This window comes from Camellia sinensis, chromosome 1 (genome assembly GCF_055761805.1).
Source record: "Camellia sinensis isolate YWXY chromosome 1, ASM5576180v1, whole genome shotgun sequence".
Lineage (NCBI taxonomy): Eukaryota > Viridiplantae > Streptophyta > Magnoliopsida > Ericales > Theaceae > Camellia > Camellia sinensis.
The window spans coordinates 238,356,795-238,500,973 of record NC_138961.1 but is presented as its reverse complement, the minus strand read 5'-3'; the positions used below and the strand labels follow the sequence as shown (position 1 = coordinate 238,500,973).

Sequence of the window (144,179 nt, the reverse complement as noted above, 5' to 3'; positions counted from 1 at the left end):
CGGTGCTACTCTTATCCATTCACGAATATACTCATTACTAACTTTGTCTTTTCTAGTCTTGCCACACATTCACCTTAACATTCTCATCTCAGCAACACTCATCTTATCTACACATTGTTTCTTAGTTGTCTAACATTTCGTTTTATATAACATTGCTGGTCTAATAGCCGTTCTGTAGAACTTTCTTTTTAATATAGTGGCTACTCGTTTATTGCATAGTATCCGAGACGCACAAATGTTCACTCTTAGATAGTTCTTGGTTCTCAATCTTCACTTCTCTTTTGTTTCCATTGTTATTATTTCTAAAGTTACACTCTATGTACTCTATCTTAGTTTTACTTATATTAAATCTTTTAGATTCAAGTGCTTCTCTCAAACTCTTTAACTTAGTGTTAATTCCTGTTCTGGTCTCATCCACTAATACGATATCATCTGCAAAAAAGATACACTATGGCATATTATCTTGAATATTTCTTGTCAACTTATCCATAACTAAAGCAAAAGATAAAGACTTAAGGTTGATCTTTGGTGTAACTCTACAGTAATTGAAAATTTATTTGTCTCTGTAACCGGCGATCAAATAGTGGTCATTGTACCTTCATACATGTCCTTAATCACATCAATGTAGTTTTTTGTCACTACTTTCTTTTCTAACACTCACCAGATTATATTCCGAGACATATTCTATAATATGTTTTCTTAAGATTGATAAAATCTATATGAATGTCACTTTTCTTCTCTGTATACTTTTCTATTACTCTCTTCAAAAGATAGATCGCTTTCATTGTTGATTTATCGGGTTTGAATCCAAATTGATTTTTTGACACCTCTGTTATATCTCACAATTGTCGTTCCATCACTTTCTCTTACACATTCATTATATAACACACTAACTTGATTTCTCTATAACTGTTGCAATTCTAGACAGTTCTTTTATTCTTATAGATTGACATTAAAATACTCTTCCTCCACTCTGACATTTTCTTAGTCAACAAAATCTTACTAAGTAACCTGGTTAACCAAGTAACCCCTTTCTTACACAAACATTTCCATACTTCAATAGGGATATCATCGGGTCTTAAAAGTCTTATTTAATTTGATCTTCTTAAGTGCCATCTTCACTTCAAAGTTTCTAATCTTTAGGTTTGGCTAATCATTTTGGCAACTCACCATTGGACTTTTGACACATTCATCCTTAACGTGGTATGAGCCACTTCCATGATGAATATGGTGCTTCAACTGGCAGTGCACAAGGCATGGGATTCTTTATTCTTTAATCTTTGTTTCCATGTTTTAATATATATTAATCATTAAATTATGTCTTGGGATTTTCACATAAATAAATAATTGGGAATAAATTTACAGAAGATACTGCACAAGGTATTAAGAACTGTGTGTACCTGTTTCCAGGGGAAGCGTCTGACAGCGGCGAAAGCTAGAGTGACGACAGGGTTCATGTGTGCGCCAGAGATGTGGCCAACTGCATATATCATAACAGTCACTATGAGACCACCTGCAATAGATGCTCCAAGTTTTGAGACTCTGTGTTCATCACTTGCACTTAGTGCAGCAGACCCACAAGTTACAGACACTAACAGGTAAGTTGCTATTATCTCTGCAACCAGCTGCCAATTGTTGCCCAAGAAAAAAAAAAAAAAGAAGGTTATTTATATTCGTATGCGATGCATTTTATATCACTGTATTACACTCCAAATTCTTATTTCTAGTGAAAGAGACATTGGGCACATGCATGTGTGTTTTTTTTATGAGACTGCCACAAATTTTACAGAAAAGTAAAAGCAACTTTTGAGGATTTTCTCGGGAAAAAATGTTCACACAAATTTCAGAAGTACACAACATTTTTTGCAGGAAAAAAATAAAAACCGTTCCATGCTATGTAGAAGATGCTGCTGCCTTTATTATGGTTTGTCTGTGCAAACATAAGCTAAAGCAAAAGAAATTAACGAAGAATATTATGTTAATTAATTGTTAATATACATACATATACACGTTTTAGGCTGCATGCAATTGTGGAACGATGTTAATGTATATGCATGATATGTAGGGTATTGTCACTTGACAATCATCGTAGAAACTACTATACGAGCCCCTGCCTATTGGGTAGCTAGAGATGAGGAGCCTAGATAGGCAAAGTGGTGCTTGAATCATAGTCGTAATCAAGCTCTTGAGATTAATAATGGTAGTGTGGTGTGTCAAGTGTGAAGGATAAATGGATGGGATGTAGTGTACCTTTCTGAGAAACCCTGGTGGATAATGTTCTCCAAATAGTCTCCATACATGACATAGGTCTGTCTTTGAGGATTTTGGGTTTTCCACATGGATTGACTCATTTGTTGTTAAAATTGATGTATTATTGATTGATATATTAATTGATATATATTACAAATGGTAAGTGGCTCATTATATAGGAGAGGGTGAGTGTAGTAGGTGAGGAGTAGGTGGTGGTAGGTGATGGTAAATTGGTGGTAGGTGATGGTGGTAGTGGATGGTAGTGGAGGTGGTGGGTGGTAGTGGAGATGGTAGGTGGAGTTGGTGGTGGGGTAATTTACACAATTTACAATTTACATTAACAACCCCCCTCAAACTCAAGGAGGATAGGTACTAGCCAACTTGAGTTTGGAGAGAGTAACAAAACAGAAAAATAAGCTGACAAATAAAATAAATGGGATAGGAGACACTGTATGGTCGTGTCGGACCGTTGTAGCAGACAGTTTACGGGGTCATGTCGGACTGTTATAGCAGACACTGTGTGGTCGTGTCAGACCGATGTAGAAGACAGTTTATGGGGTCATGTCGGACCGGTGTAGCAGACAGTTTACGGGGTCATGTCGGACCGTTGTAGAAGGACAGTTTACGGGGTCATGTCGGACAGATGTAGCAGCTGACCGGAATCAATGTCAGGACAGTTTATGGGGTCATGTCGGACCGATGTAGAAACTGACCGGAATCAATGTCGGGACAGTTTATGGGGTCATGTCGGACCGATGTAGAAGCTGACCGAAATCAATGTCGGGACAGTTTACGGGGTCATGTCGGACCGATGTAGAAGGACAGTTTACGAGGTCATGTCGGACCGATGTAGAAGACAGTTTATGGGGTCATGTCGGACCGATGTAGAAGACAGTTTATGGGGTCATGTCGGACCGTTGTAGCAGACACTGTGTGGTCGTGTCAGACCGATGTAGAAGACAGTTTATGGGGTCATGTCGGACCGATGTAGAAGACAGTTTATGGGGTCATGTCGGACCGTTGTAGCAAAGGTTGTGGTGGTGCACCAAGGGGGCGACTTAGGGAGTGCGCCATGAGCGACTTATACATGATACTGTGTATAACCCCCCCTCAAACTCAAATAGGTGTGAAGATAGAAACCTATTTGAGGTTGAAACAAAAGGAGTGATAAAGCTGACTGGTGTAGAAGACACTGTATGAGTGTGTATATAGGCTGCCCAAAAAAAAATATACATGGATGTAGATATCGAGCCCTCAAAAGTCGTGCCCTCAAAAGGTGTGCCCAATCTGTCAAAAGGCGTGCTATCAAAAGGCGTGCCCGATGCATCAAAAGGCGTGCCAGATATGATGGCGAGGCACGTGAGTGCTTTGGCTGGCGTGCCCGTTTGTCTGGCGTCAAGAGGCGCGCGATGCGCGTGGCTGCCTCGGCTATTTAACCAAGACAGAGCCTGAGGCCGAGGCAGAAGCAAGAAACCTGCGAAATCCTCTGTAAAACTCTTCGTTGTGCTGAGAGAGAGAGGCTGTAACACTGTTGTGCTGAGAGAGAGAGTCTGTAACACTCTGTTGCGAGAGAAAATGGCTTCGTCGTCCCGTGGTCTGCTGACTCTCTTTCCCGACCTTAACGAGTCAACAAGAGAGATAACGGGTGCGGTGTCCCGTGAACCTCAACCAAACACCACTGGGTTTGCTCCGTTGAACTTTCCGATACAGTCGGTGGAGCAAAAAATGGCAGTGCAAACGGATGTGGAGGCTAATTAGTATACTTTGAAGGCATGTGTGGAGTCCATGACGGCGGTCACAAACTTGTCGCACCGGCTGCAGAGTAGGACAAATGAGGTGCAGCAATTAAACGCCCAACTGGCTCTGCTCCAACGCATGTATAAGGATGCGCGAGCAGAGATAAGCGTGCTAAGGGCAGAAAACAAGGAGCTGAAGCGGAAGGCCACCGTGATGTTCCGATTTGGAGGTCCGCCATATGCTGCAGTGGAGGAGCATGGAGTACTGCGCCACCGGCGACTGCGGCGGCCCTCTTCTGCAGCTGCAGCTCGGCTGGGTGCATTTTTTTCCCCTCCAATGTTATTGGTTGTTGTTAATACTTGTTGTGGTGCTGATGATTCTGAATCTGCTGCCTCCACTGTGATGATACCTGAAGAAGAAACTGATGACTCTGCCTCTCCCAAGAGGCTATCCTATTCAATCCTCCTCATTCCATCCCCACTGTTTTCCCCTCCAATGGCGGACTCTGCACTTCACCCAAAGACTCCACCCACCAAACCCAGACCCTCAAAAGGAATCATGATGTTCTTATCTCCTTTCCCTTTATTTATTTATTTATTTTTTTTTAAAGCACCTTTTGCACACACCATATTCATTATAATATGTTTTGATCTAGTTACAATGCGCCTTATTATTATTATTATTATTATTATTATTATTATTATTATTATTTAGGCCCACCTTCAGAACCCATGATCAACACCATATGCTTTTTTTTTTTTGTTTTCTTTTTCTTTTAATCCTTCTTTTGACCCATTCTTTTATTTTCAACCCACAGCTCCTAGCACCAGCAGTCTGATCCCACTTTCCCCACTTTTATTTCTTTTATTTTATCTTCCTTTTTCCTTTTCCTTAAAAAAAAAAAAAAAAACAAAAAAAAACACAAAAAAAAAAAAAAAAAAAAAAAAACAAAACCGCAAGTTTTAACCAAACCGTGGGCCAAGAAACCCACGTGGGCTTGTCCCCTCTCTCTCTTCCATTTGATTTTAAAATCCATTATTTTTATTTCTTTTTCTCCAAACCGCTTTTAATCACTTTCCTTATTTCCCCCATTTTTCATTTTTGATTTCAAATATATTTTTATTATTTCTTTTCTTTATTTTTCTTTCCCATTATTTTTAATCTCTTTCCAATTCCATTCATCCCATATAGCTTTGCACACCAACCATATTTTATTCATCTCCGGGATCAACCCCGATCACAATTTTACACCAAAAAAAAAAAAAAAAAAAACGACCACACAAAACGAAACAAACCAAACAACCACATCCACAGGCGGGATTTTTCTCTATTCTGCCGCCGGTCTTTTCTTCTTGCCTCCGTCCTGGGCGGTCCTTGCCGGTGTTGCCTCCGTGTTTCCCACTCCACTGGGCACGATCACTACTCCCTGCTCCTCCACTGCAGCATATGGCGGAACTGGTTCCATGGAGGAGAGAGGAGAGGCCACCATCCATGTAGAAGGTCTCGTGGTCGAATCCTTGGAAGATTTTGCGGTTGACGTAGGACTCCAGTGCGTACCTGGCGTGGTGGAATTGGGATTGGTTTTGGAGGTGAATCTAAAACACAGCTTTCGAAGCAAACACACAACAAGAGTGAAGGTATGTGTACCCAATCTCCAGCGGGCAGTGAAGGCAAGGTTGCCGACCGACTGCCCGCCGGTGAGAAAGAAATATAGGTCTAAATCTTATGGCTCTGATACCATGTAAATATTGATGTATTATTAATTGATGTATGTTATATTACAAGATTGTTGTAGTGGAGGCAAGAAGAAAAGACCGGCGGCAGAGTAGAGAAGGGATGTCGGTGTGTGGTCGTCTGCAGAAAAGAAAACAAAGCCGTTGTTGTGTTTTTTTTTTTTTTTTTTTTTTGTGGTGTAAAATGGTGATCGGGGTGAGCCCCGTCATGAATAAAATGAGTTTGTGGAATGATGAATGTTTTTTTTTTTTTTTTTGGGTGTAAAAAGGAAGGGAATCGAATAATAAAAAAATATGTTTTTTTTTTTGTTTTTTTTTAAATAATAATAATAATAATAATAATAATAATAATAATAATAATAATAAAAAAGAAAAAAAGGAGGAAAAATAAAGTGAAAGAAAAATAAAAAAAAAGAAGAAACATGCTGTGTAAAAAAAAAATAATAAAACCATGCTGTGTGTCCCCTCCGAGAGAGAGAAGAGGAGGATGGTCAAGAGATTAAAATAAACATAGAGATATATTAAAATAAGAGAAAGTGGAGTGGGGAGGTGCTGAGTATGATGGCTGTGCAAAAGAGTAAAATAAACATAGATATATATATATAGATATATATATTAAAATAAGAGAAAGTGGAGTGGGGAGGTGCTGAGTATATTAAAATAAGAGAAAGTGGAGTGGGGAGGTGCTGAGTATGATGGCTGTGCAAAAGAGTAAAATAAACATAGAGATATATATAGAAGATGGGTGTCTTGAAAAGAAGAAAAGTAACTAGAGAGAGAGAGATATGTCTCTGTGTATTCGGGTCAATTGTCTCGTGGACCACCTGAGCAAGTTCGAGCATGGGAAATTCACCAGGGTTTCCAAGATTGAAAGGTCCTACATGTTCTCCTTCCATTAGACGCATCAGACCTTCCACCAAAGCAGAAACATATTGGAAACTCCTCGTCTGCTTCCCATCACCATACACCGTCAACGACTCCTTCCTTAGGGCCTGAGCAACAAAGTTACTAACAACACGACCGTCATCAATGCACATCCTTGGCCCAGATGTGTTGAATATCCTTGCAATCCTCACCTCAACACCAGCACCTCGGTGGTAGTCCATAGTCAGAGTTTCGCCAGTTTGCATTTTGCGATCCTTGTTAACTGCAATAGCATTCGAGGCCGGTGATCCGAGACCGCCGAATGGAGAGTTCATAAACTGAGAAGATTTTCTCGCGACATCCTTGGGGTCGATTGCGATGGCTTTGTCGGCTTCGTCGGCGGCGGACTTGGTGAGGGAAGCCGCGGCGGAGTTGTCGATGGCGGATCGGGATTTGGCTTTGTCGAAAAACGGAGCTCCTTTGACGAAGTGGCGCTTGGCTTCGTTGGCGGAGTGATTGCGGTGAGCGAGAAGCTTGGAGAAAGCTTGTTGGGGGAGATTGTGCATCCAGAGGTACATGAAGACAGTGATGAGACCTAGGCCTACCATGTTAAAATTGATGATTGGATCGGAATGAAAGATCAGACTTCAGGACAGAGAAGAGCGAAGGTATGTGTAGAAAATTTTAGCAGACTAGGTTGAGGTCCGGCGGGCAGCTAAGGTGAGGTTACCGCCCGCCGGGGAAGCGAAAATATTAGGTTCTAAACCTGCTCTGATACCATGTTAAAATTGATGTATTATTGATTGATATATTAATTGATATATATTACAAATGGCGAGTGGCTCATTATATAGGAGAGGGTGAGTGTAGTAGGTGAGGAGTAGGTGAGGAGTAGGTGGTGGTAGGTGATGGTAAATTGGTGGTAGGTGATGGTAAATTCTAACATTTGTGTTGGTTGAGTTGTTGAGATTTTGGTGTGTATTCTCCATTTCTTGTATGTAGGGAAAGCCTGCAAATTCTTGAAAGATGGAGAGGGAATAAAACTACAGTAATGGACAAATGCCCAAGTTGTTGGAGCACTTCTGCCTTTTATAACCTCTCTCTCTCTCTCTCTCTCTCTCTCTCTCTCTCGAAACAACTCTGCTATTTGCACAGAAATAACAAGTGCTGCTGAAGAAAATATATGCAATACTCCAATTTGATAATTTTTGGTCTCGACAGTTGGATCTGTGAAGTGAAGTCCCACATCGCCTGAATATTAAAGTAGAATTAAGCATATAAGCGTGAGAGTACCCTCACCTTAGGAGCTAGCTTTTGGGGTGAGTTTTACTCAAAATCGTGTAATATGGTATCAGAGTCGGAGTACTCAGGGATGTGTAGGGTGCGTGTCCCTGGCCTGCACACCGCAGGTGCTACCGAGTGAGCACGCTAAGCATGAGGGAGGGTGTGAAACAAAGTCTTAAGTAATATTAAGCATATAAGTGTGAGGGTATTCTCACCTTAAAAGTTAGCTTTTGGGGTAAGTTCTATCTAAGACCGTGTAACAGGATCATCATTTTTGTTGCTTGATATTCTAGAAGATAATATGAAATGTGTCAATTAATAAATAGTGTGAAACTTTAGTTCATGATTACCTAAAGCTACGTATAGGAATTTTTAAGGAGAATTAGTAATAAAATTTTTGTCATGTTAATGTATATATGGTATATATTTCTAAATATATTATGTATTGATTTCCTAGATATATTTGGGAATAGGCATAGTTTGGTTTCTTGTAGGATATTCTTTCTCAGTTTATATATACAGGCCTTCTATTGTATATGATTAATTCATTGAATACAAAAATAAAAGGAGGCGGCTTAGGAACTGCAGAATAGTAGAGAGAGAAGAAATAATATGTACTCCCTCCGTCCCAAAATAATGGTTCCTTTTGGGGAATCCAACTTTTTTTGATAGTACAATTATTGCATTTAAAAAAAAATTGATTTTCCAAAATTACCCTTTGATAGTACATTTTTTGAGTAATATCAATGTCATAATTGTACTTTTTATGTTGTTAATGAATTTAAAAGAAGGGCAAAATAGGAAATTTATATTATTTTTATACTTGATTTTTGAAAAGGTACTAATATTTTGAGACAATAAAAAATGGAATAAGGGACTAATATTTTGGGATCGAGGGAGTATTGTATTCAATGTATTTTAATCCTATACAATAGAAGGCCTGTATATATAGACTGAGAAAAAGTATCCTACTAGAAACCTAATTATGAGAAAGAGTATCTTACTAGAAACCTAATTATGTCTATTCCCAAATATATCTAGCAAATCAATACCTAATAGATTTAGTAATATATACCATACATACATTAACATCCTCTTTCAAAGTCAAGGAGTATAAACACCTTTATTGAGTTTGGAGAGAGAAATTAAAATATGAAATAAAACTAAATAAAATAAAAAGCAAATAGATTGTAAAGTTTGAACGGGAGCGCAAGGGCACTTGTGATATATCAGAGGCCAGAGTTAATGTCGGGAGACAGTTTATGGTCGTGTCGGACTGTTGTAGGAACTGGCCAAAACTAATGTCTGGACAGTTTTGTAGAAATTTAATGTATAAAGAGAAATAGAGAATTGTATTATTGATTGATTTATATTGATATCTATTACAATGATTCATGATTCCTATATATAGAAGAGGGTGAGTGTGTAGTAGGTAAGGAGTAGGTGAAGTGGAGGTGGTAGTGGTGTAGTGGGTTAGGTTTAGTGGAGTAGGTGAGGTGGTAGTGGTGTAGTGGGTTAGGTTTAGTGGAGTAGGTTTAAGTGGGTGAAGTAGGTGGAGAGTAGGTGGATTTTAACAGCCCCCCGCAAACTCAAGGGGGATAGGAACTAACCAACTTGAGTTTGGAGAGAGTAACAAAACAAGAAAATACATAAAAATAAAAGATGATAAGAGACACTGTATGGTCGTATCAGACCATTGGTGAAGACACTGGATGGTGGTGTCATAACGTTGTAGAGGACACTGTATGGGGGTGTCATAACCATGTAGAGGACACTGTATGGTGGTGTCATAACGGTGTAGAGGACACTGGATGGCGGTGTCAGACCGATGTAGAAGACAGTTTATGGGGTCATGTCGGACCATTGTACTAGACAATGTTGTGACAGTTGTGGTGATAGTTTACGGAGTCTTGCTGGACCCTTGTAGAAACTAACCGGAATCAATGTCGGGACAGTTTACAGAGTCTTGTCGGACCCATGAAGGAGCTAACCGGAATCAATGTCGGGACAGTTTACAGAGTCTTGTCGGACCCATGAAGGAGCTAACCGGAATCAATGTCGGGACAGTTTACAGAGTCTTGTCGGACCCTTAAAAAGTCGCACCCTCAAAAGGTGTGCCCAATCTTTCAAAAGGCGTGCCATCAAAAGGCGTGCCTAATCCATCAAAAGGCGTGCCATCAAAAGGCGCGCCCACTTCATCAAAAGACGTGCCCGACAGAAAGCGTCGAGCCATCAAAAGGGGCGCCTGACACGCGGCGATGCACGTGATTGACAGAGCGCGTGTCAGCCTCGTCGTCTCTGTCTTTATAAACCAAAGCGAAGTCTGAGGCTTGGAAGCATAACAAACCAGTTGAAACCTCTTCGTTCTCTGTAACATTCTGTAACCAACCCTTCTCTGAAACACTCAGCAACCCAAAAACATGGCTTCTTCTTCCCGTTCAGCTACCCAGAACATAGCCTCTTCTTCCCGTGGTCTGCTCACTCTCTTTCCCGACCTCAACGAGTCAACAAGAGAGATAACTGGTGCGGTGGCCTGTGAACCTCAACCAAACACCTCTGGTTTTGCTCCGTTGAACTTTCCGATGCGGTCGGTGGAGCAAAAAATGGCAGTACAAACGGATATTGAAGCTAATCAGTATACATTGAAGTCCTGTGTTGAAACTATGACTGCGGTCACAAATTTGTCGCACCGGCTGCAGAGTAGGACAAATGAGGTGCAGCAGTTAAACGCCCAACTGGTTCTGCTCCAACGCATGTATAAGGATGCGCGAGCAGAGATAAGTGTGCTAAAGGCGGAAAATAAGGAGCTGAAGCGGAAGGCCACCGTTATGTTCCGATTTGGAGGTCCGCCATATGCTGTAGTGGAGGAGCAGGGTGGAGTGATCGTGCCCAGTGGAGTGGGAAACACGGAGGCAACACCGTCAAGGGCCGCTCAGGACGGAGGCAAGAAGAAAAGACCGGCGGAATAGGCGAAAAAGTGAGGTCGGTGGGTGGCCGTCTGCAGAAAAGAAAACAAATCTTGTGGTGTTGTGGTTTGTGTTGTTGTGGTTGTTTTTTTTTTTTTGTTAAAATTGTGATCGGGGTTAATCCCTGAGATGAATAAAAGATGGTTTGGTGTGCAAAGCTATATGGTATGAATGGAATTTGAAAAAGATTAAAAAATAATGTGAAAGAAAAATAAAGAAAGAAATAATAAAAATATATTTGAAATCAAAATGAAAGATGGGGGAAATAAGGAAAGTGGTTTGGAGAAAATAAATAAAAATAATGGATTTTGAAATCAAACGGAGGAGAGAGAGGGGACAAGCCCATGTGAGAGAAAGAGGGGAAAAATGATAGCCGATGCACCCAAAAATAATCTAGCTGCTATCCACAGGCGCTTAGGGGAAGGAGATGGTAGCAAGAGACGGCCAACCCCATATATGGCTATAGCAAAGAAATGGAGTATCAAGCTCAATGGGCTAGGATTTAGACCAGAGAGTAAAGCCACTGGTCCTGTTGAACACACACCTCCAAGGCTCAAATAATCAAAACATGCTTCACGCATTTCCTTCCTTGCTTGATCAGGAGATGCACAAAACACCTTATACAGGGCTCCAGTCATTCCTCCACCAGTTAAAGGATGATGCATGTTGAAAGCATCACCTATTAATAGTGCTCCAGGAGTAGGGTAAGGAGCAGCTGGCATACTTCTATTGGGCATTATTCTAATACTTCCCTTATCAATTGCAGCTATAAATGAATCATGCAGCTCAGGTGGAACCTGGGGAGCCACCAGAGGGAAGCAAAGCCGAAGGCTGCTGCAAAGCCGAAGGCTGTAAAAGCGAAAAAGGAAAAGAAGGCTCCGGCTAAGACAAAAGCTGCTGCGCCAAAAGCTAAAGCCGCTGTGAAGCCCAAGCCAGCTGCGAAGCCAAAAGCTGCTGTGAAACCAAAGGCTGCTGTGAAGCTGAAAGCTGCAGTGAAGCTCAAGGCTGTGGCGAAGCCCAAACCAAAGCCGAAGGCGAAGGATCCTAACAAGAGGCAAATGAGCATGGAGGAGAAGCATAGATTGAGTGTTGGGTTGCAGAGTTTGCCCCAGGAAAAGATGCCACAGTTAGTGCAGATTATGAAGAAGAGGAATTCACATTGGCCTCAAGAGAGAGGATTTAGGCAGTGATGGGAAGGTATGTGTAGAAAATAAGCGGAATAGGTTGAGGTCCGGCGGGCGGCCAAGGCGAGGTTGCCGCCCGCCGGTGAAACGAAAAATACTAAGTGCTTAACCTTGCTCTGATACCATGTAGAAATTTAATGTATAAAGAGAAATAGAGAATTGTATTATTGATTGATTTATATTGATATCTATTACAATGATTCATGATTCCTATATATAGAAGAGGGTGAGTGTGTAGTAGGTAAGGAGTAGGTGAAGTGAAGGTGGTAGTGGTGTAGTGGGTTAGGTTTAGTGGAGTAGGTGAGGTGGTAGTGGTGTAGTGGGTTAGGTTTAGTGGAGTAGGTTTAAGTGGGTGAAGTAGGTGGAGAGTAGGTGGATTTTAACAAGTTTAAAGTCATGCAAGACCGCTGTAGGAGCTAACCAGAATCAATGTCGGGACAGTTTAAAGGGGTCATGCCAGACTGATGTAGAGATTGGATGTTGAACTAGCAAGCGTGACACACACATAACTTATGACGTGGTGCTGAACGATGATGATAACAGATGACTGAGTGTGTCAGGGGGCGATTTGGATGGTGCGTTAGGGGGCGACTTTTGGTGGTGCGCCAATGCGACGGCTTAGAGGGTGCGCCAAAAGGAGGCGACTTAGAAAGTGCGCCAAAAGGAGGCAGCTTAGGAAGTGCGCCAAGGAGACGGCTTAGGTAATGCGCCAATGGGACGGCTTAGAGAATGCGCCAAATGAGGTGGCTTAGGTGGTGCGCCACAGGGGGCGGCTTGAGTTGTGCCATAGGGGACGGCTTAGGTGGTTTGCATAGTGTATAACCATGTTCACCATGACATAGGTATAATACTCTCCCTAAACTCAAATAGATTTGAAGATAAAAACTTATTTGAGGTTGAAGCAAAGGGAAAGACTGAGTGGAACAGAAGTACAAAAAAAAATATGATACAGATATTTGGCGTAGGAATAAATTGGTGGACGAAGGAGGAGATCACCACGAAACGATACTGGTAGGAAAATATCACAACAGAATATGTTGATATATTTTGGAATATATATCATATATATATTAACATGTCTGATATTCAAGCTTCTAGTTTCATAAGGAATCTTATGAAAAATGATAAAATTTTAATTATTTTAATTATTATTATCATTATTTATTCTTAAATGATTAATATTTGTTGTGAGATCTCTATAGGGTTTGAGAAATTAAATTTCTAATTAGTTTGACAATGTTGATTCTTGATAAAATAGATATTCAGGAATTATCTTCTTATTTCAATCCCTTTCAAATGATAGAGATCCAGAATCATATTTTCCTTCCCTTCAAAATTTTTGCCATCCAAACCTGTTGCCTAATATTTTTTTTTTCAGAAATCACTCCCTCTCTATTGTGCACTTTTGTCTGTGGGAATTAGATTTTTATCAGGCAGAAAGCGTCATATCCTAGAGACGTCAAGCATTGTGGTCCACAGAGTATTAAATTCAAAATAGGTCTTCACTCAGTTCAGACTTCGGGAGTAAAAAGCTGCCAAAACTGCCAAACTAGAAGAAACTATAGGATAAAAACAAATATATGAAAGGGAAAGAAAAACAAGGAAAAAAGCTTATATTTCATTTATGTTATTTTTTTGGTTAAAATTTTGTATGAAGCTTTAATCGTGAGAATATTATGGAAATAATCCTCAGGGTATGGATCCCTTGATCGTAGTTATTCTGCCAATTTGGTAACTAACCTTCAGCAGGGATAGACACAATTTTATGGGTTCACACTTTTAAAGTGTGAACAAAATGCAATTTTTAATTGGATTGTGTGCCATTTTCAATGATCAACTTTGGTGTTCAGGTTAGTCTGGTAAGAGTTTAATTTTTAGTCATATGACAAGTTTTGTGAACACAACATAACTTGTGATTTATTCAAAGCAATGAATGTCCATAATTTTGGGTGAGACCAATACATTTTTTGAATGGAGTGTCTCACTCTTCTGGACCAATGACTTGTCAGTGTGGGCTTTGTTCTGTTTTTGCGAAGTGGGTTTTTTTTTTTTTGACTGATCTGAACTTTGTTCTCTTGGGCTCAGTTGTTACCATGCTCATCAGATTCAATTTACTTTTTGATAAACTCCAGTGTTGAATACGCAATTCTATTCTTGTGATTGCTTTAAAAGCAAACATGAAGGCTCGAAAATGAAACATTTTCTAACACATTAATTTTAGGAGAGATAAAAGAACTAGGCTATAAAAAAAAAATATATAGATCAACTTGCATGGAGTAATAGTATTAATAAGAGGAGATGAAGGACCTTGATTGGTATTCGGGTGTTGGCATGATCATTGTCGCAAACAAGTTGGCTTGCAGCCCATGGATTTCTCACGGTATGTGACGACAATAAATATATTTATTTGTCTCACTTATTCTTTAAAGATGGCTAGATGTTACAGCTGACGAATAAGCATTTTGATTAAGACCATCAAATTATACTTGGACGATAATCTTATTTGTTCATATTTTAATCTTAATTAATCAGGTCATTGTTTTATTCTTTAATCTCTTGGCTGGATTATTTTGGCTTTTTTTGGTGAACAACAATTTGAATGTTTGTATATGCATATCTGAGAGGGAAAGAGTGATAGAGATTTGAAGTGTTTCAAATTTTTTAATAAGCAGGCTCTTTTTGTCTTCCAAGAAAAGTATATCACTTAAAAAGCAGAGTTTAGAATTTTTCTTTCTTTCTCTTCCATTGTTTATTTGGGTTTGTGAATAATGGAAGTGACGGGTGTAGGATATGTTTTGCTGAGCTCGTGGGTCAGGCAGTGTGTGGGTAGACAGACAGGTCACCTCTTGTGGGCCAACTGTTCAAATTGTGCTTCCAGCTAGGCCCAAGCCCAACCCACGTCTCATTCGGATTGTCCCGCCCCATCCTATCCCGCTTGGGATACAGACACAGGCCCGGTAACTCATCAAGCCATGTAATGATGCTTATTCCATAACGTGCTTGGTATTTATTATTTTTTCACATTTGAAGTTTTTAAAGTAGCCTAAAGGTAGCAAAAGAGGATACAAAATTGTTCGATATCTCAAATGAATTACTAAACATTTTATACAATATTCATATCGGTATGTGTCTCATGTTCTGTTCCCTAGATCCCATATGTAGAATATTTGATAATTTTTTAAAAATTCCTAACATTGCTGAAGAGGATATTGAGCAAAAATTATTCGGTAAATAGTATTACAAATTAGAGGAATTGCTGAGATCATACATAGTAGCATGTGCACGAACAGGTAAGTTCCAACGTAACTTGAATTAACTCTTTAGAAAGGGATGTCCTTTTCTTGGACACAACACAATAGTAGTTGCCAAATTGAATTGATGATCCAATTTCGGAATGCTATTTATTTCGTGATTATCAGAACCCTGTTGTCACCTTTGGGTTGTTCTGGATACATTTTCTCTTTGAACATATCATCTATACTGTTATATTAAGTGAAGATTAAATTTAATGTCCAAACCTTTTCTTTATGCCACTTGTTTTTTATTTTAAAAAAATAAATTATATAGATAGGAGTGAGACTTAAATCTTAGATTTCAAAAAAAAAACAAAAAAAAATACTATTATAACTTGAGTGACAATATATAAAAAGTATTTTATTTTATTTGAATTGCATACTCATCGTGTGTGTCAATTGGTAATTTATATAAAAAAAATTAATTTCAAAAGGCATAGATAGTGATATAATTGAACACATTTGTATTAAAAATAATAAATAATTTAATTTTAAAATCATATAACACCACATTTATAAATGATTCAAATCAAGAAAATCATAACAACCGTGAGCTGTGAGCCACTCATAGCAGGGACCGGTTCCGTGATCATCTCGGTTCTGTGCCCAGTGTCTGTTGAAAACTATTTCTCAGGAGGCTGGCTATGGCGCCTTTTTTTTTTTTTTTTTTTGTTCTATTTAAAAAAAAAAAATTTGATTGAAAATGTGTCAGAAGAAGGAAGGATCAGATTGATGGAAAATAAAACGGGTTTGTCTCGTCCTCTGTCAATCACGTGTATGTCTACTACTGCATTTTGTATGATGCAAATGGCGAGTTTCAGCCATGCAAAGGTATCCTAACTAAAAGACAATATAAAATATACATAAGCGCTTGTAATAATTTGTAGGGTAAATTACATTGACACCTGCTGAAGTTTATATTTATTACAGTTTCTTTTTTTACTTTTTAGAAATTACATCCCCTCTCTGAGATTTAAAGTTTCATTACAATTGTCTCCTGAAGTTTAAAGTTTTATAACAGTTCCATCTCTTACCATAATGATCATCATACATAAAATTAAATTAATAGGAGAGTCAGTGTAATTTTCCAAACATGAGGGGGTGAACTGTAATAAACATAAACTTCATGAGGTGTCAGTGTAATTTATCCTAATTTGTAAAATTGGGACACACGTGTCTGTGTTTGTGTCGGTGTCTCCCAACAATGGAGGGTGCACCAGAAGATGGGTACTCCATTAACGTACCATTGTTGGTTGACAACAATGATGAGAATGAGGACAAGCTTCGTGAGAATGAAGCTGAGGGGAACACCTCCTTTTTCAAGACCTGTTTCAATGGCCTCAATGCTTTGTCAGGTTAATTTTTTGTTTTTGGGGTCAATTCGATTACTTTATTTTATGGTTAGGGTCCAGCACTTGATTCGTGTTTTTGTATGTATGTATATAAATTGATCTAGTGTTTTAAGGTGTGTTCTTTAAATATTGTTTTGGAAATGTATAGTAAATTGGGGGATGACTTGAAAACCAAGTACTCTATTTGGTTGCTCAGTGACTAATTAGACTGCAATTTGACTACTAAAAAAAATTTAGTTGTCAAAAGTTATGGAATTGACGACCAACATTTATATTAGTTAGTAAAAGCAGAAGATTTAGCTACTAATTTTTTTAGTCTGGGTATATTAATTATTGGCGACTAAAAAAATTTTTGGTCGCTAAAAATGTCACAATTGGCGACAATTTTTTTTTGGTCACTGTAGAGTTAGTTTTGACTACTAAAATTATTTAGTTGTCGAATGATAAAAAAAATTACTTTTTATCTGTGGCGATCAAAAGTTTAGTCGCCAAAAATTCATTTTCAGTGATCATACTAAAAAAATTTAGTAAGGAAAAATTATTTTTTATCTTTGGCGACTAAAAATTTAGTCGCCAAAAAATTATTTTCAGCAACCAAAACATATTTTAGTTGCCAAAGATGATATTTAATGACCTGGGTATGTATGTAATTCAAATATTTGTCCATAGTATACTTTTGCCGACTAAAAGAAATTTTGTCGCCAAATATGTAGTATAATTTTATTTTTAATCTTTGGTGACAAAAAAAAATTTAGTTGCCTTTAGCTGACTTTTACGGACTAAAGTTTTTTATCGGCAATTGTAATTAAAATTTTGAAAGAAGGTTTTTGAATTTTTGGAGGGTTTCATACTTAGGAGTTGTTTAGGATGATCTAAATAAATGTATTTTTTGACTTTTTATGAAATATAGATTGGGTTTGAAGTGATGTGGTAGAGAGGTGATGTGACTTAAATAAAATGATTTTACTTAAATAAGATAGTGACTTTTTGACTTTTTAACTTTTTGAATTTTTTAATTTATGCCAAACAAGGCCTTAATTAACGACGAAGCTATGTTTTAGTCCGAAAAATAAGATAACAAAGATGTAAAACGGATGGCTAAGATCACTTGAAGAACCAACGGATGAGATCAATACCTCACCAATAAATTATTAGGGTTATCTTTTCGTTTCGAGTACTGCTAGAGACCCCAAATATTCTACCAAAAATTTTACTAAATGTCTCACATGGGTGTGGGACCCACACAATGTGGGTCCCATGTGGGTCCCACTCATGTGAGACATTTAGTAAAATTTTTGGTAGAATATTTGGAGTCTCTAGCATTTTTGTTTCGTTTCAGATGTGAGGAAGAGCGAGTGAGAAGAGAAGATGAAGGGTTAAGGAGTCCCGCTTCGTCGCTGTCCCGCCGCAGCTCCTCCTCGCATTCGCCGGCAACTGGAGCACCTCCTCCGCCATCGCCATCGTGACTGCTGCGACCACCACTGCTGCCGCTACCACCTCCGTTGCTGCCCTTTTTTCATGCCGCCACCTCCTCCGCCGATCTTCACAGATCCACTGCCACTGCGGCGAGGTCCAGAGGCATATGCATGTGTGTTTTTTTTGAGAGACTGCCACAAATTTTACAGAAAAGTAAAAGCAACTTTCGAGAATTTTCTCAGAAAAAAATGTTCTCCACACAAACTTCAGAAGTACACAACATTTTCTGCAGGAAAAAAATCAAAACCGTTCCATGCTATGTAGAAGATGCTGCTGCCTTTATTATGGTTTGTCTGTGCCAACATAAGGTAAAACAAAAGCTATCAACAAAGAATATTATGTTAATTAATTTTTAATATACATACATATACACGTATTAGGCTGCATGCAACTGCGGAAAGATGTTTATGTATATACATGATATGTAGGGTATTTTCACTTGATGATCATCGTAGAAACTACTATACGAGCCCCTGCCTATTGGGTAGCTAGAGATGAGGAGTCTAGATTGGCAAAGTGGTGCTTGAATCGTAGTCTTAGGGCTAGTTTGGCATGTATTAAATAAGCCAAAAAGTCAAAAAGTCACTATCTTATTTAAGTCACATCATCTTATTTAAATCACATCACCTCTCTAACACATCACATCAAACCCAACCCAAATCCAACCCAAACCCACCATTAAGTCAAAAAGTGCACTTTTTTAGGACATTCCAAACCAACCTTTAATCAAGCTCTTGAGATTAATAATGTTGGAGATTTCTTAAAAGTTTTAAAACTTTAATTATTTATTATTATATTTTATTATTTATTTATTTATTTATTTTAATTGTTTTATTTATTTGAATTTTAAATATATTTTTGGTTTCAAAAGTAATAGGTGTGTCTGTTCCTAAATAGACATCATAGAGCCTTTTTATACAGCATTTTAACATTAAGATAACGTTCTCTGTTCTCTCTCCTCTTTATTGTATTTTTGCATTCCATATTTCTAGGCAATCGATACATTCTTGGCACATTCTTCTAGTGCAACTGTGCATTGTATCAGATCTTATAAAGTTTTGGCTTGTATCTTGGAGTCGTTTGTGATCGTTAAAACCTGCATGAAGGGAACGCATAACGACTTTAGGACATTATCTTTGACGTGCCTCTCACAATTATCCATGCTATTTTTTGAAGCCTTTTTTTCATCTTTTTCTTATTATGTTATATATATGTGTGTGTGCATATATAATTTTATTGAATTGTAAAAACCTATTTTTTTTAGAATCTATTTTGCTTTCAATTTTATTCTATAAAATTGATTTAAAATAATTATTGTTCAATTCTCCTAACAATCTAAAATCGTTATAAGTTTTTTTTATTTTATTTATTAAAGTAGTAATCAAATACCGTCCCGTTGTTTCCTTGTTTGGTTTAATTTCTTAGAAACTGCGTTCAGCAAAAAAGAACTATTTTCCACTCTTTCACTCAATTTTAATTTTGTTTTTCATAATTGAAAGCCACTCTTGTTTACATCAATCTCCATAGAAAGGTTACATAATCCAATTGGCAGTAGTAAAATAGCCAACAGAAAAATTGCGTATTTGACTTGGATTTTTTCTAGAAAAGCGAATAGTTGACTGACTTCTTGATATTTTTGTTTTGGGCGGTATTTTATTATTGTTATTATTCTATTAGTTTATTCGGGGTTACAGAACTTATTTGACTTGGGTGTTTATTATTATTATTTTTATTATTTATTTATTTATTATTTATTTTTTGTGATTTTGTGAAAATGAGAAAAGTTGTAATGTAAGTTTTTTACTATTTAAAACTGTGTAGTTTTTCTGAGTTATAGAGCATTTCATACCATTCATGATATTTGATTAGTATTATTTTATTTAAATTTGATCGGTATCAAAACCTGTCACTTTTATCTATCCTTAAATAGTTTGTAATTAAATTTACACTTTCAATAACATTAGCATTTGTTTTATTGTTATTACAGATTAAGATACTTTTTTGCTCGCTTGTCCTTTGATTATTTAAAATGACTAATTTAGAAGAAACTGTTAGTGTAAAACTTGAAAAATTTAATGAACAAAATTTTGAAAGGTGGCAAAAACAAACAAAATATTGGTTGACCGTGTTGGGTTTTATGTCTGCCATAGAAGATCAGGATTTTGTTGGATCTTAGTTGTCACCCGAACAAATCGAATTTCATTGCTATAACAGAATCCTTAGTGTGTTGTCTAACCATTTATATGATGTGTATTAGTCAACCACCTTGATTGCAAAAGAACTATGGAAAACCTTAAAGGTCGAATATGGAACTGTAGATGCTGATATTGATAGGTTCATTGTCTCTAATTTTAATGGGTATAAAATGAAAGATGACATACTTGTAGGAGACCAAATTCATGAGTTTCAAGAACTACTTAGAAAAGTAGAAAAGAAAGGGACAACTTTTAGTGAGGAGTTTAAAGTGTCCTGCCTTATCGATAAATTACCTTAATCTTGGAATGACTTTGCTAAGCGTCTTAGGTACAAACAAGGAGATCTGTCATTACCTCAACTAATCAATACACTTAGGGTGGAAGAGAAGCATAGATCAAATCTAGAAATTGGAAAAGAGAAAACTCCTAAGGTAAATTTGGTGAAGAATGTGAATAAGAATAGTTCCAACAATAAGGTAAAATTTTCAAGAACAACCTTAAGTTTAAGTCTAAAGGTCAAAATGGCAAACACCATAATAACAACTACCGAGCCAATGCTAATAATTTTAAAGGACAAGGGAGTGGCAAAAGGTTGTGCTATGTATGTGGAAGAACCAATCATTATGCTAAGGATTATTTTTTTAAGAGGACTGATGAGTATAAACCAATGTTCAACAATAAGCAAAGAAATCAAGGTCATAATGCTCAAGTGAATATGATTTTGGAGAAAGAAGAAATTGCCGGACCATCTTTTAGGTATAATCCTGAAATTAATTCTACTTTTGAATATCAAGATTGGTGGTTAGATTCTGGAGCTAATATACACGTCTGTTTCGATTGTGGTTATTTTAAAACTTTCCAAAAATCAAGTGAAGGAAGTGTAACTTTGGGGAATGGATCAATTGCATCGATACTTGGCATTGGAGATATAGATTTAAAGATGACTTTGGAAAAAAATCTTAACTTTAAGAGATGTGCGATATATTCCTGAAGTTACAAGAAATTTTATTAGATGATCGTGTTTAGTATAGTTAGTTTACAGAATTGTAATGGAATCGAACAAAATTATAATAAGTAAAAATGATATCTTTGTTGGTAAAGGTTTTGTATGTGATGGTTTATATAAATTGAATGTATCTTTTGAAGTTAATTATATCTCTCATAATATTTTGAATATTGAAGTTTGTGATTTATGGCATGGAAGACTTGGACATGTGAATTTAAGGAAAATTAGGAAAATGATGGTTTTAGAATTAGTACCTAAATCACCTATTGATGTTAAACGTAAATGTGAAATTTGTGTGCAAGCAAAACAACCTAAGAAACCTTATAAATATGTAGAAAGAAATTCACAACTCTTAGACCTTATACATAGTAATGTTTGTGATTCTAATAGACCACCAACTAGAGCAGGAAATAAATATTTTGTAACCTTTGTAGATGATTGTTCTAAGTTTTGTTACTTATATTTAATTAAAACCAAAGATGAAATTTTTAGTAAATTTAAAATTTATAAAGCTGAAGTAGAAAATCAATTAGAAAGAAAGATTAAGAAACTTAGATCTGATAGAGGAGGCAAATATAATGTAGGTGCCCTTAGTACTTTTTGTGAAGAACATGAAATTATTCATGAAGTAACCCCACTTTATTCTCCACAATCTAATGGGATAGCTGAAAGGCAAAATAGAATTCTAATGGATATGATAAATGCAATGCTTATTATTTCTGGTTTACCGGAGAGTTTGTGGGGGGAAGCGATACTCACTACTTGTGTTATATTAAATAGAGTAATTGTGAATAATAATAATAAAACACCTTATGAAATCTGGAAAAAACGAGTACCTAATATTAAAATGTTGAAAGTGTGGGGGTGTTTAGCAAAAATAGCAATTCCAGAACCTAAACGTAAGAAAATAGGACGTAAAACTGTTGATACCATTTTCTTAGGATATGCTCAAAATAGTAGTGCTAATCGATTACTAGTAATAAATTCTGAAATTAGTGAAATTACTAATAATATGATAATTGAATCTCGTGAAGTTACATTTTTTGAAAATATTTTTCCATATAAAATTAGGATCTTAAATTAGGTTGTAAATAGAACTTCTACCACTAGTGTTAGTGTTATTCCTTTAAGAGATGATTATGAACATCTAAATATAGAACCTAGGAGTAAGAGAACTAGAATAGAGAAAACCTTTGGAGATGGTTTTTATACTTTTTTAACTGAAGGAGAACCAAATACTTTTATAGAAGTTATGTTGTCTTTAGATGCACCATTTTGGAAGGAAGCCATTAATAGTGAGTTTGAATCTATACTTCAAAATAATACTTGGGAGTTGACTAATCTACCTCATGGGAGCAAAGCTATCGGTTGCAAATGGGTATTTAGAAAGAAATTAAAACCTGATGAAAGTATAGATAAATATAAGGCAAGATTAGTAACCAAGGGATTTACACAAAAGAAAGGAATAGATTATTTCGATACCTATTCACTTGTTTCTAGGATTACAACCATTAGAGTCTTAATTACTCTAGCATCTATTTATAATTTAGAAATTCATCAAATGGACGTTAAAACTGCTTTTTTGAATAGAGATTTAGATGAAGAAATTTATATGGAGCAATCTGAAGGTTTTGTGGTTAAAGGACAAGAACATAAAGTTTGCAAATTGGTTAAATCTTTGTATGGACTTAAGCAAGTTCCTAAATAGTGGCATGAAAAGTTTGATAAGATAATTCTAGAATTTGATTTTAAGATCAATGAACATGATAGATGTGTATACTATAAAGAAGATAATGGAGAATGTATTATTTTGAGTTTATATGTTGATGATATCTTATTATTTGGAACAAATTTAGAGATAATTAAAAATGTGAAATTTTATTTATCTTCAAAATTTGATATGAAAGATTTAGTAGAAGCTTATATAATTTTGGGTATGAAATTAGAGAAAACAGCCAAAGGTATTACATTAAATCAATCTAGAATCTTAGAGAGAATGTTAAAAAAGTTTGATTATTATAATCTCAAACCTGTTTCAACTCTTTTTTATTCTAGCATGAATTTGAAGAAAAATAATGGTGAACCTGTATCTCAACTTAGATATTCTCAAGTTATTGGATCACTTCTCTATATTGCTAATAAGACTAGACCTGATATTGCCTATGCTGTTGGGAGATTAAGTAGACATACTCATAATCCTAGTAAAGATCATTCGATTGCTGTGGAAAGAGTTTTTAAACATCTAAGAGAAACTCTAGATTATTCACTTTGCTTTAGTGGTTTTCCTAATGTGGTAGAAGGTTATAGTGATGCTAATTGGATAACAGATAACTTAGATGTTAAGTCTACTACTGGGTATATATTTATGTTAGGTAGAGCAGCAATATCTTAGGGTTCTAAAAAATAAACTGTTATCTCTAGAAGTATAACAGAATTAGAACTTATAGCCTTAGATACTATGTGTACTGAAGCTGAGTGGGTTAAAAATTTACTCTTTGATGTTTCATTTATGAAAAATCTTATACCTACTATTTCTATACATTGTGACAATAGAGCTGTAATAGAATTTGTGAGACAAGCACATACTAATAAAAAGATGAATAGGCATATGCAAGTGAGGTATAAATCTATAAAAAGTTTGGTGAATAAAAATGTTGTATATTTGAATTTTGTAAAATTTGAAAAGAATATTGCTGATTAATTAACAAAAGGTTTATCTAAGAGTGCAGTCTTAGATTTATCGAGGGGGATGGGTCTAAGCCCATAGGGAGGTCTAAGCCCATAGGGAGTCAACTAAGGAAGTAACCCGACTTCTGTGATTGGAGATCCCATGAAGGAAGTTTAACGAGTACGAACAATTCTTATAGTGTGACTCGTATTCCAGCACTTTAAAGAATGAGACTTTATTAAATTTATTATTTATATTCTCTTGCTCATCCCTAAGATATCAGTGTTCATGTAAATGTGATGGTTAAGGAAGAGTATTTACTCTAAATGAATCCGAGGTGGGCATACTTTCGCAAGATAGACATCCGTCACTTCTATCTTTGGAGGATTCACCTAAGTAAGAGCGTCGTGAAGCTGCGACCTAGGAAATAAGGTTATTTCCTAAAACTCTCATGAGAATCAAGATTGAGCACATGGTTGCTAATAGTGCTAACCCATGACACAGTTATGTATCTTACCATATGTGTGACATGTTGAATTTTGGTAAAAGGGATTTAGTTCAAGACCTGGTTCACTAAGATTCTCTCAGAATGAAAATGTTAACACTAAGTGAGGTTCAAGTTCGAAAAACACCTACACCCATTGTATGGTTTTAAAGCTGCCCATATTTTTATTTTTATTATTTTTATGTTTGTATTTATTTGATGGTTTTACAAAGTTTTGAATCTTGTGGTTGATTGTTAGAGATTTCCTAAAAGCTTCAAAACTTTAATTATTTATTATTATTATTATTATTATTTATTTATTTCTTTCTTTTAATAGTCTTATTTATTTGAATTTTAAATACGTGTTTGGTTTCAAAAGCAATAAGTGTGTCTGTTCCTAACAGACACCATAGAGCCTTTTTATACAGGACTCTAACATTGGGAAAAATACACAACGTTCTCTGTTATCTCTCTCTCTCTCTCTTTCTCTCTCTCTCCCTCTTTACTGTATTTTTATATTCCATATTTCTGGGCAATTGATACATTCTTGGCAAATTCTTCTGGTGCAACTGTACCTTGTATCAAATCTTGTAAAGTTTTGGGTTGTATTTTGGAGTCGTTTGTGATCGTTAAAATCTGTACGGAGGGAGCGCATAATGACTTTAGTACAGTGTCTTTGATGTGCTTCTCACAATCACACAGGCCATATTCTGAACCATTTTCATCTTTTTCTTATTCTGTTATATATATATATATATAATTTTATTGAATTGTAAAAACCTATTTTTTTTAGAATCTGTTTTGCTTTCAATTTTATTCTATAAAATTGATTTAAAATAATTATTGTTCAATTCTCCTAACAAATAATGGTAGTGTGGTGTGTCAAGTGTGAAGGATAAATGGATGGGATGTAGTGTACCTTTCTGAGAAACCCTGGTGGATAATGTTCTCCAAATAGTCTCCAAACATGACATAGGTCTGCCTTTGAGGATTTTGGGTTTTCCACATGGATCGACTCATTTGTGTTGTTTGAGTTGAGATTTTGGTGTGTATTCTCCATTTCCTGTATGTAGGGAAAGCCTGCAAATTCTTGAAAGATGGAGAGGGAATAAAACTACAGTAATGGACAAATGCCCAAGTTGTGGGAGCACTTTTGCCTTTTATAACCTCTCTCTCTCTCTCTCTCTTTAGGGAAACAACTCTGCTATTTGCACAGAAATAACAAGTGCTGCTGAAGAAAATATATGCAGTACTCCAATTTGATAATTTTTGGTCTCGACAGTTGGATCTGTGAAGTGAAGTCCCACATCTGAATATTAAAGTAGTATTAAGCATATAAGCTTGAGGGACCTTAAGAGCTAGTTTTTGGGGTGAGTTCTACTAAAAATCGTGTAATATAATATCAGAGCTGGAGCACTCAGGGATGGATAGGGTGCGTGTCTCTGGCCTGCACGCCGCAGGTGTTGCCGAGTGAGCACGCTGGGCATAAGGAAGAGTGTGAAGCAAAGTTTCACATCGCCTGAGTACTAAAGGGAGAGTGTGAGGGCACTCTCACCTTAAGAGCTAGCTTTTGGGGTGAGTTCTACGCCAGATCGCGTAACAGGATCATCACTTTTGTGTTTGATATTCTAGAAGATAATATAAATGTGTCAATGAATAAAGAGTGAAAGTTTAGTTCATGATTACCCAAAGCTACGTATTGGAATTTTTAAGGAGAATTACTAGTAATAAAATTCTTGTGTCTGATATTCAAGCTTCTAGTTTCATAAGGAATCATATGAAAAATGATAAACTTTTAATTATTTTAATTATTATTATTTATTCTTAAATGATTAATATTTGTTGTGAGATTTCTATAGGGTTTGAGAAATTAAATTTCTAATTAGTTTGACAATGTTGATTCTTGATAAATAGATGTTCTGGAATTATTTTCTTATTTCAATCCCTTTCAAATGATAGAGATCCAGAATCATATTCTCCTTCCCTTCAAAATTTTTGCCATCCAAACCTGTTGCCTAATATTTTTTCAGAAATCACCCCCTCTCTATTGTGTACGTTTCTCTGTGGGAATTAGATTTTTCCTAGGCAGAAAGCGTCATATCCTAGACATCAAGCATTGTGGTCCACGGAGTATTAAATTCAAAATAGGTCTTCACTCGGTTCATAGCCGTCGGGAATAAAAAGCTGCCAAAACTGCCAAACTAGACGAAACTATAGGATAAAAACAAATCTATGCAAGGGAAAGAAAAACAAGGAAAAAAGCTTATATTTCATTTATGTTATTTTTTTGGTTAAAATTTTGTATGAAGCTTTAATCGTGAGAATATTATGGAAATAATCCTCAGGGTATGGATCCCTTGATCGTAGTTATTCTGCCAATTTGGTAACTAACCTTCAGCAGGGATAGACACAATTTTATGGGTTCACACTTTTAAAGTGTGAACAAAATGCAATTTTTAATTGGATTGTGTGCCATTTTCAATGATCAACTTTGGTGTTCAGGTTAGTCTGGTAAGAGTTTAATTTTTAGTCATATGACAAGTTTTGTGAACACAACATAACTTGTGATTTATTCAAAGCAATGAATGTCCATAATTTTGGGTGAGACCAATACATTTTTTGAATGGAGTGTCTCACTCTTCTGGACCAATGACTTGTCAGTGTCGGCTTTGTTCTGTTTTTGCGAAGTGGGTTTTTTTTTTTTTGACTGATCTGAACTTTGTTCTCTTGGGCTCAGTTGTTACCATGCTCATCAGATTCAATTTACTTTTTGATAAACTCCAGTGTTGAATACGCAATGCGATTCTTGAGATTGCTTTAAAAGCAAACATGAGGGCTCGAAAATGAAACATTTTCCAACAGATTAATTTAGGATAAACGAACTAGGCTATAAAAAAAATTGGTATTGGGGGGTTTGGCATGATCATTTTTGCAAACAAGTTGGCTTGCAGCCCATGGATTTCTCACAGTATGTGACAACAATAAATATATTTATTGGTCTCACTTATTCTTTAAACATGGACGACTAGATGTTACAGCTGACGAAAGAGCATTTTGATTAAGACCATCAAATCATACTTAGACAATATTTGGTCATATTTTAATCATAATTAATCAGGTCATTGTTTTATTGTTTAATCTCTTGTCTGGATTATTTTGGCTTTTTTTGGTGAACAACAATTTGAATGTTTGTATATGCATAAATGTGAGAGGGAAAGAGTGATAGAGATTTGAAGTGTTTCAAAATTTTTAGTAAGGCTTTTTTTTTTTTTTCTCTTCCAAGAAAAGTATATATCATTTAAAACGCAGAGTTCAGAATTTTTCTCTCTTACATTGTTTGTTTAGGTTTGTGAATAATGGAAGTGACCGGTGTAGTATATGTTTTGCTGAGCTCGTGGGTCAGGCAGAGAGTGGGTAGACAGGTCGCCTCTTGTGGGCCAACTGATCAACTTGTGCTTCAAGCTAGGCCCAAGCCCAACCCATATCTCATTCGGATTGTCCCGCCCCATCCTATCCCGCTTGGGATACAGACATAGGCCGGGTAACCCATCAAGCCATGTAATGATGCTTATTCCATAACGTGCTTGGTATTTATTATTAGTATTATTATTATTTTCTTCACATTTTAATTTTTTAAATTAGTCTAAAGGTCGCAAAAGAGGATACAAAATTGTTCAAGATCTCAAATGAATTACCAAACATTTTATACAATATTTATATCAGTATGTGTCTCATGTTTTGTGGATCCGATATGTAGAATATTTGATAATTTTTTTGAAATTTCTAACATGGCTGAAGAGGATATTGAGCAAAAATTATTTGGTAAATAGTTTTACAAATTAGAGGAATTGCTGAGATCATACATAGCAGCATTCCAACGTAACCTGAATTAACTCTGGGATGTCCCTTTCTTGGACACAACACAATCATAGTTGCCAAATTGAATTGATGATCCAATTTCGCAATCTTTTTTATTTCGTGATTATCAGAACCCCGTTGTCACCTTTGGGTTTGTTCTGATACATTTTCTTTTCGAACATATCATTTATACTATTATATTTACGCATACTATTATATTAAGTAAAGGTTGAATTTAATAGCCTAACTTTTTCTGTCACTTGTTTTTTATTTAAAAAAAATTATATAGATAGAAAGAGTGAGACTTAAATCTTAAATTTAAAGAGTACTATTATCACTTGAGTGACACAATATATAATAATTATTTTATTTTATTTTTATTTATTTAAATTATATACTCGTCATGTGTGTCAATGGTTAATTTATATAAATAAATACATTTTTTTTAAAAGGCATAGATAGTGCATAATTGAAACACATTTGTATTAAAAATAATGAATAATTTAATTTTAAAATCATATAATGCTCCACGTTTATAACAACGGTGTGCTGTGAGCCACTCATAGCAGGGACAGGTTCCGTGATCATCTTGGTTCTGTGCTGTTGAAAACGATTTCTCTGGAGGCTGGGTATGGCGCGTTTTTTTGTTCTATTTAAAAAAAAAAAAAAAATGATTGAAAATGTGTCAGAAGAAGGAAGGATCAGATTGATGGAAAATAAAATGGGTTTGTCTCGTCCTCTGTCAATCACGTGTATGTCTACGATTGCATTTTGTTTGATGCAAATGGAGAGTTTCAGCCATGCAAAGATAGAACCCAAAACCAATCCTAACTAAAAAACAATATAAATATACATAAGCGCTTGTAATAATTTGTAATATTGGGACACACTCGTGTCTGTGTCTGTGTTGGTGTCTCTCAACAATGGAGGGTGTACCAGAAGATGGGTACACCATTAACGTACCATTGTTGGTTGACAACAATGATGAGAATGAGGACAAGCTTTATGAGAATGAAGCTGAGGGGAACACCTCCTTTTTCAAGACCTGTTTCAATGGGTTCAATGCTTTGTCAGGTTATTTTTTTATTTTTTGTCAATTCGATTACTTTATGGTTTAGGTCCAGCACTTGATTCTTGTTTTTGTATGTAAGTATATAAATTGATCTAGTGTTTTACTGTTTGGTTGCTGAGTGACAAATTAGACTGAAATTGCAGCACCATGCCCAATACAAATAATTGTGTTGGTTTCTGAACTTTTGGCAATTTGAGTACCCAAACAATCATATTTTTTTGACTCTTTTTTCATCAGTTACCTCGGATGAATAATCCTTCAGACCCCCACCACCCTCACTGTTTTTTGATTGGTGCAGATTTTTTTTTTTTTTTTTTTTTTTTTTGAAGGCTTGCACTTACAGCCCCCCACGTGGAGGTGGGGGTGCTGGGGTCACCCCCACTGGGGGTCCCCGGCAGTGCTGTTCCTCGGATTGAAGCGGAGGGTGGATTAGAAGTCATGTGGGAAGTAGTTGAAAAGAGTAGTAATAAACTCATTTTGGGTGTTGATTTTTGACCACATAATCAAGCAAAAAAACTCAGTAGGAGAGCACCGGCAGAATAGATTAAGCCCGAACAACCTGTCACAGGAAGATAAGAATCCGGCGGTGGTTCGTTCACCCGGGGACACTCCGACGATCAAGTCAGTAATTATCTTTCAAAGATAGCAAACAATGCTTAACTCACAATAAAGAACTTACTGTTTACAATATATCACACATACCTCAGACCCACGGGGGTGCCCTACTTTTATAGCCAGCGCTTGACCTGATCCTTGTAGAGGTCTAACCTCAATGGACTCAGGTTCAATGTTCATCTTGGACTCCCAATTAGATAGGGATAAACTCCCTAAGAGGTTTATTTTTATCCAGACTGAGATCCTCCCCTATTCTAGGACTCTTGTCTCTTATCCATTCATCCCGAATTCCGATATCTCCGTAGATAACCTTGGCCTAGTCGAGATAACCTCGGTATCATGACCAGGCCACGTGGCACCTCGGCTGATACCTTGGCATTACCTTAGCCACGTGCTGTCACTCTCAAAATATATCCCCACAACTACCTTCTAGGTTTTATTACTTCGGCATTCTGAGGTGATGGAACCTACGTCGCTTGTTCAAATACTATGTCGGCTAAAAATTCATTCTTTCCCATCGATTGAGATCATTACTCGTCGGCTTCAAGTACCCAGCATTTAATTGTATATTTTTATCAAGGGTCAAGAACCAAGAATCTAGTTCTTTACATATCCCAGCCGAGGTCGTTCCTCTAGCCGAGATTGTTGTCTTATTAAATCAAGAACTCCAAGAGTTTTATCTGCGCATGAGCTGTTATGCACGGTTTTCTCAATCGTTTCTGCCACGCATCTTTCTCTCATTAGTTCATACCTGACACGCGCCATCAGGTCGCGTCGTTTTTGCGCACGCCGCCTGACAGACACGTCGTCCAAGACGTATTCATTTCTTTTTGCCGCCTTTTCAAGTTTCAGCAAACTCTCTCTCTCTCTCTCTCTCTCTCTTTCTTCGTCTTCTCACTTCGTATTTTCGCATTCTCTCTGTGCTCAAGATTTTCTCTTTTTAACAATTCCTCAACCTCCATTGCTATTTCTTCGAGCTCTCTGCAACTGTGTTCCGTTCACCTCCTCCGGCGAAGCATTTACTGCTCTGCTCCACTTGTTGTCACCGTCTGACTTTGGCGAACCTCAAACTAGTGTCCTCGACCTCGGACCCAATTGGTGAGTTCTTAGTTTCTTTCAATTTTCAGTTTCAGCCCTCCATGATTTTGAATATGTTCCTTCTTTACCATTTGTCTATTCTGTTGCTATTGAATCTGTTTTCATGGTTGCACTCTGTTTTTTTCTTTGATTACGAATCAATTTCTTGTTCTTGAATCTTAAATCTGTGTAGTCTTTTGAAAATGCCAATCATGTTTTCTTGTTGTGACTTTTGCACACTGTCTCTCGCACACTCACTTAGTATTCATGAATCTGTACTCTTCATGTTTCATGGATGTTGCTTTCTTGATTCTGATTTGCGCTCCTTTTTGCTTTGTCTTGCTTTGTCTTCAGATTCTTGCCTTTGATTCCTAATTCAGTATAGATTTAAGTTTTGGGATTTGATAGAAATCACAATCTCTAGGAAAATTGAAACAAATTCCCCCTAGATCTTGAAAAACCCTCGCCCCAGTGCCAGTTTAGGGTTTATTCGAGGTTTCCAAACCCATACCAAATATTCTTTTCTGAAATTTTGCACCAATCCACCCTAAGCTGACATCATGGGAATGTTTAGGTGGAAAGTTGACACCCCGGCCAAGCTGGAGTATTTTAGGCAAAATTTTTCCATTTTAGCTGACGTTCAGATCAGGTTGGCTGGAGAGGAAGACTTTATCATGCCAGTTGGGGACTCCATGCCCTTTCCTGTGGTAGCATTTATCGAGTGTGGACTTCGACTTCCTTTAGACATCTTGTTTAGGGAAATCCTCCACTACTACAAACTTAACCCTATGCAGCTGGCCATTAACTCCTATAGGGTCATTAATGGTATAATTGCCCTAGCTCGCCTAGAAAACGCTAGGATAACACTAGCCGACATCCAATTTTGTTATACCATGTATGGCTTAAAGTCTGAAAAATGCTACATTTACTACCTTAAATCGAGATCCACAGTCTACAAAATCATAGCCGATCTCCCAGACTCCAACAAGGGTGTTAGAGATGATTACCTGATTGTCCCGGGTAATTGGGAATTTGCTCTAGATGATGATCTTCGTCTCTTCCCTCTACGCCGATCGGTGTTTAAAGAGGATGAGGGTAAGAACTAAGTATCAACTTCTTTGTTTAAGACTTTATCACTTTATTCTCTTTATTTGTTCTAATGTTTGTTTTCTACCTTTTACAGCTCTTCCTTAACCATCGAAAGACTTCCGCTAATTCTTCTTTCCCAGCAAAGACTTGAAGAGGCTGCTGGGCCTACCCATTGACCTCTGTAAAGCGCCCTTGCTACTCAACTACATCCCTATATACAAGTCAGCTCTGCCCGACGTTTCTAGGCGCAAGAAGACTTATCCATCTACTTCAACTCCTCTAATAACTTTATCTCCAAGGCCAGACCAGGCCTCCACCTCTGACCCAGTTGATCAGCCAACCATTTTTGCCCTTCAACTTATTCCTCCATCCCAATTTTCGCTCTTGTCGGTAGAACTCGTAGCTGAAAATGCCAAAACTCTGTGGCGTCGGCTTACGATCCAACAAACCCACCTACTGCACTTTCAGCAATCTGCTTCGGTACCAAAGTTACTATTGCCACTACCACCGCAGAAATGGGTAGTGCAAAAATCATCCCGAACGACCTTCTTGCCGACATCCCAGGTGTGGCGTTAGTGCACTCTTCTAGTCCTTTCCAATCTCAGCAAAAACCCGAGGCAAAAAGGGTTAAAAGGGCTAAGGCCAAACCCAGCGCCACTGAGGTGGAGTCAGAAGACACGGTGTCAATTTCAAAATTGGCTGAAGTAGAGAAGTCTGCCGAGAAGAGGCCTACACAGGCCGAGGCATCTGATCAACCGCAGTCAAAAAAGCCGAGGTCCGGCGGGTCTTCTGAGCCATCTAGATTTCGGGCCGACGCTTCCTAGACTCCATCTGTCACGGTTGGAGACCGACCTCTTCTAACCGGGGACAGCGTGCTCAACAGTCTGCAAGTTGATGCTGCCATTTCCACTGCTGTTCTACACCCAGTCGACATCAATCGGATCAATCGGATGGCTGAGCTTTCGGAGTATGAAAATTACGCGATGATGGTGCAGCATTGTGTTTTGGTAAGTCTCAACACTTGTAATTTTTGATCTAATTTTAACTCTGGTTTTCATACTTAATGAATGAATTTTCTTTGCACTTTTGCAGGCTATCCAGTAGGGTCATTCCCATGCATTCAAGACCGATGAGTTCAAGAAAGAACTAACCCAAAAAAGTAAAGGAGGCAGCCAAACTCCTTTCCTCACTAAACAAAGCCGAGGCCCGTATCCGAGGTCTTCTAGATCAGGCCAAGTGAAGAACGCCGAGGACCGCGTCAAGGCTGTAGAAAACATTGCCAAGGTTGCTCAAGCCAAGGCAAAAGAGGCCAATGATAAAGAATCTCAATCCCAGATCGAGCTGCAAGTGGCCCTTGCTATGAAGGCGGCCGAGGTAAAAAAGGCGGACGAGAAGGCCTATGCCGAGGGAGTAGCCGGCGTTCATGACGAATACAAAAAGCAAGTCAAACAGGCATGTAATAGGGGTTACTCCCTTGGTTGGATGTTTGCTTTGAAGGAGTTGGCTGTCCTCGACGACTTGTCCCTCTGGGACGAGAGCTAACTTGTCATGCATTTTTCTTCCCGCTCCAAGCCCATCTGAGGATGAGGCTGAGGATGAGGATGATGAAGAAGTTGAGGCCGATAAGGCTGGAAAAACTGAAGTTGCTGGGGCCAAGTCCCCAACTCTGAATAAGCAAGCCATGGACTTGTCTCAGGACGACGAGGACGAGGTCCCTAAGAACACACCTGAAGCCGAGGTTGAAAGTGCCAAGAAAAGCCTTGACAAGACTCTTCTAGAGATCGAGGTCGAGAAGGTTGCCGAGAAGCTCTCCCAGCTGTCTACTGAGGCCGAAACATAGCCAACCGCCGATGCAGAACAGTCTATTTAGAATCTTTTCTTTGTTTGTACTTTTTCCTTTGTTTTGAATAGTGTTTGTTTTGTCGGGCCGATGTGCCAGCTTATGTACTTGAACAAGTTGTCTTTTTTTAATGCAAGTCTTATATTTTCTTCCAAGTGTTGAATGTATGCCTTCCTTTCTCCTATGTATGTTTACTGCTTTCCTTCATGTCTTTCATGCTTCCATACTTAGAATTTTTTTGTATTTCTTCAAAGTATACCTTAACTGTATAATAACTCTGGGATATAATACTTCGAATATAAACCTTGAATGTTTTCCTTGGCCAACCATTGGCATACCTTGGCTAACCCCAACTTGTAAATTTCTCTGAAAATTTCAGCAAGTCTCAAGCTCTTAAGTTTATTTATTATTCCTAGCTCCTTGCCCCCTAATGTGAATCTAAGTTCCACTTAAGTTCATATTAAGCATGTGTCTATGGTCTTTCACCGAACTCAGATTCAAACAAAGACTTCCTGAGGTGTTTCAACCTTGGTTTCTCTGTTAATGAACTTAGTTCCATTCTGAGTTTTGACTCTGCCGATATGGCAAGTCCAGATTAATTTCAACTTAGTCCAACTCTATTATGTGCAAGTATAATTCAACTCTGCTATATAATGAGTCTAATTCGTCATGTTTCATTGAGAAATATCGCCAACTTAGTTCAACTCTATTATATGCAAGTATAATTCATCTTTTCCATATAATAGGTCTAAGTTATTCGTCATGTTTCATTCAGAAATATCGCCAACTTAGTTCAACTCTATTATATGCAAGTATAATTCAACTCTGCCATATAATAAGTTTAAGTTATTCGTCATATTTCATTCAGAAACATCGCCATGGGACTGGCCAGTGCTATCTCACAAATTTCAAATTCATCAAACCAAAATTTTATTATTACTTCGGCTAATAAAATTATGACATAAACTTAAAAAAAAAACAAAAATCTAATGATAGAAAAATTTCAAGTTGCAAGTGTTCCAAGGTCTTGGCAACTTTGCCATCACTATCCTCAAGCCAATATGCCCTATTGCCGGCGACCGAGATGATTCTATAAGGCCCCTCCCAATTTGGGCCTAGCTTGCCCTTCCTAGGATCCTTCTTGTTGCTGACCACTTTCCTCAGTACAAGGTTTTCCACTTTGAACTCTCTTGGTTGACCTTCTTGTTGTAAGTCCTAGCAAGTTGTTGCTGGTATACCCCCAGCCGAATTGCTACTCTCTCTCTTTTCTCCTCCAGTAAGTCTAGATCTCGGGTTAGAAATGCCTAATTATTACCATTTTCCACTCCCTAGGTTCTGATCCATGGAATGCCAACTTCTAGTGGGATAACTGCTTCAGCGCCATAAGCCATGGCAAATGAAGACTTCCCAGTTGATCTTCTCGGCATAGTCTGATATGCCCAAAGTACATTGAGCAACTCCTCCACCCATTTTCCCTTTGCTGCTTCCAGCCTCTTTGTAATCCCATCTAAGATAGTCTTATTGGATACTTCTGCCTGACCATTACTCTAAGAGAAACTTGGAGTAGAGTAGTAGTTCTTGATTTTGTATTTTACGCAGAAGCTTTTGATTAGCTTACTATCAAACTGTGTACTATTGTCTACTATTATTTCCCTTGGGATCCCAAACCTGGTGATGATGTTCTTCCATATGAAGTTCTTCATATCAATATCTCGAATCTTCGCAAGGGGTTCAGCTTCTACCCACTTTGTGAAATAAGCAGTTACTACCAGCAGAAACTTCCTTGGCTCAGTTGCTTAGGGCAGTTGTTCAACAAGATCTATGCCCCACTGGGCAAATGGTTAAGGGCTGGACACTGGGTTCAAATCTGCTGTTGGTTGATATATCAAAGGTGCGAACCTTTGACACTTTTTGCACTTTATGACGTAGGCTTCAACATCCTTCTGCATATAGGGCCACCAGTACCCCTAAGTAATGGCCTTATGAGCAAGTGATCTGCCCCTAGCATGGCTTCCACATACCCGTTCATGTATTTCATACAAGAAGTTTTCAACCTGGGAGGGATGCAAACACATCAAAAGGGGGCCAGTAAAAGACCTTCTGTGGAGATGTCTTTCTACTGTTAGGCTAAACCTTGCCGACTTAGTCTGGTCTTATGCGTCTTTTTGCGATCATCTAGTAGCTTGCTGTCCCTAAGAAACATCACTATTGCATCCATCCAATTTGGACCCATTTCTACACATATTGCTTCATACTCTGTGATTAGCGGTTCCACACTTGGACCTGACAAATAATCAACCATTATTGTCCTTGCCTCTCCTGACTTCATTGTACTAGCCAGATTAGCCAAGGGATCGACGTGACTGTTATCATCTCAGCTAACCTGCTGTAGTCATCAATCCTGAAACAAGGCTAGCAGTCTAATAACTTCTTTGACATAGGCTATCATTCTTTCATCTCGGGCTGCATACTCGTTTATTGCCTGGTTTACAATAAGTTGGGAGTCACAAAAGACTGCCACCTCGTCAGCTTCCATTGTTGCTGCTAACTTCAACCCTGCGATTAGTGCCTCATATTCTGCTTCATTATTTGAGGCTTTGAACCCCAAACGGATAGACTGTTCCAGCATTCGCCCATCTGGTGACAACAATACTACTCCTGCCCTCGCTCCTTGATGGTTTGAACTCCCATCAACAAACAGGCAGAAGGAGTCGTCAATGTAGATATCGCAAGGCTTGGGTTTTTCTTCTTTCTTCTGCCCTGCTGTGGGGTTTTTCATTCCTAGCTTCGTCTCCTCTTGTTCCCCTGAATACACTAAGCCGCGGCTCACTGGAGCCCGATATGGGATGGCACCAGGTGTGAACTTGGCCACAAAGTCGGCCAGAACCTGGCCTTTGATTGCCGTTCCAGGCCTAAACTCTAAGTCATATTGGCCCAATATAACTGCCCACTTGGTTACCCTACTTGTCAGATCTCCTTGCTGTAACAGGGACTTCAAGGGATGCTCAGTCAACACCATAATCTTGTGGGCTTAGAATTAATGATTCAACTTTTTGGAAGCCATCAATAAGGCTAGCGCCAATTTCTCCAGGGGCAAGTACCTGGTCTCTGCGTTTGCTAGGGTTTTACTCACATAGTATACTATCCTTTGTTCTCCATTCTCTTATCTGATTATCACTGCACTCGCTGCATGCTTTGAAACGGCCAAGTATAAAAATAATTCTTTTCCAAGTATTGGATTTGACAGAACTAGAGTTGTTGTCAGGTACTTTGTCATGTCGGCCAAGGCGACTTTGCATTCCTCTGTCCACAAGAAATCTGTGGCCTTTTTCAACAAACTGAAAAATGGTTTACACTTATTTGAACTTCTGCTTATAAATCTGTTCAGGGTTGCGGCCCTTTCAGTTAACATCTGTACTTGTTTTGCCGATGTCGGGCTTTTAAAGAATAGTCTTGATTTGATTTGGGCTTGCCTCAATGCCCCTTTTGGTAACCAAGTATCCTAGGAACTTACCAGACCCAATTCCAAATGTGCATTTTGAAGCATTGAGTCAGAGCCAATATGTTTTAAGGATATCAAAAAATGCCTTCAAGTCGACCAGGTGATTCTCAAGTTTTTTGGTCTTCACAACTATGTCATCAATGTATACTTCCACTATTTTACCAATAAGATATCTAAACATCTTGGTCACCAACCTCTAGTAGGTTGTTCCTGCATTTTTCAACCCGAAAGGCATCACTCTGTAGTAATGCAGCCCTTTTGGGGTGATAAATGCAGTATTCTCCTCATCAGGGGGTACTTTGCTATCTAGTGGTATATTCTATAAGCATCCAGGAAGCTCATCCTTCCATACCCTGAAGTGACATCTACTAATTAATCAATCTTGGGTAGTGGAAAACTGTCTTTGGGACAAGCTTTATTCAGGCTAGTGAAGTCCACACAGACCGTTCACTTCCCATTCTTCTTTTTCACAACAACTGTGTTTGACAACCAAGTTGGGTAGTTTACCTCTCGAATGGCTCTGGCCTCCAACAATTTGTCCACTTCTTCTTCTACTGCCTCCACATGAACCAACGTTGGCCTCCTTACTCGTTGAATGATAGGTTTAGCTGACCTGTCTACATTTAGTCTATGGCAAGTGATCTTGGGATCAATGCCAGGCATCTCGTATGGCGTCCAGGAAAATACCTCTATGTTTTCTCATAAGAATGACTTTAACTCCCTTTCCTCCTCCTTGGCCAGTCCTGAGCTGAGAAGGAAGAAGTGCTCTTCATCACCTTATTGGACCAGAATTTTCTTTAAAGCTTCCTCGCTTTTGTCGGCTGGCTCTTTGCCGACATCATCTAGGACCTACATGTCTTCATCCTCAATTTCTACTATTTCTGCCTCTCGCACATTGCAGGTGGATTTTATTGCTGCCATGGAGCAATTTTTTTCCTGCGCTTGATCCCTTGTGACCTCCTCAATTCCATGCTCTGTTGGAAACAACAATAGCTGGTGCAGTGTTGAGGGAACATCCCTCATTGCGTGCAACCATGGCCTTCCCAAGATAACATTATAAGGGGAGGGGGTGTCAATTATTGTGAACTCTGTGTTTACCTTCTTAGTGCCTGCTTGTACCTCTAAATTTATTGCTCTCAGGGGCCATGCCGGCGTTCCATTGAACTAGATCATTAGGCTGTTGGACTGCTCCAAATCATCTCGGTGAAGGCTGAGCTCATTGTAACATCTGACATACATGACGTCACAAGAGCTGCCTTGGTCAATCAGAATGCGCCTTACCTGGCATTCTCTAATCTTGAGGGATACTACCAGAGCATTGTTGTGTGGATGCTACACCATGTCTAGGTTGGCTTCAGTAAAGGACACCATTGGTCCCTGGTACTCGTCTGTCCTAGGTCTCTTTTGCTGGACCTGATACACATGCTGTAAGTGCTTTACCCTCTGAGTCTCCTCACGTATCTCATTTTCATTAACCCTTAAGTGAATCACATTGATCACTCGAGGTCCGTCTGCTTGCGGTTGTGGTGTTGTCAGTGGCTGGGGCAGCCTTGCCTGCTCTTCCCTCATTGGGGCCTCATTTACTAGGTCCCTTAAGTGACCTTGTCTGACCAGATCTTCTAAATGCGTCTTTAGGGCTCTATAACCCTGTGTCAAGTGTCCATCTTCGTTGTGGTAGGCACAGTGCTTCCCCAGACTTCTCCCCATAAATTTGCCAGGGATCCTCTCCAACGCTCTGTAATACGGCTGGTTCCTGATCCTTTCTAGAACTTTATAAACTGGGATCCGGAACACAGTGGTGATTGTCTGTGCAGCCCTTAGTCTTATTTCTTGCCTGCTATATCCAATATTACCTCAGCCTCGCTTCGACGAGTCGTTTCTCTTCTCCTACTTCGGCGCCTTTATTCCCGGTGTATCCTTTTATACTCTGGCATATTTCTCGATTCTTCCCATGAGCTCCTCCATGCTTTTTGGCAGAGTCTTTGCTAGCGACTTTCGAAGTATGCGGTCATCCTCTAGGCCGTTCTTAAAAGATATGATCGCCAACTCCTGGTTGTATCTTGGTATTCGGTTGAACACCTCATAATACCTTTTGGCATTAGCCCTGAGGCTTTCACCCTCACCAATTTTTAGAGCCATCAGGGAGTCTACCCTCAATGGGTGCAATTTGTTTGTAACAAACCTGGTCACAAACATTTTGGTTAGGCCTTCCCAACTTTTCACAGTTTCTTTCGGCAACTTGTGAAACCAATCCGATGTAATTTTCCCAAAAGATGAGGGGAACACCTTGCACAGCAACGGTTTGTTCCCAGTGTATAAGGCCATTGAATTCAGGTATAAGCCGACGTGAATGTTCGGGTCTGACTTATCGTTATATATTTGGAACCTCGGCATATGGAACCTTTTTGGGGCCTCAAACCTGTCCAACTCTATTGAGAACGGTGTTCTCGGCTTGACGGGTGATGTGACCTCGGCATTCTGTCGCTTCCTCTAGAGGTAGTCCCTCAAATCCTCCTTAGTCCGACTAGGAGCTCAGCTGTCAACGGACTTTAGTCTCTTTGGTACGCTGTTCCCGGTGTCGTTATGAGTTCTCTTGGACTTCTCTTCATTCATTATGTCAAAACAAAGTTCCTTCCCTTGAACGTGCCAATGTTCCCTGACATACGTTCCTTTGGTACAAGTCGTCCTCTGAGACTCTCCTTTCATTGATTCTGCTTGCCCGGCTTCCTTTGAAGGCTGGTGTGAGCGCTCCTTCACCTTGTCATGCTGAGGGACTGCCAGGACTGCTTTTTGCTCCCTTTTCTGGGCATCGTTCTTGGCCACTAGAATCGGCGTGTCCTTCAATGGAAACGGTGGTTGTATAACATTGTTCTGCATCATGAAGTTGACAACCTATTGTAGGTCTGCCAACTTGTTTGCCATTCCCTTCATTTCGTCGTCCGTTCTCAGGCATTTATCTTTCCATACCTGGAGGTCGTTTTCATTATAGTACTCATCTCGGCCTGCTTTCTTCGGTGGGTCTCTCTCTTGGACGACGTCCTTCTCCCCGGAATTCTGATCTCGTGGTCCTTCATTAGGGTTCTTCTCCTCTATGTTAGGATCGACATGTTTACCACTCCTACTAGCGGTGTCATCCCCAATCTTCTGTTTTTGTCTGTCGTTAGCCATCTGTTCTTCTTACGTTTCCACAGACGGCGTCAAATTGTGGGTGTTGATTTTTGACCACACAAACAAATAGGAAAACTCAACAGAAGAGCACTGGCAGAATAAATTAAGCCCGAACAACCTGTCACAGAAATATAAGAATCTAGCGGTAGTTCGTCCACCCGAGGGCACTTCGACGATCAAGTCAGTATTTGCTATCTTTGAGAGATAATTACTGACTTGATCATCGGAGTGCCCCCGGGTGGCCGAACTGGATTCTTATCTTTCTATGACAGGTTGTTCGGGTGTAATTTATTCTGCCGGTGCTTTCCTGCTGAGTTTTCCTGTTTGGTTGTGTGGTTAAAAATCAACACTCACACTTATAATTTTAAATTCACTAGTGTGGAATTAATGAATTTTAAAATCATGAAATTTGAGTTTTTGGCAATGTCTGGGTTAGAACCTACTGTGCATTCTAAAATTTGCATTTTCGTTATCAGAAGTAAAGTAATTGCAATTGAATCCTATATGTTATTCATCTCAGGTGTTGGGATACTTTCAGTTCCCTATGCACTAGCATCATGAGGGTGGTTGAGCATAATACACTTCTTTATCATCGCCAGTTCTACCTTGTACATAGGCTTGCTAATTAAACGATGAATGGATGTGGATCCAAATATCAGAAGTTATACTGACATTGGCGAGTTGGCATTTGGGAGCAAGGGAAGAATGGTGGTATCAATTTTCATGAATATGGAGCTTTACTTAGTTGTTATAGGTTTCTTGATCGTAGAAGGCGATAATTTCCAAAATTTATTACCAAACATGGGATTTGAGATTGTTGGGTTAAGAATTGGGGGAAAACATATGTTTGTTATAATTGTTGCTCTCATTATATTGCCTAAAATGTGGTTAAACGACATGAGTATCCGTTCTTACATCTCTACAAGTGGAGTTTTAACATCTATTATCATCCTAGGCTTGATTTCTTGGGTTGCCACGTCTGATGGCATTGGATTTCATGAGAATGGAACTCTTCACAATTGGAATGGAATCGCTACCACCATGAGCTTATTTGCCTTTTGTTATTGTGCCTATCCAGTTTTCCCCACTCTGTATACTTCTATAAAAAACAAAAACCAACTCACTAAGGTAAAGCAAAAATGATTAAATCAAAAAAATTGCTTTAGCTGTTTAAATTACTAAATTTCACTTTTTCATGCTCTTATTGCAGGTTTTGTTCCTATGCTTTCTCTTATGTACAATTACGTATGCATCAATGGCGCTTATTGGATATTTGATGTTTGGTTCAAAGGTACAGTCTGAAATAACCTTAAGCCTTCCAACCAAAAAAATTAGCTTAAAAGTGGTAATATACACTACCCTAGTCAATCCTATAGCGAAATATGCATTGATGATTATTGGAAGAATATTCTGTGTACAATAAATAAATTGAAACTAAATCAAACAAATAAAATAAATAATGTACCAAATTTATTTTACCGAACCGAATAATTAATGAAAAGATAAAGTCGAGTTTGTGATACTCTGTTCTTAAGACAGATTCTCCCCTTTACGGTGCTTACGATTGAGTGGCGTCTATCTCCCAAGATACAATGATCTTCACAAATTGTAGTAGCACTCCAAATAATTTGTACAACAAATCAAAACCTTATGTTTTATACTCTCTTTATTTTTTTCCTAAAATAATATGATGAATATATTATGTAAGAGAGCAAAAGTAGAAGGAAAGTAAATTTTTAGATATCAAAGACCGCCGGAAATGGCCTCTATTTATAGGCAAACAACCAGTCCCGAACAGGTATGAAAAACAAACTGCACAGGTGGTTTTTTGAATGAACAGGTGTTGTTCCAATTTAGAACAGATAACTGAATCTGTCCAGAAACTGCTAAAACTGTCTGGACAGTTTTGAAACAGATAATTGCTAAACATATCTATTGGTAACTGCTGGATAGATTTGAATCTATTTGGCAGTTTTAAATTTGTTCGGGTTCCAGCAATTTTGAAAATTGTTTGGACTGTTTAATCTGTTTGGAATAATTGGAATAAAAGAGGAAATATTGGACAGAAAAATTAAATTCAAATTAAACACAAAATTTAAATTAATTTCATTAAGAATTTCTGGAAAAAATTCAAAATAAATTTTGTCCAAAAAATTAATATAAGTACCGACCCGACCCGACCCACACCCGCACCTAGTATGGCTTGGCTTAGCTCGGCTCGGGCGCACGTATGGTGGTTTGGACTAAGGTTTCATTTGTCCATAACTTCTCATTTCTACAAACTTGGGGTGCCCCTTGGGGCCCAACTCAAGTGTTGCCATCTAGAACTTATACACACAGATAAGTTCTCTTAAGTTTTCAATGTGGAATAATCATTTCAAGGAAACCCATATTTTACTTCTTTAAATGTCCATTCCACGAACCCAAAAACGATGTCAAGTTCCAATTCACTCATAAATGGTTTTGTCAAATTGTCTTCACCGTGTGACTTGCCATGAGATAAAGAACACGTCACCTCTTTGGACCCACCTCAAAAGAAGTGTGGACCCCACTCAATTTTGGGCTCATAGTTGGCCCAAAATAAGCCTATAAAAATCAAAATTTCCAACAATCCCCCACATGAATGAAATTTGACGGAGAGAAAATGTAACAACATGATCTAATTACAAAGAGTACAAAAATTAAAAATATTCTGCAAAGGATAGGTAGCTTTTGGCTTTGAGCCTTCCCTTGTAAGACATTATCGGATTTACTAGTTAACTGTTAACATGATGTCTTGAATTGTTCAGCCTTTGCGTAAACCAAGACAATAGAATTCACACTGTATATCACCAGACACAGTTTAGTTCTCATTATTGTGTTCATTTTGGCCCTGAACACCTGGTCTTTCATGAGTGCTCTAGAGAATTGTAGCCCTTCACAAATCTCATAGAACCGGCCCAGTTCAAACTCACATAGGTGATTCTTATGAAGAGTATCCTATCATACTCAATTAGGTTTACCTAGATATAAGAATCGTTAAAATTTTACTTAACCTAAAACGCTATAGATATCACTATTTCATCATAGAAATGGGTAGGAGTTTGACTCCCCAGTGATCATTCTGAGTCATACACAACTCGGTTGTCCCTTTGAACCTAGATCTTGCAATCTCCAGTTAACTAGGTTGGGTTGCCATTGTGGTAACTCTTATTTAATAGGCTTAAGTCTCATTCTCCTCGATGAATTCTCAACTAGCTCTATTCCTAACCCTTTGGTTAGTGGATCCGCTATGTTGTCTTTAGACTTTACATATTCAATGGAAATAATTTCATTAGAGAGTGGTTGTTTTACGGTATTATGCCGACGATAAATGTGTCGTGACTTACCGTTATACATATGACTCTATGCTATTGCTGATTGACTATCACAATGTATGCATATAGCAGGCACTGGTTTTGGCCACATTGGAATATCTTCAAAGAAGTGGCGAAACCATTATGCTTCTTTTTTAGCTTTATCTAAAGCTATGAATTCTGATTCCATAGTAGACCTAGCTATGCAAGTCTGTTTGGAAGATTTCCAAGATACAGCCACACCACCAAGAGTAAAGACATACCCACTGGTGGATTTTGAGTCTCTAGTATCCGATATCTAATTTGCATCACAGTATCCTTTAAGTACTACTGGATATTTAGTATAATTCAGCCCAATGTTACGAGTAAATCGGAGATATCTTAGAACCCTTATAATTGCTTTCCAATGTTCTACTCCTAGATTACTCGTATATCTACTTAATTTACTTACTGCATAAGCTATATCTGGGCGTGTGTAGTTCATCAAGTACATTAAGCTTCCAATAATTTGAATATACTCTAATTGAGAAATACTTTCCTGTACATTCTTAGAAAGAAACAAATTAACATCCACAGGTGTTTTAGCAAGATGATCATCATCTTTGCTAAATTTGTCAAGTATTTTCTCAATGTAATGAGATTGTGACAAAGCATAACCTTCTGATGTTTTGATAATTTTCATACCAAGAATTACATCAGCAAACCCCATGTCCTTCATGTCAAAATGTTTATTCAACATTTTCTTGGTAGTTTTAATCATGTTATTATTACTGCCTATGATGAGCATATCATCCACATAAAGACACGCAATGACATAACCTTTGTCTGTGTTTTTAATATAAACACATTTGTCACACTCATTAATTTTAAATCCATTTGACATCAGTGCCTTGTCAAATTTCTCATGCCATTGCTTTGGCGCTTATTTTAAACCATATAATGATTTAACCAATTTACACACTTTCTTTTTCTGGAACAGAAAACCCTTCAGGTTTTCCATGTAAATTTCTTCATCTAACTCACCATTTAAGAAAGCGGTTTTCACATCCATTTGATGAATTTCTAGATTGGACAAAGATGCAATAGCAATTAGCATTCTAATGGATGTTATTCTAGTAACCGGTGAGTATCTGTCAAAGTAATCAAGACCTTCTTTTTGTCTATACCCTTTGACCACAAGTCTTGCCTTGTATTTGTCAATTGATCCATCCGCTTTCATTTTTCTTTTAAAAATCCACTTGTACCCAAGAGGTTTATAACCTGGTAGTAAGTCCACTAATTCCCAAGTGTAATTTTGCAAGATGGATTCAACTTCACTACTGACAACTTCTTTCCAAAAAGGAGCCTCAAGACTGGACATAGCTTCTTTGAAAGTTAAAGGCTCATTTTTTAACAAAAAAGTTAGAAAATCTGGACCAAAAGATTTTGAGGTTCTAGCACATTTACTACGCCTAGGTTCTTCGTTGTCATCTTGATCTATCTCTTGCTCTTGATCTTGTTCTTGATCATTACTAGTAATAGCATCAAAAGATCTTTTCTTATTACTAGTCTCTTGTCCAATCTTATTCGGAAACACATGTTCAAAGAAAGATGCATTTTGAGATTCAATAATAGTATTTATATGCATTTCGGAATGTTCTGATTTATGAATCAAAAACCGATATGCACTACTATTCTTAGCATAACCAATGAAATGCATATCAACAGTTTTAGGACCTATCTTAGTTTTTTTAGGACTAGGAATAGCCATTTTAGCTAAACACCCTCACACTTTTAAGTATTTGTAGGATGGTTCTCTCCCATGCCACATTTTATAAAGTATTTGATTCACTTTCTTTCGGGATACTTTATTAAGAATATAATTAGCAGAAAGTATTGCTTCCCCCCCACAAGTTTTGAGGTAATTCAGAACTTATTAACATGATATTCATCATTTCTTTTAAAGTCTTATTTTTCCTTTTAGTAATTCCATTTTGCTGATGTGAGTAAGGAGCGGTGGTTTGATGAATTATACCATGTTCTTTACAAAATTCACCAAAAGGTGATTCATATTCACCACCTCTATCACTTCTAAGTTTCTTAATTTTCTTACCAAGTTGATTTTCAACTTCATTCTTATATTGAATGAAAGTTTCCAAAGTTTCTTCCTTAGTTCGAATTAAATAAACATAATTATATCTAGTATAGTCATCTATAAAAGTGATAAAATATTTTTTCCCATCTCTAGTTTGAATTGATTTAAAATCACAAATGTCACTATGAATTAATTTAAGTGGTTCCGTACTTTTTTCAATTGAATAGAAATGAGTTTTAGATAATTTTGCCTCAATGCAAATTTCACATTTATGATTTGAATCAATGTCAAATTTAGGTAAACATTCCATATTAATTAATCTATGCAAAGATCCATAATTAATATGTCCAAGTCTACCACGCCATAAATTTGAAGGCTCAAGCAAGTAAAAAAAAATGTGTATTTTTATTAATAACAGAGGGTACAATAGTCATTACATTCATTTTGAAAAGGCCATCAGATATGTAACCTTTTCCTACATACATCCTATTTTTGGTAAGTACAAACTTGTCACTTTCAAAAACTAGCCTAAACCTATTTTTACTCAACAAAGATCCGGAAACAAGGTTCTTGCGAATGTCCGGTATATGCAGTATATTGTTGAGAGTGAGTTCCTTTCCAAATGTCATCTTTAGAACAATCTTTCCTTGTCCTTCAACTTTGGAAGTTGAAGAGTTACCCATAAAAAGTTGTTCACCGTTATCCCTTATAGAATAAGATGTGAACATCTTTTTGTCGGCACAGATGTGGCGAGTAGCACCAGTGTCCACCCACCATTCTTTAGGATTTCCGACAAGGTTTGCCTCGGAAATAACTATAGAAAGATTTATGTCATCTACACCATTGAAAATATTGTCCACTTCGGTCATATGGGCTTGAGCAGGCTTCTTGCTTGTTCTTCCTTTGCCTTGGTGCTTGCTACGACAATCTTTGGTCTGATATCCCTCTTTGTCACAGATGTAACACTTGCCATTAAACTTGTACTTCTTATTTCCCCCCTCTAGAGCATTGTGCAAAACTTTCTCCATAAAACTTTCGTTTCTTTGCTTTTGAAACATGTTCCACCACATTTGCCTTTGACTCCATTGGATGCTTACCAGCTCGCTTCTCTGAATTGCGGTTGTTCTCCTCAATCCTCAAATGCACAATCAATTCTCCTAAAGACATTTCTTTGCGCTTGTGTTTGAGATAGTTCTTGAATTTCTTCCAGCCTTGTGGTAATTTTTCAATTAAGACTGCAACTTGGAAGGATTCACTAAGAGACATACCTTCTACGTGAATGTCATGCAGAATGAGTTGGAGATTTTGAACTTGGCTGATCACAGTCTTAGAATCAGCCATCACAAAATCCAGGAATTTGCCAATCACAAATTTCTTTGAGTCGGCATCTTCTGTTTTGTACTTTTTCTCCAAAGACTTCCAAAGTTCCTTTGCTATTTTGAGAGGACTGTAGACGTTGTATAATGTGTTGTCATGTCTGTTCAAAATGTAGTTCCGATAAAGGAAATCAACATGTTTCCAGCATCGACCGCAGCAACCACTTGCCAGTCAGTTTCATCATCTTTCAAAATAGGAGCATCCTCACGGAGAAAACGAGCCAGGTTGAGAGTAGTAAAATAGAACAGCATTTTCTGCTGCCATCTTTTAAAATCAATTCCTGAGAATTTCTCTGGCTTTTCACCATGATTGACTGGCATAGTCATAACAGGAGGAGGGGTTGGCGAAATTGCAGTCACCATATTCGTACTTGTTTGAGCATTAGTTTGACTAGTTTCAGCAGCCATGAATTCTAAATTATAAAACAAAATTATAATTATAATTTTATACTACACAAAAAATTTAAACCAAAACCACAGAATTTTAAATTCTGTGAAATAAAAGAAACAAGAATTGTAACTTTTATTTTCAATTAATTTGAAAATAAAACAAAATTTTATTTAATCAAATTAATTCCACACAGAAAATTAAATTTCTATAACACTTCAATAATTAAAATACTTAAACAAAACTTTAATTAACAAATACTCAGAAATAATTTCTGAAAACCAAAATTAATTTCTGACAAAATTTTACAAATAAATATTCTGAATTGTTAATGACACCAGTATATTACTACTAGTTGTCAAAGAAAAAAGACAGTATATTACTACTATCTGTCAAACAGTATATTACTACTATTTGTTTTCTAACCAGAATATTATTTTGTAAAATCACAGAAAATAATTTCTGTAAAAAGAAGAAAGAGAAAAGGAAAAAAATGAAAAATATGTAAACAGAAAAATTCAAATCTGTCTTAAGATTGTTAGAACAATCTTCTGTGTACAATAAATAAATTGAAACTAAATCAAACAGATAAAATAAATAACGTACCGAATTTATTTTACCGAACCGAATGAATAATAAAAAGATCAAGTCGAGTGTGTGACACTTTGTCCTTAAGACAGATTCGCCCCGCTATGGTGCTTACTGTTAAGTGGTGTCTATCTCTCAAGATACAATGATTTTCACAAATTGCAGTAGCACTCTAAACAATTTGTACGGCGAACAAAAACCTTATGTTCTATACTCTCTTTATTTTTTTCCTAAAATAATATGATGAATATATTATGCAAGGGAGCAAAAGTAGAAGGAAAGAAAATTTTCAGATTTGAAAGACTGCTGGAAATGGCCTCTATTTATAGGCAAACAACCAGTCCCGAACAGGTATGAAAAACAAACTGAACATGTGGCTTTTTGAATGAACAGGTGTTGCTTCAATTCAGAACAGATAATTGAATCTGTCTAGAAACTGCTGAAACTGTCTGGACAGTTTTGAAAGAGATAACTACTGAACATATTTGTTGGTAACTGCTGGACAGATTTGAATCTGCCTGGATGTTTTAAATCTGTTCGAGTTCCAATAGTTCTGAAAATTGTTTGGACTGTTTAACTTGTTTGGAATAATTGGACTAGAAGAGGTAATATTGGACAGAAAAATTAAATTCAAATTCGGCACAAAATTTGAATTAAGTTCATTAAGAATTTATGGAAAAAATTCAAAATAAATTTTGTCCAAAAAATTAATAGTAGAAAAGACTCGACCCACACCCACACCCGGCACAGCTCGAGTGCGCTTGCGGTGGTTTGGGCTAAGGTTCCATTTGTCCATAACTCCTCCATTTTACAAACTTGGGATGCCCTTGGAGCCCAACCCAAGTGTTGCTACCTAGAACTTATATACAAACACAAGTTCTCTTAAGTTTCCAATGTGGGATAACTATTTCAAGGAAACCCACATTTTGCTTTTTTAAATGTCCATTCCATGAACCCGAAAACGACGTCAAGTTCCTATTCACTCATAAATGGTTTTGACGAACTGTCTTCACCGTGTGACTTGCCATGCGGCAAGGAACATGCCACTTCTTTGGATCCACATCAAAAGACGTGTGGACCCCACTCAATTTTGGACTTATAGTTGGCTCAAAATAGGCCTATAAAAATCAAATTTTCCAACAATGATAACACCAGTAGTGAATGCTATCAAAAATAGGTTGCGATCATACTACAGTAAAAAACCGACTAGCTTGTTGATCAGAACCATCTTAGTGATCAGCACAGTCATCGTAGCCATAGCCGTCCCATTTTTTGGTTACCTAATGTCACTTGTTGGAGCATTTCTTAGCATCACAACTTCGATTTTAATTCCCTGCTTGTGTTACTTGAAGATCTCAGGCACTTATCGGTCTTGGATTTGAAGTGATGATTACAGGGCTAATTGTGTTTATTTGGCAGTGTGATTGCAATTATTGGTACTTACACATCGCTTGTAAAAATAATAGGGAATTTTTAAGCATTAATTAGTCTCTTATATGAGTAATAAAAGTTTCTGTTGTGTAATCCACTAGATTAATGTTAATAGAGTGGGCACCTTTATTTTTTGATTTTTAGTTTTTATTTTGGTTATGCAATGTGTATATAAAACCAATGAGGCCTAAGAAGGTTTGGTACTGGAATTTTAACTAAAGTCTGCTTGCTTCTGGGTCCATGTTTACAATCTGCCTTTTTGTTTTCTTGATGGATGTGTTTCTCTCCATTGGCAACACTTAAAAAAGTAAGTTTTTTTTTCTTTATTGATTTAAAATATATATATATATATATATAATTGTATCAAGTTTTTAAATTTATTTTTCAGTCCATCTAGTTCACAAGAATGTAAAAAAATAAATAAAATTTCACTAGAAATAAATAAATAAGTTGATTTTTTTTGGGGAAAATTATCCAAAAATCCCATATCAGCATCAGCAACCCCATTTAGGCCTACCGATTTACACATATATTGGTAGATCCCATAGGTGATAACATTATCACTATTAGGTCCTGTTTTGATTTATATTTTGATGTTATGGTCATTTGTACACTTTCCTTTACTGGGTCAAACAAAATTAGGGACCACGTCCATATCCTCATATCCATCAACTGTGGTATGTGATTGTGTGTGAGGGGGGAGAATATTGTGTAAGATTTGGTCACCATATTCATATCCATCAGCTGTACCACTTCCCACAAAGAAACCCCACCAATTGACCCCCATCAATGGACACATACTGACACACACAAACATCCACACACCCATCGCGACAACATACAAAACCAAAAACACAATCCATTAATAGTGAACTATAAATATTAGACATTTACACAGTACAAGCACACACACAAATGGCACACACCACATCTGCAATCAAACCCCCTATCGAATTACTTGCGAAACAAAATAACATAACGTTTGTGAGCCATTGCCACTGTTACAGTTCGTCCGCATGTCGACTTCCCCACCAACACAGCGTAAACACACCAACCACAAAATCACAAACCCTACACAGTGACACCAACACACAACATAAAAATGACGACTAACTCACACCACACCACACCACACGAAACCCTACTGTATTTTCTGGAACCCTAATCAATATTTACCACAAACACCCAATTGCAGTGACATGAAAACGGCAACACCAAAAATCTAGGGATTAAGCAACACTGTTACTTGATTTGGGGATTTCTATATCATAACACGCGGGCCAACTCAGTCGGGTTGGGTTACAATCGGTGTGACGTCACACCGTCTCACAATTACAACACACCAAAAACTACTATAGAGCATTTTTCCAATGTGACACCCAAACACCCGCCACTCTCAAAGTCAATCCAATCGTCCTCACACCCACTATGAAAAGCAAGGGCATTTTCGATACAACTCAGCCAACAAGACCAAACGGAGTACCAAATATATTTAAGGATTGATTGAACCACTTTTTCACATTTTAGGATTTATCTGTAACTTGTCTTTTTTTTTTATTTATAAAAAAGTGAACTTTTTTCAAATTTATTTATTTATGTTACTTTTCAGGTCGGTCTATTGTAGAAAAAATTGAAATTAATTTTTTTTTAAATTATAAAAAATAGTTGTCAAAACCAACAACTCTCCACTATTGTTATTAATTGATTTATGGAAAATGTTTGGGACCCCATAACGGAAGATCCTCATGACTCTCATAGATTTATTGACCATTGATGTGTTTGAATTTTTTTTAAGAGTTGTGTCTGATAGTGACATAAATAGTTAAGATCATTTTAGAGATTGTGGGGTCTCTATAATTACTGATTGATTTATTTTACTTTTTATGATATGTCATCATCTTGCGTTAAAAGAGAAGTAACAAAACCGGGTTGGCTTGGTGGTACTAGGTCGGGGGATGTGCTCTTTTTGGAGTTTTTGGTTTGAAATTTCTAAAGTATAAATCAACTTGTTTGATTCTTATATTTATGATTTATTTTTTAAAAAAATTGAAATTTTTTATTTTTTGTATTTTTTGTATTTTCACTGATTTTTAAAAATATTTTAAGTATATATTTTTTTAACTTTTAGATACACTTAATATAAATACATTCAAAAAGTATAATATTTGTGAAATTTTTTTTAAAAAAAATTCATTAAATACTAAAAATACAAAAAATACAAGAATTTAGTTTCGTATTCTTGCGTATTTATTAATTTTTAATTTTTTTTATAAATATTTTATTTTTTAGATATATCTAAGTAAGGTGCATTTAAAAAGTAAAAAAATTGTTTAAAATTTTAAAAATATTCACTAAAACAAAAAAAAAAACACAAGAAATAAAAAACTTAATTTTAAAAAAAATTAAATTTAAAAAATTGAAATCTACACTGAATCCTTTTTTGGAGCTAATCTATACAAAATTTTATCTCAATTTTGTTTGGTTAATCATTCTATTAGGTCCAGATATCGAGTTATTTAAAAAAAAAAGAAGTAACAAATTTAAAAGTGGGAATATGATGTACCAGATGGGACCGACAGCTAAACATGACATGGGTTATCGGATGTCCCAAAGGACTTGGGCCATGTTTGTTTGACTTTTTTAAGAAGTGGGATTAGATTAATAAATTGTTTAATTAGGGACATGAGTGAAGAAATTAACTATTTTTTTAGACTAGTAATTCCCTCAATTGGTAGAATTACCAATCCCATGAAGGGTTGAGATAAGAAATTGAGTGAAGATTGAATTTTTAAATGATTTTTAAGTAAAATTTATATTTTTTAGAACAAAAAAAAAAATTATAATATTTAAAAAATAAAAAATATTAATTTATATATTAATATTATCTATAGTATTGCTAATCCAATGGTATACAAACAAATACTCTTTATCTTACACCTCCAATTTAATACTATCACACTAATAATCTCATCACTCAATCTCATAGTACTCTTAATTCCCTCCATCCTATGCGGCTAAACAAACGTGAACTTAATGTTGATGATTAGTGTGTGAGTGAATTTTCGTCCACACTGCCAACTTAGTATTCAGTTGGAAAGTACTAGCAGAATAGATGATACCTGGCTGACGTGCAATAGAAAGAGAAGATTCCGGCGGTGGCTCGTCCACCTGGAGGTACTCCGACGGTCAAGTCAGTACATCTCTTAATGATAATCAATAGTGTTAATCTCACTGTTTAGAATGTAAACTGCGTACGTTAGACCCATCGGGGGTGCCTTTTTTTTATAGTTAACTCAATCCTAGTCCCCATAGAAGCCTAGTTTTAATGGACTTCTGCTTAGTGCTTATCCTGGACTCTCCAAGAGATAAAGATAAACTCCCTAAGAGTATTATCCTTATCCATGCTGAAGTCTTTCCTCATTTTAGGACTCTTTGTGCCTTATCCGCTTATCTCGGATTCCGATATCTTCGGAGATAACCTCGGCCTATAGGAGATCACCTCGGTGTCATGATCTGGACACGTGGCACCTCGGCTGACACGTCTGCATCACCTTGGCCACTTGCTGGTACTCTGAAAATGTATCCCCACAACTGCCCCTTAGGTTCTATTACCTTGGTATTCTGAGGTGATGGAACCTATATTGGTACTTCCTACCAGTACGTCGGCTTAAAGTATCTTAGCCGAGATCATCGCCAAGGCCGACATTTCTCTTTAAAGAACAAGGACTCTAAGAGCTCTTTTTCGCGTATGAGCTGTCATACACAATAACTCAATCGTTTTAGCCACATACCTTCCCCTTATTGGATCGTGCTTGTGACGCGCCTGTAAGCTGTCTCGCGCCTGCGTGTGCCGTCTGACGAATCCGTTGTTCTAGGCTCATTAATTTTGTTTTGCCGCCGTTTCAAGTTTTAACAAAACTTTTTTCCCCCTCTTCCATCTTTTCACTTTTATCCATCGTTTCTAAGGCTTTCTCTCTCTCTAGCTTTTTCTTCCAAATCCTCCATTGTTCAAGCTTCCAAAGTTCTGCAACTTGCTCTGTCCACCTCCTCCGGCGAGGTTCTTGCTAGTCTTTTCCGCAGTTGCAGTTCGTCTGACTTCGGCAAACTCAACATCGGCTTCTTTTCTTTGGTGAGTTTACTGTTTCTCCTAATTTCAGTTTTTGATGCTCTCCATTACTCGTTGCCATTACTGCTTTGTTCAAACATTCGATTTGCGAATCATATATCTGAACGTGTTTATTTCACGACTTTGCTCTTGCCCATGTCTTGAATATATGTACTGTTCACAATTTTTCTGCACTTTTGCCACTGTTCTTGGCTTCGTGCCCCTGTGCATACTCTGTCACAATGTTCTTGATAGTTTCATTACTGTTCTTGATTCTGAAATACGTTCCTGTTTTCTGTTTGTCGTGTTTTTGCCAAATTCTTGTCTCTAATCTTTGTTTCCATAGATCTAGATTTGGGATTTGTTTGTAGAACCCACAAATTTTTAGGAAAAACTGAAACGTATTCAGTCGTCAATTTTAGTCGAGGTCATTCAAAATCATCACAAAACATTCCTGTGACACCCCAAATCTACACTATTGGTTGCAGTCAAGGGAGAGTCACTAATGAGTCCTATGGTCAATAACCAAGTAAGAACCTAGATCGCCGGAGAAGTCAAATTAGCCTCCCTTCTAAGTCCAGCTTTCTTAGGCAGCGCACTACCCTTTTGACAGATCTTAAAAGGTATTGACACAAGGTCTCATAAGCATCGATAAGGTTCAAACACATAAATGTTAGAATATAAGTACATAACAACCACGAATATTCTTAATTTCAAAAGCTTGTTCTATTACATTACATCCCAAAAAGAAAATTTAAATCTTCATATGAGCCTTACAAAATGTCAAAAGAAATTTATAACTTTCCTAAGGTAGCCAAAAGTCTTCGAAGGTTTCAGGCTCGTCGTCTCCAGCTATAAGCTCCTCTTTGGCACCTACCATGATACGCCGTGAGCTTTGAATGCCTAGTAAACACACACACACCCCGTTCCTTTTTCCCAGCCCAATACACAATCACAAATATAACCTCAAGTAATAAAGCATGATATTAAACTAAATAGATAAAGGGTTACAAGCTAGATGTTAGTAAACTAGAAATCCCCCAAAGAGATTTCGTCCTCCCAACCACAAGAATCGGACGCGGATTATTCGGTATGCCCCCTCTTTTGCTGCTTTGTTGCAGAACTAACCTCGGATGCCTACCAACGGTTATATACCGCGTAGCGCCAACCGCAGGGCCTCAAAAGAGACGGTAAAATAGGGCCTTGCCCAAATCCCTCCTCACACTAAACCACCTAGGGTCCAAATACAACCGCTCCGTTCAAGGGTTTTCAAAACCACTTGCGCAAGACTTTAACTTTCAAATAGGGAACGTATCCCAACAATCCAAATATCACATATTCTCTTCCTTTCATTACTTCGAAAACCCAATACCCTCCCTATTAGGTTTCCCGTTGAATTAAATGTTTTAAAACAAGGTTAGTTCAACTTATAAGACAATAATATCCATATAAGCATGCATTCTTAAGATGAGAAAGGTAAATAACATAATCACAATACATATAACATGATGCCAAGATATGATCATAAGCTAATAAGCAATCTCATGAACTCAAGAGTATAAAACATCCATACATAACAAAATTTCCAGATTTAGTATCGCATAAAGATTAAAATGAAAGGCCTATTTTAGATCCTTCACCGGACTTGGTCTTCCTATGGTTCGTAGGGAATTTGATCTAGTTCCTAGAACATTTTTCAGAAACGGGATTGCTTTTCCAGATTCTAAGTTATTCAGAAAATATTTTAGCGCTATCCAGATTCCGTCCAGATCCGCTGACCGTTACGAAAATTTGATTTTCTTGCAAACCGCTTAATGTTTTTTGATGAAACCAATTTTCGTTGAAATCTAACACCTTAATGAAGGTTTTGACATAAAATAGAGGTCCAGAATAATTTTATACATTTTTCTAGAATTTCTGGAAGTGGACTGCAAAAACAGATTCCAATGTACTATGCCCAAAACAATAAGTTTTATGAGGAAAGGGTTCCACCAAGGGAAAATTTTCATTTCTTTTGTGAATAAAACATGCTAACCAACATATATTTAACTCAGAAAATTTGCTTGAAAGAGTGCCCTTGGAAAGTTGAGAGATTGGTATAGAAAAAGATGGTTTTGTGCCAAAATGGAGAAAATACAAGATAGATGGAATCAATACTCAACCCTTAGCATCTTTAACATAAGAACTCATTAATAACAGATCTGAAAACATTGTTTAGAACCCTTAGAAACATGTATTGAAAAAAGGAAAATGAACGAGAAGGTTGTGTTGTGGCTTACCTACTAAGCTTTGCACAAGAAAGCTCTTTTCTTTCTTCCTCTTCTTCTTCTAGACTTCTCTCTCTTGCTCTCCTCCCTCTCTCTAGCCGAATGTGTGTGTGTGGGTGTGGTGTTTGTGCTTTGCCAAGCTAGGGGAGGTTGGTATATATAGGAAAATTTTGATGTAAAATGTCCTAAAAACCCATTAGTTGGAAATAGATGGAAATGTTAGGATTTTGCTTGGAGTCTAATGGGATAGGAGTAACTAAGGTGCTAAATCATAGGATTAGGCACTATTTAGTTGATCTTTAGTTGAAATGTAACTAGTATAGGGAACATTATCCTAGGCCTAGGGTACTAAGTTTTGGTTTTCCTAGAATATCATGATAAAAAATCTTGAAATTTGGCTCCTCTCTTCTTCCTAGGGTGGCTAGCCTTGGGGAGTGTGATGGAGTTATTATTTTATTAGTTTTGGTCCTAGGGCACACTCTTCAAGGTGTATATACATATCTTACAAGATTGATGGTACTTCAAGGTACAAGGTACAAGTACTAGTTTTGGGTAAGTTTTGAATTTTAAAGAAAAGTGAGGGCTTGGAGTTAAATACATGTAACTTAGGTAGAATTAAATTAGGTTAGGGAACCTAATCCGGCTAGGGTAATTCCTGGTTCGATAAAAATAAAATAGTAGTGCTAACCGACAAGATTCGAATTAATTCAAGTAACCGAGGGGCTTTAAGAAAATAATTCAACATTAGGGTTTTTAAAGAGAATACATTTTTCAAGGGCCTCACAATTCCCTTCCGAAGTTTCACACCTTTCACTTAAGCCGATATTATCGGTATGTGGAGGCATAGGGTAGACACCCCGACCAAGGTAGAATACTTTAGGCGAGAGTTTTTTATCTCTGCCGACGTAAATCTAAGGTTGGCTGGGGAGGATGACTCTGTTATGCCCACAGCTGATTCTATGCCCCTTCCAGTTGTAGTTTTCATCGAGTGCGGACTTCGACTCCCACTCGATATCTTTTTTTGTGAGATAATCTATTATTATAAGTTGAATCCAATGCAGCTTGCCATCAATTTCTACCGAGTCATAAATGGTATAATTGCCTTAGCCAAACAAGAAAATGTTAGGGTTACCTTAGCCGACATCCAATATTGCTATACCATGTGTGGCCTCAAAAAGATACAGGCTATGTTTACTACCTCAAACTGAGGTCCACAGAGTACAAAATTATTGCCGACCTCCCAAACTCCAACAAGGGAGCTGGGGATGATTACTTTATCACCTTGGGAAACTGGGAGTTCGCTCCAGACGAGGACCTCCACCTCTACCCTCTTCATCGAATAGTTTTTGTAGAGGGTAATGGTAAGAGCCCTGTGCTCATACTTACTTGTTTTTAAAGTCTTCAATACTTTGTTTATTCTAATGTCTGTTTTTTCTTGCAGCTCTTCCAAAACCAAAAAAAGGCTTTCAAAAGTCTTTTTTCCCCAGCAAAGGTTTGAAGAAGTTACTGGACCTTCCAGTCCACAAGCGCAAAGCTCCCCTGCTACTCAACTTTATCCCGACCTATAAGTCGGTTCTTCCCGACGTTCCAAAGAAGAAGAAGAAGAGTCTGTCTCCTCCTTTCGCCACAACTCCTCAAGCTGCCTCCTCATCTCGGCCAGATCAAGGATCGACCTCTGATCCAACTGAGCAGCCATCTACCTCGGCTCCAAATCTGATCCCGATATCCCAATGCCGTCGACAATGCTGAACAGTTTTTACTGCTGAAATGGGCCGCCAAAAAGCAGTCACTAAGGATCTTTGGCCAATATTCCTGATTCAGTTGATGCCCAATCAGCACTAACCCAGCCAAAGCCGAAGACAAAAAGGATTAAGAAGGCTCAGCCAAAGGCAACGGTGACTCAGATTGATACTGAGGACACCTTGCCAATCTCCAAATTGGCTGAGAGGGATAAGTCCCATTCTGCCGTTGAGAAGAGGCTTGTCGAGGCCCAACCATCTGAGTCTACCCGATCAAAGAGGCTGAGGTCATCCACTACAACTACCTCGGGGTCTCAAAAGCACGATTCCCCCTGGGCCCCCCAAATCACACTGGAGAATCAGCCAGTTAGAGCCAGCGATAGCGCTGATGACATTAATGTCAGCGTTGCCCTTAGTACCGCTCTTCTTCTTCCCGGCGATCTCGACCGAAACGCTGAGTTGAGTGAATATGAAAACTATGCTCTGATGCTCTAGCGCTCTGTTCAAGTAAGTGTCTTTATTTGGCAATTTTTCTTTCTTTCTCTCTTTTATACTTTAGAAAATTTTGTAATAACTTCTGCTCTGTTTTATTCGTTCTTAGGCAATCTAGCATGCCTATTCCTTCTCAGTACAATCTTTTGAGAACCGGAAGGAGCTGGCCGACAAGAAGAGGGAGGTCTCCAGTCTACAAAAGACTAATAAAAACTTGCAATCAAAGATGAAGACCTTGGAGGATCAAGCCGAGGCTGCTATCAAAGCTCAAAATGACGCCGAAGAAAAGGCGGAATCCGCCGAGGCCATCAGGAAGGTTCTTGAGGCCCAGAAAAGAGAGGCCGAGGAAAAAATGTCCCAGGCCCAGAAAGAACTTCAGGACGCCCTGGCCACAAAAGACACCGAAGTCAAGGCCGCCGACGAGAAGGGATATAATGAGGGGGTGGCCGATGTCACGGCAGACTATGAAAAGCAAGTGAAGCATGCATGCAACAAGGGTTTCACCCTTGGTTGGATATCTCTTCTAAAAAAGCTTGAAGTCCCCGAGGACTCGCCCCTTAGGAACACTGACGTTATTCCTCTTCCATTCCCTCTAACTCCAAGTCAATCCGACGACGAATCTGAGTATGAGGAGGAGACCTTGGTGAGGAAATCAAAGGAGGCTGCTGGGACCAAGTCCTCTTCTCTGAATGAGCAAGTCCTGGACTTGACTCAAGATGAGGAGGGTGAGGAAGTCCCCAAGGATGCCACTCCTGAGAAGGTGTCATCGGACGTGCCTCTTGCTGACAAGAGCCTCAATCTAACCCTTCAAGAAATTGACGCCGAGCTTGCGGCTGAGAAGGCTGCCGAGATGTCTTCTTAGCAGTCCTCCAAAATCCAAACCCAATCATCTGCTGTTGCTGAGGAGTCTTAATTTTGATGTCTTTTTTCTTCGTTTTGTGCTTTGCACTTTGTTTTTTCTTCTTTTTTGAAACAATGTAAGCTCTTCATGTGGCCGATGTGCCTCCTTTTGTTTGTTAATACAACTTTTTTTCCTGCATGCTTGTATTCTTCTCTTTACTGTTCTTTGTATGATTCCATACTTAGAATATTTTGAATTTCTTCAATATGTACTTTAGTCTTGTGCCACCTTCTCGGGGTGACATACCTCGGTTATACAAGCCAATGGTGTACCTCGGTAAGTACATAAGTACCTTTCTTGGTACAATCTTGTAAACTTTTCTCAAGTTTCAACAAGTGTTACACATAACCGTAATTTAATTTCAACTTATAAATTTTTTACAAATTTCAACAAGTGTTAAACATAATTTCGGCTAACTTCAACTTGTAATTTTTTCACAAATTTCAACAAGTGTTAAATATTATCTCGGCTAACTTCAACTTGTAAATTTTTCACAAATTTCAACAAGTGTTAGACATATCCATAGTTTAACTTCAACTTGTAAATTTTTCACAAATTTTAACAAGCGTTAAACATTATCTCGGCTAACTTCAACTTGTAAATTTTTCACAAATTTCAACAAGTGTTAAACATTATTTCGGCTAACTTCAACTTGTAAATTTTTCACAAATTTCAACAGGTGTTAGACGTATCCATAGTTTAACTTCAACTTGTAAATTTTTCACAAATTTCAACAAGTGTTAAACATTATCTCGGCTAACTTCAACTTGTAAATTTTTCAAAAATTTCAACAAGTGTTAGACGTATCCATAGTTTAACTTCAACTTGTAAATTTTTCACAAATTTCAACAAGCGTTAAACATTATCTCGGCTAACTTCAACTTGTAAATTTTTCACAAAATTTCAACAAGTGTTAGAATCATTTTCCAACTCTCTGCCCCCTAATGTGAACTTAGGTTCCACTTGGATTCTCATTACGCATGTATTCTAGAAACATCGGCAAGTATCTTATCAGTCATAAATGTAGAAGAATTCTGCTAAAATTTTATTCATTACTTCGGCAAAAAACAAGGAAAGTCTAATGATAGAAAAATTTCAGATTACAAGTGTTCCAGGGTCTTGGCAACTCTTTGCCCTCATTATCTTCAAGCCGATATGCCCTATTTCCCAATACCGAAGTGATTCTGTAGGGTTCCTTCCAATTTGGGCCAAGCTTACCCTCTCTGGGATCCTTTTTGTTGCCGACGAATTTTCTTAAGACCAGGTCGCCGACTTGAAATTCCCTTGGGTTGACCTTCTTATTATAAGCCCTGGCAAGCTGCTGCTGGTATGCTGCGAGCTGAACTGTAGCTTTCTCCCTTCTTTCTTTTAGCAGATCCAGATATCGAGCTAAAAGTACATTGTTAGTTCTGTTTTATACTCCCTAGGTTCTGATCCCTGGGATGCCGACCTCCAGCGGAATGACAGGTTCTGTGCCATAAGCCATGGCAAATGGGGATTCCCCAGTTGATCTTCTCGGCGTAGTCCGATATACCCAAAGTACACTTGGCAGTTCATCCACCTACTTTCCTTTCGCTACTTGCAGCTTCTTTTTTATCCCATCCTGGATAACTTTGTTGGATGCTTCTGCTTGTCCATTGCTTTGAGGAAAGCTTGGGGTTGAAAAATAATTTTTGATCTTGAATTTTGCACAGAAACTCTTGATTAGCTTACTGTCAAATTGTGTTTCATTGTCGGCAACTATTGCTCTTGGAATCCCAAATCTAGTGATGATGTTCCTCCATATGAAGTTCTTCACGTCCACATCTCGGATCTTGGCTAGGGGCTCAGTTTCTATCCACTTGGTGAAGTAATCTGTTGCTACCAGCATGTACTTCCTTTGTCCAGTTGCTTGGGGCAGTTGCCCAATGAGATCCATGCCCCATTGGGCAAACGGCCAAGGACTAGATACTGGGTTCAGGTCTGCTGCTGGTTGGTGTATCAGTCGCGCAAACCTTTGGTACTTTTTACACTTCTTGACATAGGCCTCTGCATCCTTCTGCATGTAGGACCACCAATATCCCTGGGTGATGGCCCTATGAGCTAGTGATCTGCCCCCAGCGTGGCTTCTACAAATTCCTTCATGTATTTCATATAAAAAATCTTCAACTTGTGAAGGATGTACACACCTCAAAAGGGGTCCAGTGAAGGATCTTCTGTAGAGATGTCCTTCCCCTATCAGACTGAATCTTGTCGACATAATCTGATCTTGTGTGCCTCTTTGTGGTCATCTGGTAGCTTCCCTTCCTTTAAGAATGCTACAATTGTATCCATCCAGCTTGGTCCCATGTCCACACACATTGCTTTACGCTCTGTGGTTAGTGGTTCGATGCTTGGGCTCGACAAGTAGTCGACCATTACCATCCTTGCTTTTCCAGGTTGTATTGCACTAGCCAGGTTGGCTAGTGCATTAGCGTGAATGTTATAATCTCGGCTAACCTGATGTAGTCGGCAATTCTGAAATAAGGCCACCAACCTGTTGACCTCTTTTGCATCCTTTCATCACGGGCTGCAAACTCGCTTCAGCTGTTACTGCCAACTTCAGTCCTGCAATCAATGCTTCATATCTGCTTCATTGTTTGAGGCCTTGAACCCCAAACGAATGGACTGTTCCACTATCTGTCTATCTGGAGATACCAGTACTACTCCTGCCCCCGCTCTTTATCGGTTTGAGCTCCTATCAACAAACAGTCGAAAGGAGTCGCCGATGTAAATGCTGCAGGGTCTGAGTTTTTCCTTTTTCCTTTGTTCTGTTGCATTCGGCTGGGCTTCTCCTTGCTTGCTTGGACATCGTTCACCTTGGCTCAACGGAGCCTGATGTACGATCGATTCTGGTGTGAACTCGCCCACGAAGTCGGCCAAAACTTGGCCTTTGATTGTTCTGGGTCTGTATTCCAAGTCATACTATCTCAAGGCCACTGCCCATCTGGCTATTCTTCATGTTAGGTCTCCCTGCTGCAATAGGGACTTCAATGAATGTTCAGTTAATACCACAATCTTGTGGGCTTGAAAGTAATGGTTCAGTTTCTTTGAAGCCATTACTAGTGCCAGTGCCAACTTCTCTAGGGGTAAATACCTGATTTCTACATCAGCCAGGGTTTTGCTTACATAGTAAACAACCCTTTGTTCCCCTTTTTCTGCTCGGATTATCACTGCAGTTACCGCATGTTCTGAAACTGCCAAGTACAGGAATAGCTCCTCCCGAGGTTCTGGATTTGAAAGATTTGGAGCTGTGGTCAAATACTTCTTCAAGTCGGCCAGGGCGACTTCGCATTCTTCGGTCCACAAAAAATCTGTGGCTTTCTTTACTAAATTGAAGAAAGGTTTGCACTTGTCTAAGCTTCTGCTTATGAATCTATTCAGGGCTGCGACCCTTCCAATCAGTATTTGTACCTGTTTTGCTGATGTTGGGCTCTTCAACTCTAGGATGGCCTTGATCTGATCTGGGTTGGCTTCAATGTCCCTTCTGGTCACCAGGTATCCCAAGAATTTACCAGATCCAACTCCAAATGCACACTTCGATGCATTGAGTCGGAGCCGATATGTTTTAAGGATTTCAAATACTGCTTTTAGGTCGGCCAGATGACCTTCAGGTTCCTTGGTCTTCACGACTATATCGTCAATGTAAACTTCCAGCGTTCGGCCGATCAGATGTCTGAACATCTTGGTTACCAATCTTTGGTAAGTTGCTCCTGTGTTTTTCAATCCAAAAGGCATCATTTTGTAGCAATACAGCCCTTTTGGGGTGATAAACGCAGTCTTCTCTTCATCTGGGGGGTACATGGCTATCTGGTGGTACCCCCTGTAGGCATCCAGGAAGCTCATTCTTCCATGCCCTGAAGTGGCATCCACCAGCTGGTTAATCTTGGGTAGAGGAAAATTGTCTTTAGGACAGGCCTTGTTTAGGCTGGTAAAGTCCATGCAGACCCTCCATTTACCATTCTTTTTCTTCACCGCCACTGTGTTTAACAGCCATGTCGGGTAGTTTACCTCTCGAATGGCCCTGGCCTCCAGAAATCTGTCTACTTCCTCCTCCACTGCCTCGATGTGCATCAACGTCGGTTTTCTTGCTCGTTGGATTACAGGTTTGGCCGACCTGTCAACGTTCAGTCTATGACAAGTGACCTCGGGATCAATGCCAGACATCTCGTAAGGCATCCAAGAAAACACCTCAATATTTGCTCTCAAGAAAGCTTCCAACTCTTTTTCTTCTTCTTTGGCTAAGCCCGAGCCGAGAAGAAAGAAGCGTTCTTCATCCCCCTCTTGGACGAGGATTTTCTTCAGTGCTTCTTCACTCTTCTCGGCTGGCTCCTTGCCGACATCCTCTAAGACCTCCACGTCTTCTTCTTTGATCTCTGCCTTCTCTGGTTCTCATATACTGCAGGTGGATTTCATTGCTGCCATAGAGCAATTCTTTGCCTGCAGCTAATCTCCTCTGACCTCCTCAATCTCATGTTTTGTTGGGAACTGCAGCAGTTGATGTAATGTTAAGGGAGCAACCCTCATGGCGTGCAACCATGGTCTTCCCAAGATTGCATTATATGGGGAGGGTGTGTCGATTACGGTGAATTCTGTCATTACCTTCCTGGTGCCTGCTTGCACTTCCAAGCTCGTTGTTCCCAGTGATAATGTCAGCGTTCCATTGATCCCGACTATTGGGCCATTGGATTGCTCCATATCATTTGGATGAAAGCCAAGCTCCTTGTAACACCTAACATACATGATGTCACAAAAGCTGCCTTGGTCAATTAAGATGTGCTTCACTTGGCATTTCCCAACCTGGAGGGATACTACCAAGGCATCGTTATGTGAATGCTGTACCATCTCAAGGTCGGCTTCTGTAAAGGACACTACTGGTCCCTGGTACTCCTCTGCCCGATGTTTTTTCTCCCCGACTTGGTAGACATGCTGCAAGTGCTTTACCTTCTGAGTCTCCCCCATAATTTCGTTCTTGTTGACCTTTAAGTGAATTACATTAATTACCCGAGGTCCTCCTATCTGAGGTTGTTGTGCTGGGGGAGGCGGAGCTGCTGGTGCCTGAGGCAGTCTTGCCTGTTCTTCCCTTGTTCTAGCCTTATCGACAAGGTCTCGCAGATGGCCTTGCCTCACCAGGTCTTCCAAGTGTGTTTTCAGGGCTCTGCAACCCTGAGTCATATGCCCATCTTCATTGTGGTAAGCACAATGCTTGCCAAGGTTTCTTCCCATAAATTCTCCTGGTGCCCCCGCTAGCGCTCTGAAATAAGGTTGGTTTTGAATTTTATCCAGGACTTTGTGAATTGGGATTCGGAACACAGTCGTAACTGCCTGTGTAGCCCTTAGTCCTATCTCTTGCTTGCTGGATCCATTGTTACCTCGGCCTTGCTTCGGCGAGCCGTTTCCTTTTTCTTGTTTTGTCTTCTTAGTCACCGATTTATCTTCCTCAGCTCTGGCATACTTCTCGATTCTAGCCATGAGCTCTTCCATACTTTTTGGTAATGTCTTTGCCAAAGATTTTCGTAGTGGACAGTCGTCTTTTAAGCCGTTCTTGAAAGATACGACTGCCACCTCTTGATTGCATTCGGGTATTCGGTTGAACACCTCGTAGTACCTTTTTGCATAGGTCCTAAGGCCTTCATCCTTAATAATTCTCAGAGCCATCAATGCATCCACCCTTAATGGCTGTAGCTTGTTTGTTATGAATCTGGCCACAAATATCTCGGCCAGGCCTTCCCAGGTCTTCACGCTTCCCTTTGGCAGTTTGTGAAACCAATCCGATGCAATCTCCCCAAAGGATGAGGGGAACACTTTGCATAGCAATGGCTCGTTCCCACTGTATAGTGCCATTGAGTTCAGGTATAATCCAACGTGGAAGTTGGGGTCCGACTTACCATCGCATATTTGGAACCTCGGCATACTGAATCTTTTTAGAGCCTCAAATTTGTCTAATTCTACCGAGAATGGTGTTCTCGGCTTAACAGGTGAAGTTACCTCGACATCGGGATTATGTTGTTTCCTCTTGAGGTAATCTCTCAAGTCTTCCTTGCTCCGCCCAGGAGCTCGGCTATCTCCCGACTTCAGTCTTTTTGGCATACTACTCTCAGCTTCGTTGTGGGCCCTTTTCGACCTTTCTCCATGAGTTGTGTCGAAGCACGGCTCCTGCCTTTGAACATGCCGATGTTCTCTAGGGTCTGCTTCTTTGGTGCGATGTGTCCTTCGTGACTCTTCTCTCCTTGATTCTCCTCGCCTAACCTCCCTGGAAGGCCGGTGAGAGTGTTTTTCGCTTCTAGTGTACTGAGGGGCTATTAGGATTGGTTTCTGCCCTCCCTTCTGGGCATTGGTCGCTGGAATCGGCGTGTCCTGCAACGGGAATGGTGGCTGCATGACGTTATTTTGCATCATAAAATTGACGACCGATTGTAGGTCTGCCAACTTGTTTGTCATCTCTTTCACCTCTTCGTTCCTTCGCAAGCATCTATCCTTCCATGCCTGGAGGTAATCCTCATTGTAGTACCTGCTCCGATATGGTTCCCTTGGCACGTTGCCACCCTGGCCGACGTCTTTCCTGCCGTGATTCTGGTTCTAAGTCTCTTCGTTGTGACCATCTCCCTCCATATTAGGATCAGTGTGCTTACCGTTCCCAGCAGGGGTTTCGTTCCCAACCTTATCCTTCTGTCCGTCGCTGGCCATCTATTCTCCTTTCTTTTCCACAGACGGCACCAAATTGTGTGAGTGAATTTTTGTTCACACTGCCAACTTAGTATTCAGCTGGAGAGTACTGGCAGAATAGATGACACCTGGCTGACCTGCAACAGAAAGAGAAGATTCCGGCGGTGGTTTGTTCACCCGGGGGCACTCCGACGATCAAGTCAGTATATCTCTTAAAGACAATCAATAGTGCTAATCTCACTGTTCATAATGTAAATTGCGTACGTTAGATCCATCGGGGGTGCCTTTCTTTTATAGTTAACTCAATCCTAGTCCCCATAGAAGCCTAGTTTTAATGGACTTCTGCTCAGTGCTTATCCTGGACTCTGCAAGAGATAAAGATAAACTCCATAAGAGTATTATCCTTATCTATGCTGAAGTCCTTCCTCATTCTAGGACTCTTTGTGCCTTATCCACTTATCTCGGATTTCGATATCTTCGGAGATAACCTCGGCCTATACGAGATCACCTCGTTGTCATGATCTGGACACGTGGCACCTCGGCTGACATGCCAACATCACCTTGGCCACGTGTTGGTACTCTGAAAATGTATCCCCAGGATTAGTATAATGTCAGACATATCCATTGAATTCATTATTTAATGGTGAGTGAAATGATCAGTTTTAATTTAAATTAATTATAAATTTATATTTCTAATTCATAGTTATTAAATATGTAATGAAATGTTTTTATTACTTATATAGAATGACGATGATCAAAATCTGTATTTTTTTATAATTTGGCGGATTCATTTTAAGTCACTTCACTAATCTAAATTATTTAATTTATAAGATTAAATTTATAAAAAAATTATAATTTTTTATTCTAAAAAATTGATTATAGAATTAAGCACAACTTTTTTTTTTTCATATGAGATAAGTTTATGAGTTGATAGAAAATCGATACTCCCATATTGAATCACATGTATCATAAAAATATAATCAATTTGTTTAATTATTGATGTTTAACTGATTTAATTTTTTATATAAATATTTTGCTCATTTAGAAAGTAAATAAGAAAAATGTCCTTATTACCAACTAAGAATCCAAAGAAAGAGAAAAAAAGTTCCAAAAAATTAAAGTGGTAGAGAGACATTGAAAGATGTTTTTGGCCACCTAGCCGGATACCAATTTAATTTTTTTTTTACGAAAGATGTGTCCATAACAAAACAATTTGGGCCTCTGAATATATATATTTTTTAACCATTTTAATACGTGTATTATATCGTATAAAATGAAAACCTTGAAATTGGAGTGTTAGACTACATTTTGTAGCTGAACATTTTAACTAAAAATTAAAAAAGAAAAAAGAGAGAGGAAAGAACGATTGCTCGCGAGACCGAGCTGACATTTTTATCTTGGTTAACTTGAACAATGATAGTTCGGCTGAAAGACAATAATCCCAATCATGCTATGCAGATAGAATTACGAAGCAATTGAGAGGGTAATTATGTATACAAATTGGGTCAATCTAAGAAGCATTGTTCCTGAATATCGGCCACGTTTGTGGGCCAAGTGACGAGTCCAGATAACTCAGTTTAAGGAACATTGGTTAAGAGGCCGGTCAACGGGCTCAAACCTAGCTGTGTGCGATCAATAAACAAACCGAAGTGACAAGTCGATTGCGTGAAGAAAGCCGAGCTAGGAGTAGCTTGGCGAGATAACTCAAGGTGGTCAGGGATTGCGCAGTTTGGTTAGAGGAATAGCTACACAAGGTAGGTCGATTAGGCACAGTTAGCCGAGCGGGGTGTTTGGCCATCTCACTTGGTTTGATAAGCATTATCCTTAAGTATGAGAATCCTAGTAGGACTTTGCTAAGGAGAGTTAGAGTCCTATTAGGATTGTGCCACGTAGAATCTATAAAAGCTCATTACAGAATCTATGCACAGGTACTGTAATTCTTACTTACAAACATACATAGCTTATTATCTGTTATTTGCTTGCTGACTTAGGCATTAAAGGGGTTTTCTGGCACACACCCGTCGGCTAGCTCATGTGTGTTTTTAGGTAGCGAAGCGACGACATTGGGAGGAGTGCAAGCTTGGTAAACAGGATTATACGAGAAGATTGTTTTGTGCTCGTACAAATCACATGTGTCATAAAAATACAATCAATCTATTTAATTATTAATGCCTAACTAATTTAATTTTTTATATAAATATTTTGCTCATTTTGAAAGTAAATAAGAAAAATGTCATTATTACCAACTAAGAATCCAAAGAAAGAGAAAAAGAGTTCCAAAAAATTAAAGTGTGTTGTTGGCCACCTAGGAAGCTACTAATTTAATATTTCTAAGAAAGATGTGTCCCATAACAAAACAATTTGTTTCTTTGAATATATTTTTTTTGTGTATTTTTTTTATCATTTTAATTCGTGTATTATATATATAAAATGAAAACTTTGAAAGTGGAGTGTTCGACTATATTTTGTAGCTGAATGTAGGGACATAATTTTTGAATGACAACACGTGGCCAAGGTGGCACCGAAGTGCCAGTCGAGGTGCCACGTGTCCTGTTCATGACACTGAGATAATCTTGGCTAGGCCGAGGTTATCTACGAAGATACCGGAATCTGGGATAAGCGGATAAGGGACAAGAGTTTAAGAATGAGAGAGAACATCAGTTTGGATAAAGATAAGACTCTTAGAGAGTTTATCCCAATCTAACTAGGAGTCTAGGATTAGCATTGAACTAGAGTCCATTAAAGCTAGGCTTCTATTGGGATTAGGTTACTGTTGGCTATAAAAGAGAGGCACCCTCATGGGTCTAAGTTACGCTTTTTGTATTCTGAATAGTGATTTAAGCACTTTTGCTATCTTTGAGAGATAACTGATTTGATCATCGGAGTGCCCTTGGTTGGATGAACCACCGTCGGAATCTTATATTTTTGTGACAGGTCGTTCGGGCTTAATCTATTATGTCGGTGTTCTATAGCTGAGTACCTGTTTGGCAGTGTGGTCAGAAATTGACACACAATTTGGCGCCGTCTGTGGGAAAGAAAGGAGAATAGATGGCCAACGACGAACAGAAAGAGAAGATCGGGGATGACATTCCTATTGGGAGTGGTAAGAACATTGACCCTAACGTATAGGAGGATAATTGCAACGAAGAAACTCGGGATTAGAATCCTGAAGAGAAAGACGTCGGCCAGGAGGACGACGTTCCAAAGAAGTTAGACCGAGGCGGGTATTATAACGAGGACGACCTACATGTATGGAAATATAGATTCCTACGGAGGGACGGCGAGATGAAGGGAATGACGAACAAATTGGCAGACCTTCAATCGGTCGTCAATTTCATGATGCAGAACAACGTCATACAGCCACCGTTTCCGTTACAAGACACGCCGAGTCCAGCGGCCAAGAACAATGGCCAGAAAGGAGGACAGAAAATAGTCCCTATAGCCCCCTAGCACACCAGGACCAAGGAACACTCTCGCTGGCCTTCAAGAGAGGTCGGACGAGGAGATACTATGAAGGGAGATTCTCGGAGGACGCATCGTATCAAAGAAGCTGACCACAAAGAACATCAGCAAGATCAAGGGAAGGAACTTTGTTTTGACGCAACGAACGAAGAGAGGTCCAAGAGGACTCATAATGACACCGAAAGTAGCGCACCAAAAAGGCTGAAATCCGTTAATAGCCAAGCTCCTAGATGGACCAAGGAGGATCTAAAGGATTACCTCCAGAGGAAGTGACAGGATGCCGAGGTAACGTCTCCGGTCAAGTTGAGAACACCGTTTTCGGTAGAACTGGACAAATTTGAGGCCCTGAAAAGGTTTCACATGCCGAGGTTCCAGATATACGACGGTAAGTCTGACCTTAACTTTCACGTCGGCTTGTACCTGAACTCAATGGCACTATACACTGGGAACGAATCGTTACTTTGCAAGGTGTTTCCCTCGTCCTTCGGGGAAATTGCATCGGACTGGTTTCACAAGTTGCCGAAAGGAACTGTGAAAAGCTGGGAAGGCCTGGTCGAAATATTCGTGGCCAGGTTTGTGACAAACAAACTACAACCATTAAGGATGGACTCCCTGATGGCTCTGAGAATCAGGATGAAAGCCTTAGGGCTTATGCCAAGAGGTACTATGAGGTGTTCAACCAAATACTAGGGTGCAACCAAGAGGTGGCGGTCGTGTCTTTTAAGAACGACCTGAACGATGATTGTCTACTTCGAAAATCATTGGCAAAGACACTGCCAAAAAGTATGGAGGAACTCATGGCCAGAATTGAGAAGTGTGCGAGGGCCGAGGAAGAAACGCCGGGGTCAAAGACGTTAAAACAAGAGAAGAGAAATGGCTCACCGAAGCGAGGCCGAGGTAACACTGGGTACAACAAGCAAGAGACACGATTAAGGGTTGCATAGGCAAACGTATTCCGAATCCTGATTTACAAAGTCTAGGAGAAAGTCCGAAATTAGCCCTATTATAGAGCACCAGTAACGGTTCCGACCGAATTTATGGGAAGAAGTCTTGGCAAGCACTGTGCTTACCATAATGAAGATGGGCATCTGACTCAGGGGTGCAGAGCCTTGAAGGCACATCTGGAAGACTTGGTAAGATAAGGTCATTCAAAGGACCTTGTAGACGAGGCCAGGACAAGGGAAGAGCAAACAAGACTGCCTCAGGCACCGGCAGCACCACCTCTTCCAGCATCACAACCGCAGGCAGGTGGACCTCGAGTGATCAATGTGATTCACTCGAAGGTCAATGAGAACGAAATACGTGGGGAGACTCAGAAGGTAAAACACTTGCAGCATGTGTACCAGGTTTGGAAGAAAAGACCTAGGACAGACGAGTGCCAAGGACTAGTGGTGTCCTTTACTGAAGACGACCTAGAGATGGTGCAACATCCACACAACGATGCCTTGGTAATATCCCTCCAGATTGAAGAATGCCAAGTGAAGCGTATCTTAATTGACCAGGGTATCTTATAAAAATGTAGGAATAACTTACCAGAGACTGGTGACCAAGATGTTCAGACATCTAATAGGTAGAACAGTGGAGGTATACATAGATGACATGGTCGTGAAGACCAAGGAACCTGAGGATCATCTAGAAGACTTAAAGGCAGTTTTTGATATCCTTAGAACATATCGGCTCCGACTCAATGCATCGAAGTGCGCATTTGGAGTTGGGTCTAGTAAGTTCTTAGGATGCTTGGTTACAAGAAGGGGCATTGAGGTTAGCCCAGATCAGATCAAGGCCATCTTAGAATTAAAGAGCCCAACATCGGCAAAACAAGTGCAGATGTTGATTGGAAGGGCTGTAGCCCTGAATAGATTCATAAGCAGAAGCTCTGACAAATGTAAACCTTTTTTCAGCTTAGTGAAGAAAGCCATAGACTTCTTATAGACAGAAGAGTGTGAAGTCGCCTTGGCTGACTTGAAGAAGTATTTGACCACAGCTCCAGTTCTCTCAAATCCAGTACCTGGAGAGGAGCTGTTCTTATACTTGGCAGTTTCAGAGCATGCAGTGAGTGCAGTTGTAATCAGAGAAGAAAAGAGAGAGCAAAAGACAATTTATTACGTAAGTAAAATCCTAGTTGATGCAGAGACTAGATACCTACCCTTGGAGAAGCTAACACTGGCTTTAGTAATGGCTTCCAAGAAGCTGAATCATTACTTTCAAGCCCATAAAATTGTGGTGTTAACTGAGCATCCCTTGAAGTCCCTGTTGCAACAGGGAGATTTGACAGGCAGAATAGCTAGATGGGCAGTGGTGTTGGGCCAATATGATCTGGAATTTAGACCCAGAATAGCAATCAAAGGCCAAGTTTTGGTCGACTTTGTGGCCAAGTTCACACCAGGCGCCATCATACATCGGGCTCCGTTGAGCTGAGGTATACGATGTCTAAGTGAAGAAGGAGAAACCCAATTGGAGATAGCAGAACAAAGGAATGAAGAGAAACTCAGGCCAGGTAGTATTTACATCGGCGACTCCTTCCGACTGTTTGTTTATGGGAGTTCAAACCGACAAGGAGCGGGGGCAGGAATAGTGCTAGCATCACCAGATAGACAGATATTGGAACAATCCATTCGTTTGGGGTTTAAAGCCTCAAACAATGAAGCATAGTATGAAGTACTGATCGTAGGATTAAAACTGGCAGTAGCAATGGAAGCTGACGAGGTAATAGTTATCTATGATTCCCAACTTATCGTCAACCAGGAAACAGGCGAATACGCAGCCTGAGATGAAAGGATATCGACTTATGTAAAGGAGGTGGGCAGACTAGTAGCCTTATTCCAGAATTGACGACTACAACAGGTTAGCCGAGATGACAACAGCCATGCTGATGCTCTGGCCAACCTGGCTACTGTAATGAAACCTGGAGATGCAAGGGCGATAATGGTTGATTACTTGACAGGTCCAAGCATATAACCACTGAACACAGAGCATGAAACAATGTGTGTAGAGATGGAACCAAGTTGGATGTATGTGATAATAGTATTCCTTAGAAATGGGAAACTGACAAATGATCACAAAGAGGCACACAAGATCAAGCTGAAGTCAGTAAGGTTTAGTTTAACAGCAGAGGGACACCTTTACAGAAGATCTTTTACTGGACCCCTTTTAAGGTGTGTGCATCCTTCATAAGTTGAAGACTTTCTGTATGAAATACACGAAGGAGTATGTTGAAGCCACGCTGGGGGCAGGTCATTTGCTCATAGGGCCATTACTCAAGGGTACTGGTGGCCCTACATGCAGAAAGATGCTGAAGCTTATGTCAAGAAGTGTGAGAAGTGCTAGAGGTTTGCATATTTGATACATCAACCAGCAGCGGACTTGAACGTAGTGTCCAGCCCATGGCCATTTGCCCAATGGGGCATGGTTCTTGTTGGACAACTGCCTCAAGTAACTGGACAAAGGAAGTTCCTGCTAGTGGCAACAGATTACTTCACCAAGTGGGTAGAAGCTGAACCCCTTGCAAAAATTTGGGACATTGATGTGAAGAACTTCATATGGAAGAACATCATCACCAGGTTTGGGAACCCAAGGGCAATAATAGCAGACAATGGTACACAGTTTGACAGTAAGCTAATCAAGAGCTTCTGTGCAAAGTACAAAATTAAGAATTATTACTCTACTCCAAGCTTTCCTCAGAGTAATAGTCAAGCAGAAGCCTCTAATAAGGTTATCTTGGATGGAATCAAGAAGAGGCTAGAAGCGGTAAAGAGAAAGTGGGTGGAAGAGTTGCCTAATGTACTCTGGGCATATCGGATTACGCCGAGAAGATCAACTGGGGAATCCTCATTTGCCATGGCTTATGGAACAGAAGCAGTTATTCCGCTGGAGGTCGGCATCCCAGAGATCAGAACCCAGGCAGTAGAAATGGGGCCAATGAGGCATTCTTGGCCCGAGATCTGGATCTGCTAGAAGAAAGAAAGAAGAAAGCAGCAATTCAATTGGGGACATACCAGCAGCAGCTTGCCAGGGCTTATAATAAGAAGGTTAACCCACAAGAGTTCCAAGTTGGGGACCTCGTCCTAAGAAAGGTCGTCGGCAACAAGAAGGATCCCACAGAGGGCAAGCTTGGCCCAAATTGGGAGGGACCTTATAGAAGCATTTCAATCCTAGGCAATGGTGCATATCGGCTTAAAGACAGTAAAGGCAAAGAGTTACCAAGACCTTGAAATACTTGCAACTTGAAGTTTTTCTATCATTAGATTTTTTGTTTTTTAAAGCTTTCTGTTGTTAGCCGAAGTAATAATAAAATTTTAGCTCAATTTTTGATTTCAAACTTGTGTAACACGCTTGAACAGTCCCTTGGTGATGTTTTTGATTAAAACATGACGAATAACTTAGACTTATTATATGGTAGAGTTGAATTATACTTGCATATAATAGAGTTGAACTAAGTTGGTGATGTTTCTGATTGAAACATGATGAATAACTTAGACTTATTATATGACAGAGTTGAATTATACTTGCATATAATAGAGTTGAACTAAGTTGGCGATATTTCTGATTGACACATGACGAATAACTTAGACTTATTATATGGCAGAGTTGAATTATAGTCGCATATAATATAGTTGAACTAAGTTGAATTAACCTAGACTTGCCATATCGGCAGAGTCAGACACAGATTGAAACTAAGTACATGTTAGTTAGATTAACAAAGAGACCAAGGTTGGTTACCTCAGCCAGTCTTTGTTTGAATCTAACCTCAGCAACGAGGTCAAAGCCACATGTTTAATGAGAACCCAAGTGGAACTTAAGTTCATATTATGGGGCAGAGAGTTGGAGAATGATGCTTGGGAGTTGGAATCTACATGCTAAAGTTGGTTTGACACTTGTTGAAATTTTAAGAAAAATTTACAAGTTGAAGTTAAGCCGAGGTGATGTTGAAAGAAAATTGGTTTAACATTTGTTGAAATTTTAAGAAAAATTTACAAGTTGAAGTTAAGCCGAGGTTATGTTAAAGGAAGGATGGTTTAACATTTGTTGAAATTTTAAGAAAATTTACAAGTTGAAGTTAAGCCATGATTATGTTGAAAAAAGTATCTACGTACTTGCCGAGATTACCATGTTGCCTAGACTTGGAAGATATTTGAAGATAGAAGTCTTGCTAAGTAAAAGTAAGTGGTAGGTTTTATATAGCATTTATGAAAATATTTTTTACAATGTTTTCAAGTGATTAAGCCAAGGCCGAGATAAGCAAGATTGGAAGTTTTGTCCGAGGTATGTTAATCCGAGGAGACTATACAAGAAAGGCATAAACTGAAGACATGCAAAATATTCTAAGTATGGAAGCAGTAAAGCATACAAACATACAATCACATTGAAAGAAGAAATTAGAGAATGTATTCAGATAAGGAAAGAAGGCACTTCAGCCTGACATTGAAGAATAATTGTTCAGATTACTAAAAGGCACATCGGCCAAATAAAGAGCTAAACATTGTTCAAAAAGAAAAAAGTACTAAGTACAGAGGAAAAGCTTCAAGATTAGACTATTCGACATCATCAGCTGGATCGGTTTGGGGCTCAGAAGACATCTAAGAACTCTTCTCGGCAGCCTTCTCAGCCGCGAGCTCGACATTGATCTCTTGGAGAGTCTGGTTGATGCTCTTCTCGGCGATAGGTGCATCAGATGTTGTCTTCTTAGGGATGGCATCTTTTGAGACCTTGTCCGCCTCATCCTAAGTCAAGTTCAAGACTAGGTCATTCAGAGTTGGGGACTTGGCCCCAGCATTCACAGCCTTCTCGGAGTTTTCGGCCTCAGCTTCCTCCTCGGACTCAGCCTCGTCCTCGAACTGGCTTGGAGAGGGAGGAAATGTTAGGACGAGGTTGCTAGCATTCTTAAGAGGAGAGTCCTCGGGGAAAGCCAACTCCTTCAGAGCAGCCATTGCTGAAACCCTTGTTGCATGCCTGCTTCACTTGTTTCTTATAGTCTTCTTTGACGTCAGCTGCTCCCTCGGCATACGCCTTCTTGTCCGCCTCTTTGATCTCGGCATCCTTTGTGGCCAAGACAGCAATGGGCTCGGCCTGGGCTTCGGCGGTCTTTGCTTCAGCCTCTTTCTTCTCGGCTTCAAGGACCTTGGCAATGAATGGCCTCAACAACTCCTGCCCTCTCCTCAGCCTCATCTTGAGCCTGTTTGGCCGCCTTAGCTTGATCCATCAATGTCTTGATCTTGGCCTCAACTTTATTGATGGTCTTGAGCAAACCAGCAGCCTCTTTTATCTTGCAGACCAACTCTTTCTTAACGTCGAAGGCCTGCATCGCGAAGGAGTGGGCGTGCTAGATCGCCTAGAAGAAATGGAAAAAACAAAGGTTAGTAAAACTTTTTAAGTATGGAAAAATAGAGAATGACAAGTACCAAGTGTTAAGGGATTACTTGTACGGAGTGCTGCAACATCAGAGCAAAGTTTTCATATTCGCTGACCTCGGCGTTGCATTCAAGGTTTTTTGGAAGGAGCAAGGCAGTAGAGAGGGCAACGCCAACTTTAAGGTCAGTCGCGCTGTTGTCGACTCTGACTGGCTTGTCTTCAATAGTGATTGGAGGGGCCCAGGGGGTATCTGATTTGAACGACCCAGAGGTTATGGCAGACTCTGACCTCGGCTTCTTTGACCAGGTGGATTTAAAAGGACCAGCCTCTGCAGGCCTCTTTTCGGCGGCGGATGCACTTTTTTCCGCCTTGGCCATCTTTGAGATTAGTAAGGTATACTCAGAATCGATCTGAGTTACCGTTGCCTTTGCTTGTGCTTTCTTCAGCCTTTTTGGCTTTGGCTTTGGTTGAGATTGCGATGGTGAAGATTGAACTGTGGTGACATTGGGGATGTCAGCAAGAAGGTATTCGGCAATGGCCTTTTTTTGCCCCATTTTGTCGGAGGAGGTGGCAACAGTAACTCTAGTGTCAAGGCGGATTGCTGGTAGAGCTGTTGGTGGGTTGGTTGGATCGTATGAGGACGCCTTGGCACTTCAGCATCTTCGGCTTTGAGTCCTGCCTGCCGGTGCGAACAATGGAGCTCGATGTCGGCGTTGGCGTTGAGAAGGTGGGATCAGTTGTGGAGCAGAGGTTAACAGTTGCTCCACAAGACCAAATGTTCATTCTTGGTCAGGCCTTGATGATTCAGCTTGAGGAGTTGTTGCTGAAGGAGGAGACTTGCTTTTTCTTGGGACGTCGGGAAGTACAGATTTGTAAGTTGGGATGTAGTTGAGCAGCAAAGGTGCTTTTCGCTAGTCAACTAGCAGACCCAATAGCTTTTTTAAATCCTTGCTGGGATAGAAGTTTTTGCGGAAGTCCTTTGGAGGTTGAGGAAGAGCTGCAAAATAAAACAGACAAACATTAGAATATTTAGAAGGAACAAAGTATTAAAGACTTGAGAAGCAAGTAAAAGTAACACTTGGCTCTTACCGTCTCCCTCTCTGAACAATGTACGGCTTAAAGGGTAGAGGTGAAGGTCGTCATTTGGAAGGAACTCCCAGTTGCCCGAGACGATGAAATAATCGTCCCCGACGCCCTTGTTGGAATTAGGGAGGTCGGCGATAAGTTTTTATTCCGTCGACCTCGGCTTAAGGTAGTAAATGTAGCCTTTTTGTGACTTAAGGCCACACATGGTGTAATAGTACTGGATGTCGGCTAGAGTTACCCTAGCATTTTCTTGGCTAGCTAAGGCAATGATACCATTGATGACTCTGTAAGAGTTAATGGCTAATTGCATTGGGTTGAGTTTATAATAGTGAAGGACTTCTCGGAAAAAGGATGTCAAGAGAAAGCCTAAGTCCATACTCTATGAAGGCTACGACTAGAAAGGGCATGGAGTCGTCTTTGGGCATAATAGAGTCCTCCTCTCCAGCCAGCCTAAGGTGAACGTCGGTAGGGATGGCAAACTCCTACCTAAAGTATGCTAACTTAGTTGGGGTGTCTACCATCCACCTGAGCATACCCATGACGTCGGCTAAAGTGGGGGAGGTGTTGGATTTCAGAAGGAAGTGGTTTGTTAAGGTTTAAAGGACCTCGGCAAAACCTAAACATATGCTGGGGTAAGAGTTTTTTGAGGATCTAAGGGGAATTTGTTTCAATTGTTCCTAAAGTGTGTAAGTTTTAGAACAAGTCCCAAACCTAAAACTATGGGAACAAGAATTGAGGGCAAGAATCTGGAAAAGACAACAAGAAAATAGGGAAAAAAAACATGATTAAGAAGCCAGAAGAAATTCAAGAACATTAGAAGTACAGATATACGAAGCCAATTCAGTGGCAGAGCAACGAGTATGTGTTTGGTTCAGAACCCAGAAAGTAAAACCAAGAACAGTGACAAGCTATCAAGAACATCAAGTATGTGTGTGCGTGTGTATACCCAGAAACAGATGAAACATAACATGTTTAAGCATACGAAGGGTGAAATTTGAAACACAGATAGAAACAGGAGCATATGAATGCATTTATCATGACAAATAAACAGAGGCAACAGAGTATGAAACTAAAGAGGGGGAAAATAGTAACTCACCGAAGAAAATGAAGCCGGTGTAAAGTTCGCCAGGGTCAGACAATGGCAACAATCAGAGAAGAGCAGCAAAAGCTTCGCCGGAGGAGGTGAACGGAGTGGCTGCAGAGCTTGAGAGCTTGAAACAATGGAGGATTTGGGAGTAGAGAGAGAGAACTTGCACGAAAATGGTGGTGAAAAAGTGTAAAGACGGAGAGAGAGGGATGATTTTGATCAAACATGCAGAATGGCGGCAAAATGGCAATAAGTGTGCCTAGGACGACGTGCTTGTCAGACGGCGCATGCAAATGCGATGCAAATTAATGGCGCGTGTCAGGTAAGGCTTAGAAGGGGAAAGATGCGTGGCAAAAACGGTTAAAATACTATGCGTGACAGCTCATATGCATGATGAAACTCTTAGAGTTCTTGATTTAATGGAGCAAGACCTCGGCTGTAGGGACGATCTCGGCTGAGAAACTTGAACAAACTTGGTTATTGGTTCTGAAGCATTGATGAAAATAGACTAAGTCTTGGTCGTATTAAGCCGACGAATGATGACCTCAATAATGAAGGACAAAGTGAGCTTAGCCGATGTGCTAAATGAAAGAAACGATATAGGTTCCATCACCTCAGGATGCCAAGGTAATAGAACCTAGGGGCAGTTGTGGGGACATAATTTTTGAATGACAACACGTGGCCGAGGTGGCACCGAAGTGCCAGCCGAGGTGCCATGTGTCCTGTTCATGACACCGAGATAATCTCAGCTAGGCCGAGGTTATCTGTGAAGATACCGGAATCCGGGATAAGCGGATAAGGAACAAGAGTCCTAGAATGAGAGAGAACTTCAGTTTGGATAAAGATAAGACTCTTAAAGAGTTTATCCCAATCTAACTGGGAGTCCAGGATTAGCATTAAACCAGAGTCCATTAAAACTAGGTTTCTATTGGGATTAGGTTAGTGTTGGCCATAAAAGAGAGACACCCTCATGGGTCTAAGGTACACTTTTTGTATTCTGAATAGTGATTTAAGCACTTTTGCTATCTTTGAGAGATAACTAACTTGATTGTCAGAGTGCCCCCGGGTAGACGAACCACCGTCGGAATCTTATATTTCTGTGATAGGTCGTTCATGCTTAATCTATTCTATCGGTGTTCTCCAGCTGAGTACCTGTTTGGTAGTGTGATCGAAAATTGACACACACACTGAACATTTTAACTAAAAATTAAAAAAGAAAAGAGAGAGAGAGAGAGAGAGAGAGAGAGAGAGAGAGAGAGAGGGGAAAGAATCTAGGGCTACATGATAAAAAATGTGATATTTTCTAGATTAATTTAGCTCATTATATTAGAAAAATGATAATAAACAAATAATTGGAAAAATAAGACTATAAGACTTTCATTTAATATATATATATATATATTAGCGTAATACCTCGTCAGTGACGGAGCCATAAAATTAAATTAGAGGGGGCACTTATTAATTACTGAAAGAGAATAAAAATAACTACAGGAATTATGTGGGTCCCGACACTACCACGTGGTGTAATTGTAAATTATCATGTGTATGATAGTTATCAAATTCTTATCAAACACTGCATTAATGTTTTATGTGATGCAAAACTCATCAGGATATGAAATCTTATCGATATAGAAGTCCTTCACAACTGAAGATTATTTGGGATACGACTTCTGAAACATTAAAACTACTTGCTAAGTAAGTCACAGGATATTATAAATATGTTTGACCCTCATGGATTGAGGTACGCAATTTTTCTCTATGAATTAGTTCATTAAATATTTTGATAATATTGGAGGACTGATTTGGGCATCGGAGGGCCCCCGGCTACGGCTGAGGGTGTTTTGTCTTGCAGATAGCGATTGTGTGATGGTGCTGATCATTTTCTTCGTTGGATTTCTTTATTATCAAATACAATATTTTTATGTCCATACAATTGGCGCCGTCTATGGGAATCGACTAAATCTAGCAAAGAAGATGAATTCACAATTATCAACACGAAGATACATCAACATTAATTTTAAATTGCAGCCAGAGATACATTAGAACAAGTTATGGAAGAAACCTTTTTAAATTCAAGTTGAAAGAGATTTGTTCATATGGTATTATTTGTTTGGATGTATCTAGTGTCAACCATCAAACGAATCAGGAAAGAGTATTAAATTGGCTAAGGGACATATTCCCAAGCCATGTAAAGCAATATGTCCATAATGATGCTGTAGCAGCTTTGCCAGTGGGACAATGCGTAAGCTTCGTGGTTGCTATTTGATTGCCCCTGAATTTAATTTGGGTCACATCGAGCATGACTATAGTCTAACATCACTAATTTTATTTGAGGTATTTGGATGGCTTGGAATTTATGAAATAAAGACTCTTATGAAGTAATATTATGGCACGCTATACTTTGTGGACATGAATCAATTTGTGTTGTTTATTGCCAAACCTGATTCAATGAGAGAATAGAGCAGCTCTGTGGAGTAAGATTTTTTTTGTATTATTATTTTGGATGTGGAGATATTTTTATCAGTTAGTATGTTAGATTTTCATTATTTGCGGAGCATGAAATTTGTGCACTATTATTCTGATCACGGAGAAGATCAATTATATTGGATTTTTATTATCTACGGCATATGGATTTTATGCATTATCATTTTGGATATGGAGGCATTATTGTCAATTATTATGCTACGGAGCATAGATTTTATACATTATGTCAGATTTTTGTTATAAGTGGAGCATCAACTTTATGCATTATTATTCCAACCACAAATACATGGAAGATTAAATTATTATATCAGATTTTTATTATCTGAAAAATATGAGTTTTTATACCAAACGTGGATGAAGACCATTATTTGGGTCAAATATGCTGAGATGAAGTTCGCGCTTATAGATCATGGGGGCAATATGAATTACGATATTCTTTGGTTACAAATTTTATCTCTTTGCCAAGTTGGTTTGGGCAAGAGATAAGTTGGCAGGTTTGACCAACATAAAAAATCTTTATCGAGCAGGGTTTTGCTTGGTGAAATAGGTTGGTAGGTTTGACCAATTTTGAAAATCTTTGTCGAGCAATGTAGGTTGATAGGTTTGATCAACTTGAAAAATCTTTATTGAGCGGGCTTTACTTGGTGAAGTAGATTGGCAGGTTTGACCAATTTTGAAAATCTTTGTCGAACAAAGTAGGTTGGCAAGTTTGACCAACTTGAAAAATCTTTGTCGAGCGGGTTTTGCTTGGTAAAGTAGATTGGTAGGTTTGACTAATTTTAAAAATCTTTGTCGAGCAAAGTAGGTTGGTAGGTTTGACCAACTTGAAAAATCTTTACCGAGCGGGTTTTGCTTGGTGAAGTAGAGTGGCAGGTTTGACCAATTTTGAAAATCTTTGTCGAGTAAAGTAGGTTGGTAGGTTTGACCAACTTGAAAAATCTTTGTTGAGCGGGTTTTGCTTGGCAAAGTAGGTTGGCAGGTTTGACAACTTTGAAAATCTTTGTTGAGTAGGTTTTGCTTAGCAAAGTAGGTTGGCAGATTTGGCCAATTTGGAAAATATTTGTCGAGTGGGTTTTGCTTGGCAAAGTGGGTTGGTAAGTTTGATCAATTTTGAACTTTTTTACAAAGTAGGTTGGTGGTTTGTCCAACAATGAGATCCCTTGCTGAGCAGGTTTTGCTTGCCAATAAGCAAGTTGGTGTTTTGGTAGTTCCTAACAAGATTAGGCATTCTTAGAATAAGTCCTAACAAGGTTATGCATTTTCAGAATAAGTCCTAACTTGGTTAGGTATTCTTGGAATAAGTCCTAACAAGGCATTTTTTGAATAAGTCCTAACGAGGTTAGGCATTTTCGGAATAAGTCCTAACAAGGTTAGGCATTCTTGGAATAAGTTTCAGCAAGGCTAGGCATTTTCGAAATAAGTTCTAATAAAGTTATGCATTTTGGAATAAGCCCTAGCACCTATGTATGGTTTTTAGCTAGGCATTATTACACGGCTATTTTTATTAGAATAATAGAAAGCTTCCACTTTTTCACTGGGTTCAAAGAGAATGAAAGCTTGGGGGCAATCGAGAGGGAATAAAAATAACTACAGGAATTATGTGGGTCCCGACACTGCTACGTGGCGTAATTGTAAATTATCACGTGTATGACAGTTATCAAATTCTTATCAAATACTGCATTAATGTTTTATGTTATGCAAGACTCATCAAGATATGAAATCTTATCGGTATAGAAGTCCTTCCCAACCTGAGATTGTTTGGGATATGACTTCTGAAACATTCAAACTACTTGCTGAGTAAGTCACTGGATATTATAAATAGGCAACACCCTCATGGGTTGAGGCATGCAATTTCTCTCTATGAATTAGTTCATTAAATATTTTGATAATATTAGAGGACTGACTTGGGTGTCGGAGGGCCCTCGGCTACAGCTGGGATTGTTTTGTCTTGCAGATAACAATCGCGTGGTGGTGCTGATCATCTTTTTCGTTGGATTTCTTTATCATCAAATACGGTATTTTTTATGTCCGTACAATTACAATATCAATATTTTTTATAAAAATATTTTACGCAAGTTTTTACGATTGATTTCGAGAAATATCAAAAAAATAATGTAATTTGTAACTAGTATATCATGGACAATACAAAAAAAAAAATATAGTAATAAGTCTTAAAATAAATTATATAATGATAATTTTTTTTTTATATACAAAATTTGATTAAAAATTCAATATAATGGTAATACCACGTCATTATTGATATGTGATATCACCAACTAATAGTACATAAATACATAGAGAGTGAATCTCACCTGTCAAATGTAACTAATAATCCAATAAATTTCATATCTTTATACTGAGATTACTTATACTTGCATCTCAATAATAATGACATTGCCGTTTCATTCAAAAATTTTCATAGATAATATGGTTTATAGTAGTCTTTCCATTTTCAATTAAAACAACCATTATTGTTTTCATAATTTTTAAAATGTCATTGACATTTCACTATAATAATATTTTTGAAATTTTTTTATTTAAAATATTTTCTTTATATTTGCAAATTTTTTTATAAAAAAAATCTCAAAATCTAGGGGGCACGTGTTCACTCCCTCCGCTACTGACGGAGATTACTTATATTTGTATGTCAATAATAATGACATCACCGTTATATTAAATTTTTTTTATAAATAATATGATTTATAGTAGTGTCTTTATTTTCAATTAAAACAACCATTATTATTCTCATAATTTTTAAAATGTCATTGACATTTCACTTTAAGAATATTTTTGTAATTTTTTATTTAAAATATTTTATTTATGTTTACAAAATTAAAAAAAAAAAACTCAAAATCCAAGGGAAACACGTAACCCTATGGGTCTTCACTCCTTCCGCCACTGATACCCGTGCTATGCACAGTTTTAAATAAATAACTTTAAAATTATTAATGAGCTTATTTGCCTTATGTTATTGTGCCCATCCGGTTTTCCTCACTCTGTACACTTCTACGAAAAACAAAAACCAATTCACTAAGGTAAAGCAAAAATGATTAAATCAAAAAAATTGCTTTAGCTGTTTAAATTACTGAATTTCACTTTTTCGTGCTCTTATTGCAGGTTTTGTTCCTGTGCTTTCTCTTATGTATGGTTACGTATGCATCAATGACGATTATTAGATATTTGATGTTTGGTTTGAAGGTACTGTCTCAAATAACCTTAAACTTTCCAACTAAAAAAATTAGCTCAAAAGTGGCAATATACACTACCCTAGTCAATCCTATAGTAAAATATGCATTGATGATAACACCAGTAGTGAATGCTATAGAAAATAGGTTTCGATCATAGTACAGTGAAAAATTGACTAGCCTCTTGATCAGAACCACGTTGGTGAACAACACTGTCATCGTAGCCATAGCCGTCCCATTTTTTGGTTACCTAATGTCACTTGTTGGAGCATTTCTTAGCGTCACAGCTGCGATTTTAACTCCTTGCTTATGTTACTTAAAGATCTCAAGCACTTATCGAAGTCTTGGATTTGAAGTGATGATTATAGGGTTAATTGTGTTATTTGGCAGTGTGATTGCAATTGTTGATACTTACGCATCGCTTGTAAAAATAATAGGGAATTTTTAAGCATTAATTAGTCTCTTTGATGAGTAATAAAGGTTTCTATTGTGTAATCCACTAGATTAATGTTAATAGATTGGGCACCTTTATTTTTTTTTTTAGTTTTTATTTTGCTTATGCAATGTGTATATAAAACCAATGAGGCCTAAGAACGTTTGGTACTGAAATTTTAACTACTGCCTACTTGCTTCTAGGTCCATGTTTACAATCTGCCTTTTTGTTTTCTTGATGGATGAGTTTCTCTCCATTGGCAACACTTAAAAAAGTAAGTTTTTTTCTTTATTGATTTAATATATATATATATATATATATATAGATATTGTGGGGACAGATTTTTTGAATGATAACACGGGGCCAAGGTGGCACCGAAGTGCCAGCCGAGGTGCCACATGTCCTGGTCATGACGCCGAGGTGATCTCGGCTAGGCCGAGGTTACCTACGGAGATATTGGAATCCGAGATGAATGGATAAGGGTCAAGAGTTCTAGAATGAGGGAGGACCTCAGTCTGGATAAGGATAAAACTTTTAGGGAGTTTATCTTTATCTGTTGAAGAGTCCGGGATAAGCATTGAGCCAGAGATCATTGAAGCTAGGCTTCTATAGGGATCAGGTCAATGCTGGCTATAAAAGTAAGGCACCCTCGTGGGTCTGAGGTACGCTTTTTATATTCTGGCTAGTGAGTTATGCACTAATTATTATCTTTGAGAGATAAATTGAGTATTGACTTGATCGTTGGAGTACCCCCAGGTGGAAGAATCACCGCCAGAGTCTTTTCTTTCTGTGACAGGTCGTTTGGGCACAATCTATTCTACCATTGTTCTCCAGCTGAGTACCTGTTTGGCAGTGTGGTCAGAAAACAATACACACAATTTGGCGCCGTCTGTGGGAACAAAAGAAGAATAAATGGCTAACTACGGACAGAAAGAAAAGGTTGGGGACGACATCCCTACTGGGAATGGTAAGCACATTGACCCTAACGTAGAGGAGGATAATTGCAATGAAGAAACTTAAGATCAGAATCCCGGAGGGAAAGACATCGGCCAGGAGGGCGACGTACCAAAGAAGTCAGACTGAGGCGGGTATTATAACGAGGATGACCTACAGGTACGGAAAGATAGATGCCTACGGAGAGACGGCGAGATGAAGGGAGTGGCGAACAAATTGGCAGACCTACAATCGGTCGTCAATTTCATAATGCAGAACAACGTCATGCAACCATCATTTCCGTTACAAGACACGCGCGATTCCAGCGGCCAAGAACAATGCCCAAAAGGGAGGGCAGAAAACAGTCCCTGTAGCTTCCTAGCACACTAGGACCAAGGAACACTCTCACTGGCCTTCAAGGGAGGTCGGGCGAGGAGAGTCAGTGAAGGGAGATTCTCGGAGGATGCATCGTACCAAAGAAGCTGACCCCAAAGAGCATCGGCATGTTCAAGGGAAGGAACTTTGCTTCGACGCAACTAATGGAGAGAGATCCAAGAGGACTCATAATGACACCAGGAGTAATAAAAGTTTCTGCTATGTAATCCATTGGATTAATGTTAATAGAGTGGGCACGTTTATTTTTTGATTTGTAGTTTTTATTTTGGTTATGCAATGTATATATAAAACCAATGAGGCCTAAGAAGGTTTGGTACTGGAATTTTAACTACAACTGCTTGCTTCTGGGTCCATGTTTACAATCTACCTTTTTGTTTTCTTGATGGATGAGTTTCTCTCCATTGGCAATACTAAAAAAAAGTAAGGTAGCGTTTGGTAGAGTTTTTAAATATGATTTGAGAATAGAAGTTGTATTTTGAGTTTGTGAGTTTTAGAATTGTGATTTGACTGTGAAAAATTTGTTTGGTGAATGTGTTTTGAATAGAATTTTGGATTGAGTGGGAAATTTTTGATGTGACATATGATATTTGATACAAAAACTTACAATTCATAATCAAACACACAACTCAAAATTCTATTCAAAACTCATAAAAAAATTTAAAAAATTCTGAAATTTTTTTTATTTAAAATATAAAAAATAACAGGTGCCAATTGTTTTAAAAAAAATTTGCACTGTACTGACCGGCCGGATATCCGGGAGGACGACTGGTCGGACGTCCAGGGGGACGACCGGTTAGTCCAAATTTTCTCTTCTTCGACAGAGTTTACAGAAGTGGATGTGGAATTAATTTTGGAAAACGGTAACCAAACATCACGCACAAATTAAGAGGTAGAAATGCATTTTCAAAACTCTTCCAAACAGAGCTTAAGGCCTCATTTGGCAAGTGCCCGTTTTAGCCAAAAAGTTACTAAAAAAACAAAAAAGCCAACAATCCATGCTAAAAAGTCAAATATTCCATTTTCTCTTTACTTTTTGCACATCTTTTCGTAAAAAGCTAAAAAGTCATCCCAAACATACTAATTTTTTTTACATTACATTTTAGCCAAAAAATCAAAAAGTTACTAAAAAAGCTTATTCCCAAACGAGGCCTAAGTTTTTTTCTTTATTGATTTTAAAATATATATATATATATATATAATTGTATCAAGTTTTTAAATTTATTTTTCAGTCCATCTAGTTCCCAAGAATGTAAAAAAATAAATAAAATTTCACCAAAAATAAATAAATAAGTTGATTTTTTTTATTTATAAAAAAGTGAACTTTTTTCAAATTTATTTATTTATGTTACATTTCATGGCGGTCTATTGTAGAAAAAATTAAAAATAATTTTTTTTAAATTATAAAAAATAGTTGTCAAAACCAGCAAACCCTCCACTATTGTTATTAATTGATTTATTTTACTTTTTATGATATGTCATCATCTTGCGTTAAAAGAGAAGTAACAAAACCGGGTTGGCTTGGTGGTACTAGGTCGGGGGATGTGCTCTTTTTTGGAGTTTTTGGTTTGAAATTTCTAAAGTATAAATCAACTTGATTGATTCTTATTTTTATGATTTATTTTTTTAAAAAATTAATTTTTTTATTTTTTTATTTTCACTGAATTTTTAAAATATTTAAAATATATTTTTTAATTTTTAGATACACCTAATATAAATATATTCAAAAAGTATAATATTTGTGAAAAACTTTTTGAAAAAAATTCATTAAATATTAAAAATACAAAAAATACAAGAATTTAGTTTCGTATTCTTGTGTATTTATTAATTTTTAAATTTTTTTATAAATATTTTACTTTTTAGATACATCTAAATAAGGTACATTTAAAAAATAAAAAAAAATCGCTTAAAATTTTTAAAATATTTATTAAAACAAAAAAATAAAAAAAATAAAAAGCTTAATTTTTAAAAAATTAAATTTAAAAAATTGAAATCTACACTGAATACTTTTTTGGAGCTAATATATTCAAAATTTTATCTCAATTTTGTTAGGTTAATCATTCTATTAGATCCAGATATCGAGTTATTTAAAAAAAAAGAAAAACGAGTAACAAATTTAAAAGTGGGGATATGATGTGCCAGATGGGACCGACAGCTAAACATGATACGGGACCAAGCTGATGATTGTTTAGGGTGCCTTAAATAAGTGTATTTTTTGTCTTTTTAGATTAAAAAATTGAGAAAAAAAATATAAATATTTGGGTTAACTTTTTAACTTTTTATGAAAAAATGTATAATAAAAAATTGTAAAAATTGATTTGTAGGAAAAAATTAAGATTGAGAGTTGTGCAGCCGTAATTGTTGACTTTTGGTGAATAGTGCTAATTTTTTAACTTTTTGAGTAACTTTTTGACTTTTTGACTTTTTGCAATATGCCAAACTTGGCCTTTATTAGATGTCCCCAAACGACTTAGGCCATGTTTGTTTGACTTTTTTAAGAAGTGGAATTAGATTAATAAATTGTTTAATTAGGGACGTGAGTGAGAAAATTAACTATTCTCTTAGACTAGTAATTCCCTCAATTGATAGAACTACCAATCCCATGGAGGGTTGAGATAAGAAATAAAGTGGAGGAATTAGTGAATTTTTAAATGATTTTTAAGTAAAATTTATATTTTTTAGAACCAAAAAAAAAATATAATATTTAAAAAATACTAAAAATTAAAACAAATTAATTTTATATATTAATATTTTCTATAGTATTGCTAATCCAGTGGTATATAAACAAATACTTTTTATCCTACATCTCTAATTTAATACTACCACACTAGTAATCTCATCACTCAATCTCACCGTACTCTTAATTCCTTCCATCCTATGCGGCCAAAGGTGAACTTAATGTTGATGATTAGTATAATGTCAAACATATCAATTGAGTTAAGGGTTGAGCTTATTGGTGATTGAATCCCTGCATTACATTATTTAATGGTGAGTGAAATGATCAGTTTTAATTTAAATTAATTATAAATTTATATTTCTAATTCATAGTTATTAAATATGTAATGAAATGTTTTTATTACTTATATTGGTAGTGTTACATGCATCAATTAGAGTACTAACACTAGTTATGACATTATTATTGACCCCACTCATTAATTACATTACAAATATTCAAAACCTCTTAAATTATGTCACATCATCAATTGGTATACTAATTAGTATATAAATTGGTGCATATAGCATTATTCATTTTCAGATTGATTTGGTGGATTCATTTTAAAACATAGTTTGGGAAGTTGGTTTTGGTGGGTTAGGGGTTAAAATAGTCACAAAAAACAAAATAGATTATTTTAGCCACAAAAAACAAAACATCAAATCCAACCCATAATCATTACACTCCTCTCTAAAAAAAAAAGTAAAAAAAGCCAAAAAGTCAAAAAGTTCTTCCTAAACCAAGCTTTTTAGCCCCAAGCTAAAATAGCCAAAAAGTCAACCCACTTCCCAAACGAAGGCTAAGACACTTCATTGATCTAAATTATTTAATTTATAAGATTAATTTTATAAAAAAATTATAATTTTTGATTCTCAAAAATTGATTATAGAATTAAAAACAACTTTTTATGAGTTGATAGAAAATCGATACTCCCATATTGAATCACATGTATCATAAAAATATAATCAATTTGTTTAATTATTGATTTTAACTGATTTAATTTTTTATATAAATATTTTGTTCATTTTGAAAGTAAATAAGAAAAATGTCGTTATTAAGAATCCAAAGAAAGAGAAAAAGAGTCTGAAAAAATTAAAGTGGTAGAGAGACAATGAAAGATGTTTTTGGCCACCTAGCAAGATACCAATTTAATTTTTTTACGAAAGATGTGTCCTATAACAAAACAATTTGGGCCTCTGAATCTATATTTTTTAATCGTTTTAATTCATGTATTTTTTTCTTATCATTTTAATTCGTGTATTATATCGTATAAAATGAAAACCTTGAAATTGGAGTGCTCGACTATGTTTTGTAGCTGAACATTTTAACTAAAAATTAAAAAAGAAAAAAAGAGAGAGGAAAGAACGATTGCTCGCGAGACCGAGCAGGCATTTTTATCTTAGTTAACTTGAACAATGATAGTTCGGCTGAAAGACAATAATCCCAATCATATTATGCAGATAGAATTATGAAGCAATTGAGAGGGTAATTTATGTATACGAATTGGGCCAAACTAGGAAGCATTGTTCCTGAATATCGGCCACATTTGTGGGCCAAGTGACGAGTCCAGATAACTCGGTTTGAGGAACAATGGTTGAAAGGCCGGTCAACAGGCTCGAACCTAGCTGTGTGCGATCAATAAACAAACCGAAGTGACACGTCGATTGCATGAAGAAAGCCAAGCTAGGAGTAGCTTGGCGAGATAACTCAAGGCGGTTAGGGATTGCGTAGCTCGGTCAAAGGAATAGCTACACAAGGTAGCTTGGTTAGGCACAGTTAGCTAAGCGGGGTGTTTGGCCATCTCACTTGGTTTGATAAGCATTATCCTTAAGTATGAGAATCCTAGTAGGACTTTGCTAAAGAGAGTTCAAGTCCTATTAGGATTGTACCACATGGAATCTATAAAATCTCATTACAGAATCTATGAACAAGTATTGTAATTCTTACTTACGAACACACATAGCTTATTATCTATTGCCTACTTGCTGACTTCGGCATTGGAAGGGTTTTCTGGCACATACCCGCCGGCTAGCTCACGTGTGTTTTTAGGTAGCGAAGCGGCGACGTTTGGAGGAGTGCAAGCTTGGTAAATAGGATTATACGAGAAGATTATTTTGTGCTCATACAAATCACATGTATCATAAAAATATAATCAATTTGTTTAATTATTAACGTCTAACTAATTTAATTTTTTATATAAATATTTTGCTCATTTTGAAAGTAAATAAGAAAAATGTCATTATTACAACCTAAGAATCCAAAGAAAGAGAAAAAGAGTTCAAAAAAATTAAAGTGGTAGAGAGACATTGAAAGATGTTGTTGGCCACCTAGCAAGCTACCAATTTAATTTTTTACGAAAGATGTGTCCCATAACAAAACAATTTGTTTCTCTAAATATATTTTTTTTCGTGTATTTTTTATTTTTATTTTTATCGTTTTAATTTGTGTATTATATGTATAAAATGAAAACCTTGAAATTGGAGTGTTCGACTATATTTTGTAGCTGAACATTTTAACTAAAAATTTAAAAAGAAAAAAAAGAGAGAGGAAAAAATATAGGGCTACATGATAAAAAATGTGATATTTTCTCGATTAATTTAGCTCATTATATTAGAAAAATGATAATAAACAAATAATTGGAAAAATAGGACTATAAGACTTTCATTTAATCAATTGATGGCCATCATACAATAACAAAGTTCCAAGATTTGGAACTGACAGAGATTTATGTAACAATAACAATATCAATAATAATGGCAATAACAATACGCTATCGATGTCGCGAATACAATTCAAAAGAGAATCATCATTCAATCGATAAAAAGTAACTGCAATGACCCTTACCATTGCTTACCGATAAATATTGATTACCGTCAAACTGAACTGATTACGACTGATAATTGAACTGATTAAAATACTGAACTGACTGACTGAAATCTAGAACTGAATTGACTGAGTGTATCTGTTTAAATGCATAATCTATCTGTTTGACTGTTTGACTATCTGTTCATGTTTTAGTGTTTAAACTGCTAATTGAAGGCCTTATCGGCGGCCGAATCCGAAATTGATTCGTGTGTCTTGATCATTGTAATTTATGTGATTTTATGGTGTATTTACCTGAAATTTGATTTGGTATGATTAAATTAGATTAAATAGTGCTAAATTACAAGAGTTGCATTATTTACCAAACTAACCCCTAGTGGACCACTACACCAAACTTTGTTTAAGCCTTAGCCTTGCATTACAAAACATTTCCTCAACTTCTTTTGAGCACACCACCGAACTAGAGAGAGAGGAAGTGAGAGAGTTGAATTGTTCTAGAGAATTGGCTTGGAAGACTTGAAGGGATCATAGGAGAATTGCCTAATTGGACTTCTATACTTGTAATTGAAGCTCTAGGTGAGGAATTCAACCTCTCATTGTTGTGTTTAAGTGGATTCTTGCATTGTTCATGTCTAAATTGATGAATTGGGTCATGTTCTAGTCCTAGCATGTCAAATTGAAGCTCATTCCATGCATGCATGTTTGAATTGTTGAGTTGTGAGTTGATTTCATGGTAAAATGTTACATGCATGTTCATATTGTGTTTAAGTCCATGATTTCATCTTGTCCTTGGAAGAATTGGCTCATTAGAGCATGTTTTGAAGCTTGAAAGTTATTTGAAGATCATGCATGTCATGTTTAAGGATTGTTCTTGAAAAATGGTTTGAAATTGGGTTTGAATTAAACACCCTTGGGCTTTGATTTCTCAAATTGAGTTTTGAATCATGTTTAACTATGAGTTTGTAAGAGTTTTCCAGAAAATGGGCCCAAGAGGATCAGTTTTGATGCATTTGAGCTTGAGTTTGAGCTTGGAGGTGCAATCTGGAATTTCCAGATTTTGCACTCCTGCTCGAGCAGGGGAAGGTGACGCTCGAGCGTGGAACCCGAGCATCCAGTATCTTTGCACTGTTTTACAATCTGCTCGAGCGGAGGATTGGGCGCTCGAGCGGAGTCTTGTGTCTCAAGCTCGAGCGGGCGTCGAGCGTCCGTCGAGCGGAGATTTCACCCATCCAGTACTTTTGCAGTACGCTCGAGCGGGTACTTTTGTCTGCATGTTCGCTCGAGCGGAGTGACCTACGCTCGAGCGTGACCTCTGTTTTCTGAAAAATCTGAAAATTCTTTTAAAGTGTATCTTTGCGTCCTCATCTCATCTTAAGCATTATTAGACCTAGTTTAAGACATCTTTTTGAGGATGTAGATGCAGAACACACCAAGGCAAATTAGGAATTAAGTTATTATCTTTCCCAACTGTGTAGCTTAGTGTGTTCAATCTGTTAACTGTGTAGGGTTGGCGACTGGGGAGGCACGCTCTAGCATACTGTAGCCCAAACTCTGTGAGTAACAACTGTGTAAAGATATGTTCGAAATGATTATCTTCTGAACAACTGAACTGTACTGCTTTCTGAACTGATACTGTTAATTGAATGAATGTATGTCCTATGTTCTGAACTGTATTGTGGCATCCTTAGCACCTACTGTTACTGTTACTGTTGCAGAGATCTCTGTCGGTTCCCTTGTTGGAACCACTACTGTTTACTGACTGATGGCCATCATTTACTGCTCGGTCTTTTAAGACCTACTGTTTACTGCACTGTTATGCTAATGGATGTACCACATATGACTGTACTGACTGAACGACTGAAATACTGATTTAATGAACTGTTTTCATACTGTAAGGACATTCATTCTTAACCTCTTTATGCATTATGTTATTCACTGGGCTTTAGCTCACTGCTCATATATATATGTAGGTGTACAGGCACCAAACCGCGGCTAGGAGCGTCAGGGTTACTCCAGTTTTGTCAAGCCAACTATCGTGCCTCACTGCGAGGTTCCAAGCCTATCATGTTAAGGCTTAGGGGTGTTTTAGGACTCCCCCTTCTGTACTGTTTTGCTGTTTTGCAATAACCAATGGATTGTATAGACTGAATGTTTACTGTACCGTTACATAGGGATTGGGTCCCTATTCTGAATGATTGTATATATTGTGTATACCTTTCCACTGAATGTAAATATGTTTGGAAAGTCCTTTTGCATACAGACTGTCACAGCTCATTGGGCATTGTTTAATTACTGTATTGGCTTCCGCCAGGCCCTGTACTCTGTTTTACTGTACTACTGTTAAGCAGGCCTTCGGTAATCTCGGATTACTGGCCGGTTACGGTGCTAAACCCATAGGGCCGGGTTTGGGTCGTGACAGTAACCGTTCAAAAATAATATAATTTATCATTCAAAAAATAAATACAATATGAACATATCTTTACAACATTGTTACTCACAGTGGGCTCCTCGATACACGGACGATAAGGCACTACAGGTGTGGCGTCCGACCGAAACAAAAAAATTCAAGCACAACAATTCAATGACATTCATATTGCTAGTCAATTCTACTTGACTCGGTTGTTACTTTTTAATAACTACTTGTCTTTACTAATTCGATTCTAATTTTTCATTTATGCACTCTAATGCACTCATGAGATATAAATGATCATGAAAACATTTTAAAACCATGCAAACAGAGGCTCGAAAGGGGGAAAAGTGAAGCGAAAAACAAAATCAGGATTGCCCTGTTGGCCGCATGTGCGATGGCCTTGGCCGCACGAGCGGTGGTCCAGCAGAATGCTCCCCTAAGCTCATGAAGGTTGGCAGCTCAAGCGGGGGCCCAGGCCGCTCAAACGGTCTGGGTTGAAATGTTGGTCAAAAATTTCTTTACTGGGGAAGTGCATTTCCTTACAAATTCAAGCTTATCTTCATGATATTTGCTCTTGAAAACTTAACTTAACACTTAAAATGAAACATATTTGGTTTGGAATACAATTAATGATTTCAATTCACAACTCAAATCCATGTAAAGATTCAATTTCTTAACCTTTAATCCAAAGTTATTTACAATACAAATTGAGCTCTAAATTGTGAATGCATGAAGCTTCTTTCTTAGTTTTCAGGACTTATGCAAGAAACCAAATGAAACAAGAAGGTTATTATAGAATTATGCCATGCATGGTGATATTAAGGGTGAATTCCTTCTTTTCTTCTATATACCTGCTTTCATGTCTGAATTCTTAATAAGATGAGTAAAACTATAGTTTGATCATCAATTCTCATAATTCAACCTTGAATCTTAAATGATGATGCATATGCAAGTCTCTATATCATGAAAGTAGAAGGAAAAGCTTACCTCGCTTTGATATTTAGAGGGAATTCAAGACAAGTCTCTATCTTAGTCCTAAGTTCTTCACCTTTCCTATCTTTCTTCTCTTTTTACACTATGTTGAATTCTCAAAACTCTCTCTCTCTCTCTCTCTCTCTCTCTCTCTCTCTCTCTCTCTCTACGTGTAATAGAAGAAGGCTCATTACATAATCACCTAGTTGGTAAATAGGACACATGTACACGTTATTGTATTCAATTTTTTTTTTACATTACTATTAATATTTTAATTAACTTACCAAAACTAATAAATCATTTCTAATTAAATTAATTTAATCCATATCACAATATAACCTCAATTACACTAAATTAATTTATACTAATATAGATTAGGCTCTAATTCCTTTCCAATTTTTTTAATTCTAATTTGTTAAAACTAGCGAATCAGACAGGTTTAACTCATTTCTTTACGTATCTGTTCACAATAACACTACAATATCAATCAATGCAAGTATATATGCCATATGGCACATAATTCACATAACACATAATTACATAATCAACAATAAGCATATAATTAATTTAATTAATTTGCTTAATTAAGGAGGTGGTTGTCACATGATGCCATTTGGGTAGTAGTTGACCGGTTAACTAAGTCTACGCATTTTATACCTATGCGTGTGAGTGATTTGGTAGATCATCTTGCCGACCTGTACATCAGGGACATAGTGAGGTTGCAGGAGTCCCTGTGACGATTGTTTCGGATAGGGATCCGCGTTTCACAGCTCGATTGTAGCAGAGCTTGCAGAGTGCCTTGGGTATTAGATTAACCTCTAGTACTACGTATCATCCTCAAACTGACGGGCAGTCCGAGTGTACCATTCTGATCCTTCAGGATATGCTCCGTGGGTGTTTTCTTGACTTCAAGGGTTCGTGGGAGAGGCATCTGTCCTTAGTGGAGTTTGCCTATAACAATAGCTTCCAATCGAGTATTGGTATGGCACCATTTGAGGCCTTGTATGGCCGACCGTGTAGGTCTCCGGTATGTTGGACTAAGGTGGGTGATGCACCTTTGTTGGGCCTAGAGTTGGTTCGGGAAACGACGAAAAAGGTGGCACTTATTCGAAAGAGGTTAGTTACGGCTTAGAGTCGTTAGAAAAGTTATGCCGACCGTAGGAGAAGACCCTTGTCTTTTGAGGTGGGAGATCATATCTTTTTGAAAATATCACCTAGACGAGGTTTGATAAGGTTTGGGAAGAGTGAGAAGTTATCCCCTCGGTTTATTGGCCCTTTTGAGGCCCTTGAACGGATTGGAGAGGTTGCTCATCGTTTGGCATTGCCGCCCCAACTTTCTAGAGTGCATGACATGTTTCACATTAGTATGCTTCGGAAGTATGAGCCGGATCCATCCCATGTGTTGGATTGGACCGACTTGGAGATAGATGAGGATGCCTCATATGAGGAAATACCGGTAAAAGTCTTGGATAGACGGAACCAAGCCTTAATTCCTTTAGTAAAGGTATTGTGAAAACATCACGGGGTTGAGGAAGCAACTTGGAAACGTGAATTGGAAGTACGAGAGAAGTATCCGGACTTATTTGTTGATGTTTAAACATGTATTGTATTGCGATTATGATTAGTAGAATGTGAGAACATTGTATATGTTGTTTATATTTTGGAAACATGAGTTTATTATAAACATTGTATATGTTTGAGAATGTGGAATATCATATGTATTATATCACTTTTGGAAGCATTGTATATGCTATGTAGAGTTTTGAAAACTTGGACTTTGATTTGAACATTACACATGTTTGGGAAATTATAAAATGTACTTTCGATGCGAGACTTGTGTATCAAGTCAATGAGAATGGATGACCGGAGAAAGGGGTCATGGTGTTGAATTTGTAAGAATAGCATTATTATGAATGGTTAAATCTTAATTTCGAACTTGATTTGTAATTTCGGGGACGAAATTCCTTAAGAGGGGAGGTTATAGCGATTTCGGTTTTGACTTGTTACGCATTGCATTCTGGACTCGGGTATGTATGGTTTAGAACGATTAGTCATGTCTTGTTTCCTCCGTCTCTCCTTATCTTGGTTATCGAGTTATAGTTGTGTGTTTGGAATAGGTTGGTTGCTTGTTTTTCCAAACCTGTGATGTCCAGATTTTGGCTCTTCTGCTTGAGTGGGCTTCACAAATTTTGCTCATCCGCTCGAGTGGCTATTCTTGCGCTCGAATGGGATTTGTCAACTCATAGTATTTTTGCAGATCTGTAAATACTGGAAGAGTGCATTGGACGCTCGAGTGTCCAGTCTGACGCTCGAGCAGGGTCTTTCGTCTGCAAAACTTCTGAAAGTGCGTATCCTACGCTCGAGCGCCACTTTTAACGATCAAGCGAAACTTTGTGTCTGACACTCGAGCGTCACTTTCCACGCTCGAGCGGACTGCGTGTATAACAGTCCGTGAATGTGACATTTTAAACCATTTTTTCATTCCTCTCTCTCTCTAAAACTTTTCAAAAACCTTAATCTTGAGTTTCTTTTTCTAAAACTCGCATTCCCTCTTCGATTTCATCTAGATCTGTTGATCTGTTCACCCTATTGCCTTTGAGAAAAAGGTAGAGTGCTTCAAGATCTTCATTTTGATCCGAACAAACTTGGATTTCGGTGTCTGTGGAGTTTCAACCTTGCTTTGCTCGTCTTCTCTTCTTGAGATATGGATTTTCTATACTTTAATATGATTTTTAACTTAGTTATTTGTCAGTTGTGTAACAATGGTGGGACTTGGGAATAGTTTGAAAAAACCTAGGGTTTGAGAGAAATGAAAAGAGGGGTTTTTGGGTAAAAGTGAAATAAGTGAATATGGAGTTTGAGAATGAATTCATGAGGTGTCAAAATGGTTGATTTTGGTACTTGGATTGATATTTTGAAAAGGGAGATTTTACCCTAAAATGATTATCATAATTATTTTGTACAAATAATTGAAATTGGTATTGTAAACATGAAATTGAGTGAGTATTGGAATAGATGGTGGAATCAAGTATGTAATACTTCACATCTTTGGAAATTTTGGATAATTTATTTGTTTTGAGATTGTATATCTGTTTAGAAATATCTGAATTGGGCTATCGGTGAATGATAACTTTGATTGTTGTAGAAATTGCATGTGAATTAGGTGAATTGAAACTAATCTTTTGTTGGTTGTCATTGAATATGACTGTGATTATATACATTGTATATGTATGATTGCTTGGGAGAAGAAAGTAGATGTACTCCATGTGTGATTATGTGTTTATATACATTGCATATGTATGAATAATTGTTTGGGAGGAGAAAGGGGATGAACTCCATTATAATTAAGTTGGCCGGAGTGTCCTAGGTGAAAGTCTCGAAATTATACATGGGTGCCAATTCCGCGGACCAAACATCCCTAAAATAGCATATTGAAATTATACATGGGTGCCGATCCCGCAGACGAAATATCCACAAAATGGCAAGATCAAAGTGTTTGTGTGATGTGATTGTAGAACCATTGAGTTGTAGTCTCATTTGGGTTATTGAAAATAATGGAATTGGCTCATGTATTGAAATGAATTGAAGGAAAATGAAATGGAATGTGAACTTGATATTTTGATGATTATATAAAATGTGAACGTTTCATCCCTGACATTGTATATGCACATTGCACACATACCTTTGTTAAACTTCATATACTGTGTTTGATTATTCATGTTGGGCTGTAGCTCAGCTTATTGGGGAAAAACATTTTCAGGTGTCTATGAAATGCCCCCTCCAAGGCAATAGCATCGGTGGGACTTTTGGAAAGCGAGAGCTTCTGTGCTTTGTTTCATTACTTGTATAGCCTAGGGTTTTAACTGTAAGAGCTAGTCTCACTTTTGTGTAACCAAGTCACGGCTTGGAAATGTGTAAGCCTAAAGGGCATTTATTTATGTTAAACTCTTTGTATTCATTAACTTTATTTAATGAAAGGACTACTTACTCTGATTCGTGCAATTAATAACATATGTTTGGGTTGCGTTTATTTTATTATTTGGGGGCATTACAATAAAATAGTAATAATAATAATATTTTTTTGTGAAACTCAATCTAGCAAAATTTGTTTAAATCAAAAAATTGAATAACAAAATGAAAATGACAAACAATGAACTACCAGTGACTCTTATCCTTTTATCTTTCATGAAATCAAAATTTACCTACGAAGTATAACTTTTAGATTTTTTTACAATCGCTAGTTTTGGCATCTTACATTGAGCCATTTTTTTATTCTTCTATCTCACTCACCTTTGCTTAACAGATTTTTATAGCACGGGTGTAATTTTTTAAAATTATTTTATAAACCATAATGCTCGTGTTATGCACGAGTTTAAATAAATAGTTAAAAATTAATTTTAAAATTAAATAATAACATAAAAATTTATTTGTAAGAAATAAATAAACTATGATAGAATGTATTTTTAAAAAGTGCAATAAAATTACAAAAAAAAATTTTACAATGAAATATAAATGCATTTTGTCTTATAAGATTTCAATTTAGTTTATTTTATGTCAGAGATAGCCAAATCATATAATAAATTATATTTGCCAATTTATTAACTACCCATTGTCTATTTTGTAAAAGTTTAAAAATACGTTTACTTAGGCATAAAATTATAGTTTCTCCTATGTCATAATTCACGAATATAAAAGAAAAAGAGTTGGCTTAGGCATTTATAGTTAAGCTAGACACTAAAAGTAACATAATCTAATTGACTCAACATTTATCTCAATTTGGCCATGACCCAATCATTAAAGAATTGTCTTAATCTGTCTTATAAGCATGATACACTCAACTCATTTATTTATTAAATTGATGAATAAATATATGTTAATATTTTTTATAATAAAATAATAAATAGGTACATGTGTATACATAATTATTTAAAAAAAATTAAAACTTTGATAAAATTTTAAATTTATGTTTAAAATTATTGAGGATTTATAATTGTGTTAGATACTAAAAGTGACATAATTTAATTAACTCAACATTTATTTTAACTTGGCCATGACCTAATTATTAAAAAATTGTCTTAGTTTATGTTTAAGCATGAACTACTTAACTTATTTATTTATTAAATTTGTGAATAAGTATATATTAGTATTTTTTTTATAATAAAATATATAAGAGATGGCTTGATAATTTATAATTGTGTGCTAGACACTAAAAGTGACATAATCTAATTGACTTAACATTTATCTCAACTTAGCTATGACCTAATTATTAGAGAATTGTCTTAACTTATGCATAAACATGAACCATTTAACTTATTTATTTATTAAATTGATGAATAAATATATATGTTAGTATTTTTTTATAATAAAATAATAAATATGTACATGTTGATGTATAGCTATTAAAAAAATTAAAACTTTGATAAAATTTTAAATTTATATTTAAAATTATTGAGGATTTATAGTTGTGTTAGACATTAAAAGTGACATAATCTAATTGACTCAACATTTATCTCAACTTGGCCATGATCTAATTATTAGAAAATTATCTTAGTCTATGCCTAAGTATGAACCACTTAACTCATTAATTTATTAAATTGGTGAATAAATATATGTTAGTATTTTTTTATAATAAAATATATAAGAATTGGCTTGAGAATTTATAATTGTGCTAGACACTAAAAGTGACATAATCTAATTGATTCAACATTTATCTCAACTTGGCCATGAACTAATCATTAGATAATTGTCTTAATTTATACCTAAGCATGAATCACTTAACTTATTTATTTATTAAATTAGTGAATAAATATATGTTAGTATTTTTTATAATAAAATAATAAATACGTACATGTTTATGCATAGTTATTAAAAAAATTAAACTTTGATAAAATTTTATATTCATATTCAAAAATTATTAGATGAATAGTTAAGTGCATTTATGTGTGAAAAAACCATTCAAGGTTAACCTAAAATATGGGTATTGTTCTAACCATACTTTGGAACTAATTTAAAATTTTTATCAATCAATTACTAGAAATAACTGGTAATAATCAATTTAAATTTTATGTTTAATTTATATTATAATTTCTCAAGTTTTGAATATTATGAACTAATTTGAAGGATAATATTGACATTAAACATTAAAAGTAGTTTAGAAGTTACATTAAGATCAATTTTTATGCCAACAATTAAATTTTTGGAGAATTATCTTGATTCATACCTAATACATGATCACTTAACCCATTTTTTTTTTTTTAAGTTTTTAAAATCAGTAAATATATTATGATTATTTTTTATAACAAAAATAAGAAAATGTATGTATATTTTTGGCATATTTATTTATTTATTGAAAAAGATTTATATATTTATATTAAAAATTCGTACACAAATAATTAAGTATATTTATGTATAAAAAAATTATATAATACTGGGTCGACCTAAAATATAGAGCTTGTTCTAGTTTTACCTTGGGCTCGATTTAAAAATTCATCAGTTAATTAGTAAAAACAGTTAATAATAATCAATTTAAGTTTATGTTTAATAATTTGTTAAGTTATGATGCATAAGAGCTAATACTGGATCAAATATTAAAAGTAGTGTAGAAACTGAATTTGGTTGATTTTTATGCTATGCATCTATCCAATTTTTAGATAATCGTTTTGGTTCATGACCAATCATCACATTATCCACTTATTTATTTTTTAAAATGGTAAAAATCTTGTAAAATTTTTTATAACCAAAATAAAAAAAAATATGAATATATATTTGGTGAGAGGGTAATTTTTGGGAAAAATTGGGCCGAGCCGCGAGTTGGGCATTGAGGCCCAAAACGCGAAGGACTAAGTAAGAATGCCGCAATAGATACTCTGGCCCAGAAGGGCAAAGTTACTCCGGCCTTGGGAAGACAAAGTTACTTCGGCCCAAGGAGGTGAAATTACTCCGGCTCAAGAAGAGATATTTACTTCGGCCCAAGGAAGAGTAAAACTACTCCGGTCTTTAGGCACCTCACGGTTAGGCCGGTCTCAGAGTTAGTCCGGTCACAGTATGTTCTAAGAAGGCCGGTTTCGGAGTTAGTCCGGTCGTGACTTACAATGGTTAGGTCGGTCAGAACTTGTTACTTGGAAGTTTGATCTAAGTACGTCAAGGGTGAACAGAACAGCCGAAGTAAGGAGTTAGAGGAGCAGACCGAGCTAAGGATAGTTCGGCCCTCTGTGGCTCGGTATAGCCAATTTTACTTCGGTCAAATGGAAGTTCGGCCATAAAGAAAACCATCCCACTTGGTTTAAGCAGTGGGGGAGGGTGTAAAAGGATAAGCATTATCCTTAGGAGAATGAATCCTAGGAGGACTCTGCATGGAGAAATACAAGTCCTACTAGGATTGTGCCATATGAAACTTATAAAAGCTCACAAGCATCACCTTGGAGGAGGTAATTGAACACAATACTTTTGGAGAGCATAAAACTTTGTCTATTTGTCAAGCTTACTGACTTAGGCATCGGAGAGGTTTCCGGCACACACCCGCCGGCTAGCTCACGTTTGTGTTTTCAGGTGACAAAGCGACGTCGTACGGAGGAGCGTGGACTTGGTCAACAGGATTATACGAGGAGAATTATTTCATCCCCGTACAATTGGCGCCGTCTGTGGGAAGAACAGACAAGAACAAAAACCTCTTGACTAAGCTTCTCCTTTTCTCATTCAATGGCACACATTGAAGACTTGCCGCAGTCCGCCGTCGACGGACTAACTCCAGAAGGGGGCGCAAGGCGTGAAGGATTACCTGCTGTCCCTCCCATGGCGGACTTGGAGCCCCAACAACATAATTCCAGGAGGAGTGGCAGGGGAAGGCGGAATGGCAGCCCTCGTCACTCTCAAAGTCCCGACAGGCAAAGGAGGAGGATTGATCCTCAAGCCCTGGAAGATCGCGTAAAGGAACAGGATGAACTAATTCGAAGGATGGCGGCGGACATGGAGGCTTTAAAACGCCAGATGAAGACTAAAGATGTGGCGACAGGAGAGGGGCGCAAGCATAAGACGCCCCCTCGCCACTCAGAGAATCGTAGTAGGAATACTACGCCCTCCCAAGGAGAGAGCAGAAGCCTCAGGACAGGCGACACTCACTCCTTGTCTTCAAGAACTCGTCACTCCAGGTCTGAGAGGACGAGATCCGAAAGATCATACACTGAAGGAAGCACGTATTGGCCTTCACATTCACACCAAACCAGATCTAGACAAACAGAGCTGCCCAGGTCATCCGACTTACGAACCGTGCTAGAAGAGAAATCACGATGCAAGGAGGATGCCAGGGCAAGAGATCCACACCGAGTTTCGGCCTTACAACGGTTGGCTCCTCGGACGCATGGAAGCGTCGAGGTTGGAATGCCAATACTGCGACCGGCCTACGAACCAACGGACAAGGCGTTGGCAAGACTACAGACTTCGCCGTTTGTCCCAGCAATCGAAAACGCGCCCCTACCATTAGGCTTCCTTCAGCCGAAATTCAATACATATGAAGGGAAGACGGACCCGTATTCACACTTGAGCCACTTTCGCCAAGTCATGGCTGTGTACAGGCGAAACGAGGCCTTAATGTGCATACTCTTCCCGTCAAGTCTTGGCGACCTAGGCTTGACCTGGTTCGAGAAGCTCCCAGAAGGCAGCATAGCCTCCTGGGCTCAACTAGCGGAAGCGTTCGTAACGAGGTTTCGGACAAATACTAAAACACCGGTGGAGATAGACCAGTTACTCTCCATCGACATGGGTGAAAAAGAGACCCTCAGATCTTACAACAGTCGCTACTGGGAGACATTCAACCAGATTGGAGACTGCCCCACCAATCTGGCCATTGCGCAATATAAAAGAGGCCTACCAGTAGGGAACCGACTACGGGATTCAATTACCATGACGCCACCCCTCACCATGGAGGCCCTGATGGAGAGAGTGCATCAGCACATCAGGGTAGAAGAGGATGGCGCACGTGCAAAAGCAAAATCTAGCACGACCGTAGTACCAGATAAGAAGACCTCAGCAAAGGTCAATACAGTAGATCGGCAGAATAAAAACGGGCGTGGCAGACGAGATAACGGAGAAGACCCAGACAAAAGATGGTTGAGAATCCGCACTGCCATAACAACGGTATTCAAAAAACCAATATATCGGATTCTGAGCGAAATAAAAGACGAGCCATTTGTCAAGTGGCCAGCCAAGCTAGGGGAAGCTCAGAAGAATTACGACGACAGGTCACGGTGCACCTTCCACAAAGAAAAGGGGCACCGAACTGAGAATTGCACGCCACTGAGACAGCACTTGGAAGAATTAGTGGCAGCAGGCCACTTGGACAAATACATTGAAGGAGGAGCGCAACCGGCCCCCCAAGATCATAATGACCATCCCAATAGAATGCCAATCGATGCACCCCCTCAAGGCATTATCAATGTAATTCATGGAGTTTTTGAACCCGAGCGCGTATGTGAGCTCAGAGGTGCAATCAAGAAGGCTGAGCACTTTAGGGAAGTATTAAGTGCCCAACCTGCCATCAAGAAGGGGAGGACAGAGGCAACAAACGTCATGACCTTTTCAGATAAGGACTTAGAACGAATTTACTGCCCCCATAATGATGCCCTGGTCGTCACTCTCCGAGTCAAGGATTTTGACGTCAAGCGGATTCTGATTGACCAGGGTAGTTCATGTGAGATCATGTATTACGACACATTCAAACAACTAAAGCTGCAAGACAAAGACTTGGCACCTGCAGTTTCTCCCCTGATTGGATTCAACTCCATGCCTGAGTGGCCTGTCGGCAAAATAATCCTTCCAGTCAGAGCAGGAAGTGTAACAAAACAAGTGGAGTTCTGGGTATTGAAGGTCCCCTCCACCTACAACATCATCCTGGGCAGAACATGGCTGCATGCCATGCGTTCGGTAGCGTCATCATACCATCAGGTAATGCGATTCCCCAATGACGCCGGTATCATTGAAGAAGTCTATGGCGATCAGATCATGTCAAAACAGTGCTTCGCCACAGCGAATGGAAGCCGAGCTGCCAAAGGATACGTTCATTCGGTGGAAGAGCCAGAAAGTAATGAACTATTCGCGGACGTCGGCAAAGAGGCTGATCAGAAAGCGGTGGAGGACTTGGTAGAGGTAAAAATAGATGAGAAGAACCCGGATAAGTTCTTCTTGCTTGGCTCATCGTTGTCCAGCACTGAGAGATCAGAGGTCTTGGAATTCTTGACCTCTAATATCGAAGTGTTTGCCTGGACGCCCTACGACATGCCAGGTATTGACCCAAACTTCATCAGTCACCAACTCAACGTCCACCCATCCGCCAGACCAGTCATTCAACGCACGCGCAGATCGGCACTCCACCACGCCGAAATAGTGGCAGAAGAGGTAGGCAACCTGTTGGAGGCAGGAGCAATAAGGGAAGTGCACTACCCAAGGTGGATCTCCAACACAGTCGTAGTGCCAAAAAAGAATGGTAAATGGCGTGTCTGCGTCGACTACAAAACAGTCAACAAGGCGTGCCCAAAAGATAGCTTCCCTCTACCAAGGATAGATCAACTGGTGGACTTAACGGCAGGGCATAACCGACTTAGCTTTCTGGATGCATACAGAGGCTACCACCAGATCGCCATGCATGAACCAGACCAGGAGGTCACATCCTTCACAACACCAAGGGGGTTATATTGCTACAAGGTCATGCCCTTTGGCCTAAAGAACGCAGGGGCGACATTCCAAAGGATGGTCACCAAGATGTTTGAACCATTGTTAGGCAGAACAATGGAGGCTTACATCGATGACATGGTGGTCAAAAGCAAGGATGAGAATGACCATCTGAAAGATTTGGGCGAGATGTTCCAGATCCTGAAGAAACACAAGTTACGCCTCAACGCGTCCAAATGCGCATTTGGAGTTGGATCTGGCAAATTCTTGGGCTTCCTGGTGACCAACCGAGGTATAGAAGCAGACCCCTCTCAGATCAAAGCAATCCAGGAGTTGGAGAGACCAAACTCAGTCAAAGAAGTACAGCATCTCACTGGTATGGCGGCTGCACTCAACCGGTTCATAAGCAGATCATCGGACAGACTACGACCGTTCTTCCAAGCTTTAAAAACCAAGTTTGAGTGGGATGAAGAATGCGACCGAGCTCTGGAAAGCTTGAAGGAGTACATGTCTTCCCCACCACTACTTGTTACTCCAGTACCTGGTGAAGAACTCTTTTTGTACCTGGCAGTTTCTCAGCACGCAGTTAGCGTAGTGTTGGTTCGTGCAGAAGGAATACAACACTTGCCCATCTTTTATGTAAGCAAGACATTGTTGGGAGCCGAAACAAGGTACTTGCCCTTAGAGAAACTAGCATTAGCGTTAATGATGGCATCCAGAAAGTTGGCGTATTACTTTCACGCCCACACCATAGTCGTCCTCACAGCCTTTCCATTAAAAGCTCTATTTGAAAGGGCGAACTTCAGTGGGCGAATTTTGAAATGGGCAGTAGAGTTGGGACAATTCGACATCAAGTTCCAACCCAAGACCGCAATAAAAGCTCAATCTTTGGCAGACTTCGTCGCAGAATTTACTCCTGGAAGTCATCATATCTGCCCAGTCGACCTAACTAACACAACCGAACTAGGGACGGAAGTTGACGCCGGAATAGCGCAACCCCTAGAAGTAGGTAGTCAATCAAGCACCAAGGCAGACCACACTAAGGACAACAAGGAAGAGACAAACAACGGCTCACCAACAGTTCAAACAGAGGACGAAGAACAGACAGCCAACATGGACCTCGAAGAAAACACTATTCTTGACCTCACGACATCGTCTGATCCTTCCACTTGCTGGAAACTATTCGTTGGAGAGATGTGGAAGCTCTTTGTGGATGGAGCATCCAACCGACATGGTGCAGGGCTTGGCATAGTCCTCATCTCTCCAGACGGCCTGGTTATAGAGCAAGCAATCAACCTTGGCTTCCCAGCATCCAACAATGAAGCGGAGTATGAGGCGCTTCTCGCAGGACTCAAGTCGGCACACTTCATGAAAGCAACCGAACTAATGGTGTACAGTGACTCTCTGCTGGTGGTAAACCAAATTTCTGGCGAATACGAAGCAAAGGATGACAGAATGGCCAAATACCAAGAGTTAGTCAGAACGGAGATCAAGAAGTTTGATGTGGTAAGGATAGAACAAGTTGGCAGGGAGGAAAACAGCCGAGCGGACGAGCTAGCAAGCCTTGCCTCAATGGCAGATACATCAATCCCTCATCCATTACTCGTCGACTTCTTACCAAAACCAAGCATCGAAGACCCCGAAGCAGAAGAAGTGTGTTGCGCAGAATTAGGCCCTTCTTGGATGGATCCCATCATCCTGTTCCTAAAAGACGGCATCCTACCAGAAGAGAAAAAAGAAGCCAACAGAATAAGGGCAAAGTCGCAGCGATTTTGGCTATCTCCATCTTTGGCATTATACAAGAAGTCGTTCTCTGGGCCTTACCTCAAGTGCGTTCATCCCAACAAAGTAGAAGCATTCCTGTTTGAAATACACGAAGGGGTATGTGGAAGTCATCAAGGGGGAAGGTCGCTCGCTTACAGGGCTATTTCGCAAGGATATTGGTGGCCATATATGCAAGCAGACTCAGAAAAATATGTGAAGAAGTGTGAAAAATGCCAGAAATTCGCACACCAAATACATTAACCAGCAAGAGAACTCCTATCCTTAACTAGCCCATGGCCTTTCGCAATGTGGGGCTTGGACATAGTAGGACCTCTTCCAACAGCACCCGGCGGCAGAAAATTCTTTCTCGCAGCAACAGACTACTTCACAAAGTGGGTGGAAGCAAAAGCATTGGCGTCAATCAAAGAAAAAGATGTGAAAAAGTTTGTTTGGCAGAATATCATCACTCGGTTTGGCATACCAAAAGCACTCATCTCAGACAATGGTACTCAGTTCGACGGCAGAATCTTCAGAAGCTTTTGTGAAGAGTACAAGATAGAGTTCTACAATTCCACGCCGGCATATCCTCAAGCGAATGGACAAGCTGAAGCATCAAATAAAGTCGTCTTGGATGGACTAAAGAAAAGGCTAGAGAAAGCAAAAGGCAAGTGGGCGGATGAACTTCCTCACGTCTTATGGGCTTACCGCACCACTCCTCGGCGATCGACTGGAGAAACACCTTTCTCCTTAGCCTATGGAATGGAGGCAGTGATCCCACTAGAAGTTGGCCTCCCCACAATACGAAGCGAAAATTTTGATCCAGACTTAAATGGAGAAGCCATAGCCCTAGAACTCAACCTTGCAGAAGAAAGAAGAGAAAGAGCGTTGGTCCACATCGCCTCATACCAACGAGAGTTAATCAGAAAATACAGCAAAAAGGTGCATCCAAGACAATTCAAGATTGGGGATTGGGTACTACGCAAAGTGATGGGAAACACCCTGATCCCAGGAGACGGCAAGTTAGGCCCAAATTGGGAAGGTCCTTATAAGGTGGTTGGGTTAGCAGGCAAAGGGGCATACCACCTAGAAGACAAGGATGGCAAGGCAATCCCTAGGCCATGGAATACGGCCAATCTCAAGTTATTTTACTTTTAGCTTTTTCTTTTCAAACATATGTAATTTTCTCTTCCTTCAATAAAATGAGAAATTCTTTTTAGCACAAATTACTCTTTGTAAAAGTTAGCTTTCAAAACTTAAGTATATTGCAAACATTCTATTCTAAGTTAGCTGGAAAAACTAACTTAGAGGTTGGCTGGATTAAACCAACACCCTTCCTAAGCCCAGGATAAAGATCCAGGCTGCAGGACATTTGGTCGGAATAACCAAATACTATAAGTTAGCTGGAAAAACTAACTTCAATGGTTGGCTGGAATAAACCAACACTTTGTACTCCTTAGCCGAAGTAAGTGCATGACTAAGGAGTGGTTGGCTGGAATAAACCAACTCTTGTTACTCATCAGCCGAAGTAAGTGTATGGCTGAAGAGTGGTTGGCTGGAATAAACCAACTCTTGTTACTCTTCAGCCGAAGTAAGGGTATGGCTGAGGAGTGGTTGGCTGGAATAAACCAACTCTTGTTACTCTTCAGCCGAAGTAAGTGTATGGCTGAAGAGTGGTTGGCTGGAATAAACCAACTCTTGTTACTCTTCAGCCGAAGTAAGGGTATGGCTGAAGAGTGGTTGGCTGGAATAAACCAACTCTTGTTACTCTTCAGCCGAAGTAAGTGTATGGCTGAAGAGTGGTTGGCTGGAATAAACCAACTCTTGTTACTCTTCAGCCGAAGTAAGGGTATGGCTGAAGAATGGTTGGCTGGAATAAACCAACTCTTGTTACTCTTCAACCGAAGTAAGTGTAAGGCTGAAGAGTGGTTGGCTGGATTAAACCAACACTTAGTACTCCTCAGCCGAAGTAGTTATGTCGGCTAAGGAGTGGTTGGCTGGTAAGTATAGTTTAACCAACCAAAACCGAAATAACAGTTGGAGTAATAGAAGACATTACAAAATACAGGCATACACATCAAAACCGGAATAAGAGTTGCGTAAAATTTTCATTCAACAAGAAGTCATTACATGGGCATACTTCGGTTACAAAGAAAAAAAAGAAAAAAAAGAAAAAAAATTATTAAGAGAAAAGTTCATCAATTTCAGCATCGAAAGCTACATCATCACCAACTCGAAGACCGGTCTCAAGATGAAGCTCATTCTCGGCTGCCATGATTCCTTCGGTTGGAACCACATCTTCATTCGGCTGCTCGTTAGGAAGGTCCTCTACCATGGGTTCCAACCGAAGTGATGGGTCGGCACCAACAACCGGAATGTCTTCAGGAGCAGAGGAGTCTTCAGTGTCAGAGTCCTCCAAAAACTCTTATTGCAGAGCGTCTGCATACGCCGCAAGGGACTTCGGTATGAAGTATTCTGGAGGGTTGTAGACCTCGGCTTGTTGGTCATGACCGAGCTGCTCAACAGCCGCCCTCCAGCCACATTTGAAGAACAACTCCTTGGCAGCATCACATTGTTTCACATAGGCTTCCTCCACCTCTTTGTAACCCCGCTTGTGCCCCTCCTTTTCGGCCGCCTCCATGTTCTTTTTTAGTTCGCTTATTTCGGCGTCCTTTCTCTTCTCAAGCTTCAACAACTCCCGCAGATACTTGTCCTTCATAACGATGGCTGCTTTCTGCTTCTCCGCTTCCGCCGAACTAACTAGATCGGCAAGACGACCGTTCTCCGCTTCTAGCTCGGCCATTCTCTTTTCGGCTTCTAGTAGTTCGGCCGCCTTTGCTTCGGCTTCCGCCATCGCTTGCCTTGTGGTCTTGCGGAGTTCTTGGACCTTCCTATAAGTGATATTGTTCTTTTGCAAGGCCTGGCAAAACAAAGATTTCTTCTCAGCCGAAGTAAAAGTTGGAAAAATTTAGACAGAAAAAACAGACAGAGCTGCTTACCAAGATCATGGACTTGGAAGCAGACCGAATTGATTTCATTTCGGTGTTCAGCTGCTTCAAGTGGTGCTCCATGTCCTTGGGGAGGCACACACTTTTGGCCAGGTTAAAGGCCAGTTGGTGGTCTTTTTCGGCTACGACCGAGTCAGTGGCTTTGATGTTTCGGTCGTTGAAGATCAGCGGCGGAGCCCACTTCGGAGATTCAGTTCGGTCAGTTTTCTCCGGTTGAGGGGAAGGTTGAGGGCTCTGGGGGATGGATTCAACCTCATCGACAAGTTGCTGTTCGGTCGATGTAGGTCGGGCGCGTTTGGAAGGGTGAGAAGAAGAGGGCTGCTGAGAAGGGAGGGCCACAACGGCAGGCTGCGCCTCGACGGTTGGCTGTACTTCGGCTCTAGTTGTTGAAGTTAGAAGGGCCCTAACTCTGCTCTTCTTTGCCATTTCTTCCTCAGCAGTTAATGGAACAAGTCTTATCTCGGGCAAGGTTGGGTCCGGTTCCGGTGCTTCCTCAAGAAGAAAATCGGTTACCTTGGCTTTTCGGCGACCGCTATACCGGTAGGTCGGCTCGAAATTCAGAAGCTTAGCCCAACTCCTCTCTTGGCACCGTAGTGCGGCTCGCAAAATTGCAAGGTTGGGATAACTATATAGAGAACGGAGGTGGGCAAAATCTGCAAAAAAGAGAAGTGTTAGTTCGGTCAATGGACTGAAGAACCGAAATAAAATGCAAGGAAGAAGACCGAAGTTAAATTACCAGGCTCTCCCATTTTCCAATTTATAGGTCGGCCAGGAATTTGAGCTTGAAAATCCTCAAAGTTCCCAGAGACCCAAAAGAAATCATCATCATTAAGATCTTTATCCGGAGTGTGTTTAATTATCTTCTCTCGGCGGTGGCGAATTCTAAGGTAATAGACCCACCCAGCATTCTTTGAGCCAATAGAGTATTGATGAAAGATCTCGGCCAGACCAAGATTTAGTCCGGTTTGATGGTTTAATGCGGCTATTCCCATTATAATACGATATGTATTGGTGGACAGTTGGGTGGGGCACAACCTAGTCTGTCTAAGAAATTCGCAGATTAGCGGTTGGACAGGAAACCGTAGTCCGGTTTCTATTATGGATTGAAGGGTAAAAGGGACGAAGCCTTCATTGTCCCAGGGAGTAGCATCTTTCTTGGCCAACACCAGTTGGACATCATCAGGAATCTGGTAATCTTGCCTAAATTCGGCCATGCCACCAGGGGTTTCGACTAAATATCTATACTTACCCATTTGTTGTATAATTTATGAATAAATTATTTCGGTACAAAAACTAGGCTCAGTAGCTCGGTTGAGCACACGCAGGAATGCCTGGGCAACCTAAGTCTGCAAGGTAGAAAACAAAGGGGTTAAGCACAGATCGTTGGACCGCGCTACAAATTATAAGCAAGATATGCAAATCCTACTTCGGCTTAGTGGGCTGGTTCTACCTCGGCTTATCAAAAGGTTTGTTAGTTCGGTCTTGAGCAGATTAGACCGGTTTATCGTCTAGGGGCAGCTTTCTGAGTTCGGTTTAAAAAACTAAGAAAGCTGGTCTAGCCCCAAGGCCTAAATCAGTTGTGGAATGAATAAAGTTACTTCGGTTAAGCTTCTAGGGGCGGCTTTCTGAGTTCGGTTTAGGAACCAAGAAGACCGGCTTGGCCCCGAAAGCTTAGTTCGGTTGACAACCGAAGTTCCTAGTTTTCTATATTCAAAATGTGGTGATCTTATTTCGGCTAAAGTAAATCAGGCTCTGGTAACCCATTGAAGCTTTTAAGTTCTAGTGCGGTTCTTGACTACAGAGATCTACCTGTGGGGGCAAACAGGATCCTAGTTCGGTTACTATGTGATTTTGGATCTAGGGCTGGTTTTCTACATAATAGTTCATACATACATGGAGTTCTTCTGGTTTCTTCATAAAAATCCAGAAGCAAAGCGGCAAATGAAAGAAAATGTTTGCAAAAAACATACAAAACAAAGCTATGCAGATACGAAAGCAAAACAGAACAAGAAGGAAAGAGAATTTGCTTACCAGGTTAAAGAAGAAGGGACCAAAGTTGAAAATCTGTTGCAGTAGAAAGAAGAACTCGAGCAGCAAGAAAGCAGAGAGAGAGGATGAAGGAATAGTAAAAGTGAAGATACCCTAGCCTCAGGGATTACTTTTGTTAGAGAGCCCAAAATTTGGGCGGGAACTGTTTCAAGATCACAAAGCACGAAGACGGCGTGACAGCCGTCCTTAACCAACCAAAACATGCCACGTGTCATAAGAATGGGAAGCGTTACAGACACTATGATTGAAGAGACGTTTTTGACCGGACAAAACAGGGCCCGGAGTAAAATTAGCTCGGCTGAAAAATTCGAGGGTTTTTAGCTCGGCTGGAATAGCTTAAAACGACGGCAGCTCGGCTGATGAACTGGTAATCCCAATCATGCTAAGCAGATGGAATTAAGGGGCAATTGAGAGGGTAATTTTTGGGAAAAATTGGGCCGAGCCGCGAGTTGGGCATTGAGGCCCAAAACGCGAAGGACTAAGTAAGAAGGCCGCAATAGATACTCCGGCCCAGAAGGGCAAAGTTACTCCGGCCTTGGGAAGACAAAGTTACTTCGGCCCAAGGAGGTGAAATTACTCCGGCTCAAGAAGAGATATTTACTTCGGCCCAAGGAAGAGTAAAACTACTCCGGTCTTTAGGTAACTCACGGTTAGGCCGGTCTCAGAGTTAGTCCGGTCACAGTATGTTCTGAGAAGGCCGGTTTTGGAGTTAGTCCGGTCGTGACTTACAATGGTTAGGTCGGTCAGAACTTGTTACTTGGAAGTTTGATCTAAGTACGTCAAGGGTGAACAGAACAGCCGAAGTAAGGAGTTAGAGGAGAAGACCGAGCTAAGGATAGTTCGGCCCTCTGTGGCTCGGTATAGCCAATTTTACTTCGGTCAAATGGAAGTTCGGCCATAAAGAAAACCATCCCACTTGGTTTAAGCAGTGGGGGAGGGTGTAAAAGGATAAGCATTATCCTTAGGAGAATGAATCCTAGGAGGACTCTGCATGGAGAAATACAAGTCCTACTAGGATTGTGCCATATGAAACTTATAAAAGCTCACAAGCATCACCTTGGAGGAGGTAATTGAACACAATACTTTTGGAGAGCATAAAACTTTGTCTATTTGTCAAGCTTACTGACTTAGGCATCAGAGAGGTTTCCGGCACACACCCGCCGGCTAGCTCACGTTTGTGTTTTCAGGTGACAAAGCGACGTCGTACGGAGGAGCGTGGACTTGGTCAACAGGATTATACGAGGAGAATTATTTCCTCCCCGTACATTTGGCATATTTATTAATATTCTAAACTTCAATTAAATTTTTTTATATTTATTCTTAAAATATGTCTAATATTAAATTATATTTACATTTGAAAAAATTATTTAAGATCAGATTAAACTAGTGCATAGATTTTATTTTTAGTATAGAACATGATCAAACAAGTAAAGTGTCAAAAACAAATCATAATTTTCAATTTAAATTTTATTAAATTTTTATTTAATACAAATTTTTGCGTAAAATGTTTTAATATTTTAAAAATAATTAATTTTTTGTGAAATGAAGTTACTGATATAAAAAACACTAAAAAAATTATATAGATTTTTTTTTTTTTTTTTTTTTTTTTGAAAACAAAATCAATGAATGTGGCTAATAGGAAAGATGTTTAATGATACACAAATTTCTTTTCACACCCATCACATGTATTAAAAATTTTATAATTTAGGCATAAATATTAGTACATATGAGTGTACAAAACAAATCAAAAAAAGAGGAAAAAAAATTACAAAAGAAATTAAATGTGTGTAATTAAATCAAAATAATTTGAAGGCTCTTAATTTTTATCATGTATTTTAAAGATTTGAGAGTAGTTTATATATGGTATGAATAATATAGTAATATAGTAAGAAACAAGTTTTAATTTTTTTTAAAGGAAATAAAACTCAGTAGGAGAGGATTAGGTTGGAAAGATATGAAATATTTTTTTTTATCTTTCCTTTTGAAAACTATAAATTATGAAATTATTAATATTTTGAAAACTATTACATTAATGGATTAGTCAATACTACTTTTTAAATTTATTTTTTAATTCAATAAGTTCACAAATTTATTATGAGGTTTTGGAGCTCTCACAATGTTACGAAAGCTCATTTTGCTTGTATAATATATAGATTTTGGTTGAAGTTGTATCTATCTAAATAATTGCTACATATTAATCTACAGAAATCTTTGCATACGTGAACTTTAATTTGATTGTTGTCGTTTTTAACTGAATAAAACTTTTTTTTTAATAGTCAAGTGATTGGAAAATATTTAAAAATACGAATAAAATTATATTAAAATAATCATAATCTAACATTTATAGGGGTCCAATAGCCAAATTCACAAAGCCGCTAGAAATAGACAACATAGGAAGTGTAACACTCATTAACTTGGTGGGGGCGTTGAGGTGAAATTGTTTAGGTAAGCAAAGGCACTAAATTAACAACATTAGATTAATTTCCAAATTAATTTGTTAAATTAAAGGTTTAAGCTCTAGAGATGTGAATGTTCTTCAAGCATATTCTAAGAATATCTTATCTCATCCATTGTTAAATATTGACATATATCTAATAATGTAAGGTCAAAATCAATCATTATTTAGCTTAGGACCAATTGTGTGAAACCCATCCTTTGGCAAACACGTTCACCTAGCCCTTACACTAACACTTACGACACTGTCAACGTCAGTGACGGAATCAGAAAAATAACGTAGAAGAGGTATTTATTAATTAAAATTTTAAATTTTTTTTCTCATAATCAATAACAATAGATAATTTAAATTATTATTACGTGCAAAATCTTAAATATTCAATATAAAATTTTTGTTTTTACAAATGACCTTGTGAAAAATCAAAATTAAAAATATATGGTGTTACTTGTAACTAGTATATTATAGGCAATGCAAAAGAGTCTTGTATGTCTTATAATAAATTATATAATAATATATAAATAATTGTGATACCATATTATCATCGATATATGATATCACTAATCAATAGTAAAATAGCGCATGGAAAGTTAATCATATTTGTTAAATATAATTAACAATTCAATAATTTCTCATTTTCGTAGTGGGGTTAACTATATTTATATATAAGTGATGATTTGATATCACTGTTGCATTAAATTTTTTTTAATAATATGATTTGTTATAATTTTTTTATTTTTAATCAAAACAACCATAATTATTTTTGTAATTTGAAAAATGTCATTAAGAAATTATTCTAAATATTATTTTTATATAATTTTTTATTAATTAATTATTCTCCTTATATATATATATATATATATATATAAAAAAGTTACGAGAGAACACGTGCCCTCCTAGTCCCTTCATAGTTCCGCCACTTGTCAACACTATCATTTGAACCCAATTGCTAAACACGTTTCACCTATTGATATTGATCGTTCCTCATTTTTGACTTTTCTTAATAAATCCCACTGGACAGGTTCTCTTCGAAATTTGCTTATCATCTCATCATTATTGTTGAAGAACATCACTTTTGCTGGAATTGGCTTTGGAAATTAACAATTTCTCAAAAACTCAAAGGTTTCTTGTGGCTTGTTATGCATCGTAGACTCCTTATAAACGAATTTAGAGTCGGTAGAGATTTTGACAGTAATGACCTTTTGTCTTAGATACCATTCTAATGGGAAAAGTATGAGCCAGTTCCATAGAAATTGCTGCTACTCGTGGGAGTTGTAGAAAAATTTTAAAAATGATTAGTGGATTAAGGATGGCATTGAAAAGTCTTTGGACGTTTGTATTTCTTTTAATCTTCGTGATAAAACTAAACGTGCAAGTATCAACTGGAATAGATGGTTCACTGTCACCCTTTAGTTCATTTGAAAAGGTATGAATAAGATTATTTTTGATAATTGTGATATTAACATTTGTGACAGCTTGTGCCCAGTGTTCCCAATATACTCAAGAGATCCATGAGGCCTTCCAATTCCCCCTAAGCTCTGATCAGCAAAGAATTAAACTAATCAATTGGTTGCCTCCTCCTACAAGTAATATCAAGCTAAATGCTGACGGATGCGCTAAAGAAAGTTGGGGAAAAGTTAATTTTGGAGGACTCTTTAAAGATGCAAAAAGTGTTAGATAATGTCTCAATGGGACCACATAATTAAATGTGGTGTTATCATTTATAAGAAGCCTATAATTTAAGTGATTCAATTTAGTTAATATGCTTAAGGGTATATGTGTTATGGACCTAATGTGTAGATACTAGTTGTATAATTTCTATTTATATGAGGGGCAGAAATAGAAATTAAAACATATTGGTTAAAGTTGGTTTTCATTCCTTTTGAACTTTCACAACCTTTCAATTTTGAAAACCAATAAATAGAAATTAAAACCAATAATGGTTAAAGTTGGTTTTCATTCCTTTTGAACTTCCACAACCTTTCAGTTTTGAAAACCAATTACAACCTTTAAAAGGTTATGGTCCCTATTCCTTCCTAAGTGGAATAAGAACACTGCCATTTTCTTTAAATTTAATGTAATTTCATACAACGTCTACAGAAATTTAATTTTCTAACATTCTCAATATAAGTCAATTCAAACAAGATGTCACAAAAGTGATCTCTCTTGTCTAGATTGTTTTATATGGAATGTTTTGAAGTTCATGTCTGTGTATCTCATGCGGGTATTTATCGGTCCAAAGACATGATTAAGACTTGGCAGAATTACACACACATTTTGTGGTGATAAACATGTGCCAATTGTCAAGAAAACCCAATGTGAATAATAAATCCATCAAAAGATAGATTTGTTATTTGACATAACTTATTGTCAATGTTTGATCATTACAACAAGAATACCACTTACAGTTAATATCACTACCCAAAGGCTTGGTATTAATGTTGTGCTAGGTAGCTTGAGATGTTGTCATTAAATTAATTTATTTAGAGATTATCTGTTTGGTAACTCATTCAAGATGAGGTAATTGTTCCTGAGGAACAAACTCTACAACCTCAACCTCAAGAATCTGTGCCATTAAGGCGATCCACCAGAGAAAGGAGATTTGCATTTTCAGATAATTATATTGTATATCTCCAGGAACATGAGGTAGAAAATGGAATGTCGAAAGATGATCCAATCAACTTTCGTCAAGCCATGGAAAGTTCCAACTCTCATAAGTGGATAGAAGCTATGAATGAAGAATATAAGTCTATGCAAGACAATAAAGTTTGGGAACTTGTCTCATTACCAGTTGGTGCGAAGCCCGTAGGTTGTAATGGATATTTAAAACCAAAAGGGATTCAAATGGTAATGTGGAGAGGTATAAGGCACGTCTTGTAGCCAAAGAATTTGTAGCATGTTATGAGGCATCAAACCAAGGGATATGGCTGCGGAATTTTGTCACTGGGTTGCGTATTTTGGAAGGCACTGCAAGACCACTTAAGTTATATTGTGACAATAAGTCTGCAGTTTTATATTCCAATAACAACAGGAGCTCGACAAAATCAAAGCATATTGATATCAAGTTCCTAGTTGTAAAAGAAAGAGTGCAAAGTGGACAGATTTCCATAGAGCACATTGGGACAAACTCCATGATAGCGGATCCACTTACAAAGGGACTACCACCCAAGGTCTTTCATGAGCACACTGCTCAGATGGGTGTTGTTCTATTTGAGAACATTCTGGTTTAGTGGGAGTTTGTATTTATATTACTGCTTTATGTCAGCCTTGAGTTTTATCTATGTAATTAGATTAATTTCTGCAGAAATGAAATATTCAGTTTATTACGCTCTATTACGTATTGTGAAGTATTGATCTCAATAAAGTTAAGTAGGACCAGTTGGAAATAGGCATGTATGGATCACATCACATGTAATTTCCATGCTACGCATCCATGATTGATCTATGTCATTTAGCTGTATTAGTATACGTGACCAATGGTGGGTCGAGTTACGATTGATGTAACGAAGACCGCTTTGATCCTATATTAATATAGTTAATGGACAAGATTGTTTGGATACCCTCAAGTTATGATAACAAATTTCTGAGCTCACTAAAGTTAAGCACATTTTTCAGGATACATATGTGGTCCAGTGGGAGATTGTTAGATAATGTCTCAATGGGACCACATAATTAAATGTGGTGTTATTATTTATAAGAAGCCTACAATTTAAGTGATTCAATTTAGTTAATAGGCTTAAGGGTATATGTGTTATGGACCTAATGTGTAGATACTAGTTGTATAATTTCTATTTCTATGAGGGGCAGAAATAGAAATTAAAACATATTGGTTAAAGTTGGTTTTCATTCCTTTTGAACTTCCACAACCTTTCAGTTTTGAAAACCAATAAATAGAAATTAAAACCAATAATGGTTAAAGTTGGTTTTCATTCCTTTTGAACTTCCACAACCTTTCAGTTTTGAAAACCAATTACAACCTTTAAAAGGTTATGGTCCCTATTCCTTCCCAAGTGGAATAAGAACACTGCCATTTTTTTTTTTCTAAATCCTCTCAAGGAGAAACATAAGGCACCAAAGGGGAAAGGATTAGAAGGCAATAACATAATCAATAACAAAGAGTTCATTGATAATCACGCTTCCGTTTAACCGTTCATTAATGGATTCAGGTATGTCATTTTGTCTTGATTTCTTGATAATACACATGGTAAATGATCCAAAGTGTAAGGTTTATGTTCTGAAATTTATGTTTACAAAAAGTTCTTAGATTGTTGGATATTCTAGAAAGTTAAATGTAGCAAAAAGTCTTGAAGTAAAAATATAGGCTATTTACCGCGGAACAACTATCATTCATGAAAAAGGTTGGAGAAATGTGATAATTGAAACAAACTGTCAAGATGCTGTCAAACTTATCAATAAAGGAGCTCACCCAAACTGCCCTTACCATGCTCTTGTGAATGACATCAAATTCCTTACCTCCTGAATGGACTGCACTATCAAGCATATTTTTCAAAAAGTCAATTAGTGTGCACATGTCCTTGCTCATATGAGAGAAAATCAGATAGAAGACTTGAAGATCTATGAAGACCCCGTATTTTGCTAAGGCCCATTCTAATGACTGACATGGTTGGAATTGTGAATGAGAGGGATTAACTCCCTCTCATTTCCTAATTGGAGCTGTTGTTTAACTTTCCTTACTACCTTAAAAAAAATGTGAGTTGGCAAGAGTTAAAGTTCCATTAATGTATGAACTTGACATTAATTATTCAACAAGAACGTAAAAAAAAAAAAATAGTTCAAATTAAATACGAACAGTGTTGGAAATGGTTATAAAATTCTTGGTAAAACCAGAATTTTTTCCTAAGTTTGATCTATTTTTTAGGTGGGCTCCGTGCGTCGATTTTCGCAGGTCAAAGTGGTAACGCGTTCTAAGCCGCGTTGTGATTCACGTGGTATATTTGGTTGCTCAAAACCATTAGCGAGTGAATAGGAAATTGAAGCCAAAGTATGCTCTATGGAAATGGAGTTTTGGTGGAAAATTCTTAAAGGTTTGAATAAGGCTTGTCCCATATTGATATGGTGGGAAGTTTTGAATGGGTTTATAAGGCATGAGTTTGGTACTTAGGGTGTGCCCCAAGGGGTACCCAAGTGTTTTAGAGAGGGAGGTTATAGGCAAAATGGGTTAAACCCATTGAACCCAAAAATCACCACACACGCGCGCGCCACCACCGTCTGGGTAGGCTGCGCCTGGGCTTGTGTGAGGTTGGGTTGGGCTTATTCGGCCCAATACTAATCTTTTTGGGCAAAAAATATTTGAATTAAAATTTATTTTTTTTAAATAAAATCCAGAATTTGGGCAAAAAATATTTGAATTAAAATTTATTTTTTTTAAAAATAAAATCTAGAATTCAAATTAAATCGGAAATAAACTGGTCCAGTTTTTCTGTACACCCAAACAAGGCCCTTCCTATTTTTATCTGTTTGAATTTTGAACCAACAGATTTAAATCTGTTTAATTCAAAACCAAACAGGTTTCATACCTGTTCAAACAGGTTTACACTTATTCAATTCAAAACCTGCAGCCACCATTACATCTATAAATAGACTAGCCCCTCATTTGGATTTCTACTTGAATTTTCGTACTCCATCTTCTGCTATAAATCTTTGCATTTTGCTGCATTTAATTTTTGAAAGAAAGAGTGTAAACACTTAGTGTGTTCGTTAGGCAAACAATTTGTAGTGCTGCTATTGTTTGTAGTTGATCATTTCATCCTGGGAGATAGACGTCCACATTTTGAAAGCACCGTAGAGAGGACAAATCTATCTTAAGGACACAGTGTCAAACACTGGACTTGATCAGATATTTATTAGAAGAAATTAATCAAGTAAATTGTTTAATTTATTATTCTGTTTTATTTGTTTTAAATTAGATTTTAATTTTGTTTTTGTAACAAAATAAAATCTATTTTTATTTGTTTATTTCTAGTTTGATTTTTGTAATCAAATAAATTTTCTCATTTCCTTTATTTCTTTATATTCTTGTTGTTGTTTAGTACACAACAGAATATTATTTATTTAAATACAGTGAAGATTGTCCAACAATCTTAAGACATAACTATTTTGGTATCTTCATTGTATTTAATTTTCTGTGATTTCAAAAAGACATATTCTGGTTGGAAAAACAAATAGTGATTTATGCTATATGACAGATAGTAGTAATATACTGTTTCTTTTCTTTGACAACTAGTATTAATATATTGGTGTCATTAACAACTGCAGAATATTAATTTGTGTTACAGAAAATTATTGTGGTATTTTATTTTTCTAGTTTTAGTAACAAGGAAAATAAAATTATTTTGTGTTATCATTTATTTTCTGGTTTTAGTAACTAGAAAATTAATTTGCGTCTTAAATTTTTATGATTTTTTGTAATCAGAGATTATGGCTACTGCAACTGGTAGTGGTACTCCGATTCTTACACCAACACCGGTCCCTATCCAGAACCATGTTCATGTACCAATAAATCATGGAGAAAAATCAAAAAAATTTAACGGTACTGAGTTTAAGAGATGGCAGCAGAAGATGCTGTTCTATCTTACAACTCTAAATTTGGCCCGATTTCTTCATGAAGAGGCTCTAGCACTTAAAGATGGTGAAAGTGATCGGCAAGTTATTGCCGCTGTAGATGCTTGGAAACATTCAGATTTCCTGTGCAGAAACTACATTCTCAATGGCCTTGATAATATGTTGTATAATGTATACAGTCCTCTGAAAATAGCAAAAGAATTGTGGGATTCTTTGGAGAAAAAATACAAGACAAAGGATGCCGGCACGAAGAAATTTGTTGTCGGTAAATTTCTGGACTTCGTTATGGTAGACTCCCAAACGGTAATTTCTCAAGTTCAAAGTTTTCAAATAATTTTGCATGGCATTCATTCTGAGGGTATGTCTCTAAGCGAGTCTTTCCAAGTCGCTGCTTTAGTGGAAAAGTTACCAACGGCTTGGAAAGATTTCAAAAATTATTTAAAACATAAACGCAAAGCGATTACCATGGATGAATTGATTGTAAGATTAAGAATTAAGGAAGATAACCGAAAGGCTGAAAAGAGGAATGGAAAAAATCCTATTGAGTCCAAGGCTAATGTGGTTGAACAAGTTCATAAACCACATAACAAAAAGATGAAGTTTACCGGAGATGGTCCTAAACAAGGCGATAGCAGCAAGAAATTCAAAGGAAAATGCTATAGCTGTGGCAAGACTGGACATCGAGCTTCTGACTGCCGCCGCCCTAAGAAGGATCATGGAAGTACAAGCAAGAAGACTAGCAATCAGGCCAATGTAACTGAACTAGATTACATCTCTGACAGAGTGAATGACATCAACCTCTCTGTTGTAGTGTTTGAGGCTAACTTGATTGGAAATCCCAAAGAGTGGTGGGTTGACATAGGAGCAACTCGTCACATATGTGCGGACAAGAAGATGTTCACAACCTACAATGAGGCTGCAAATGGTGAACAACTTTTCATGAAAAATTCTTCTACTTCTATTGTGGCCGGATAAGGAAAAATGATCTTGAAGATGACATCAAGGAAAGAACTGACCCTCAACAACGTACTGCATGTACCTGACATTCAGAAGAATTTAATTTCTGGTTCTTTGTTAAGTAAAAATGGTGTTAGGCTTGTCTTTGAGTCTGATAAATTTGTATTAACAAAGAGTGGCATGTATGTTGGTAAGGGATACATGAGTGATGGTCTCTTCAAACTAAATGTAATGACAGTTATACCAAAAGTTGCTATAAATGAGAATAACACATCTTTTGCTTATATTCTTAAGTCGAATTTATGACATGGTAGATTAGGACATGTAAATTATGATGCTTTACGTAGATTAATTGGTTTGGATTATATACCAAAGTTTGAAATTAATCCTAATCATATATGTGAAGTTTGTGTAGAAGCGAAACTAACTAAGGCTCCATTTAAATCAGTTGAAAGGAAAACCGAACCTCTAGAATTAATTCATACTGATGTATGTGATCTAAAATTTATTCAAACTAGAGGGGCAAAAAGTATTTTATAACATTTATCGATGATTGCACAATATATTGTTATGTTTATTTACTTAGAAGTAAAGATGAAGCCTTAGAAATGTTTAAACTCTACAAAACAGAAGTTGAAAATCAACTTGGTAAAACCATTAAATGGTTAGAAATGATAAGGGTGGTGAATATGATGCACCATTAAATGAATTTTGTGCACAACATGGCATTATTCACCAAATTACAGCACCTTATTCTCCACAGCAAAATGGAATTGCTGAAAGGAAGAATAGAATCCTAAAAGAAATGATGAATGCCATGTTACTAAGTTCAGGCTTACCACAAAACTTGTGGGGGGAAGCAATATTGTCTGCTAATTATGTTTTTAACAGAATACCCCACAAGAAAACCAACAACACTCCGTATGAATTGTGGAAAAGTCGACCGCCTTCCTACAAATACTTAAAAGTATGGAGGTGTTTGGCAAAAGTTGAAGTTCCTGTTCCTAAAAAGACTAAGATTGGACAAAAAATAGTAGATTGTGTATTTATTGGTTATACTCAGAATAGTAGTGCATATCGGTTTCTGACTTATAAATCAAAAATACCTAATATAAATGTGAACACTATTATAGAGTCAAGGAATGCTGTGTTTTTTGAACATGTCTTTCTTTATAAGAAAGGACAGGAATTAAGTTCACAGAAAAGAACTTATGATAGTACACAAAGTCAAGAGATTAATGACAATCAAACACAAGAGACTAGTAATGGTCTCGACCAACAGGATTTAATTAATGATGAATCAAGACGAAGTAAGAGAGCGAGAACATCAAAATCTTTTGGTCTAGATTTTCTAACATACATGTTAGAAAATGAACCTCAAAGCTTTAAGGCAGCAATGACAGGTCCTGAAACACCTTTGTGGAAAGAGGCTGTTAATAATGAAATTGAATCCATTATGCAAAATCATACTTGGAAATTGGTGGATCTTCCACCAGGTTATAAACCTCTTGGATATAAATGGATATTCAAGAGAAAAATGAAAGCAGATGGTTCAATTGACAAGTATAAAGCAAGACTTGTAGTAAAAGGTTACAGACAAAAAGAAGATCTAGACTATTTTGACACATATTCCCCTGTAACAAGAATAACATCCATTCGCATGCTTATTTCTATAGCAGCGTTGTTTAATTTAGAAATACATCAAATGGATGTTAAGATAACTTTCTTAAAAGGTGATCTAAATGAAGAGATCTATATGGAGCAACCTGAAGGGTTTGTAGTGTCGCGGTAAGAAAAGAAAGTTTATCGGCTTGTAAAGTCTCTTTATGGATTAAAACAGGCACCTAAGCAATGGCATGAAAAATTTGATCATGCAATGCTTACTAATGGATTTAAGATAAATGAATATGACAAATGCGTCTATGTTAAAAACACTGACCAAGGATATGTCATAGTTTGTCTTTATGTGGATGACATACTTATCATTGGAAGCAGTCAAAACATGATCAAATTAACTAAGCAAATGCTTAACAAAAGATTTGATATGAAAGATATGGGAGTCGCAGATGTTATATTAGGAATGAAAATTACTAAAACATCTGACGGATATGCATTATCTCAATCACATTATATTGAGAAAATTCTTGATAAATTTATCAATGATGATATGAATTTAGCTAGAACACCTGTAGACGTCAATCTTTATTTATCAAAAAATAAAGGTGATGTGGTGTCTCAGTTAAAATACTCCTAAATTATTGGAAGTCTAATGTACCTAATGAATTGTACTCGTCCTGATATAGCTTATGCTATCAGTAAATTGAGTAGGTACACTAGCAATCCCGGAGAATACCATTGGAAAGCGATCATTCGGGTTCTTAGATATCTAAGATTCACCCGTGATCATGGTTTGAACTTTACTCGATATCCAGTAGTACTCGAAGGTTATTGTGATGCCAATTGGATATTGGATACTGAAGATTCAAAATCCATAAGTGGATATGTCTTTACTCTGGGATGCGCTATTGTTTCTTGGAAATCCACGAAACAAACATGCATCGCACGATCCACAATGGAATTCGAGTTTATTGCTTTAGACAAAGCAGGAGAAGAAGCAGAATGGCTTCGTCACTTCTTAAAAGACATTCCAATGTGGCCAAAACCTGTGCCAGCTATTTGCATTCATTGTGATAGTCAATCTGCAATAGGCAGGGCACAGAATCACATGTACAACTGTAAGTCACGACATATTCGTCGTTGACATAATACCGTAAGGCAATTGTTGTCAAATGGAATAATCTCAATAGATTATATAAAATCTAAAGAGAATATTGCGGATCCGTTAACAAAATGTTTGACAAAAGAGCTAGTGTATAGTTCATCGAAGGGGATGGGATTAAAGCCTATTACATAAGAGTCGTCATAATGGTAACCCTACTTATATGACTGGAGATCCCAAGAACTAAGTTCAAAGGGACAACTAAGTTATGTGTGGCTCGCCAGAAATCACCAAGGGATTAAAATTCCCTACCAATTCCTATGGTGAGAGTGATATCTGCAACATATGTTGTCTGTAGGGGCATAAGGATAAGTTTTGCTTTTAATGATTAATTATATCTTGATTAAGGCATAAAATCAAGACGAGTATAAGAAGATACTCACAATAAGAATCACCTATATGAGTGTTGAATTGTGGCAGATTCTATGAGAATGAAGAGGCTAAATTCTCTAGAAACAATCATGAAAATCAGGAGCGTTCAAGGCCAAAATGAACACAACAGTGAGAACCACGATGTGTTAGAAGATATTTTGTGTGAAATCTATTGTCTTGGCTTACACAAATGGCTGAACAATTCAAGGCATCGCGTTCATTGGTTAGCTAGTAAGTCTGATAGGTTATCACTAGGGAAGGTTCAAGGCCGAAAACTACCTATCCTGATGCAAGATATTTTCGACTTATACTCTTTTGATAAAGTTTGCATATTGTTGCATTTCCGTTGTCATCAAATTCCATTCATGTGGGGAATTGTTGGAAATGGTTATAAAATTCTGGATAAAATCAAAATTTTTCCCTAAGTTTGGTCTATTTTTTAGGTGGGCCTCGTGCGTCGATTTTCACGGGTCAAAGTGGTAACGCGTTCTATGCCGCGTTGTGATTTACGTGGTATATTTGGTTGCTCAAAACCATTACCGAGTGAATGGGAAATTGAAGTCAAAGTATGCTCCATGGAAATGAAGTTTTAGTGGAAAATCCTTAAAGGTTTGAATAAGGCTTGTCCCACATTGATTTGGTGGGAAGTTTTGAATGGGTTTAGAAGGCATGGGTTTGGTACTTGGGGTGTGCCCCAAGAGGTACCAAGTGTTTTAGAGAGGGAGGTTATGGGCAAAACGGGCTAGACCCATTGGACCCAAAAATCACCACACGCGCACACGCACCACTGCCCGTCCGGTCGGTCGGGTGGGCTGGGCCTGGGCGTGGGTGCGTGGTGTGAGGTTGGGTTGGGCTTAAATTTTATTTTTTGTAAAATAAAATCCAGAATTCAAATTAAACTGGAAATAAACTGGTCCGGTTTTTCTGTATACCCAAACAAGGCCCTTCTCGTTTTTATCTATTTGAATTTTGAACCAACAGATTTAAATCTGTTTAATTCAAAACCAAACAGGTTTTATACCTATTCAAACAGGTTTGCACCTAGTCAATTCAAAACCTGTAGCCACCATTACATCTATAAATAGACTAGCCCCCCATTTGGATTTCTACTCGAATTTTCGTACTCCATCTTCTACTATAAATCTTTGCGTTTTGCTACATTTAATTTCTGAAAGAAAGAGTGTAAACACTTAGTGTGCTCGTTAGGCAAACAATTTGTAGTGCTGCTATTGTTTGTAGTTGATCATTTCATCCTGGGAGATAGACGTCCACATTCTGAAAGCACCGTGGAGATGACGAATCTGTCTTAAGAACACAATGTCAAACACTGGACTTGGTCAGATATTTATTAGAAGAAATTAATCAAGTAAGTTGTTTAATTTATTATTCTGTTTTATTTGTTTTAAATCAGATTTTAATTTTATTTTTGTAACAAAATAAAATATGTTTTTATTTATTTATTTCTAGTTTGATTTTTGTAATCAAACAAATTCTCTCATTTCCTTTATTTTTTTATATTTTTATTGTTATTTAGTACACAACAGAATATTATTCATTTAAATACAGTAAAAAATATCCAACACACTTACCTATGTATTTCAAAATTATATGAAACAGTTTTACTATGATGAATTTGAAATACCTCTACAAAAGTAGTTATTAGATGCTACTGCTTCCAGAGAAGACTTCTATAGAGAACCCGAACGCCTACTAAAATACACAATTTCTAATTTTTCTGTCAACTTACAAGGTATAATAGTTAACTCTTCAATTTTTTTTATTATAATATATTATAAAAGTAAGGGTCATTCAAGGAACTACAAAAATAAAAATAATAATAATAATAATAAACAATACTAACAGAGGAAAGTTAATCATCTGATTTTGTACTAAAACAAAAACAAAAAAATATATAATGGCTGAAGTAATGTTAAAACAATGTTAAAACCAGACAAAAACTTGTTCCCAAATGGCTGATGCAAGGAGGTCTCCCAACCCCACATTCTTATTTTGAAATGTTGGTTAAAAGTTAATTTTTTTGACTTCTAAGTTTTTTTTAGGCTACATCAACTCTCTATTTTTTTATTTATTTTTACCCATTTCCTAAAAAAAAAGTCAAAAAAATTAGTTTTTAACCTACTCAAAATAGGTTTGGTCCGGCACCAAACATTGTATTCTTCTATTTTAGTGTTTAATCTTATTATATTTAAAAAATTAAATTATATATATTACAAGTATAAATATATCTAATAAATATAATTGAGACATGGGTAGGGAAGAACGAGGTAAGTGGAAACTGTCATCGCTAGGTGCAATTAATGTTTAGAATTGCTTATATATATACACATACTAATAGGTGGCACACGCGATATGTGTGTAATTTAAATAATTAAATATAAAAATAATAATAAAGAAATTAATATTGTAATATGTAAATTACTTAAATGGTAATTTTTTTTTAATTAAACTCAATATCTTTGGTTCAAACCTTACTTGTGTTGTAGTATAATAATTTTTTATTTTTGCATATAAAAATCTGACACGTGACATGAGGAGTGTAGTATATAATATTTTATTTAACATATAAAAATTTGTCACATGGAATGAGAAGTGTAGTATAATAATATTTTATTTTAGTATATAAAAATCTATCATGTGACATGAGGAGAAGATTTAAAGATATGGACACTAAGTTCAGTGTTCACATATGATAGTGTATATATATATATATATATATATTTAAAGATAGAGTGTTTAGTATAAATTTTAGTTACAGTTTATTAGGCAAATATAATTTAAATGAAATTCAAAAAAATTGGGAGAGATATTTATCAAAAAAAACAAATAAATTGGGAGAGACGTTTTAAATTCTATTATCTAATTATTAACTTTTAATGATTGTACCAAAGAAACCCCGTGCTAAAGAAGAATCAAAGTCTTGAAATTTGCAGCCACGTGAAGGTCACGAAGTATAACATAACATACTAAAAACGACAATGTTAGGTTGACAATATACATCATCAACCTCTACTACACTTGACCATGGGTATATATGAGTTAAAAATTTCCTCTTCCACACCTTTCTGCTTTCTTGGCTATTTTTAATTTGTACACTTGAAAGGCTAGCTCAGCAATGGAGACCAAACCAGGGGATGGGTACGGTCTCACCATACCGCTGGTGCTTGACACTATTAAGGATGAGAAGGAAGCAGAGGCCGCTGAGGGAGTACTGGTGGTGCAGTCAATTGGCCAGCACAACTACACCACCACTAGTACTACTACTACAGCCACCATCGCCACCTCCTTTTTCAAGACATGTTTCAATGGTCTCAACGCTTTGTCAGGTTCTCTTCTAATTCCTTTGTTATCTCCTTCCCTTCCCTTTCTTTTCTTTTCTTTTCTTTTAAACATGGTTATCAGAATCCCGATTCGGATCTTACGATCCTACGATCTTACGATCCATTTGAGTACAATCGATCCGGATCGTGTAAAAAATTTCTTATAGGTAGGATCTTTCGATCCTGGTAATGGGATCTTATAGGATCGTGGAATCCCGATCTGAATCCGATCCTATCCGATCTAATTTACAAGCCTTGTTTTGTATTGTATGACATATTTTATTGTAAATTTTATGTTTGTTGTCTAATACTAATTTATGTGATCAAAATAAATAATAAAAAATAAGTAGTATTGAATCAAATAGACTAAAAAAAACGAACTAGGAAACAAACATTCAAATATTGCAGTAATTTAAGAAAATTAACTAGGCGGAAAAACAAACTTAGTTTTAGTAGAGTCTAAAGGGGGTAAGATGATTGCAACTTTATCCCAATTTTTAAAGAGATTATTTTTGTAACTCGAATCCGCTCCACCAGTGATGCTAACGACAAATCTTATCATTCGGTTAAGCTACTCTTTTGAGTTCTTAATCTATTTTCATATCCAACTTTTTAAAATATTTTTTCTTCACTTTTTATGCATTAATGCAGATTGTAAAGTATTTTGTTATAGAATTCTTTTTCATCACCTTCTTTTTTGATGAAATACAAAACTTTTACTATCGAGTTTTCTATTTTATAATATTATATGTACATTTTACATGGAATATTATACTTTTCACAATATTTTCACTTCTTTTTAATAACATATAGGCTCATTTTGCATATACTTTATTTAAATTAAATTATTATGTAATTTATTTTTTTTCGGTAGGATTTTACGATCCTCGATCCGATTCTACGATCCGATCCTTAAAACACCTCCAACGATCCAACGTAGGATCCTGATTTTAACAACCTTGCTTTTAAAGCAATGTTCAAGCAGTGGGAAAAACCGCCTATTTGCTTAAATTTACTGTGCATTCTCAAGCAAAACCACCATCTCTCCTTTCCATTTTCTTCAGAACTCAGTCAAGCTAGTTGCGTGTTTAAACTAAAACGTTTACCCAAAAGAAAATGTTTTCACTCTTTGTTCTTTTCTCAGGTGTTGGGATATTGTCAATTCCCTATGCACTATCGTCAGGAGGGTGGTTGAGCTTGATACTGCTTTTTGGCACTGCCATTGCAACCTTCTATACAAGCTTGCTTCTTAAAAGATGTATGGATGTTGATCCAAATATCAAAAGTTATCCTGATATTGGCGAGCTGGCATTTGGGAAGACGGGGAGATTAGTGGTATCTATTTTTATAAACTTAGAACTGTACATGGTGGCGACAAGTTTCCTGATTCTAGAAGGAGATAATTTATATAATTTATTCCCGGTCAAAGGATTTGAAATTCTTGGGTCCAAAATTGATGGGAAACAAATGTTTGTTATTATTGTTGGCCTTATTATACTGCCTACAGTTTTGTTAAATGACATGCGTATTCTTTCTTATATCTCTGCCAGTGGAGTTTTAGCTTCTGTAATCATCCTTGGCTCGATTTTGTGGGCTGGTGCATATGATGGCATTGGATTTCACGAGACAGGAACGCTTCTAGATTGGAATGGACTTCCTACTGCTATGAGTTTATATGCATTCTGTTATTGTGCCCATCCAGTTTTCCCCAGCCTGTACACTTCTATGAGCAACAAAAACGAATTCTCTAAGGTAAAACACAGTTTTTCGAATAGCCCAAAGTTGTTTTAGCTATTCAAAGTTCTAAATTTCACTGGGTTGGCCATTGCAGGTGCTGCTCCTATGCTTTATTTTCAGTACTGTCATTTATGCATCAATGGCCATTTTTGGGTACCTAATGTTTGGTTCAAAGGTAGAAGCACAGATAACCTTAAACCTTCCAACTGAAAAAATTAGCTCGAAAGTGGCAATTTACACTACCCTAGTCAATCCCATAGCTAAATATGCATTAATGGTAACACCAATTGTGAATGTCATCGAGAATTTGTTTCCATACTACAACAGAAGACCAACAAGCCTCTTGATCAGAATCATCTTGGTGATCAGCACTGTCATTGTAGCACTGGCCATCCCCTTTTTTGGGTATCTTATGTCACTTGTCGGAGCGTTTCTAAGCATAACTGCTTCCATTTTACTTCCATGCATGTGTTACTTGAAGGTTTCGGGCACTTACCAGAGATTTGGATTGGAAATGGCGATCATAGGGGGTATACTGTTAGTAGGTATCTTGATTATGATCATTGGTACTTACACATCACTTACAGAAATAATTGGGCATTTGTAAGACAAATAATTGGGCATTTGTAAGCATTTCATGTCTCACTATTTGGATTGGAAATGGTGATCATAGGGGGTATATTGTTAGTGGATATCTTGATTATGATCATTGGTACTTACACATCACTTACAGAAATAATTGGGCATTTGTAAACGTTTCATGTCTCGCTCTTGACCACAGAATTGCAGTTGTGTAATCCATTTGAATGTTAGTACACAAGGGGTGCTTAGTGTATTCCATGACAATAGCGTTTTTGTGACAATCTACTAATGTTTAAAGGATGAGATTTTGGAGAGCTCATTGTCCAAATCACTTAAATTTTAGGAACATGTTCCTCTATGAGTTGTTTGTTTGTAAGGAGAGTCTAGTCTCAGCCAAATAAAATCAACTTCAAGGACTTGATAATTCTTCTGATACAATTTCCAAACCATTTCTTCATTCTGTAACGTTGTGTTTGATTGGGGGATTTAAAAAGGAAAAGGAAAAAGGTATGTGAAACTAGGTGAAATATAAGTATATTTTATTCACATTTCACCTAACTCTTCCTTTTCTCTTTCCAAATCCTTTTCTGAATCCCCCAACCATACACAGCGTAAAAGGGCTTCCAAGGTTTATGAAACAGATTCCAACAACAAAACAAATCATATTTTTTGCTCCAAAGAGCCACTTAATTAGGCCAAGCAACAGTTTTGGACCTAACCTATCGCTAATCTTTCTCAAATCTATTCAGCAGAGTTGGCATAAGATTGACGGCCAAAGCTATACTTTGCAATAGCTAATTTTGAAACTTCTCAAACATTGCACAACAATATTGGTGAGCCTATTTCTTTCAACATAAACTTATAGTAACTCTTGCTACTAAGAAAGAAAGCAGTATGACCCCAAAGAAAGGGGGGAAAAAAAAAAAAAAAACAGACAGCTAGATTGAATACTCACGGTTAACCATCTTCATGTGAAAATTCAATCGTTCTAGTAAGAGGTAGATGCCCTCGTAAGAAACTTGAGAGTCATCCCCTGAAAAAAATCTATGCATAGAACCACCTACCTGAACACAGCTCACCCCAGCAATGTTTTTCAACCCTCTGTCTCTCATACTGCTTCTTACACGTTCCACTTTCTCCCACATTCCAACTTCAGCATACTTGTTTGCAACCATCACAAAGTTCCCGCTCCTTCTTGGCTCCAATTTAAGTAACCTCTTTCTAGCCTTCTCACCCACCCCATTGTAGTCATTAATATCATGAATGTTGCATGCACTAAGCAAGGTCCTCCATACAACTGCGTCTGGCTTAACAGGCATGTTCATAACAAAGGTATATGCTTCTCTAAGACGACCAGCTCGACCGAGGCAATCCACCATAGCACCGTAATGTGCCATTGTGGGTTTGATTCCATGCACATGTTGCATGTTGTGAAAGAATCGATGCCCCTCGTTCACAAGTCGAGCATGACTACAAGCACAGAGGACCCCTAGAAAGGTTACATAATTGGGCTGTATTCCATTGCTCTTCATTTTCTTGAAAAGTTCAAGGGCTTCCTTGGCACATCCATGTTGTGCTAACCCCAAAATCATTGCACTCCATGTCCATACATTTCGTAAGGTCATCCTGTCAAACACTTGGCTAGCACAACATAGGTCACCACACTTTACATACATATTAACCAGGGAAGTACCTAATTCACAATTAACAATCAGCCCCTTTTCTATCACTTGAGAATGAACCCATTTCCCTAAGCCCAAGTTCCCAACCTCTGCACAAGCCGAAAGTAAAATCACCATTGTGGTTTCATCTGGTTCAAACCCATAATCTCTCATCTTGACAAAAAGCTCTATTGAATCGTAAAACTGTAAGCCCTCAACATAAGCAGAGATAATGGAATTCCAAGAAACGACAGTTCTGTCCGTCATTTCATCGAACACCCGGCATGCATCACCAATCTTCTCGCAAGACCCGTAAAAGTGAATCAAAGTGTTCTGAACATAACCATCCGAATCCACACCATGCTTCATAACATCGACATGAATCTGTCGCCCTTCTTCGAGGGTCAAACGAGTGGCACACGCCTTGAAGAGGAATGGGTAGGTGAGCTTATTGGGTCTAATGCCTCGGCCTCGCATTGCAAGGAAAACCAACATGGATTCTGTTGGGGAATTTCTGGTAGCATGACCTCTGATGAGATGGTTCCACGAAGAGACTAGCGAGTTATCGGTGTGTTTGATGACGAGTCGCGCATGAGTCAAGCTTCCAAAGCTATGTAAAGCACAAAATTGGACGATTTCGTCTACAATATCACAGTCATTGTGGAGTCCAAAGATTTGGATCTGGGTATGAATTTGATAGAGCTGTTTCATGGAAGAGCAATCCCTCAGCAAAGTAAGGCATTGTAGCTTTCTAAAGACCAAATTCAAATTACCGTTATAGGTTTTTGGCGGGGATATCAGAGTGGCAGTTGATATGGGAAGTCGAACCATGCCATGGACTTTAGGAGCATATTATCTGACCAACGGTGTATTTGATTTGGTAATGCAATGATATACAAGAACAAAAAAAATTACTTAAAAAATTTATACAAAATGCTGTGGGAGATTTTTTATCTATTTATTTGGAGTCAGATGACTATTAAAATGGTATATCATTTCAGAGGATATATGTTCCTTTTAGTCTTTTAATTAGATTAAGGATTCAATTTAAGGTAATGTAGGCTCATGAATTTGTCTCAGTGATTTTAAATTGATCAATGAAATTTGAATGGTCCAATTAATGTGCGTTATTGTTCTTTTTTTTTTCAAGATTATTTTTTTGGAAATAAAATTTTAATTAGCAAATAATTTCTCATAGAGATTTGGCCAAAAATACTCAACATAAGTCTCTAATGGAAAAAGGATAGTTTAACAATTTTTATAAAGGGTGAATTATATTAATAGTCCCTGTAGTTTGAGACTCGTGTCACTTTGATTTTTGACTTTTCAATTATGACACATTTAACATTGCATTTTGAATCTTGTTTCAAATAAGGACAATTGAATATACTATTGCTCAATTTTAAAGGCAAAATCGTCAATTTGATAAAATATAAATTAATTTGACAAAAATAAATGTCAAAAAATATTTTTAAAATTTTAAAAATTATTTCTACCTACCAAAAGATAAAATTATGTAAAATTGATAAATCTTTTACACATTTATTTATTTATTGACCAAATTAATTTTTATTTTGTGTTTGGATGATGATCATATAATGAGTGGTTGTTAGGCGTTATATATGTAATCGATATATTTAATATATGAAATGTTTTTAGTTTTAGATTTTTTGATTTAATGGATTGGTTTAATAATGATATCAAAATTGTTACCACTTTTGAAAAAACAAAAACTAAATCAATAAAAATAAAAACAACCACTCATTACACAATCATCATCCAAATACATAATAAAAATTAATTTGGTAGAATGAATAAATAAATAAATGTGTAAAAGATTTATTAATTTTACATAATTTTATCTTTGGTGGGAAATAATTTTTAAAAATTTAAAAATATTTTTTTGACATTTATTTTTGTCAAATGTTTATATTTTATCAAATTGACAACTTTATCCTTAAAATTGAGTAATGGTGATATTCACTTGTCTTTATTTAGAACAAGATTCAAAATTTAAGATTAAATATATCACAATCAAAAAAATTAAAGACTGAAATAATACAAATATCAAATTATAAGGACTTTTAGTATAATCCACCTTTTTATAAAAAAAAAAATTGGCTTAGAAGTCACTCAACACAAATTTGTAAAAGAAAATGGACGAAAGGAATTTAAAATAAAAAATGAAAAAGTGTTGTGATCATTGAGGTGGTTAGTGATGGTCTTGGTGGTGGTGGAATTTCGTTGTTAGTTAATGTCAACAAAGTGAAATTTACTATTTTCAGTATATTTGAACCATGAAATTTCACTAAATTTTATTTAAAAAATTTCATTGTTATTAAATTTTGTTTGATCGATATTGATGAAATATTTTAAAAATGTTAATTTTATGAAAACTAACTATTTACATAAAAAATTATAAGGTGTTAAATTATTTTATTTTAGATTTTAAATTTGATTTAAAGGTCTTATAGTCACATCTTAAGATATAATAAAAAAAAAGATTAGAGTTCGAATTGAATTGATGGAGCAGCATATACCATTGATTATAGTCAAATTTTACTAACAAATAACAACCAAAAATCTTCATAACATATTTGTTAAATGAGTTTTACATTGTGCGGGCCTTGCACTCACTTTGTCTTTTAGTGCAACAAAGGGTTGGGCCTATATCTGTTGTATTGTCCTTCAGTATATTGGACCTATATTTTTGTATTGTCTTTTGGCCAAACGTTTTATGTCTTTCTTGTAAGAGAATCTTATTTTGAAGGGTTTATGAACAAAATTCATATGACCTTCCAAAAAATTAACATCCGGACTTTTAGAGACATAAAGTTCTGGAATGTTTTAGAGGGTTCGGAAGATTTTAAAACATTCTAGAAGAATTTGGAACATTGGATAAGTTTGAAAGATCAAGACAAATCTAAAAGATTTCAAAAAGGTTCTAGGATATTTTTGAAAAATGTAAAAAATTTCACTAGAGAATTCTAAAATATAGTAAAAGGTAAAAAGATCTTAAAATATTCTAGAAAGTTAATGATGATCCTTAAATCAAGTTGATCTTAGCTATCCATTAAGAAAGTGGAATCTATATCTATATCTATATCTATATCTATACTATATATTAAGTAAAAGAGGGTTTTTAACCCCAAGCCTTGTGGGAGTTCTAATCTCTCAATCTAAATTTTCTGATTTTTTGATTTAAAAAAAAAACCTTAGCATTTATTAATTTCTCCAAAATCCCAAGTCTTATTCTCATAATAACACTTTAATGCATTAAGAACAAGCATAAAAAAAAAGGGTCCAGCTTGTTTCAAATTGAGATCAAGACTGGACCCGTCCAGTTCGGCTCATGAGGCCCATTTTTTGGGTCCGTTTTGATAATCCAAACCGTTTAATGTGTAGAACTCGTCGAGTACTATATGTTTGTAAAAAATCACGTTGATTGAATATCAATAGCTATGTGATCAAATCAGTTTTGTATAAAAAAAATGGACGATGAAAAAATTAACGGTTGATAAAAAAACTATTTTGTTCATATAGCTATCGATATCCGATCAACGTGATTTTTTACAGGCATATAGTACTCGATGAGTTCTACACATTGAACGGTTTGGATTATCAAAACGGGACCCGTGGTGGGCCCCTATGGGCCCAACAGCTCGGTCCAGTCTGATCTTGGACTGAACCAAAGCCACTGCTAAAAAAAAATTCTTTGAAATCCAACACATGAATTCCTTGAAAAGTCCCAACACATATGATTATTGTCCCTCATAATAACACTTTAATGCATAAGAACAAGTATAAAAAAAATTTCTTGAAAAGTTCAACACATATGATTATTATCAAAATATTAAACTTAAATATAATATAAAAAAGGAAAAAAATAAGACATTAAAAAATCGCAATTCACATATATAAATAATTGTAAACACAATCCGTGCATAGCATGGGTGATATGCTAGTCTATACTATATATTAAGTAAAAGAGAGTTTTTAACCCCTAAAGCTTGTGGGAGCTCCAATATGCCAATCCTAATTTTCTAATTTTTTGTTTTTTTTTAAAAAAATAACCTCAGCATTTATTAATTTCTCTCAATCCACAAGATTTTTTGATTTCTCTCATAATTATTGTAGTACCTTTTCCAAAACAAATAATTTGTATATTAAAAAAAATTTAAAACAAATATAAATATCTCTATCTATATCTATCTCTAACCCACAAGTTTTGTGGGAGTTTCAATATCTAAACCTTAATTTCTTAATTTTTTTGATTTTTTTTGAAAAAAAAAAAGTTAGCATTTATTAAATTCTTCCAAGTCTTTTTAATTTTTCCAATACACACACTGTTTTTAACTTTTCACATACCTATTGCAAATAGTGAGTCTCCTTTTTGTTTTCTCCTTCTTGACTTCTCACTTCTACACTTTCAACTTCAGTAACCACGTATGCAAACAGTAAGTCTTCTTTTGTTTTTTCTTTCTTGACTTTTCCTTTTGTTTACTGTTTTAATATTGTAGTTAGATAGCGCATAAAAATATTTGTGATTTGTCTAGGGAATAAAAAATTATAATTTGATTTTTTAATATGATTGAAGTTAGATAAATATAAATCTTCACAAAGAGAAAAATGTGATTATAATTAGTTGAATGATTCTTTTTTTTTTTTAATGTGATTGTAGTTAGTTTAATAGTTCTTTTTTTTTCATTTATTTATTTTATTATGGGAAAAATGTGATGTGATTGTAGTTTGTTCAATGGCTCTTTTTTTAAATATGGTTGTTGTAGTTAGTTCAATAATTTTTTTTAATATTATTTAATCTTTTTATTTACTATTTTAATTTTATTTTTAATATAATTGAAGTTAAATAAACATAAACACTCACAAAAAAAAAATGTGATTGTAATGTGATGTGATTGTAGTTTGTTTCAATGGCTCTTTTTTTTAATATGATTGTTGTAGTTAGTTCAATGGGGTTTTTTTTTTAATGTTATTTAATCTTTTTATTTACTATTTTAATTTTATTTTTAATATGATTGAAGTTAGATAAACATAAACACCCACAAAGAAAAAAAATGTGATTGTAGTTAATTCAATAGTTTTTTTTTTAATCTGATTGCAGTTAGTCAATGGTTCTTTTATTTATTTATTTTATTATGAGAAAAATGTGATACGATTGTAGTTTGTTCAATGGTTCTTTTTTTTTAATGTGATTTAATCTTTTATTTACTGTTTTAATTGGTTTTCTTTATAATTATTTATGAAAAAAATTATGATTGTAGTTAGATAGCATAAAAATATTTGTGATTTGATTTGATTTGATTTTTTTTGGTTTTTAAAGTACCAATTATTGATAATGATTAGATTGTATTTTGAAAAAAAAAAATTGTAATTGATTTTTTTAACTCACTGTGTTTTTTGAAAAAAAATTGTAAGTGATTGTAGTTTGTTCAATGGCTCTAAATAATCTCAATTTGAATTTCTAAATTTTTTATTAAAAAAAAAACTCAGCATTTATTGATTTGGTCAAAATCCCCTGAACAACATTTATTAACTTTTTTCAATCCACATGTCTTTCCACATGCCTGCATTTATTGATTTGGCCAAAATCCCTTGATCAGCATTTAAAATCCTCTCATACAAATAATTATAGATACAATCTGTGTATAGTTACTACAGCACCCTTTTCAACTTCTCTCATACACTATGATTAGTGATAAAATTATTAAATTATTTTTATAAAAAATCTTAAAAAAAAATAATTTATATATTAAAAAAAATGTAAAACAAATATAAATATTTATAATTATCCTGTACATAGCACGGGTGATAGGCTAGTTATATATTAAGTAAAAGGGAGTTTTTAATCCCCAAGGCCTGTGGGAGATTCAATATGTCAATAATAATTTTCTAATTTTTTGTTTTTTTTAAAAAAAAAAATTAACCTTAGCATTTATTAACTTCTCTCAACCCACAATACTTTTTGACTTCTCTCAAGTACCTTTTCCAAAACAAATAATTTGTATATTAAAAAAAAATTTAAAACAAATATAAATATCTATATCTATATCTATATCTATCTATCTATACTATATATTAAGCAAAATAGGGTTTTTAATCCGCAAGGTCTGTGGGAGCTTCAATATCTCAATCTAAATTTTCTAAATTTTTTATTTTTTATTTTAAAAAAAAAACTTAAGATTTATTGATTTGGTCAAAATTTCATCATCAGCATTTATTAACTTTTTTCAATTCACATGTTTTTCCACATGCCTGCATTTATTGATTTGGTCAAAATCCCCTGATCAACATTTAAAATCTCCTCATACAAATAATTATAGATATAATCCATGTATAGTTACTGCAGTACCATTATCAATTTCTCCCATATACTATGGTTAGTGAAGAGATTGTTAAATTATTTTTATAAAAAAATTTTAAAAATATAATTTATATATTAAAAAAATCTAAAACAAAAATAAATATTTATAATTATTCCGTACAAAGCAAGGGTGATAGGCTAGTACTATAGAAAGGAAAGACCCCTCATTAACGAAATATACTATATAAAGGAAAGACGCATCATTATAAATAATGAATTAGCAAGAGTGTTTGTAGAAAGTAGGGTGGTATAGTAAGAAACCTAACTACCCAAGTAATGTCGGTAACGAGAGCAAGTATAAATAACGGACAGCAAGAGTGTTTGTAGAAAGTAGGGTGATATATCCCAGTAATGTTGGTAATGAACAAGTGGTGTTAGTGTTTTATATTTATGTATGTTTGTTGTGTGGTTATTATCTATATTTATTTAAGTATGAGTTTATTTGTAAATATGTGATTAGGTTACAAAACATATGAAAAAAAAGACATAGAAAGAAAAGAAAATATAATCAAATCATCCAAAATATTTATACCTTTACGAACATCAACGAAAGGCCCTATTTCTTCCACTAGACACCAAATGCCCTATTTCTTCCATTAGACTGGTTGACGGATCAAAATATTTCTCAATGGTCATCCCGATCATGCAAATATCGTGTTTGTTCCACTCTTGAGTCCAAAATTTCGAGTTATCCCCATAAAGATTGGGCCACAAAATCTTAAATTTTGTCTCACGATCATTCACTTGTGTATGAAGAGAAAGCAAAAAATTGAAGCAAAGTAAAACCTTAAGGGAAAAAAAGAAAAAGAAAAAAAAGAGAGAGTTAAAACAGAGAGGGTTACAAAAGAAAAAGAGTTTGTTAATGAGTTGCTTCGGGATAGCGAAGTGGTTTGTTGGAGCTATCAACCCATGAATGGTCAAATGTTATGAAATTGATGCTATACATGAAGGCCTTCGGAGCATTACAACAAGTTGTGTCTTGAATGACGAATTTTTTTTGTCTTCAAACAGCTAATTTCGTCACTATAGATATTTATGAGGAAATATTTTCTTCACCGGTTTCGTCAATGAATGTTTGTCACTAAAAATCACTGTGACGAAAAACAATTTCGTCACTAATGAAATTACTTCAGTGACGAAATTTTTTGTCACGAAAAATCCTCATTTTCATTACCGAATAGTTATTCAGTACCATATTTATAACTTTCGTTGATGAATAAATTTGTCACACATGTTAATCATTGATGAGGAAATAATTGCTTCACAGTAAGGTGTAAAATTGATGAAATTTTTCGTCTCCAAAAGTCATACATGGGTGATGAAATTTTGTCACAAATATATATATATACGTGACGAAATTTTTAGTCAGCAAACAACAAAATCAATAAAAACTTTCATATATAAGCTGTAATAAATTTTGTCACAAAAATATTTATTAGCGACAAATAATCACTTTGTCATAATAACAAATACAAATGACGAAACAAATTCGTCACTGTAAACACCCAATTTTTGACTACTCTTAAGACTTGAGCACCTCAAGTTGATTACTCGATGATGAAAGTTAGGCTGTATAAACGTTCGATTTCTTCAGCAAGAAGAGTTTCTAAATCCCAACCTTACACCCCATTTTGGACCAAAACTATTTTAGACCTTAAAATCCTCTTTTTCAAAATATTTTTTTTGGATGTTTCTACGATGTCCCGAGGCTCGCATTTCGTTTAAAATAATACACTTTTCGGTTAACCGAGTAAGGACAAAGAGGACATAAGTGGAAGAGAGGTGAACTCTTTGAAAAATCTTTAAAAACTTCTTATTTATAGGTTTGGAGTTGAAGAAAATATGAGGGGATGAAAGAAAATTAGTTGGGAAAATAGTTGAGCATGAAACCGTTAAGAGAGAACTGAGCAGCTTTCACTAAAATAGGCATATCTTTTTTTACACTTAGACTTTAGATGTGAGGCCACCACCATTGAAAATTAAACTTTCGGGGCTTCAATTTAGACTCAAGAATGACTTAAAACCGAGTTCAGATAAAGGAGATATGCCCGTTTGAAATCGGGCCTAGAAGTAGATTTTTGTGGTCGGTCACCCACTAATAGTGGCCTGCCGGCCACTTGTGTAAAACGCAGATATTTGTTGTCAGCTGTCCTCCAAAAGCTCTAGCTGTTCCTATATAAATATTTTCGACCTGAGAGGCTATTTTTCTATAAATACAAGGCCTTCCCTCATGTTTTTAGGTTACAAAAAATTCCAAAAGCCCCAAAACTTGAAATTCTCTCTCTATCTCTATCTTGCAAAACACACACCCTACCCAAACACTTCCTAAACCAATATTGAAGCTCTCCTTGCTAAGATTATTGCGTCCAAATTTAAACCCTTGAGAGTGAGAACTTGTGGGTTTGTTAACAAAAGAGTTGCCTTGCTTCAAGATGTATAATTTTAAGCATCTTTGCATTACTTCTCTCCTATCTTTTCTTGTTGTTTTTGAACTAATTTTACACTATTTTTATGGGCTGAGGCTTGTGGTTTAAGGCTATTAAAGGTAGAGTGGTTAATCACCCTTCTTCGAACCTTGTCTCCTAAGCCTTTACACTTGTGCTTCCCATTTCTTCCTCAACTTTTTTTTGAGCTTTTTACCACTGATTTTCAAAGGTTTTCAAAGGCTAAAAATTTGGTTTTGAAGTCCCAAAAATGGAGGGGTTAGTCACCCATCTTTTAGCTTGTTTACTAGCTTAAATTTCTCATTATTTTAATTTACTCTTTTAGTTGACTTTACTTCAATTCTAGCACTGTTTAGGCTATTTTAGAACTGTTTTTATGAGTTAGTTTCATTTATACTTTGTATAGTATACTTGTAGTGTAATGATTCTCATAGGCTTGGTGGTTTAGGCCTTAGCCACTAACCTATTTGAGTTGAAAGCATTTATTTATTGCTTTCCATACTTGTGTTCACCTCTAAGAATCTCTGCAACCTCCCTCATTTCTTGACTTTTACTCTTTGTTTTGAGAGTCGCTTCAAAAGGAGTGTTGTTTAAGCCTGAAGGGGTGACATTGTGCTTAATGGTTTAATCCCTCTAGAGGTTCATTACCAACGGCATGATCTCCCTCTCATGCCTAAAACAACATTTAGTTTGGTACTTCTCTCCATTAGTGGACTTAAAGCTCATTATTAGACTCAATTGACTAATTAATAGAAGGTAACTATAATGGAGTAATAAATTGGGGTTAAAATGAAACAAGATAATAAAATGATTTGGTGTTCAATCGGACATTAATTGAACACATGAAGGCTTGGGTCATTTCATACTTGTTAGTGATGGAATGGTTCAAGTTTCTAAGGTCAACCACTTCCCTTGATTAATCCATGATAGGGAGGAGGTTTTGAGAATCTTTTATTGTGCATTTATTGAAATTGTACCCCTTGGTTCATAAGTCATCACGCAATGAAACTGCGCCGATTGATGGCTTGCGAATTGAGCCTATCTCTCCTTTAAGTTGTTTGATGATAAAGATAGGTAAGGTGGACAAACATCCCTCGAGAATGCTCTGTTTGTGCTTTGTTTGTTCTCTGTTACTGCAGAAAAGAACCAACATTAGTGGCCGGTAGACCACATTTACCGGACGGCAACCCACTATTAGTGGTCGGCCGACCACTACTTCTGGGTTGCCGGTCACTTTTTCCAAGTAGGCAGTGCCCTTTTTCCAGCAAAGCAGAGTAGAGGCTGAGGTGGAAAAATAGTGCAATTTTCTAGCTATGCAACAAAGGCATTTCGGTAGCAAAACGAGGGAATTTTTATGGTGAAAATCCTCATCCATGCATGAACCATCCCTCGATTCTCGAGATTTGTGAAATGATGTTATAATCTTAATATGTTATGCTTGGAGTAGCAGACTTGTAACTAATTAGTTAGAATAGCTAGTTAGTTTTGGTGTTGTACTTATTTAATTAGCGAGAATAGTTAGTTAAATTTGTTGTTGTAATAATTAGTTAATTAGCTAGTGTAGTTAATTTATTTTATTTGGTTTGTAATAGTTAGTTAATTTGTAGTAATTAGCTAGGCTATTCATTCGGACCCTCCTGCGCGAGGGCAAACATGTAATAATGTGTATGTCTTCCAACCACAGATCTTTCTCCTTTTTATTTACTTGCTTATAATGGGTAGTTTAGAACATCATGTTTCATTTAGCATTTCTCATGTTTGCATCCACTTGTCTTGCATGCATCGAGACTCGGTTCATCATTCTAACAAGCATTGTCGTTTATTGCTTCGGTAAATACGTGTTGCTATCAAGTTGATTCACATGTCATAATTAGTAGCCGAGCCTATTAGTTGCATTATCGCATGTATTGCATTAGTCATGTTGCATTAGTTAGGGGCATGCATGTTTTCTAACTCTTTTTGTTTCTTTCGACTTGCCTTGGAGTACGAGGTGAGCGTTTTTCTGCTTTAGCATATCGTATGAGTGTGATTGTTGTCATATCAAGTATGATTACCATGAAACTAAGTGCTTAATTGATATATCTACTTGAATGTCAGTGGATGAAGGCTAATTGCTGGAATTGGAATAATTTGAATAAATGTGCATATGCGATCACTTTTTCAAATGGTACATATTCGAAACAATTTTCAAAACAAACATGAATCAAAGTATTTTAATTTTTGCAAATCAGTCTATACTTGTGTATAACATATAATAATGTTAGCCTAATAACCGGAACAAGAGCATATAAAGTAAATAAGAATCACATCATGATTAGTAAAGGCCGATCTGTAATCGAGCGAGTGGGGTGCTCAATTCATGACCTTCCCCTCTCGTACCTAAGTTCCCGAACCGAGATAATCTTGGTGATGATGGATACGTGGCCTTCAGCACAAGTCATGGGTTTCCTAAATTTCTTAAAAATATTTAAGTGGCGACTCTGTATCTAGCAAAACAGTCTATTTTTGGCATTTTTATTCAAAATTGATTTTCTAAAAGATTTGCCGGATTTGGACTCTTTTGTGTTTTTCTATTTCACATTGTACTTGTGAGATCAGATTCGGAACCACGAGAGTCCGAGCTATAGGGCTAGTCATATCCGAAAGGAGCACGAAAAGTCAAGCTACAGTCACTAAACTTGTTCTATATTTTATATTTCAATTTAAATTATTATTTTACAAATATCCGTGTTCATATCCCAATAACCTTTTAATTGTACTAAGAAATCCACTAGTTATTATACACTACTCCAAAAAAAAATTCACTAAACAATTTATATTATAAATCAAAATATATCCACCAAACAACTTTAATAATAATCCATTAAGTACAACAAAAAAACCATCAATGCAAATCCCAAAATGAACTAATGTGGAGTCTACAAAAAAAAATCAACACTCGATCTTGATTTGCAACTAAAACTAAGTATCAGTTTAGGAAAAAAAAAATTC

General features: G+C 37.1%; 4 protein-coding genes and 1 long non-coding RNA gene across 11 annotated transcripts in view; 3 read left to right on the top strand and 2 right to left on the bottom strand.

Annotated features, from left to right (window-relative positions):
• The window catches only part of LOC114322243 (aquaporin NIP2-1), a gene marked incomplete at its 5' end in the record, with an annotated part of 8,078 nt that extends 5,723 nt beyond the window's left edge, over window positions 1-2,355 (bottom strand). Inside the window, 2 exons of the mRNA XM_082921170.1 lie at window positions 1,401-1,625; window positions 2,251-2,355. Of these exons, the coding sequence (XP_082777296.1) occupies window positions 1,401-1,625; window positions 2,251-2,355 (330 nt within the window). The remainder of the gene's footprint in view (window positions 1-1,400; window positions 1,626-2,250) is intronic.
• A 26,707-nt stretch (window positions 2,356-29,062) lies between these two features.
• Window positions 29,063-81,808, top strand: LOC114322221 (amino acid transporter AVT1I). Of its 7 annotated transcripts, XM_082899417.1 has the most exons (5): window positions 29,063-29,424; window positions 41,669-41,841; window positions 41,924-42,004; window positions 48,736-48,825; window positions 49,827-50,146. In XM_082899417.1, exons 1-5 carry the CDS (start codon window positions 29,274-29,276, stop codon window positions 49,854-49,856), a joined length of 525 nt encoding a protein of 174 aa, XP_082755543.1. In that variant the 5' UTR covers window positions 29,063-29,273; the 3' UTR covers window positions 49,857-50,146. The 7 variants fall into 7 exon arrangements, 5 of the variants coding, with proteins under 5 accessions (XP_082755543.1, XP_082755550.1, XP_082755536.1 ...); XM_082899424.1 differs by lacking the exons at window positions 48,736-48,825; window positions 49,827-50,146 and adding an exon at window positions 79,686-81,808; XM_082899429.1 differs by lacking the exon at window positions 48,736-48,825 and having other exon boundaries at window positions 29,065-29,424.
• Window positions 81,809-81,813: 5 nt separating this feature from the next.
• Window positions 81,814-85,942, top strand: LOC145804676 (uncharacterized). Its single transcript, XR_014346927.1, has 3 exons — window positions 81,814-82,575; window positions 83,678-83,758; window positions 84,519-85,942. It is a non-coding gene; the product is annotated as an uncharacterized LOC145804676 (long non-coding RNA).
• Window positions 85,943-127,834: 41,892 nt separating this feature from the next.
• On the top strand, window positions 127,835-130,965 carry LOC114322223 (amino acid transporter AVT1I). Its single transcript, XM_028269505.2, has 3 exons — window positions 127,835-128,388; window positions 129,527-130,134; window positions 130,214-130,965. Exons 1-3 carry the CDS (start codon window positions 128,178-128,180, stop codon window positions 130,724-130,726), a joined length of 1,332 nt encoding a protein of 443 aa, XP_028125306.1. The 5' UTR covers window positions 127,835-128,177; the 3' UTR covers window positions 130,727-130,965.
• A 501-nt stretch (window positions 130,966-131,466) lies between these two features.
• LOC114322222 (Pentatricopeptide repeat (PPR) superfamily protein) lies at window positions 131,467-133,473 on the bottom strand. Its single transcript, XM_028269504.2, has one exon. It carries the CDS (start codon window positions 133,191-133,193, stop codon window positions 131,640-131,642), a length of 1,554 nt encoding a protein of 517 aa, XP_028125305.2. The 5' UTR covers window positions 133,194-133,473; the 3' UTR covers window positions 131,467-131,639.
• Between the last annotated feature and the right edge of the window lie 10,706 nt (window positions 133,474-144,179).

Excerpts from the sequence above, each read along its gene's own strand:
- LOC114322223 (XM_028269505.2), top strand. The coding sequence starts at position 128,178 with ATGGAGACCAAACCAGGGGATGGGTACGGTCTCACCATACCGCTGGTG. Across the intron at positions 128,389-129,526 it reads TGGTCTCAACGCTTTGTCAG|GTGTTGGGATATTGTCAATT; the intron begins GTTCTCTTCTAA and ends TTCTTTTCTCAG. Across the intron at positions 130,135-130,213 it reads ACAAAAACGAATTCTCTAAG|GTGCTGCTCCTATGCTTTAT; the intron begins GTAAAACACAGT and ends TGGCCATTGCAG.
- LOC114322222 (XM_028269504.2), bottom strand. The coding sequence starts at position 133,193 with ATGGTTCGACTTCCCATATCAACTGCCACTCTGATATCCCCGCCAAAA.
- LOC114322221 (XM_082899410.1), top strand. The coding sequence starts at position 29,274 with ATGGAGGGTGTACCAGAAGATGGGTACACCATTAACGTACCATTGTTG. Across the intron at positions 29,425-41,668 it reads TGGGTTCAATGCTTTGTCAG|GCTTGATTTCTTGGGTTGCC; the intron begins GTTATTTTTTTA and ends TTATCATCCTAG. Across the intron at positions 41,842-41,923 it reads ACAAAAACCAACTCACTAAG|GTTTTGTTCCTATGCTTTCT; the intron begins GTAAAGCAAAAA and ends CTCTTATTGCAG.